The sequence below is a fragment of the Mastigoproctus giganteus genome, chromosome 1 (assembly GCF_048544385.1).
Source record: "Mastigoproctus giganteus isolate SK-2022 chromosome 1, ASM4854438v1, whole genome shotgun sequence".
NCBI classification, from domain to species: domain Eukaryota; kingdom Metazoa; phylum Arthropoda; class Arachnida; order Uropygi; family Thelyphonidae; genus Mastigoproctus; species Mastigoproctus giganteus.
Window position 1 is genome coordinate 22,046,957 of NC_143575.1, and position 144,179 is coordinate 22,191,135.

Sequence of the window (144,179 nt, forward strand, 5' to 3'; positions counted from 1 at the left end):
ATCCGTCAAAAAAAAAAAAAAAAAAATTAGTGCGGGTGGACAAACCGTATCAGTGCTGCCAGTGCATTTTCGCACTGGAGAGTGAAAGATGGATCCGTGCGTGATCTATTTTGCGTATCGGCTCATTGCAGTGAAAAGACGGAAAAGAAGATGGGCTGTTCATCCCCATCAACAGAGCTACATTTGTAGATGGGGAATTTCGTAACCTGTATAGAAAATTAAGGGACGACAGGGACAAGTTTTTTAATTATTTTAGAATGTCTGTAGCATTATTTGATGAGCTGGTGGGCCAAGGAACGATTCAAGCTAGGCAAGATTTCGTACAAGGCTTCTCATTTTCTCCACAGGAAATGTTGGCAATAACTCTCAGGTAAGTCTATAAATTAGTTTAAATCTGACAGAGCGGTTGGCAGCACTGATGTCTAGATAGCGCACTACAGACAAGTGGCGCGTTTGCATAAAACGACCAATTAGACACCATGTACTTAGAAAATTTGTGCGACTTTTTGCCGCTTGTGTTCTGTAGGACACGACGGCATATCTTTCAGAACGCGACGGCAACGTAAACGGACGACAGAGCATAAAATGATCCATTTGTTCCCGGCGATTTATAGAACGGATGACATTTTGCCGTCGCCTGTTGCGCGACACAAAACGCATGCATAAGAGCGGGCTAAAAACCTAGGAAACGCGTGGCAATCTGCCGGCGACTATTGCGCGACACAAAACGCATGCATAAAATCCGTGATAAAACAATTCTTTGAAGTGGTTTTCTGCTGGTTGTTGGTCCTGTACTTATTCCAGCAATGGGAGACAGAAGGTATTGGTTTCTGTCTCCCACTGCTGCTGCTATCTGACGAATGATCATGCTCGCTAGGTATCAACCTACCATCCCAACTCTTGTGAAAGGATCTCGTTTTTCTGCTTACGTCCCATTCTCTTTCATCTGTCACTGAGTGTTCATGCCTTTTACATCCATTTAAGTGGTACTGCCAACTCTCGCATGACCTCTGGAATTTAGCATTTATTTCAAGCATCGTTGCGGTTGGGTTTTAGTCGCATTGGCCGCTTACACCATATAGCACCATCGTGTGTTATTTCTGTACAAGTGTACGTCCAAGGACTGATTTTCATGATGTAAAGGATGAGAAACACTGAATAACTCAGTGGGAGATGTTCTACTCCCTCCGCCTCAGGTCGGCTAACTACAGACCCGATTGAAGATGACTTTAGAAATTCCTCCAGTCTACGACCTGACTTGAATCCAGAGCCTTGCAGCCAAGTAACAAGTGACGAAACCACTGTACCGTTATCAACTGTGCTACCCACGAGGGCTAATGAAGGATAGCACATTTCATGATTTTTCTATTATGGGACATTTTTCCTAAAATATTAAATGCGACCGTTATTACACAATTGTGTGGTTCACAACCAGGGCTGGACCCAAACTGTTTTCATAAGCGGGGGATGATATTACGATTTCCAATTTAGCTTGAATTTATCTTAAATATTTAGCGGCGATTATACCATAACAACTTAACATCAGAAGAAGAAGACAGTATTTATTCCAATTTACTCAGGCTCTGAGTGAGAGAGAATTACCCCTTTCCTGAATCCGTTAATATCCACTATGAACTAATTTCTTGGAAGGTGTTGTTTCGTGATTCTTATACATGTATTTATAACATAAGTACTCTGTTTAACAAGGTTGAGCCCTCGTGGGTAGAACATTTGGTAAAATCGCCATCCTCTGCACACTGGGTGGGAAAACACCCAAGTTTGAATCCTGTCAATGATGCGATGAATTTTTATGGGTGTTTTTCACAACGTGACTGAGTTAGTCGGTCTCTGGCGAGAGTAATTTTTCTCCCGGAACTCGGGGTTTTCGTCCAGCAAACAGGAAACTGATAACAGATCACACGCAATTTACAGACATTATTTACGCAATATGGCCTAAGTGCTGATGTGCCTAAAACTCTACAACAACAATATACCACGCATGGAGTTCGTTGATAGTTTTTTGAAGGAACCGTCTTTATAAGGCTTGAATATTTTGCAGATTTCATTATTCAAGGTGTAGATACTAAATAACGAGACAGTGTGCACAGCCACTACACATCAACCACCACCTGTGAAACAGACACAGCAGTTGACCGTGAACCTTTCTCTAGTTGTCTGCCAAGTCACGTTCCAACACGCTCATTCGTTCTGCAGCGAGACAGGTTTTTATTACCTGTGTTCTTGTAGTTCTCCGGGAAAATGACAGACAAAAGAATCGAACAACGAATCAACCTCAAATATTTTAATAAAACTAAAGAAAACACCAACTGAAAGTTATGAGTTGTTAACGTACAGTTTATGGGGAAGTTACTATGTGAAGAGCTCGCGTGTTTGAATGGCAGAAAAGCTTTTTAGGAGGAAGAGAGAGATTGTGGAAGGTGAACGACCAGGCCATCTGGTATCCATGAAAATGTGAACTGCGTAAGGACATTGATTACAAGTGACTGTCCTTTAAGCATTGGAATAGTTGCATCACAACTCAATATGGACAAAGAACAAGTTAGACAAATTTCAACTGGATATTTAGGCAAGAGAAAAGTGTCTGCCAAGGCGGTGCCAAAATTTTTGAATGAAGATCGAAGAATAAGAATATTCCACGTTTGTGAAGATGTTTTGAAAAAAAAAAATAATAATAATAAAACTGAAGATACAGACTTCTGAGTACTGTAATTACTTGCGAAGAAAGTTGGCTGTTCCAGTATGACCCAGAAACTAAGACAATCAATTCAGTGGAAGACAAAATAATCCCCTAGACCAAAAAAGCAAGAGCGTCAAAATCAAAAATGAAAACTCATGCTTCTTGTTTTCTTCGATATTAAAAGAATTATTATGGCTGAATATGTCCCACCAAATCAGACTGCCAATCAAACATATTGTACTACATCGAAGTTTTGATAAGTTTGCGCGAAAAAATTCGAAGGAAGAGACCTGAATTGTGGAAGGATGGTTGGATGTTCCATCAAGACAATACTCCAGCTCAAAACTCGTATGCAGAACAATTAGACTGAAAATTCTGAACTTATATGTAGCCCTAAAAGTAAGTACAATAATGTATTTTACAGTTTACTCACAATTTACAGCTATAAATAAAATACTGATTAAAAACGATGTTAACATAATTTTGTCCGCTAGTGTACTTAAGGCATTTTAGGGTATTGTTGTAAAGCATTTATATATGATAATTTTGTTCAATACGCCTGAAAAATAAGTGATTTGAAACAGAGGGGACCGAAAATATGCAAAACATATAGTGTGAAACAGTTTTTCAGAAATTTCGCCACAGCCTATCTTCTGCTTATTCAATGATGAATTTTAATTTCGCACTGGAAGTGATGAAACATTTTAAAGCACTTTAAAGGAAGATACATATACGGAAAGGTAATCTCTATATATTTCCATTGAAATCCAGGAATCCGTATATTTGTCCATTAAAAGGAGAGTAGCTTTTAAATTTACAGCTGTATACTATGGCTTAGTGCCAAGAACGTGCAGAAACAATCAACACCCAGCTTATCATTTATTATTCTGATCCTAACGAAATATCAATTTCTCATGAAGTCAGAAAGGAAGACTTGCATTTCTCTGAAAGGAAAATTAAAAAAAAAAGTACATAAAGTGAGGGTCATTCAGAAAAATTTATGATAATATTTTTAGTGTCTGAAATGATAGGTGAAAATTGCTGATACAGTACTTGCCCTTTTATATTCCTGCACCTACCCCCCAAAAGAAGTAGTTTCATTTTTACTATCAAAAACTTTTCTTATTCCGACAATCTGTCAAGGAAAAGACGTTATCAGTGATATAGATGGCTAATATTGAGCACCAAGGCCATAGGGACAGGATGCAATGGATGAGCTGTCGTATGCATTTAAAATTAAACGAATGGCCTTGTCCTACTACTCAACAATACCAAAGTCGAATTATGTACTTTCAGATCACAATGATTTCACCTGACTAACTTCAATGCGTAAAATAAACAAAAGAAAGGTCGAACATGTTTTCATAATTAAGAAGCTTTTAGGAGTAAATGAAGCTACCACTGATACTACGCTGCTCAACAAAATTAACAGAAAATGTTTTTCATTAATATTGTATAGTGAACGGTGTCGCAGGACGAATATTTGATATAACAGACATCCTAGCATGCAAATTCCGAGTACCCAACAGAAATTGATCTACCACCTTACAGAGCCGCACATTATGCAAATTATTCATGCCTATAAAAATACAGGTACGAAAATTTTTATTTTGTTTCTCAGAGCAAACTAAACTAGAATTACAATTAATAAGCTTTCGGCTGGGAGGCAGCCTTCTTCAGATTGAATACATGAATGGCAGTTGGAATAGAGATGTGCACTGCCAGGATGGTGCGTGAGGCGCGTGGTTAATTGTTTGTTGATGTTTGTGGCTGTGACATATGGTGGTGACGTGGCCAGCGTTTGTCTATGGATAGAATTACTGCCTCTGTGATGGGTTAACTTGGCAACCACTGTTCCTGTTCAAAGAGGCATCCGAGCATTTTATATTTAACGATTCCAACCAGGTGCGCTTTAGGTAATGGTGGGACCTGTCCACAACCACGACATCGCGGTGTGGGTCGATGTCGTGGCGGGTTGTCCAGACAGGCTCGGCGATAGCTGAGTGTTCTACATCTGCCAAACGGATCGCCCTTTTATGTTCTGAGAGACGTTTCTCGAGTCGACGTCCAGTCTCTCGAAAGTAGCAGCTGGTGCAGTCACGGCAAGAGATGCGATAGACCAAACCGCTTTGTAGAAGAGTGGGGACGGGTGTTTTTACGTTGGAGATAAGAGAACGCAGCTTCTTGCCTGGGAGTTGGATGCATTTTATCCCATATGATTTTAGGATTCTACCGATCTGTTGTGACAGGTTAGGGTAGTATGGGATAAATGCCCTCGTGGATGACTCGTCACTGTTGGCGTTGCTGTTGGTCGTCACGTTGTCGCGTGCCTGTAGATCACACCTGTCAAGGACGTCGATGGGATAGCCACACTTCGTAAGGTCTACTTTGACTCTGGTGATCTCTTTGCGTCTCTCATCTGCGGAGCTGGAGTGTGTCCAGGCGCGAGTTAGCAAGGTTCGGGCAGTGAAGAGGAGGTAGCCCCGCGTGTGTGCTGACCGGAAGTTGGTAAATTGGCCAGCACACATAGGCTTGCGATAAACTGTCGTCTTCAAGCATGTGTCTTCGCGCCGGACAAGTGTATCTAGGTATGGTATAGAGTTGTTCGACTCCAGCTCAATCGTAAACTTTATGAAGGGCGATAGTGAGTTGAGGTGGGTTAGGAGTCGTTGACCTGAGTCTCTAGGGATGACAACGAACACATCGTCTACATAGCGACACCAAAAGGCGATGTGATCTGGCGCGTGTGTAAACACACGTCCCTCTAACTCCTCCATCACGATGTTTGCTGTGACAGAGCTGACAGGGGAACCCATGGCTGTGCCATGTATCTGCTAGTAGATTGAGTCGTTGAACATGATTGCACCCCCTGTTAAGCACAGTCTGAGAGCGGCGGAAATGTCATCAGGCGTCAGCCTAGTTCTGTCGCTAAGGGTTTCATCGTTGTCCAAGAGTTGTTTTGCACAAGAGATGGCAAGTTCCACTGGAATGGAGGTAAATAGTGATATTACATCGAACGAAGCCATGACTTGATCCTGTGAGATGGATATAGAGTGGATCCTTTCTATGAACTCAACACCGTCTCCAACAGTGTTGAGTTCATAGAAAGGATCTTATTGAGTCGTTCATAGAAACGACTCAATCTACCAGCAGATACATGGCACAGCCATGGGTTCCCCTGTCAGCTCTGTCACAGCAAACATCGTGATGGAGGAGTTAGAGGGACGTGTGTTTACACACGCGCCAGATCACATCGCCTTTTGGTGTCGCTATGTAGACGATGTGTTCGTTGTCATCCCTAGAGACTCAGGTCAACGACTCCTAACCCACCTCAACTCACTATCACCCTTCATAAAGTTTACGATTGAGCTGGAGTCGAACAACTCTATACCATACCTAGATACACTTGTCCGGCGCGAAGACACATGCTTGAAGACGACAGTTTATCGCAAACCTATGTGTGCTGGCCAATTTACCAACTTCCGGTCAGCACACACGCGGGGCCACCTCCTCTCCACTGCCCGAACCTTGCTAACTCGCGCCTGGACACACTCCAGCTCCGCAGATGAGAGACGCAAAGAGATCACCAGAGTCAAAGTAGACCTTACGAAGTGTGGCTATCCCATCGACGTCCTTGACAGGTGTGATCTACAGGCACGCGACAACGTGACGACCAACAGCAACGTCAATAGTGACGAGTCATTCACGAGGGCATTTATCCCATACTACCCCAACCTGTCACAACAGATCGATAGAATCCTAAAATCATATGGGATAAAATGCATCCAACTCCCAGGCAAGAAGCTGCGGTCTCTTATCTCCAAAGTAAAAACACCCATCCCCACTCTTCTACAGAGCGGTTTGGTCTATCGCATCTCTTGCCGTGACTGCACCAGCTGCTACTTTGGAGAGACTGGACGTCGACTCGAGAAACGTCTCTCAGAACATAAAAGGGCGATCCGTTTGGCAGATGTAGAACACTCAGCTATCGCCGAGCATGTCTGGACAACCCGCCACGACATCGACCTACACCGCGATGTCGTGGTTGTGGACAGATCCCACCATTACCTAAAGCGCACCTGGTTGGAATCGTTAAATATAAAATGCTCGGATGCCTCTTTGAACAGGAACAGTGGTTGCCAAGTTAACCCCATCACAGAGGCAGTAATTCTATCCATAGACAAACGCTGGCCACGTCACCACCATATGTCACAGCCACAAACATCAACAAACAATTAACCACGCGCCTCACGCACCATCCTGGCAGTGCACATCTCTATTCCAACTGCCATTCATGTATTCAATCTGAAGAAGGCTGCCTCCCAGCCGAAAGCTTATTAATTGTAATTCTAGTTTAGTTTGCTCTGAGAAACAAAATAAAAATTTTCGTAATGAATCCAGAACACGTAGGCCTTTTTTACTAAAAATACAGGTAGGGACCACATCACTTCATTCCCGTTTTTGGGCTTGCTCAGTGGGACAGCTACATCTCCCAGGACGGCAAGACATCGTCGTTTAGATGATTCTTTGAGATGGCTGGCGGTTGGAGAACTTGAAGCCCGGCAGTGCAGGCGGAGGTGGTACGTTAGCTTAATGTGTCCCGCAGTCTTGGCAATATGGAAGGAGTTTCAGGAGACAGGTACCACTACCAGAAGAGCTGGCCAAGGTCGCCCGAGAGCTATGTCAACCAGAACAGACCGCTATCTGGCTCTAAAAGCAAGACGGAACCCTACGATGTCCTGTCATAAACTTTCTCTTGAGGTTACTGCGGCCACAATTTCAAATTCAAATTTTTTTATTATAGTTGGGCCCTTTTCATGTTTTTGATAGGGGTAAAGTCACCCAAAAGGTTTTTCCATATACTCATATATGTATTGTGCCTGTAAATTGCGTGTTCTCTGGTCGATTTGCCTGTTTTGCTGGACGAAAAAAAACCCAATTCAGGAGGGGCGGTAAACCTTGCTATCTACGCCTGAGACCGACTAACTCAGGCACGAAGTGAAAAAATGCCCATTAAAGTTCCTGGCGTCATCGACGGGATTCGAACCCGGGCCTTTTCCATCCCGCCTGGGGAGGACGGTGACAATACCACTGTGCTACCGCGCAGACTTATTGCTGCAAAAGGTGAAAACATTTCCAACCGGACTGTGTCAAGTGGACCCTAAGCAAGGAAGACAGTGGTTTGTATCTCATTAATACCAAGCCACCGCAAAGCTCGTAGAAACTGGTGCTATGAACATGTATGTGACTAGAAGTTTGGATAAATGGGTACAGTTCTGTTCTCTGATGAGTCCCATTTTAGCACACAAACAGATTCTAGAAGTTATTTCATCGAAACAACGAAGAATGCAGTACCATTCCTCCAACAATCAGAGAAAGGGACACCTACGGTGGACGCAGTGGTCTCGTGTGGGGCGGAATAATGATCAACGGCCGCATCCCTTTTTATGTTTTTGATAGGGGTAAAGTAACCGCGCAGAGGTAACGAGAGAAAATTCTCGAACCTTATGTGCAACTTTTTAGGGTTTCAATCGGCCCAGAGTTTCTTTTCATTCATGACAACGCCACTGCACATTGAGTTCAAGTGGTGGAGGAATACCTCGAAACTGAACATATCCAAAGGCTGCCGTGGCCAGCACTGTCATCAGACTTAAATCCGACTGACATGTGTGGAGCACTCTTGGGCGTCGCACTGCACTGCACGCTGGCAGCCAACTCCTCGGTCACTTGGTGAGCTAAGGTCTGCGCTGGTGAAAGGATGAAATTTGTTGTCACAGAATCTTATAGACACACTTATATCTAGCATGGTTCACCGCTGTCAGTCCTGTTTGGCCATTGGAGGGGATCATACAGGAGGGAAGCAAATCAGCAAATGACAGTATGCCTACTCTCGTGAACTACAAAGTGACTAGCTCTCATTTATTTATGTAGTTTATTACTTTTAAAAAAAATATTCTTTAATTAATTTATTTAATATTTGTTTTACCGTTAATTTAATGCATACTTCTTTTGTACATATTATTTTAATGTTTGAATCTATATCAATGGTTTATCTTACTGTTGGAGTTATTATTGTTATCAACTCTGTTCACTGTTCTACTCTCAGATACACAGTTATTGGTTACCTGTTGTGTATTTTGTTATTAAAAAAATAAAATAAAATATGCCGTACTGATGTCATGTGACCATATTTTCAAGCATCTTGTTATCGACTCATGTAATATGACCTTTTTTGGTAATTCTTATACAACCCCTATAAATATCCCTTATACCTATTCGAAGTTCCTCACTGCCTCTTCATTCACTGTTATTCTACAGTGGCGGACAAAAAAACTGCATAACTTGTGAATTTTGCAAATGTGTTTTGCGCTGCATTGTGGGTTGCAGAAATGTTCGAAATGCATTTGTTAGATGGGATATATATCTCTGTTAATGAAATCCAATAAAAAGACTCCACCTGATATACCTAATTGCCATAAATAGTCTCCCAAAGGATAAAATGCGTAATTAATGGAAATATGAGAAATCATGCAAATAGCAACCATGACAACCAAACATACATTTTATTGCATTTACGTGTACAAACTGAAATGACAAGTTACAGTCAGTACGTGACACTCGAGGTTTGCTGCGGTTCGCGCTCAGTTGTGGCCCGCCTCCTCTCGGCGTAAACGGGTATCAGGACGCACCACCCTGGTGCTTGTTGCTTCCTGATAGCAAAGCGGCCAGAAATAACTAAACAACGTAACAAACACACACGGCACAAACATAGCATTACACACATTTCTGGCCTTTCTGCAGAGTTTTTGTAACATCACAGTGTACCACGGCGGAGTTGAAGTAGCGTTTGGGAGCCACCTTACATAAGACACAGTACATGTCTACATGTCAAATGACAAGTTACTGTAATAGTATTATGTACTGTAAATCAGCAAAATAAGTCCTCAATATTTTGTTGTTCCTCCTCGAGCTGCAATTACAGCCTTGCAAGGATCTGGCATAGAGTTAATCAACTTCTGAATATACGGTTGCCCAATTTCTTGATACCACACCCTTACAATGCTCTCCTGCAGCTGAATCTTACTTGTTGGCTTCTTCTGAGCAATTTTAGATGACATTATGTACCAGCAATTTTCAATAGGGTTCAAATATTAACTGTTGCCGGGCCAGTCCAACACTGTAAATGCCAGCATTTCAGAGGTATGACTGCACCTTGAGGGAGAAAAATGAGGGAAAACATTGGTGTAAGTATGTTTTAGGCCTTGTGAGACAAGAAGACAAATTCATCATTAAATCTAAATAGCATAAAACTTGCCAATTCTGCTATGTGGCAAGGTGCTGAATCCTGTTGAAAAATGCAGTTTTTGGACGTCTGTGGTGATCCCTAATAACGGGTTTCAGGTACTCTTCCAAGATAGCAGTGTAGGTTTCTGCATTCACAGTTCCATTAATAAACTTAATTTGCCCCACCCCTTTGCTTGTTATGCATCCCCAGACCATCTGACTGGCGGGGAACTTTATAGTCGGTGTTATGGAGTCAGGATGGTATGCCTCCGATTTTCGTCTTCTGACATATCGCTTCCCATCGGAGCCATGCAAGTTGAATTCTGCCAGGAATCCCAACCCTACTGATGGGCGGGATTCCTGGACCGTCTGTCAAGTGCTCTACTCTATCACTTTAACTACCAACTCCTCCTTACTACTTCTATGGGGATGCCTCTAACTATCATCTCCATCTTTCTATCACTGTATTCCCCCAAGTCCCTCTTTCCCCATCTTCTCCCTGCTGTACATCCACTCTCCTTTCCTATATTTCCACGGGCTTCCCTCAGACCATCAGTTCTGGGGTTGCCCAGCAGGAGCTAAAAGATGAATCTGCCTGCCTCTGTGCAGCTAGAGGTGTGAGACAGGGGGCAATCAAACTCGTGTTTGTCGCCCCCTGTTTGCTAAATCGCCTGACGCTGGCCACTCAACGCAACAAAAAAACCATTACCCCTTCACAAATTCCAACTACATACAAACGGCTGGCGATGGCGCTTACCTCACCACAAGATGACAAAGCGGTGAATGGGGGGAATCCGCAAGAATCCGCAAAAAAAACCCCACTAATAATAATAATAATAATAGTAATAATGCAGGTTGAATTTCGATTCGTCAGAAACGATGACTGTATACATTAGCGGATTCAGGGTAGGGGCACCGGGGGAACGTGCCCCCCCTGCATTTTTTCGGAAAATATACACCAATCGTTTAAATTCCCTTTAGGTACAAAAAAGTTGCTTTTTTTTTTCATTGTTAACATAGGATTTTATTTATTTTCGCATTGAGGCTCAACTCTTTTCAACTGACTACAATTGGCAACACTGATGCTAATGTGATCGCCATCCTAGTGAACAAAATGGTAACCCCCATGTCACAAATGGTGTCCCTCCTGTCATTTTTTTTCTGGATCCGCCACTGGCTGTACCATTGCTCTTTTGTCCATGAAACATGCGTTTTAGCCCAAGTAAAGTCGCTTCTTTCTCATTTGTTGGGTCAACAAAGGCTTCTTCTTGAGCCAATAAGCATGCCGACCACATTCCGAAAGCCGCCTTTGGATAGGTTGTGCACTTGTTTCAACACCAGAAGCTATCTCAAAGTCCAGTTTTAGATCAGGAGCACTAGCATGGCGATTACGAAAGCATAGCCGTTTCAAATATCGATCTTGGGAGGGCGTAGTCACTCTCTTACAGCTTGATCCAGGTCTTCTCTTCACATCACCGGTTTCACGCTTTAATTTCATCACCCGGAATACTGTTGACTGGTAGCAGCCTGTTTTATCAGCGATAGCACGCATAGAAAGCCCTTCCTGGGACAGAGCAACAGCTATACTTTTTTCCTTGGTGTCAGCGTAACATATGGAACCATGCTTACACCTCTGCAAAACAGGATACTGTACTAATGAGCGTATATACCCTTCCATTCCAACGCCGTATTTATAGAAGCGACTGAGGTAAAACCTTGCAATTACTGTGTGATGCAACAGAAGCGTTATCTGACCCAATACCTTTGCTTTGCGACAAACAAAATGACTGTAATCAAACAATATCTTATATGCTTCACTACAAATGTTACTTTTTTTTAAGGTGATGCAGTTTTCTTGTCCGCCACTGTGTGGTACACCACCACCACACCAAATTTTGTGCTGCTTCATCGCAAGCTACACGAGTTACACCACGTTTTCTACGTACAGTATTCTCTTAATTTTGTCGAGCAGTGTATCTGTGCACTGCTTAAGTAGGCAAGGACTTTGTGGACCCGGGCGTTCTAAGCTTAATGATCTCCCACCCCCCACATCCTCTAGAGGATAATTCCTAAAAAAAAAAAAAAAAAAAAAAAAAACCCACAAAATTAATAATACATAAACCAGGAGAATGCGGTTTTTACTAAAATACTGTAATATGAGTCATATATAATATTATGTAACTAATATAGCTCTGAAAAATAGTCACGATAAGTGATACTAATCATGTTACTTTGCAGTCCGGAATATTTTACGTTTCAACCTGTGGGATGGGAATGCGCTTTTATTTATTTTACAGCCATTTTTTTTTTTTTTTCTGCATCCTGTACATCGTAAAAGTTCCTGCATCCTGTACATCGTAAAATTCCTATAACTACTTCATTCTTTTGAGTAGGTCTGGGTTCAAGTCTCGTCGACTAAACAAGATTAGTGAATGGAACAAAGGGTTGCTCTTACGAAGAAAAGTTTTGCAAATTACAGTGTCTGGAGCTTAGGCTTAGATTGAGGTGTATAAGACTTTGAATGGTTTGAGCAAGCTCAATGCTGATGAGATTCTTCCTCTTGCCCAGATTAATCGCCTTAGGGGACATAAATTCAAATTGAAGAAAGACAGTTGTAGAATAGACGTGCAGAAATTTTTCTTTAGCCAGCAGGTGGTTGATTGCTGGAACAAACTTCCATCTGTCGTAGAAGTTGACAGCTTAAATAAATTCAAGGCAAAACTGGACAAATATTTGGAGCGAATGGATGAGTGAAATGGGAAGGTTTTTTTTTTTTTTTTTTGGCTGATGCTGTATAAGCTTGCTTTCTTGAATCATATGGCTCTACTAATGCTAATGCTAAAGGTATTTTCAATTGAGGATTCAGTTAGCTGATCTCAAGAGGGTAAGAGGGGGAGTACAGATACTCACCGCCTGTATCAAAATAAAAAATGTGCTATAAATTCCTAAATAATATTATTCTTATAATAAACGATATACAGCCAAAAAAATGAATGACAATATAGGCAAATGCCTATCGTGCCAGATTGGTAAATCTGTCTCTTGCTATTATGGTAGTAGGGTTTTAGGAGCATCAGCGACTCAGGCCATATTGCTCCGTGTATGCTCTCTGCAAATTGTGTTCTGAGGTCGATTTTCTATTTGCTGGACGAAAAACCTGAGCTTCCTCGAGAAAAAACCATGCTACCCTCGTCTGAGACCGACTAACTCAGCCACGTTGTGAAAAAGGCCCATAAAAACACCAGGACGTATCGAAGGGACTCGAACTCAGATTTTTTCCCACCCGGTGTGGGGAGGACGGCGATTCTACCAACTGTGCTACTCATGAGGGCAACTCTTGCTTTATAGGCACTACTTACTAAACTTTAATAAAATATTAAAATTACTTATTAAAAATTGTCTTAATTTTATTATTTATGAATTATCTTATTTTAGTCGACATACCCAGTATTTCCCGTGAGATTCAGTTCAATTAATGGTGGGGAAAAGGACAGCAAAAGGGAGTTCTTGCCTGGATTGAGATCCCCCCCCCCACACACACACTCACACATCGGGAGCACCGATGCGCTCGGGCCCCTTTCTCATTAATTTTTTTTTTTGTCTTGTAGAATTTTTCATTTGCCGATTTCCACAATTTATTATGGATTTCCATAATCTACTGAAGTGATACAATGGAATTTGCAAGTCAATTAAAAATACCTAGGTGACCATTAGGCAAATCACTTTGTAAAATTACTGTAATAAATAGCGGTGATCGTGGTAAAATGTTTTTATTTGCTAAAACAGTGTAATCTGCTGCCTTACAACCAGTTTCCAGTTGCCCAATCGATACTGAGTGAATTGTGTTTTCGATCATTCTAGGTGGCTTTAATGATAGTTGCAAGCTGTTGTGCAAGTTCTTACCGGACCACACATGTGAATGCTATTTCCTTACGCTTTGAGATGGATAAAGCTATGCTAGCAGCTGTTTAGCAGCTTTGATATTTATATTTGAATATCCTGAACTGGCCAAAAGGTTGGTTGTTGTTGTTGTTGTAGGGATTTAAGTGCATCAGCGACTTAGGCTATAATGCACCGTATATATTATGTCTGTAAATTGCGTGCGTTCTGTGGTCGATTTGTTATTTACTGGACGAAAAACCGGAGTTTCCAGGAGAAAAAATCATGCTTCTCTCGCCTGAGACCGACTAACTCAGCCACGTCGTGAAAAAAAGCCCATAAAAATTCCTCACGCCATCAATGGAATTCGAACTTAGCTCTTTCCATTCGGTGAGGGGAGGACGGCTTTACCAACTGCTACCGCAAGGGCCCCAAAAGATGGCTTTAAATAATCAATTTACCATCCGCTTTGCCTGCACCTAATTCGGCTACATACCCGACTAAATAATCTCGAACTCCAACTGGTCCGCGCATGTTTCATGTTACAATTGACGAGCTTAACCTTTGGCAACATTCAGAATCAAGTTACGTATAACTCTTGAAACATGCACCTACAAAATCCCTTTAATAAACTGTCTTACTCTGTCTGACTAGGTGTTAATTTTCTTCCCACAGCACCAGGATTACCGTAATTTCAGTCAGACTATAAAAAGTATTTAATAAAGTAAAGTTAAAAGGTAAATGGGCAAACGCAACTCCTGTGCTATATACATTATATATAATAAGATAAACTACTTCTTGCAATGCATAATGTAATTCAATAAATACAATGATTAAAACAAGAATTATACAGGGTGTTTCAGTTAAACGTTTCAGAACTTCTAAGAGGGGTAGGGTACATCCTGACAACTCGAAATCATATAGCAATGTGGGGTCGGAAATGCTTTCCTGAAGCGGTGTTGTACACAGAAGCACCATAAAGAAAAGAGACCGTAAGTGAGAAATCTTTTAATAATACATGAAAAGAAGCAAAAGGTACATGGATTAAAGTAAGTGTTCGAAGTTTCTTCCACGGGCTACAATGCACGCCTCACATCTCCGACGCATGGACATCCGAACATTCTGGAATACTCCAGGCGAATTTCGAATTTCTTGAACAAGAACGCCAAGTTAGTAGGATGGATGATTACACGAACGCAGAGTTAGCCGATATACATTTGGCGTACGGGGCTGCAAATTGTAGTGGGCCAGCCGCACAGCGTTTGTACGCGGAACGATATCCGACGAGGCGTATTCCCAGTCATAATTTCTTTGCAAGACTGCACCAGAGGTTAGCTGAGAGAGGTTCATTTGAAAGAGCTGACAGGGACAGGGTAAGAACAGCACGGACTCCAGCCGTCGAACAGAATGTGCTGCAGCATGTACAGGGGAATCCAAGAACGAGTACACGAGGTCTAGCAAACGCAGTCGGGGTTTCCCATTGCAGCGTCTGGAGGATTCTCCGAGAACAAGACGTGCATCCGTTTCACGTGCAGCGTGTCCAGACACAGCAACCGGAGGATTATGCACCTCGTATTGCTTTCGCACAGTGGTACCTTGGAAAATGTGCTACAAATCCCCTTTTTCCTGCTGAAGTGTTGTTTTCCGATGAGGCATCCTTCACAAGGGAAGGAATTTTCAACACGCATAACGACCATATCTGGGCGGTCGAGAACCCGCATGCAATACGACGTCGTGCAGCACAGATTCGATTTTCGGTCAATGTATGGGCCGGTATTATGGGAGATCACCTCATCGGACCTTACCTGTTACCGTGTCGTCTAACCGGACCAATCTACTTGATCTTTCTGCAGCAAGTATTGCCACAACTTTTGAGAGATGAACAGATTTCTGCATCGACGCAACAGACAATGTGGTTCCAACACGATGGAGCCCCTGCCCATTATAGCGGAGATGTTCGTAACTACCTGGATGTCACATTTGGTCAACAGTGGATCGGACGTGGTGGTCCCGTGCGTTGGCCTGCTCGGTCACCCGACCTATCATGTCTTGATTTTTATTTCTGGGGTCATATGAAATCGCTAGTTTATGACACCCTGTTGACAATGCTGAGGAGCTGGTTGCAAGAATCGCAGTAGCTGCCGAAGAAATTCGAAATTCGCCTGGAGTATTCCAGAATGTTCGGATGTCCATGCGTCGGAGATGTGAGGCGTGCATTGTAGCCCGTGGAAGAAACTTCGAACACTTACTTTAATCCATGTACCTTTTGCTTTTTTTCATGTATTATTAAAACGATTTCTCACTTACGGTCTCTTTTCTTTATGGTGCTTCTGTGTACAACACCGCTTCAGGAAAGCATTTCCGACCCCACATTGCTATATGATTTCGAGTTGTCAGGATGTACCCTACCCCTCTTAGAAGTTCTGAAACGTTTAACTGAAACACCCTGTATATATATACCCCACAGGTCTAAATCTGAATACATCAAAATTATTGCCCGACCTATTTGGCCCTAGAACGAGTTATCAGCGAACAACCCTACGCTCTGTTAAAATTACAACCGTTGCTCAAGAAAGGGCGATCATCTCATTCCCAAATCTGGTCCTAGCCACTGAAATCCCAGGAAAGTTGGTGGCAGGACCCGCCAGAGTACTTTAACATCAGTGGTACACCCAGTCAGTCTCCCCGTGGCACGGTGTGGTAATGTCGGGTCCCACTAGAGATTTGGCGGCTAATAGACCGGAGGAACAAGGGCACAACACAATATACAACACATGACCCCCACACACCTTCAAATTTCTGGCCCGATACAATGTACACCCGCGGAGATGGGAGAAATGCCAGTAGCCGTTAGACACTAACATAACTTACACCTTACACCTTATATACCTACGTATCCTTACGTCTTCCAACAGGACAACTCTCCATGTCACAAAACAAGAACTGTGAAGGCGTGATTTAAAGAGAATAATAAAGGAACACTACAGTGGCCGGTACAAACCACAGACCTCAACCCAATTAAATATCTTTGAGATTAACTGGAACGAAAAATAAGAGTAAGGTCAAGACTGCCTTTTTCGTTAATGGAGGGGACGAATGCTTTAAAGGAGTGCACACTTTCTACCAGAAATTGGCAGAAAGTCTTCTGCGACGCACCGAAGCAATCAAGGCAAATTTCTAGAGTTCGGAGGGGGAAAAACAGGTGTGTGAATTAATGTTAAGGATATCTAGTTTTCCTTGCTGTACTACTAGGAGGCCTCTATCTGGATTTGGGCTCCGAGTGAATCGACCCATTTAACCCCTCTTCGGTAACACAGCCCTGGAAGCAGTCATTGCGGCCAAATGTGAACTAACACACTATTAATTTCCTGAAATAAATATGAATATATGTTTTGTTCATAATTACAAATGTCCCATGATACTTTTTGTAGAAAAGTGTATTCTGAAAAGGAAAGTTTTTGGTTGCTTAATGAAATTAAACCCAAAGGTTAGAAGTTCCCGTGAAATCTCTTTCAATTTTCCCTGATCACTTCTAAGAGATTAGTTTCCTACTGGTTGTGCCTTTTATTTTTCATTGCCTTTTATTTTTCATGGGTCGGACTTGGGACATTTAACATGTATTACAAGTTGTTTACAAACGAATAACATCTGTCTAGTTCTTATTAATTATGACTTATTTATGTTAGTTGCATTCGAGGCCAAATCTTGTTTTCTTAATAATTCTGAGAACCGTTGCAACATGCCCGTAACAACTAACAGATACTAGAAGTTTACAAAAATTGTGATAATAAATAAATAAAATTAACAATAATTTATGTAGCTCCATTACAATAGATAAAATTAACAATAATTTATATAGGTCCATTACGCTAAAAGTTTGAAAGTTTAGGATAATAATTGACAGAAACGGGCCAGCAGAAACACTGATCATATAAGTGAAATAGAAACGTTTTTTTTTTTTTTTTTTTGAAGTGGTTATCAAATAAAATGTTTGCTTACAATTTTCCAGCATATACTTCAATCGACACAATGCAAAAAAACAAACTGCATTGATTATATCCATCAAGAATTTTTTAAATAATACAAAATGTAGATATTCATTTAGTGTTACTTCCCTGTGGTATTTAGGACTGATAAAATTAATATCCGGAAATTAATTAATGTTATTATAAATAATTGCCACCTTTCATTCCAATGCGAAGTTTGGATTCGACTTCAACTGGAGGTATTCTTAAACGAGTTTCTACTATATAGACTAGCTGAGACAGAGGAAAATAGACAATGCACAATTTCGCCCTTGCGGTAGCACGGGCGAAAGTGTTTGCCACTCCCACCTCTCGTATATATTCACCGATGAGCCAAAACATTATGACCACCTACCTAATATGATGTGTAACCTCCACATGCAGCCAAAACAGCTCGTACCCTACCCGGCGAGGCATGGACACTGCAAGATTTCTAAATGTGTCTTGTGGTATCTGGTACCAACACGTAACTAGCAGATCCTTTAACTCCTGTAAGGTCCGTGGTTGAGACGCCGCAGATCGGAGTTGCTATTCCAACACAAACCACAGATGCTCTATGGGATTGATGTCTGTGGAATTTGGAGGCCAGGGCAATACCTTGAAGTCTTCCTCATGTTCCGCGAATCAGTCTCGAACAATTCAGGCGGTGTGGCAAAGCGCATTATCTTGCTGAAAGACGGCACCGCCAGAGGGGAAGACCGTTGTCATGAAAATTGTACCTGGTCAGCAATGATGTTAAGTAAGGTGTAAAGTGTTTTCAGTGTCTAACGGCACCAGGGGTTTCGCCCATCTCCGCGTTGCTTTCATTGTGGGTGTGCCAGTTCACTGGAAAGGCCAGAAAGTTAAAAGTGTATGGATCTTGAAATGTGTAGTGTCGTGTACCGTTGTTCTTCTGGCCATTTAGCCGTTTAAGTTTACTCTGGCAGGTCCTGCCACCTAATTTCCTGAGATTTCAGTAGCTAGGACCTAAAAAAAAAAAAAAATTGTTTTAACATCGATTGCGTAGGGTGATGTCGCTTAAATAGGAAATGCCAAGATTGTGGGCGAAATTTAATTTGGAAATATTTAAATTTAGGTGTGTAGGGCATACGCTTGCTTTAAGATAGAAGGGGGGAGGAGACCGGGGGATGAAAGGCAGAAGAATGAGGTCGATAGGGAAGAAGACCTCAAGTGAATGTCAACGGGGCATGCCCATGCCTCGCCAGAAGGAAGGAAAGGGGGTGGCAAGGAGAGGAGGAGATGGCAGAGTCGTCTCCCCCCCGCCAGGGTGGGAGTAGAAAGGGCCGGATTAGGGAGCCGGCACAGATGCCAATATGGCGTGTGTGCAGCGAGTCTGCAAGCTCATCAGGACAACATTCGGTGTCAAGTGGCCTTCTCTAAGAGGTCCGTCCAGGAACAAGGTGACCACCGGCTGTTACAGTTCAGTTCACTAGTAATATTCTCCAGTCCAGTTGAGTCCTAGTCATGATTTGTCCGTTTCCATCGTTGGGCCATTCTTGGAGAGAGGCTAGGTCACTTCACGGTTAGTTCCGTTGTCTGGAAGCCGGTGTTGAGTGGTGTTGCTCCTGGGATCAGAACCTGTGCGGTTGTTTTGTCATCGCGAGTCTCCGTTTTGAATGTCACGTTCAAGGATAGTTCATGGGGTGAGTCCTTTTTACTCGGTCCAGTTGGCAAGGTGTCAATATTTGATAGTGGCATTCGTGGGAGGAGTCCCATCCAATGAGATGTCTGGGCTTCCTGTTCTTTCTGGACCAGTTGACAAGGTGCAAAGTTTGGTTGTGTCATTCGTGGGAGAGGAGTTCCGTCCGGTGAGTTGTGGTCGTGGTTTTCCTTTCTTGCTGGTTGCTTGTCCAGCTGTTAAGTCCTGCATCAGGCCTGGGGAGGTTGCGGCACTGCTCGCAGCCGGGTGAACAACTCACGTGCAAAGCACGAGAGAGCCTTGTAGTGTTCCTCTTCGTGTAATATGAGGTTCTCCCTGTCCTTCGGGTTGAAGTGTATTTAGGTGATGAAGCAGCATCTTATGTCATCAAAGAAGGGACACTCGTGCGTTAGGTGAGACCACGTTTGGTTTTCTCCGCAGTGGCATAGTGGAGATTCCCTAATGCCAAACGCTGACAACTTGGCATTAAAGGAGCCATGCTCCGTTAAAAGAAAGGTGGTGTAGAGCCCTGGTGAGAACCAGATTGGCTGCTGGGAGTACACTTGAGTAATGTCCGGAATGAATTTCAGAGTTATGTGTCCCTTAGGAGAGTCGGCCCATCGGGACTGCCAAGTCTACTGAAAGTGTGTGATTAGGTGTTCTTTTCTCCGCGTTGCTATTATTGGTAGGGTCTGTGGTGAATCCAATGAATGTCACGCTTTTGACGTCAGAGTGCCTGGCACATGGATGACTGGGCCCAGGGTATCCCAGCAGAACATCGCCCAAAGCATGGCACCACCGCCACCGGCTTGTTTTCGTCCCACGGTACATTCAGGCGCCATCACTTCCCCAGGTAAACGACGCACACATAACCGGCCGTCCACATGGTGCAACAAGAAACGTGATTCATCAGATCAGACGACCTTCTTCCAATCACTCAAGGTCCAGTTTCGATGCTCGCGTGCTCATTGTAGGCGCTGTTGCGGGTGAACCGTGGTTAGCATGGGTACTCGGAGAAGCCTGCGGCAACGCAGCCCCATTTTCAGCAGGGTTCGATATACTGTGTGTTATGACACATTACTCCCGTCACCAGCATTCCAATTACCGGCGACTTGCGCCACAGTTGCCCTTCTGTTGCCACGTACTATCCGGGAGAGCCTTCGCTCACCTCGAGCATCGATGAGTCGTGGTCGTCCAACACCTTGCCGGCGGTTAGTGGGTTTTCCCTCCTCGCACCACTTTAGGTAGGTACTAACCACGGCTGACCGTGAGAAACCCACCAGCCGTGCCGTTTCGGATATGCTCTGACCCAGTCGTCTGGCCATTACAATTTGGTTTTTGTCAAACTCGCTTAAGTCCGCTGCCTTTCCCATCTGAAGAACAAAAGTAACACTGATTAACGGAGCTCAGTATCAGGTGTTTTTTATACCGTGTCCCAACCCGAGAACGCGCAGTAATTCACCTACAGTTGCTCGATTTGCATAACGACTCGCTGGTCATAATGTTTTGGCTCGTCGGTGTGTATATATATATATATATATATATGAGAGGTGAGTCAAGTAAGTTGCAAATAACAACTAGTTTTGTTAACTGCGTTAACGTTCCGTGTTACGATTTTTGAGTAACGAACGAATATCAAATTTTGCTTCAAACTGAGGAAATCTGCAACAGAAACGTATGAAATGTTAAAACTGTTTATGGTGATGAAATGTTAAGTTAGCAGTGGGACAGTTGTAAGACGAGAGTTGTAAAAGTTTGGGAAATTGTGGCAAGAGATCGTTGTTGTTTTTATCCTCAGAACGATGGCTGATGAGTTGAATACGAAAAAGGAGACGATTCGTCAAATTCTGCATGAAATTTAGGGAAAAGGAAGGTGCGTGCAAAATTTGTGCCGCACAGCTTCACGGGTGAGCAGAAACAACGAAGACTGTCATTATATCCAGGCTTGTCAAGACAGTTCTAACCTTCTCGACTGTATTGTCACTGGAGTGTTGGGTGTTTAAGTATGACCCAAAGACGAAGCGTCAGTGCATGCAGTGAACTTCAAAATCATCACCATGGCCCAAAAAGTTTCGTTTACAGAAGTCCAGGATTAAGACGATGCTGATCATGGTTTTCGACAAACAGGGTGTGATTCACAAGGAATTTGTACCTGAAGGGGAGCGAGTCAATGTTGTTTTATGTACAGGGCTTGAAAGATTATTGAAGCACATTTCCCGGGTGAGCCGTAAGTTCGGGAGAAAGGCAGCTGGTTCTTGCTGTATGACAATGCCCTCGCCCATTTCGCACATATCAACCATCCACTCTATTCTCCAGATCAGGCTTTGTTGAGCGGACTTCTTCCTCTTTGTCTGCCAAGATGAACACTACCCTCAAAGGAAAGAGATTTCACGATGTTGAGATCATAAAGAAAACAGTAACCGCCAAACTGAACATAATCTCTGTGGTCTTCGCTGATTCTTTTCAAACACTTTTTGAACGGTAATAAGCTCATTTAATCATCTGATGATCACTTTGAATAAAAATAAAACCATTTTTGAGCTCCTTCACTTTTTTTTTTTTTTTATTGCACCAGTCCGGAAACTTTATTGACACACCTCGTAGGTATCTCTTCACAATCAACACCACCTTCATGAATCTTACATCATGCACGCCAAGCGTGCACGGACTGTCTAAAGCTAACCATACTGCATCAAGACTACATTTAATCTATGAATTTCTTTTTTCCGTAAAAATTGTACAGAAAACAGAAATAATAATTGTCGAATTTCTATTTGTCCAATTTTGATGAATTTGTGATGGCTTGACAAATCTTTCTGTATGAACCAAATGCAAAATTTCATGACAATCCGTCCACTGGGAGTCGAGTTGTTAAATGCGGACGGACGGGCATACAGACAGATAGACAGATGAATGAATGGACGAACGGACATAGTGAATCGAACAGGAGCTTATGCATATATGCTAACGTGCCAAAAAAAAAAATCTGAAACGCCCATTACAGAGAACTAACAATAAATTAAATAATTCGAAAACAATTGTTGTCGAATGTGTGCCGTGTCACACATCCGGCAATGATCTGAAATCTTGAAATGATCCCAAAAGAAATACAGGGATCACTAAGCATAAGCTACTTTCAGTTGCTAATTTTAAAACCCTTTATTGCTTGTAGGAGTGACAGCAGAGTTGGATAACTTCCCACATTTTTAGTAAGACGCACCCTGTTCTAAATTTGGAAACTGGCCAAGACCACTTGGACTTTGTGTTTTTAAGTCCTCGGTTTCTTTTTGTTTATCATCACAACTAAGAAAATGTCACGTTTTCCTATGAAAATATATTGCATAAATCATTTTTGAAGATTGTTTAAGCATTTTACTTTCTGTAATCTTGCATATAATTTCTTAATGCGTTTTAAAACAGTTGTTCGATTAAGTAAAATTATACTAACTGCACATCACCGATTGATGCGCACCATTTTCACAGAACAAAAACGCGAATGTAGTTCATCTGTGAAAACACCCACATCAGGACTTTTCTTATATTCCCTGTTCTATTTCTACATTCACGCAACTTTTCTAAATGCGGGAGTAGTTTTTTTTTTTTTTTTTTTTTTTTTTTTGGTAGTTGTTGGCGCATAGCCTTCTGTGGCCATAATGCACCTCCCAAGGTTTTTGCAGTACTTTGATCCAAGCCCAAGGCGTGAATCGAACACGCGACCTTTGGGTTACTAGGCAGGGGAACTACCCACCCGGATAGCCCGGTCGGCTGTGGGAGTACTGAACGACACTGTATTTATTAGTCACGTAGGCTTGCACCACGGTCACTCAAACGCACGTAATTCTGTACCCTCGCGCTTGAGCACTCGGCTACCGCTGTCATGTCGATAAATTAAGTTCAGGAGCGTTTTTTTTTCAAATGGTGGCAAAGTTAGTCAGACTTGGGCGAGGATTACACGTTCTTCTCCTTTCAAAAACTTGGCTTTTCATCCAGCACAACAGACAAACCGATCATAGAAAATACTCAAAATTTACAGACACAATATCCTGACACCTCAAAAGCCTTAGATGCTTTGGCGCAAAAACAAAACAAAACAAGCTTTACTGTATCGAACAAAACAGGCTGTACAGATAGCTACATACCTAAACTAGTCTTGCACATAAACACCCAATTTATCTACGCACTTATCATAGCGTAAACGGCGCCTCCGTAGCCAGGTGGGAAGGAGCAGCAGTGCGTAGCACACGCTTCTTGATTAGACCGCGGTTCGAGCCCGTCACCACCAAATACGGTGGATGCGGAAAGGTCAGGGAATGACCACCGCATATCCCGGAGCAATATGGCCTTAGTTGCTAATGCTCCTAAAAAGCAACAAACAAACATCATAGCGTAAAATAATTTTTTTTCCATATCAGTGCGACAGAAAGTTGCTTCCTGCTGCTTAAGTCATGTTTTCATTACTATTGTTGCAAATTCGATTACTATTGTTGCAAAAAAAAAAAAAAAAAAAAAGACATTATCGAAGCGTCCGATACTCAACCGGAAATTTATTTTTGAAAAATTTTCCCGGATAGTTTCTTAAATCCTCGTATTTATTTATTTATTATTTTTTCTAAGTTATTTCATATAAAACAGGGTAGAAACAGGCTATTTTAAATAATTAATGCGCTATTTTAAATAATTAAATACATTATCCAAAACTACATTAGACAGTGACTTCACTGATTTAAGAAATTTCAGTAGTATAAAAATGTATCCATATTATTAGTATCCGATAAATTTAAATATCTGCAGATATGAGTATCACGTCCGTAGTCATCATGTGAAATAATTTGTGTTCTCTTAAAATTCTGATACTTGACACTACATTTCTTAAAAACTTTTTGTAAGAAATGCAATTTTATTTTCTGAAATATTTCTGAATTTTAGCTTTCTGAATGTAATTTTCTTTTCAGAAAATTAACATTGAAAAGAACAAAATCATGAAATAATTCAAAATGATTTTCTAAAAAAAAATCAATTTGAATTATTCTGTATATAAAATATCTTCAAGACAATGCATTAAATCGATATAAAATTTTACTCTAAATCTACCAGTTATCTAATTATGCTTTGTGGCCGCCTTCAAAATAACCTCTTTATGACAGGCGAACGTCCCTGTCATGTTACAAAGTATCCTTGACAAAGGAGAAATATATGGCTCTTTGGATTGCTGTTATTTGTGCAATATGTGTTCCTTTCTTGGGAGTTTTTAGTCTTGTCTTGGACGCAATACTTGAAGAACAAACAGTGCTGTCTGATAAAAGCTGAAGAATCCTTTTTTTTTTTTTTTTTTTTTGTTCATCGCCCAAGTTCTTCAGGACTGTCTTAGCGCATGTCTCTTTCTCGTGTTTACATTTTAGATTACATTCAACCAGAGTATCTCTGTTCAAGTTCATCTCAGTCGCTTTCATTTTGACTATCAAACGTTGGTTGGAGCAAACTAAATTACGTTTTACACGTGTTTTGTTCGTTTTGAAGGTTAATGGCCAACCAAACGACGTCATCTGACATACATTTTCCTTTCTGCAAATCTCTTGGCCTATCCAAAAACAGGTGTCCTCGACATTGACTTATACACGTATACGTCTATTCTAACTTGTCAGAAATGCTCGTGGCATATTCTTTGGTTAATTCTCCAAAAAGACAGAGAATATTGTCTCTTCTATAAATTATTTCGTTCATTTTTAAAGCGCTACTTTTTCAATATTCCTCGTTATGACTACTAAAGTGACCAATGAACACTGCGCTTTTACAAAACGCTGACATAAAGGCGTGTTGTTGTTACTGCAGGTTTTTAGGCGCATTACCAACTTAGGCCATATTGTGCTTTATATGATATACCTGTATATACGTCTTCTGTGGTCAATCTGCTGTTTGCTGGAGGAAAATCCTAGTTTCCGGGATTAAAGACCATGCTACCCTCGCCTGAGACTGACTAACTCAGCCACGTAGTGAAAATGACCCATAAAAATCCCTCACATCATTGCCGGGATTAGAACTCAGCTCTTTTCCACCTGGTGTGGGGAGGACGATGATTATACCAACCACAAGGGCAGAAATATGAGTGTAATTAGTGTTATGTCGCTTTTAGATTTAATGATTTCTGTAGAAATACTCGACAAACATTTATTTATTAAAAAAATTTAAAACAAAATAATCTCGTGAATTTAAAATACAATTTAAATTGTAATTTTTATTAATTTAAATTAGACTGCATATTCATTATTATATTCATTATAAGAAAAAAAAAATCAAATAATCAACACCTTGTTAAAAGATAAACAAATATATTCACTCTGGACGAAAGCCAGACGTTTTTGGCCTTAAACCATGATGCTACGGATTGGCAAGGAGTACAATGCATGGTGTAGTGATGATAGTCGTATTACGAACAAATGCACAATCATTTTTCAGTTGCTTTATTTTGTATCACTTGTCCATGTTTTTTTTCTGTTTTCATCTGGTCACTGGGCATTATCATAAATTCTCGGAATATCAAAGGAGAAACCCTAATATAAATATAAACTGCATCAAACATTTCTTTACCCGCTATATACTGATCGTCTGTAAACATACAGTTCTAAAAAGTTTCGTTTCAACAAGTATCGCTTAAGAAATTCCATGCGTTCTTGAAAAGCCAATTTAAATATAAAATATTTAATAAATTTGTACCGTATGAACGCAGAAATCATACTTTAGTATGATTTCTGCGTTCATACGGTACAAATTTAAGGATTGTTTAAAATTTCTTTTTTATGCGCAAGGGGTAAAAAATTCTACAGAAATAAAAATTGCGAATAATTAAACTGAGCAGGCACTATTTCTAATGCAAAGCTAAAACAAGTATTTCGCATTGCTTTCTAAATCTAAATATTATGAGCTAAATAATTTCTTATGTACTTAAAACAAATATATGTAAAACTTAATTATTATATGTTTCAGTAAATATTATAAAATAAATAAATGTATTTAAACCTGATAATTGAGTAATTTATATTTTAAATGACAAAAATTTCTTCTGTATAAACTGACGCACAAAATTAATTAAATGATTACATTGGTAAAAACTGATTACATAAGTTACATATTATAAGGTAAGAAAATATTTCTTAAACTATATTTCTTTAATACCAAAAATCGTAGGTTGTCAAAAGATTTTAAATATTTTTCTAGTTTAGTTACATATCTATAAAGTTTTTATTTCCATTAAATTATTGTTGGTACACAATCGGTACTGTAGATGCACTCTAAATGCACTAACTGCTCCACAAAAATCGTTATTGAAATACATCGATTTCATGGAAAAACATAGTCTCAGCCGAAACTGTTTTTCCATGTGAAACTACCATTAGGCCAATAACCCAAGAAACTGCATTTATATTTAGCACAGCAATTCTGACAATGTCCTCTTGCCTACCGATACCTTTAGACTCCTTTGCTATTTATTTATAAAAGAACTCCATTTACATATCTTAATTAATTTTTTAAGGTAAATGCTGTAATCAACATCTATTAACGTGAAAAACATGATCTTAATGCGTACTAAATATTTCTAATAAAGTTTTTTCATTTTTAATTTTACTGATTCCAGTAACAAAGAAAAATATTACGCAACTTCAATCAGTTGCCAAAAGGATAAGACTATATATAAACTGCTCCTTAAGTGCAGTTAGTAAACATAACCTTAAATTACAGCCTTGTTGACCTACCATTGAAAATAGACGAATTTATGCTGAAAATTATTTTGCTAAAGTTGAGAAAGACTACTATGTCTGTAATATGGAACAATAACAAAATTATCAGGCTTTTAACTAATATTATAGCAACAGAAATATAGTTACCAAGTACATATTTTGTAATGCAACAGCAGATAAATTTTCATGTATGAAACTTTATCTCTCTCATTATGTATTTCTTAAATTATTACATTACAAATTTATATTAAACTGAATTATAATTGATCACTATATTTAAACACTTTATCTATAAAACACTGTCATCACGATTTACTTACCAATATATTAAACAGAGGACAGTACCGTTAATTATGAACATTTCCTTTGAACAACTATGGACAACCTGCAGGTGGCGTGCGACTCGCAAAAACTCTGAAGACAGTAGCTGAATATTTATAATAAATATGCAATAATTAAAAATTTAATCATTTAATCAATAATACCTTCAAAATTATATTTTGGATTTTTTGCGTAATTTCGTATAAGGTATCACAAGTGGATGCTAAGCTAAAAGTAAATGGAAAATAGTAATTAAATGTTATAAGTATTTATAATAAGAAAATACCTAAACATTATAAGTCAATCGTTAAATATTATAATAAAGATATATAGAAATGTTTGCTTTTTTAGTTCGCATATTTACTAATTAAAAATCTTAAAAATTATGCCAAGTTTGATTAGGCAAAATTGTGGTTGTTAATCTGAGAAAGAAATGAGGATGATATTTCTGAGTAGTATCGTTCAGATGCGGTGTAGGTCTGCAGCTGATCTGCTAAGTGGTCTGAAAAGTTAGGTGGTTTGGAACTGCAGAGTTAAAGCTATTGATATTCACTCGTTGTTGTCACACCATGCAGAACGCATTGCAAATCCAGCTGCATTTTCCGAGTAGCAAACTTCACTGGAAAAAGAGTTTTGACATTTGTAGATGGAAGACGTGACCTTCATTGTCTAACGACCTACTAAAGTTCATATATTAGTCGGCCACTGGGCGTTGACACTAGCCTTACTGTCAATGATAATATTTCTTTCCTTCATTATTTTACATTTCTAACAGACACAGAAAAGTTTAGAATTCACACATAGCTTAATCCAGATATGAATGATACTGAAATTATTCTGCATCCAAATATTTTTTTTTGTTCTAAAATGGCGTTCTTCGTCTGGGTGATTAATTTAAATCAACAGCTCTTAAATATTTTACTAATATTTAATTTGAATTTGTAAAATAAAATTATTTTATTGTATTTTATTTATACAATATATCATAATTTGTCTAATGCGACCACAATACGCACGAGAATATAGAAACAATGTTTCATTCGATTTGATCCATCAAGAAGTTAAAGATAAAGTGATAAAAAACTGAGGTCCAATCGCAATTCAGCACAGAAATTTCTTGATGCACATGGGCAAGGAGGGTTTATAAGGCTACTAGACAGCGTTCCATTAAAAAAGAAACAAAAACATAACCAAAAGCCTTTTGACTATTGTTTATAAGAGGGGAAAGGGAAGTACCCCATCTTGGCTGCAGTCCGATTAATTACTATTAAATTATTAATGAGAATATATGACACCACCATGTCAGATCCGTTTCGTGCGTTGTTTTCGACAGACCTATCTCCAATACGGTGAAAAATAAAATATAATTCTCCAGACCAGCACACCTTTTTCCTGTCGTCAATTATCCAATCACGACGTAGCACCACCTAAATTGAAGAAGTTGATATAAGGTTAGCCTTGGTGTTGACTTGGGTCACTGCTGTTTTTATTTCAACCGGTGCAGCGTACGACGTATTATCCTAAAGGGAATGAGTTTAGCCTGTCTGGTGTTGATTTCGAGGTGAGTTCCATTCTACCGTCACTATCATACTGGCACATAATGAGGGTCCCATTCTTCTATTTCCTCGTACATTTCCTGTCCGCTTTCCACCATGTTACTTTCGATGGCTGCTTGTCTTTATTTCAGTTTGATAGTCAATGTTTACCTTCACAACATCAGTTCGGGAACAGCCTACCAGTTCATAAATGTGCACACGTAACATACAGTAGATACTGACAGCGGTTGCTGAGCTTGTCTTTTTTTACGCTGGATCAGTTCACCTCTAGTAGTTTTAATACAATCTTTATGTGCAGAGAAATCAAACTAAAAAGAAAATCTAGTATTCCACCCCGTGGTACAAGCAAACGACAAAATGAATGGATTTATTTTACAGTATTATGTGCATCAGAATATTTTGATAAAAGCATAAAACTAAAATGAAATTATTATTATTATTATAGAAATATTAAGATAATCCTGATAGGTGATTAATAATCTGTTAATAATACAGGGTGATTCTAAATTATTGTCGGGGTTTCCGTGGCGTATAATTTTCAAACCAGAAACAACAAAATAAAACTGCTTACGAAATATGAAAGTGTAACTCAAAAAGTTTTATTACTACAGATTCAATACTGCAGAATGCTAAACAACTTCAACATGCGCGCCTTTCGTGGCACGTAAGATGTCCAAGCGATATTCAATTTCTCGCCATTTGTGGGGTAACTGTTTCGATCGCAGCAACAATTCTGAGCTTCAGTTCATCGAGGGAGGCCACAGGGGTCTTGTACACAATGTCCTTCACGTATCCTCACAGGAAGAAATCAAGCAGCGAAAGATCGTGTGAGCGCGGAGGCCACGGAATCGGTCCATCACGCCCAACCTAGCGCCCAGGAAAATGCATGTCAAGAAATTCTCGGACAATAAGAGCCCAATGTGGTGGTGCACCACCTTGCTGGAACACCACATTTAGCTGATGATTTTCCAACTGGGGTAACAGATACAGCTATAGAATGTCCAGATAGGTCACCGCTATTACTGTTTTTCCGCAAAGAAAAAGGGCCCCAAAACTTCCGAACATGACAAAGCACACCAGACATTGACCTTTGGACTACCTCTTTCGAATTCTCGAATGGCGTGCGTGAGGGTTTTCTGATCCCCATATTCTGCAGTTATGACGATTTACCCTCCCTGATACGTAAAACGTTGCTTCATCACTAAATCTCCATCAATATCTCCCAGACACCAATGCGGCGAGTACAGCGTTGCCAAATAAAACGTTTTGAGTTACGCTTTCATATTCTGTAAGCAGTTTTATTTTGCTGTTTCCGGTTTGAAAATTATAGGCCACGGAAACCCCGACAATAATTTAGAATCGACCTGTACATTACAATACAGAAAAACTTTTGCGATATATTATGCCAAAGTATCCAGAAAGGGAGATGCATGACCTTTAAGCAAATGATAACCCCTGTAAAAGTGTTTTTATGGCCTACCTCGGTTGCATTCAGTGGGGGTTAATTTCTATGCTGGTGGGTGGCATAGAAAACATACCGGTGGACAGTGACACATCGTGTAAAAGTAAACGACGTAAAAAGTATTTATATATTACTTTTTGACACGTTTATATTTCATTTGAATTTTGTTATCGCATCAAATTTTAATTAAATAACAATTAAGAGTCATATTTGACTTTCTCAGACGGCTAGCCGCACTTTTGACCAAGGATTTCATTAATAAATAATATTTATTGATTATTAGAACCTAATGGAATTTAACAGTAAACAGAAAACCCTCTGTATTTTTGTACTGGTATTTGGCATTTGCTTGAGGACATTTCTGCCTCTCTAGGGAGAAGCATCCTGGACTCCTCCTCACTGGGCACAGTGCCTGTATAACATTCGTCACGTGTATGTTAAAGCTGTCTTTGACCCAAAAAATTAATTTATTAGACTGACTTGCTTCAGGGGAGAGAATAACATCAGTTGGCAGACTCTATGGCGTGAATGAGTCAACCGTACGATACATGCAAAAAGTGAAGAAAGCATGTCGTCTAGCGTATCAACTAGTGTTCCTGAAGTGTGATTTGGTGACTCCAGTTCCAAAATTAGAGAACATGGAAAACGGTCGAGTTAGTGGATAGATCTCACACACATACACACACAATATTTTCCTCCGAATAGTTCCATAATATGTAGAGGAAGACTTCGTAAAAGAACATTTACTGCAATCCTTAAATTAAAGTAACGGCACCATCAGTACTATTTCCTTTCTTACGAAGCATAGTTTTCATAACTGTATACCATTCTAGTCGATTTATGTATATCGGAAACCTTTCTTAGGCAGTTAGGATTCGGATATGGTACGGGCAAATACATTATATTGCCAAAAGTTTCGATACATCTTCATCAGCACAGTGAAAAGGAACACTTCTTCTGAACAGGACACCAGTAGGATTCAGAAAATAAACCATACCCACCACCCACCTGTCAGGAAAAGGCATAAAAGTGGCTGTGTAGATGTAAGCAGATCAACGAAATATAGATGTTTCGAGTTTGCTGACGTAATCACCAAATGGAAATGTAATGGTGTTATCACATCCTGGAAAAGTTCGGGTTGACCGCAGAAATTGACAGAAAGATACCCAAGAATGCTCAAAAGAGTGGTACTTAAATCCCATTAGTTATGGAGGCCATAGGAACTGATATTAGTATGATAAGGCGATACGTTGAGAAATGCATCACATTTTAACGAGGGGCTACAGCACTCAAATTAAACATCACGGTAAGCAATGCATATCGACTTTCGTAGTGCACATTGGTTTAAAAGGAGACACAAACTGAGAAAACATAGGAAATCATTGGTATTTCGAATGCAACCATCTTAAATGGTTGCATTCGAAATACCAGTGGAAGATTAAAGATGAATACAGCTCTAAAAGAAAGAAATTCCAGCAGAAAGTCGATACTCCAAGAACGAGACCGTAGGAATTTAAAGCAAATTGTGCGACAGAAGGTCCAGTGTGCAGCAAAATGCCTGAAAAGTTTAATTTTGGCGAAGACAGACGTATTTCCATCCGAACTATGAGGCAGGAGTTGAAGGATCTGGGATGTAGTAGTTGTGTGTCTATACGAAAGCCATTTCTTTCTCTAAAAATTAGACTGGAGTGGTGCTGCCAACGCCAAGACAGAAATGTGGAACAGCGACAAAAATCATGTTGTCTGACGGGTTTCGATTTACACTTGTTTTGCACCCATGATACGAGGGATGAAAGTGTGGCGTGAACCTCATGAATCCATGCACCCAGCCGGAGGTGGTATCATGGCATGGAATACACTAATTCTCCAGATCTAAATGGGAACATATTGGATTCGTCGAGAAGTGCAGTTTGGCTTCACAGTTCTCTAGCGAACGCAACACAGCAGCTGACAAATATCCTGATGGACAAACGGTCAAATCTGGCGCTTCACTCCCTCAGACACCCAGTGGAATCCATGAAATGGCGTGTACGGGCTGTAATTCGAAAAAAAAAAAAAAAAAAAGGTACTAGATATAGATTTGTAATTTTTTGTCAGGTGAGTGTATGAATAGAAGAAAATATTTCAAAAGTAAAAAAAAAATTCTGCCATTCAATCTAGTTTATAATTTTTGGAAACTCTAAACTCGCAAAAAACACTGGTTTTTGGCGTTTTCCCCGTTTTCTGTTATTATTATTATTTTATTACTTTAAACTGTACAAAGTGAAGAAATTCCAAATTAACGCAGAACCAAAAACAAACAAAATAATAATAATAATAATAATAATAATAAAAACTGCTAGAAGCGGCCAATTTCATAAGCAGATGTTGCTTTCTAAATTTTTTACAAGTTCCGCTTCTAGCCAAGGACAGCCGAAGGTCCTTTCATTTCCTGTCTTATGAGCATCGCATTTCATATTAAAAGCAAGGCCATCAACCATTTTTTAATAGTGCTCTTTAACTCAGCACGTCCACCATAATGATCGGAATAATTTTCTATATCAATATTTCACAAACAATTTTTTCCCGAACATTTTCTTTTAACTGTGATTACTGGACTATTACAGCTGTGAGAAAAACTAGAGTCAACGCAAACCAATCTTTTGACGAAAAAAACATAAAAAAGAAAATAGCTAATTATCTGTATTATTATATTATATTTTTATTTATATCATTACAATCTTACAATAATAAAGTATATAAACCATCGATGAATCCTAAATAAATATACATATATTCATAAAACAGATTTTACTGTTTACGTTTTGTGCAAATTTCTTAAAAAATTACATAACAGGAAAATTCGTTGATTTATAAATTATAACCTACATCATATTACTCAAATGAATTGCAATTGAGAAAAAAGTAAACTGAAAGGCGTAAATTGAAATTAAATAAAGCATAAAGCGAAAATAATAAAACAATACCGAAATATTAAATAATTTTAAGTTTAAAATATAATAGAAAACAGAAAGTAAGAGGCACATACTGGTTTGAAATTTCAACAGTACAAAAATGTAACGTAATAGACAATGTCAAAAAATATGAGTGGACTTATTTTTAATTGCGTAAAATTGAAGCTACATAAAGTGTCTAAAATAACATACAATGAATATCAACTATTATTCTTCTTAAAGAAACGAAAACATGCGCAAAATTTAAGAGATAACTGTCAGCGCTATGGAACAAAGAATCAAGGTAAATATTATTCTTTTGTTGTTCTGAAAAACGATCTTAATTTTGTGACATTCTAATGACGATTGTAATACTCGTCATCAGAATTTATGGGCATCTACTTTTCCAAATTTTAACGGAAGTCTCAAGAAATCTCACCCCATATTTTATTAATGAATACAAAATTATTTTAATTAACCTTCATAGGGTATTTGTTGTAGTAGGGTTTTTAGGAGCATCTGCGACTCAGGCCATATTGCTCGGTATAGAGTATCTGTAATTTGCGTGTGTTCTGTGGTCGATTTTCTGTTTGCTGGAAGAAAACCCGAGTTTCCCGGAAGAAAAAACACGCTACATCAACTGCAACCGACTAGCTCAGCCACGTTGTGAAAAAGGCCCATAAAAATTCGAATGGACTGGAACTCAGGTCTTTTCACCCGGCTTGGTGAGGACAGCGATTCTACCAACTGTGCTACCCACAAAGGCACTTCACAGCATATGAGGTGTCCCAGTACATGTTGGTTAGTGTATGTCTGTAAGACACTGACAGTATTTTATTTTATTTATTCAGTCTTAACCATTCCATAGTAGCTGAAAATAGAAACATGGAACTTAGGAGGGGTAAGAATAGTAAATATAACTTCGGTATTATTTTGTCTGTTGATGATTATCACAAAAACTTCAAGCTCTGAACAGGATGGAGGAAGCAATACGGGATCTTTCTATTTGATCAAATAAAATACTATTTATTCTAAAATTAGTATCAAAATTAAATGCAGCGTCAAATACGTTAACTACCACATCGCGACTACCACAATTGAAAAAGTCTGAGGGTTCGATTCCCGTGGAGATAGTGAGAATTTTATCAGTCTCATACAGGCATGACAGAGGATTGCATGGCTTCCTTCCCGGAAACTTCGTTTTTAATCTCAGAAACTTTCATCCAGAAAACTAGGTATTTTCATCCCGAAAGGTTGGGGATTTCCTCCCGCAAAATGATTATTGCTGGAAATCGTAAATGATTCCCAGCAATAATAACGCGTGTATGAGGTGAAAACGGAAGTAGTTTAACAGTGACCACGCCCACTAAAGGTTAATTATAAAATACATATATATTTTTACTGAATTAGTTTATTTTAATACGTTATACATGGAAGCACGCAAAAAATAAAATATCGTTCTGAGTCGACTTACTGCTCGACTAGTAAGAAACTACTAATTCCAGTACAGGTGAAGTTGGAAGAGGCTAATAAAAAAAAAAAGTTCAAGACTCACTAGGGCTGTTTCTGTGTCAGGGTGACCGTGTTGTGCTGGGAAAAAAAAAGAAAACGAAGAAATAATTGATAATTAAGGTACGATGGAAATTAAACAGAAATGTTTATGCAGAGATAACAGTTCGTTACTACCTATAAGAATTTGAATAGAAGCATTTGTGACTGAGTTAAGTATATCAAATATGATGTTAATGGTATATCAATATATACATATAATATGGCAAAAAAGTTCCGATTTCCGGAAATTTACTTTTTTTGCCTTCCAAAATATTAATACACGAGTATACCAGCATCGAAAAGTTAAGTTACAACCATGAACTCTGGAACAATCGGTGAAATATCGACTTGCCAAAATTCTATCAGATCTTTTTGGGAAACGTATTATCATACTCTAAATTATAAGCCAATTTTAAGTTGAGTTTGTCCTAAAAAATGAGAGGCATAATCAGGAAGTGTGATAGAAAATACAGTATGATCACCCCAATAGTAGCTCTCATGCTATTTAAAGACCGATGAAAAGTACTTACAGAAAGAAATCGCACTCTTCAACAAGAGTTTAACGCGTGGAGAATTCAGGAATGAGTCCCAATTCATCTCAGATATGATAAATAGTATTCAGAGCCTCAGATATGCTAAATAAAATTCAGACGATATTTGAATGGAGTGGCTGACCTCTCCATTTCAAAGAAGGAATTCGTTGACCTTTGAGAAGTCTCATATAAGGCTCAAGAATCTCAGTCCCAAGACCTCGGAAAAAGTCAACATACTTTCCTCAAAGAAATGGTGAGAAGTGCGGAAATTTATCATGATACCTGGTCCCAGACCATCCGCCCACCTATACGAGTGTAGAACCTTCTCACAGCGGTATCGGAGATTGTTCATGTTCTCCACAGATACGTGTAGTATCGGTTTCAACACTGAACCCGGACTTATCTTCAAATCGAATATTGGCCCATTGGTGTTAACTTTAGAGAAGGGTATTGTCTGCACCAAGTCAGATGGTTGTTGTTGTAGTAGGGTTTAGCAGCATCAGAAACTCAGGCCATATTGCTCCGTATATACTGCCTGTAAATTTCGTGTATTCTGTGGTCGATTTTCTGGACGAAAAAAACAGTTTCTTGAATTAAGACCATGCTGTCCTCGCCAGAGACCGACTAACACTGCCACGTTGTGAAAAAGGCCTATAAAAATTCCTCATGTCATCGACGGGACTCGAACTCAGGTCTATTTCACCCGGTGTAGAGAGGACAGCGATTCTACCAACTGTGCTACCCACAAGGGCAAGTCAGATGGACCAGTTTTGTTCCTCCTGTAGAAAGCAGTGAGGCAAGCACAAACCATTTCTCATACTTGTTTTGCACAGTCCCCATCTTGCGAATCAACACTCATCATCCTATACAGAGCGGTGGATGTCCAATGGACATCCACCACTCAATGCATTTAACAGAAAAAAAATGAGATGTACATATTTTGTATCTTGTCAGATTATAAAGGATTGCTGCAGCAGCTGTGCTGACCACTTCTATAGCCAGCGGATTTCAGACTGCATTGCATTTGCACCACAGCTTAAACTAACTCGTATTCGGGCGTCATATGGTCTCCGCGGTGAGCACAGCGGAGACCATATGACGCCCGAATATGGTCTCCGCGGTGAGCACAGTAATTATAATCACCGTGCCACACTGAGCGGAAAAAGGTCTGGGTTCGAATCCCGTCAATGACGCGAGATAAATTGTTCCACCTTTTGCAAAAGGTACTGAGTTAACCAGATGGATAGTTTTATTTCCTGACAATTCGGGTTTTGTCAAGCAAACAGACAAACCGACTACAGAATACATTGCTGATGCAATTTACAGCAGTGTTTCTTAACCTGTGGTCCGGGACATGACAAGAAAAGTCTTTTTGCAATAGGCAACAATATCATTATACAGGTATGGATATAACAACATATACTACATACACTGCCCTACCATTAATATCCGAGCACTACTCAGTTGATAGTTGGTCGCATCCTACCCAAACGCCCTCGTGGGTGGCACCAGGAGCGTATTCAGGGGTGGGCAGAGAGGGCACATGCCCCCTTAACCAAAAAATTGAAATAAAAAAAAGGCAGGAGGCTTTCTAAAAAAAACTCAGCCTGGTCGCCATGCCACCCCCCTTCCCTTGCGACGTTACGTGGACCTGGATGTCATGCCCCTCCTTACGATGATACCTGGATACGCCACTGGGTAGCACAGTTGGTATAATCGCCGTATTCCCCACACCAGATGGAAAAGACCTGAGTTCGAATCCCGTCAATAATGAAAGGCACGTCTATGAGTCTTCAGCATTAGCATTAGCATTAGCAAAGGCACATGATGCAAGAAAGCAAGCTTATACAGCATCAGCCAAAAAAAAAAAAAAAAAAAACCCTTATTTCAGCCATCCACTCGCTTCAAATGCTTGTCAAGTTCTGCCTTGATCTATTTAAGCTATCAACTTCTACAACGACAGATGGAAGTTTGTTCCATCAATCAACCACACGCTGGCTAAAGGCAAACTTCCGCACATCTATCCTACAACCGTCTTTCCTCAATTTGAATTTATGCCCTCTCAGGCGATTATTCTGAGCAAGAGGAAGAACCCATCCGCATTGAGCATGCTCAAACCATTCAAGGCTTTATACACCTCTATCAGATCATTTCGCAGGTGCCTAGTCTCCAGACACAGTAATTTGCAAAACTTAAGCCTTTCTTCGTAAGAGCAACCCTTTTGTTCCATTCACTATTGTTGCCCTTCCCTGTACTCGTGCCAGAGCTCTACATTCTTCTTAAAATGAGGCCTCCAGACCTGTATACCATACTGAAGGTGTGGCCCAACCATTACTTTATACAAAGGGATAATCACCTCCTTATCCCTGCTAGAAAAATTCCTGTATATCATTGACAAGACACCATGAGCCACTCTTGCAGACCGTCTGCACTGCTCAGAAAACTTCATATCTGCCTGCACAATTAGCCCCAGGTCCTTTTCATTCTGTACCACTGTCAGTGTAGTCCCACACAGTCGATACATTACTCTGGGGTTACTGCTTCCCATATGCAGTACTTTAAATTTGTCAATGTTAAACTTCAGTTGCCACGTCTCAGCCCATCTACTCAACTTTTCTAGATCCTGTTGCAGCAGTGTACTGTCATTAGTGTCATTAACAACCCTGCCAACCTTCGTATCGTCTGAAAACTAGGATATTAAGCTTGATATACCATCATCAATATCATTTATAAATACAGAAAACAACAATGGACCCAACACTGAACCCTGAGGAACTCCACTAATAACATTAGTCCACGAAGAGCAGTGTCCATTGATTACCACTCTCTGTCTTCTCCCACTCAACCATCCCTTTATCCATAGCAGCAATTTGCCTCCAATGCCACACTGCTACAAAATGTGCAGCAGTCTTCCATGTGCAAGAGTATCAAAGGCTTTTCAAAGATCCAAATATATGATATCAAAGTTATTCTTTGCATCCAGTTCCTTTGTGACTACATCATAGTATACAATCGAATTAGTCAGACAAGACTTCCCCTTAACAAACCCATGCTGTTTCCGAGCTATAACTGCAGTCATGTCTAGATGATGCAGCAATGCTTCTTTAACCAGTGCCTCCGTTAATTTCACTGGAACAACTAACAGGTCTGTAATTACCTGTGTCTCCCTTTGATCCTCCTTTATGGATTGGGGTCACATTTGCACATTTCCTGTCCATGGGTACCTCCTCTGAGTCCAGGGAATCTCTCGTAATTATGGCTAAGGGTTTACTTACTTACTTTGCCGCCTCTTTTAATATAACTGGGTAGATTCCATCCACCCCAGGTGCTTTTTTTATGTTTATCTTCAACAATTTCTCCACTTTCTTCTCAGTTATTACAAAACCATCTAGCTCACTGCCAGGTTTAATTCACCTCTGGTATTCTCCTCCCAGAATGACTCCTGTGTGAATGTAGTTGCAAAATACTCATTTAATTTGTTAGCTGGCTGAGCAGGATCATCAACAGTTTAACCATCGATATCCAGTGGATCAATCTGATTCATCCCCTTCCTTCTAGAATTTACATAAGTAAAGAACTCTTTGCTGTTTTTCTTTGCATCCTTTGCCAAAGATTTCTCGTAATCTACCTTTACCTGCCTAATCTCCTTTGTGACTTAGTTACAAACCAGCTTATATCTATCATAGGCCTCGGTGTCACCCATTAATTTATATGTATCCCATGCATTTTTCTTCTGTGCCACATGTCTCATTAGTACATCTGACATCCATGTAGGCCTAAACTTTGAACAATATTTCTTAGTTGGTATAGTGTATAGTGTGTTTAGGTCTAACGGCACCAGGGGTTTCCCCCATCTCCGCGTAATATACATTGTGGTGTGATACAGAACACTGTAGAGGCCAGAGGTTTAAAAGTGTATGGATATTGTGGTGTGTAATGTTTTGTACCGTTGTTCACCTGGTCTTTTAGCCGTTGGGTCTCAAATGAGACCCACCGTTGCCCACACTATACCTCATGGAGGCAGACCAGGTACACCCGTATTTTAGAAATTTACTATTTACTCTAGCAGGTCCTGCCACCTAATTTCCTGAGATTTCAGTGGCTAGGACCTAAAAAAAAAAAAAATTAGGTCAGGCCGAAAGAGATATAAGTTATACGGGTTATAGTTCATTTTTTTTTTTTTTTTTTTTTTAATTTTTGTGTGGGGCTTGTGTAGTTTTGGCAAGGGTCAAACACTAGTCGCAAGATAGCTAGAGAGGGAAGGGAGACTGAAGACTGGGGGATGAAAGGCAGAAATATGGAGTCAATAGTGAAGATAACCCCAAAAGTCGGCGGGGCAGGTTCATGCCTCACCAGGTGAAGATAGGGGATGGCAGGGGGGAGGAGGGTCTAGAGTAACCATCTCCTGCCAAGGGAAGGGAAAGAAAGTGAACCGAGTGAGGGTACCCGGTTCAGATCGCCTAATGATGTTTCGGCAGCAAACTGCATAATGTCTTTGTCAGGTCTTCGTATGCTATTCCTGGGACATGTTGTCCCGTCCGTGTGAGTGGTCAAGTCCAGATAATGACTCCAGTTTAAGCCAGTGGTCAGATCCAGGTTAAGTTAATGATTAGTTTTTCAGATTGTAGGATCTAAGGATCTTTATTATGGATGACGAGTGGTTAGTTTGTGGGAAAATTCCTGCTAAGGTTGTGGGTATGTTCTTCTTCTAGTAAAAAGATCCTGCGCAAACTGCGTTAAGGCTTTATAGTTGTCCTGGCTCTCCAGGAGATATTGTTCTTGGTTTATTGGCGAGAAACGTATTCTAGTTATTAAGAGGCAGCGGAGGTCTTCCTATAGTTGGCAGTGGTGCATGAGGTGCTCCCACGTCTCTAGCTGTCCACAGTGGCAGAGAGGGGTGTCACTCAATCCGAAACTGGAGAGTTTTGCTCTTATTGCGCCATGTCCCGTGAGCAGGTAAGATGTCAGCAGTCCCGGTGAAAACCAGTTTGGGCTTTTGGGAAACACTAGTTGATTATCCGGCATGAATCTTCGAGTGACTTCCCCTTTTGTCGAAGTCGTCCAGCGGGTTTGCAGGCCTGCTATAGATGGGTGAGAAGGCGTTTTTTCTCGAGTTTACGATCGTTCGCCGGATCAGTTGTGTAGTCTAGGCAGGTGATTGATTTGCCTTTGGATAGTTGATAAAGCAACCCACAGTGGACGATCTCCAGGTCCAGGGGGAAGCACCCAAGAGGACCTGGAGGGCGTGGGTGCTTACAGTACAGCAGGCTCTCGAGATTGTCAGTAGGACTGAACGTTGAATGGTCTCTAGCTTCCTTTTGTTTACTGCTGTTACCGCCTTGTGGAACCAGACTCCTGATGCTTAGTTGGTATGAAAAGCTTAGTAGCTTCCAAGATTAATTCTTTGAATGCTTCCCATTTTGAATTTGCTGTTGGTAACATCATCAGTTGGTCCTGCCGTATAGAATTTAAATACTGTCTCATATCTCCATAGTCGCCTTTACGAAATCAGAAGCTCTTCCCTTTAGCCCTGATGGTAGTTACCTCTTTGAGTAAATACCACTTGAGCACAACATGGTTGAGTTAGTCTTTTTCACAACATGGTTGAGTTAGTCTTTTTCACAACATGGTTGAGTTAGTCGATCTCAGCGAGGGCAGTATGCTTTTTTCTCCCGGAAACTCGGGTTTTTCGTCTAGCAAACAGCAAATCGACAACAGAACACGCGCAATTTACAGATGTATTATATACGGTGCAATATGGCCTAAGTTGTTGATGAGCCTAAAGCCCTGCAGCAACCACAACCTACCTACCCAAGCACCGCGTGTCAGACACAACTATAAGCAATCTCTCTATACGTGACAGACCCGAACACAATCCTATAGAGAAGTTCTGGGATGAATTAGATCTTCGGATGCGCGTAAGGAGAGATTGCCCAAAACACAGAGCTGAACTGGTCTTCTCTTTGAAGGTCGAATACCGGAGGAACTTTATAAAAAACCAGAGAGGATTCCGTGGAGACTATAGGCTGTCATAAAAGCTAAAGGTTTCAGCACACCTTATTAGTTTTCGTATTAATTAGGTTACTTGTAGACATGCAGGTGTCCAGATATTAATGTTAGGGCAGTGTATGCTAAATATGGGTAATGCAGTGTATGGTAAAACATATCACTACTTTAAAAAAATAGTTACTAATATATTTTCATGCATAGTTAAATATTTTTGTGGTCACTATCAGAAAAAAAGGTTGGAAACATTAATTTACAGAACACACTTGATCCTCATATACCTAGTTGCTTTGGCGCGCGCAAACGTAAACGCACACACGCACGCACGCACACTTAAAAAAAGTTTCAACTTGACTTTTGGACACTAGTGCACTTCCAGATAACAATATTAAGAGCAATAAAAATATACTTTTAGCCAACGCACTGCTCACGTGCTAAGATAATTCCGAACTTGAAAATATAATTAAATTATACTTAAATGATGTAAGTGTCCCATATCGTTACTGACGTCATTAGATTTGGGACACTTACCTCATTTAGGTCAAAAGTTCTTTACATTATTTCTGTGAATGGTTCGAGGTGTGTTCGTGTCTTTTATTTTCTGCTTCGTTTCCTTCTGTGACCTAGTTTGGAGTTGCTTTCTTCGATTATTCTAGAGAAAAGTTCTTTCACTATCAGCACAGATGCCGCTTTCTTCCTTTTTTATGCATTTAGTTTTGTTTGTTTTTTTCTATGTGTGTGTGAAATCTTCCTCCCTTTCATATCCTCTTTTCTTGTTAAGAGCTTACAATGCTCTGCTAGGGCCTCACAGGTAGCACAGTGGTTAGCGTCACTGGTCTCTCATACCGTTTGGGTTTAAAAAAAATGTCATAGATTCGACTCTAATCGCCAGCTAGAGTTGAGAAATAATTCCAGTTGGGATAGGTGGAGCTTTTTTTGGCTTTCTTCTTGTGATAATCCGACGCCTCATGGCCTTAGTTGCCTCTAGAAAAACTCTAACAACTCAATTGCACAGATTGTGGACAGACATTATTTGTCTATAACATAGTTAAACTTACATAAGAAAATGAATAACTGGCGTTCAACGAATTACTCGATGCTTAGTGGACTTTGCCTTGTGATTCTGTTTCTTTCAATAGTTTTCTGGATTCAGTGAGCGTCCAGCTTGGAAAGACGAAGGATTCATATTAAGGAAGGAAATTTAAATAGACGCTTTGGTTCTAACACGACAAACAACTGCCCACTTGACCATGAAACAATAAGATTTTTTTCAATGAGTTGCTTCAGATCATTCTGGATCTCACCCAGGCTGTATCAAGATTTTAAGCGCCCGAATGCAAGCAAAAAATATCACCCCTCCCCACTATATGTTTTGACTTTGAGACCTTGTCGATAATATATAACAGAAGTACAAGTAACAGACTGTTTTTGAACATTAATAACAGCATGGATTAAAGTAAAATACAGTATTTTGCTTTAACTTTTTCTCACTTTGAAATTTATTAATCTCTTTTACTTCGGCGTTTCAGACTGTTTTGTTATTACCACAATAATTTCTTCTCTTGCATTAAACGAGTTGGCAGCCTTTTCCTGTTGTCCTTGACTGCAGATAACTTTTGTCTTAATGGGAAATGCCACCTGCTTCCTAGATTACATTAAAGTGAGAAACACGAAGACAGCAGTCCTTATATGACTGAAAGTAATATGATCCATACGGAATCAGTATTCGTACGAAATACCTTCTGGACATAAAAGGCGATGAGTTGTTTTCTAAAGTCACGTCAGTTGAGTACCGATAACACAGATCTACGAATTTAAACTTTTTAAGAGTTGTTTTGGGTCTAATAAATCACATTCAGCTGTGCTTATTTCGAAAATAATTTTCATTTCTATTACATAAGAAATTTATACAAATTGGGAAAAAAAATATATACATGTATATGTTATATAGAATTTATTTTTTCTATTTTTCTTTATTTAAAATAATCTTTTTTTTATGGTACCATAAGAATTTCAAATTTCTTAGCAACAAAATTGCTAACTATAGACACAAATAATAATATAATTTTTATCGAATTTAAAATTGCAGAATACGATCAAATTTAATAATCTCTTCGCGTGTTTTTTTTTCTTTTATGAGAGGCTAATACGCGTGTGATATTACCCCATTGATTAAATATGTATAGCGAGATAGCGACATGGGGTATCTATTCAGGATGTGGTATTTTTCTAATAATAATAACTAGGGGGTTTTGCCCCCTGCTCGCTTTGCTCGCCAACCCCCGCGCATGCTTTTCTATGTAAAATTTAGAGGTATGACGGAGTAAGTCAAATCTTTTATACATAAAGGACACACCTGTCGAAACGCACTGATCGATATCTAATCAGGAAATGGCCTATGTAATTATTTACCTGTGCATTTGTAGTGGTGTTAAATTCCCCGCCCACGTGTACCACGTGACCCGCATCCCTTTTCTCCCATTGGCTACTCCACCTCCCACCACGCGGAATTCTCAAGGTGGAATATGTATCGCTATGTGATTATTTACCTGCGTTTACACAGGTCACTTAGGAAAAGGCCTTTTAGGCCTTTTGCTTCGGGTTCCATAATGCATGAGGAATATTGTTGCCAAAAGAGAGGGAACTGAAATATTTAACCAAAATATTTACAAACTATACAAATAATTAAAATATTTACAAAATACCAACCTATTTACAAATATACAAACTATAACGGGTTCCTTCATCAGCTGACATAACAATGGAACATCAAATGATGCCGGGCTTAGTCATGTATTACAGAGTGAAGCACGTGCTCGAGGATTGGTGAACGTTATGGAGGCAGCTGTCTTTCAATGGAAGGCAGCAATGTAATTATTTACCTGCGCATTTTCAGTGGCGTAATTTCCTCGCCCTCTTATCCCATTGGCTCGAATAAATATCACTAGGAGGAAAACTTTTTTAATGTATAGAGAGATAATAATTAAAAATGGTGATCGTCTTTCCGATCATCTGTTTATGGTGATCATCTTTCCGAACCACCAAGGCATTTTTAAAAGATAACGCTTCGTTTTACAGGCCTGAAACAGTATTGAACTGGTTTGACCAGTTCGTTCGGCACCTGGATCGAGCACCATCCAATTCAGCAACTGTGGAAGGCAGTGTGGTTAGCATGGGCTGCCTGTAGACACTTTCCAGCACCTATTGGAGCGCATGTCACGAAGTACCCAGGCCGTGCCGTGGGTACAGTTGGTATAATCACAGTCCTCCCCACACGGGGACAGTGATTATACCAATGGGAAAAGCCCAGTTCGAATCCCGTCAATGACCCAAGGAATTTTTATGGGTCTTTACACAACGTCGCTGAGTTATTCGATAGCAGGCGATGGTAGCATGTTTTTTTTTTTTCCTCCCGAAAACTCGGTTTTTATGTCCAGCAAGCAGCAAATCGACCACAGAACACAAGCAATGTACAGAGATACTATATACGGCGCAAATGGCAAAAGTTGCTGATGCGCCTAAAACGCTACAGCAAGAACAGGGGCCGTGCGCTAAAAGGTGGCACAACCAGATACTACGTAGGTGTTACAAATGTAAAGTTATCCCAGTGCATTAAGTATTATTATTATTATTACGATACAAAGTGATTGTATTGCAGTATACTGAGTGATCACTGAATTATGACCACCTACCTAATACTTCGTAGGTTCTCCTTTTGCCCTCAGTACAGCAGCTTTCCGATGTGGTATTGATTCAACAAGATGTCGGACGCGTTTGGGAGGTATGGGCAACCAAGCTGTGTGTAATGCGGCTAGCAATGCAGGTATAGAGGTGATTGATTTCCCACAAGTGCTCTATTGGATTGATATCGGGGGAGTTCGGAGGCCAATCGATATGCTGGAAGTCAGAACTGTGTTCCTCAAAGCATTCCTGCACAACAAGTGCCCGATGGCTCGGCGCATTGTCATCTTGGAAGACACTATCGCCATTCGGAAAAAAGTGTAACATAGGGGAGCGTACACAGTCAGCAAGCAGTTGACGATAGCGGAGACCAGTGATACGTTGTTCCACATGCACCAGGGGCCCAAGTTGCTGCCAGTGAAACATGCCCACACCATACAACTGCCTCCACCGGCCTGCACTTTTGACACCATGCATAATGGATCAAGAGCCTCATGTTGTTGATGCCAAATCCCTACACGGTGTGGAGTAAATAATGTGACTCATCCGACCAGCACACTTTCTTCCAGTCTTCTAACGTCCAACTTGCATGCTCTTTGCACCAGGCGAGTCTTTTACGCCGATGAACCTTGATTATTAGAGGATGCTGTAGGGGTCGCCTGCTGGCATAGCCTATACGTGCGAGCGTGCGACGCATGCTCATGCCAGATATTGTTCCGGTTTGCCCGTGTTGTATCGGGTAGTCAATTCTTCAACAGTGCTGCGCCTGTACGAATCGTCGGACCCGGCGCTCACCTCTAACATCAACCTTTCGCTGACCTTTGCAGTTTTGCCGTTGGGTCGTTGTCTGACCATTTTGACGTCAGTCCTGGTGCACTTTAACAACGGCGGCTCTCGAACACCCCACCAGTTCAGCCATTTGGGAAATCGAGGCACCAGCTCGTCGAGCACCCACACTCTGTCCTTTATCAAAGTTCAATGAATTCTTCCTTTTACCCATTACGCTCGGAATTTTACTACCTACTGAACCACTGACACCTTATCTATGCTACGTAGGTTGCTTAACTGCGCACTCTTGTAACGCACGTGGTCAACGGGTCACATTCAGTTTTCATAGGGGTAGTCATAATTCGGTGTATATAATAATTATTTCTATATAATATCAGTCAGTGTATATAATGATCACTCAGTGTATATAATAATTATTTCTATATAACATATATATATATATATTTTTTTTTTTCCTAATTTTTAACTGAAATGTATCAAAACATGATAATGTATCATGTTATGGATACATGATAATGTTTGATACATAAAACATGATAATGTATCATGTTATTGATACATGATAATGTATCAAAACATGATACATTATCATGTTTTGGGGACATATCGTTAGGTCTTGACGCGCTAATCTCAATGGATTAATTGTAAGAAACTATCTGAATGATAGAGACACTTTGGAGTTCACTACATCTCTTAGGAGCAGGACACTGTCTAAAACATGGAATTAGTGTCGTATAAAGTTAGGTTGCTCCAATGTAGCGTGCTTTCAGTTCTATTCTGTTCTTTTCTCTATTCTTGTTTCTTTATTAAACAGTACAGAAATAAATTAAGTTACAGAGGATACAGAGAATTGCGATAAGACATCTAGGTTTGAATTCCGTCGGAGACCGGAAGGATTTTTAAAGGCCTCTTCACTTTAAGCTAGTTAATCAATTGCACGCCGATAGAGTGCAGAATTTCACCAGTGAATTATTTCATAGTTTTTAGCGCCCTTCTCCCCGCACAACATGCAAATCTACCCGTGAACATACACTTGTTCAGATATAATTAAAGTTACCATCAGTTCGTAGCTAGAATTTTGAGCTCATATTCAAAAACTATTCACGATCCCCTTCTCTCTATTTTTATTAACATGAAACGCCTATGGCTTGCTCGTAAAATATTGTTTATTCATGTGCATTTTAACTATATATATTTTTATAATATCTATAAAACATTTATCGGGACATACCCGTAAACCCCTGCCTTCTTTATTGGCCTTATGCTTAGCTAATTCTTGCAAAGTGGTAGTCTGTTGACCTTACGTAATGTTGACTTGGATGGTACCGATTTCGGTATCTTGAAAGGCATTCTTTTTACTGGTTTGTCGTATGACAATGCAAATTAATGATCAAAGAACTGCTTAACCTGATATACAATGTTGGGTTTTTTTAACTATTCTTTGCTTACCAATTTTTTAAATTTTAAATTGGGATATCTCATTAAAATGCTGCAGCGTTATAACCAACAGCAGCAAAGCAATTACCATTTAAGAAATTACCAAGAGCAGCAATTACAAAGAGCAGCAATTACCATTTAAGCAATGACCAAGAGCAGCTTACCATTTAAAAATTCCTGCCTATTCGACCTCATGCTACTTTCAGTTGAAAATTGTCTCTAATTGTATGGGTGCTAACAGAATGCTTTTTGTACTACTCGAATAAAAAAAAAAAAATAATAGTAGTGTTAATATAAAATTAATGAATTTTCTTTAAGAATGTGTATATGTAGTGTTTTATTATATTTCACGATAGCAATATTCTTAGATTATGGTCTTCAGAATCTATGCCAAGTAAATAGTGATTTGTAAAAAAGTAATTACATTCTGTTTGGTGAAATGCCCTGCGTCATATTATGCTGTTGAAGCATAATATGACGCAGTTAAATCTTGTAACTGATTAATGGCAGATAAACTTATATTAATTTAAATTAATTTAATTTTAATTTCATTAATTTAATTTAACTGAAATTTAATTTAAATTTCTTCAACATATCATATTACTCTTAAATTTGTCATACCTGGTAGATATGACCTCGTTTTACTCCATAAAGTAATTTAATAATTTAAATCACTATGTTTACAATTTTTTACGCTAATATATAATACGATAAACATGTGACATTCTTTATATTCTGTGAAGAATAGGCATTTATACTACGTGTGTGTGACGAGAGAGAGATAGAGAGTAAAAAAAAAACGGTAAATCACGATTTTAGCTATTTCACAACTGGTAATTGGCAGGTGGCAACGTGACGAAACAGATGTAACACGCCGTAATAACGTTCAGCATGAAAGGTTTCGAAATACGTACCGTTTATTTTTAGTGAATATTGATTGCAACACTAGGTAGCACATCTCTTCTTGAAAAATAACTTCGAGTGTCCATCAGTTGTTTACAAAGCATTTACAAAGTTATTGTCAATGTGTACAGATTTTGATTTGACGGAAAGCAGCAATTTTTGATTAAAAATATTCCTCTCTTTACACTTGCTGAGTTTTAAATAATAAGTCGTAGAAATATATTAGCATCTTAAATATTAGGTAACTTATGCAAATTTGTTCCAGAATTTCTTATATCACTTTTAATAGCACTTAATAAAATTACGTGAAAGTGTAAAACATGAAACTTACCTATAAATTTAAATTCTACTGTTAAAGCATTGAAAATCTCTGCCATTTTAATGTAATGAATTATGAATGAATTATAGATTTGAAGACGTAAAAATAACATAATAAACATAATTTCAATGACAGAAAGGAAACTATATTACAAACACCTGACGATAAAGCCATCAAATAATTACGTAAGGCGAACACTTTTACTGCAATTCAATGACTGCTTGAACTTTCGCCACCTATGAAATCTTTTCTCTTCTGGATTTGACTTTAATAAATCTTTATAATAAAAAAAACATTTATAATATTATAATAAATCTTTATAATAAAATAATATATAAAACTTTTTTATTAGATTATACAAAACTATATTAAATTTTTCAATAGTTTATTATTGCTTAATATTTCATAAGAACATGCATACTTGTCGAAAGTAAGAATACTATAGTGGTATATGAGTGTTAAAAGAAATAAAAAAATAATAATTGCTTTATATGGTAAAGTGAAGAACAGTAATTGTCATTATATTATAACCCAGTAAAGTCTATGCTCAAACATTATTTACAACTTGCGCCCGGTGACACCAACAAAACAGGAAAATTTAATAACAAATACTAACAGAGACATTGCTTATACAAAGATATAATTCTCTTACCTATTGGCCATTCATAGTTTCTAACTTGGATGAATAAGATCCACTTGCATATTATTCTATTTTTAAAAATTAATTGTAATCTTTATATTCTGAACATTCCTTTGTTTACTGAAAAGGAAAAAGTTATTTTCTTGTTTTGGTTATGATATGGCATTACTTAGAGCCATTTACAAATTACATAACACAAGGAGACGAGAGAATTAGATAAAATGTTAAGTTGCATTACGGATGGGAGAGGGTATGTGGTTGCACGACTGTTACTTAACCGTTTTTTTTCATACATATGGATTGGAATATTTTGTTACGTAATAATATGGAAGAGGTCAGAACTGTTTTATGAAACGTTACAATGGGAGGAAATGTTTGAACAGTTCAAAAATCAGGGTACATAATTTGAAAATGGCTTCTAGTTTTATTATAGGGTAAACTGAATTCAATATCAATCCACTGCAGGATGGAAGCCTCTTCGATGTTTCATGAAATGACCATAATCTGCCACGCTGGTCCAGCGCGGATTGGCAAATCGACCGTATTTAGCAGTCAGGGGCTTGAACCCCAGTCTACTCAAAGAGCGTGTGCTACTGCACTCCTGTTCCTAACCACTCGGATACGGAAGCCTAATTATAGGGATATGAACATTACATTTTTTCACTTTTGTAGATTGATATCGTCAAAATAAATAGTTGTTAAATGTTCACAAATGTTGAATTTTTATGCGCTGGTACTTCATACTGAGAAAAAAGAAAAGAAAAGAAAAGAAAAAAAAGTGGCTCTTGCCTGAACGTACATGAATTGGCCATTATGACCCTACGTGGTAGTGTACGATGTTTGCATACATTGGTGGCGCGATGTCACAATCATGTAATGATTTAGTCATACATTATATGTATCCATAATAAGTTTTTGCTACACGAGTGAAGAATATATTCATTTAAAATGCCGACTAAAGATATAAGCAATAAAATGCATAATTTACAATGAGTAGCAAAAAACTCTCCCCTATCATACAAGACTATTCAATTATTAGTATTATTGAAATATAAATGTAAGTCCAATGATTAGTGGAAAGATTTGGAGCACATGCCATGATATCTGCCACATATAAAAATAAAATAAAATATAACATACATAATTTAAGTAAAATTGAAAATGATGTTGATATTTCGGTTCCACTTGGCGATTTTATTCTCGAGGCATGTATATACCATGTATATACCATGTTTGTATACAATAAAGATTATATACATATATATATAGCTGTACTATAGAGGCAACTATACTCTTTCGAAACAGGAGCCTCGCTTTACAACCTGTCTCAGGAGTCCAGTCGCCTCCTCATTAACCCATTTGGCCTCCTCATTAACCCTGCCAAATCAGCACAAATTGTCTTTTCTCTGAAGCGCCAACCCGCTGAAATCCAAGCCTCTCTAGACGGCATTCCCTTCCCAGTGGTCAAGATGCATACAGACTTGGGAGTTGTCTTCGACTATAAACTGAGCTTCAACCCCCACATTGACAAGCTTACAGCAAAATTCTGTCAAATGCGCTGGACCACAAAACAACAACTGCTCCACGTTAGGGATCTGGATGTGACTCGTCGGTACGTATACACCTCAGTATACTCCGTCGTACTGTATGCCTCGGAAATTTGGGGGTTCGCGGCCCCTACCAACATCAAGCGCGTGTACTCCGCCGAATACTGGCTCCTTCATTGGATCACGCAAAAACATCGTCGTCCATCCCAGCAAAGAACAACTGCGATGGCGATGTCACTTCATTTTGCCCGACTTCCAGATCTTGTATTTGAAAAACGCCTCGTTCTCACTGTCAAGATGACAACCGGAATGGTCTCGGAGCGAAGCATCTGGGAACTGTGTGGCTGGAGGATCCCTCTACCCGCACTGAGGCCAGCTCCCACGCTCACAGCTCACTATAACAGAATATCGCTCAGTGACCGCTTTCTCCTCAGGGAGATGCTCCCCACAATCGTTTCAATTGACGGCGACCTCTGTAGGTTTGTGAAGGATCGGAGGTACCGAAGACAGATCCTTAAGAGCCTGACCTTGGCCAGGCAAAGTGCACATTGATAAGGGCAGCATAATAATGCCCAATATATTGTAAATAATGTTGAAAGCACGATGTCTTTATGAATGTGTTGTAAATAAAGTCAACAATATCTATATGAATATAAATAACATAATTTAAATATGAATATCTTTATTATTTCATTGTAAATACTGTCAAAAGTATATATCCTGTAAATAATCTGACACTGATTCCATTTTATTGTTGGCTCTGGGGGATGAGCCCGAACTTCGATGTGGGCCCCGTTCCCCCAAGGCTATTGTCCACCAACCAATGTAAAACCCCTGGCATTGCTGCTGTGAAGGGTCTATTGTATATACCATGTTTGTATACAATAAAGATTATATATATATATATATATATAATCTTTAAGCTGTACTATAGAGGCAACTATACTCTTTCGAAACAGGAGCCTCGGTTTACAACCTGTCTCAGGAGTCCAGTCGCCTCTACAGTATAGCATCGTGTCACCCCAACGGACTTCAAGCAGTAGTAATAATTTAATAATAAGCATCAGTAGTAATTTTATTTAGTTAATTGAAAGTGCTTTTGTGTAGGAAATCCTCTTTTAACCTCTGTGTAACAATGAGTTAACCATTTAATTCGCAAATAAACGCGGTGTTATTGTTTTTTACCTTTTGAAATTTAAAGTGAATTCTAGCTTCCTAATTTGGTAGCCAGATATGTTTAGAAGAATTGCATTTCTCCTAACATCGAATTAATTACTCCCACATCATCGCAATTTGAGAAAAATATAAATTAAGATAAACACTGGTAATTTCGTGATATTTTTTTAGATTTGAGCTGTTGGTTAAATAGAACAGTACTTGTCTGTTCCATGTAAACAACGGTTCGTAGCAATTCGAACAGTGGCTATTTCATCACAGGACTCTACAAAATTACCAATGTTTACCTTCTTCTTTCCCCTCTCCAATCAAAATTTTGCTCCTTACCCCTATTTATAATATAGAACGTAACGAATATCTTAAATTAGTTTACAAAATTGAGGTTCAAAAATCATTGGCTGCATCAGAGAAGGTTACAAATAATCTATGTCTTCTGAACCCACGATTTAGTAACAATGGGGGTCTGTGTCCACCAAACCAATGGACTGCAACTTTGGGTGGGATAGGTGAAATCCCTTGGGAGCTGTAGAAATCTTGTTGGCTGTCATGAGTGAAATATAATAAAAAGAATTAAAGAAAGAAAAAAATCTACACAGAATACTCAATTTTTATATCAAATTCTAAATATCATTTAGAATTTGATATAAAACGGAGAAGGAAATCGTAGCGCCTTCCTTGTTCATTTTCCTGTTCATAGTGAAAAAAACAATAAAGCCATAGTATTAAAAGTTAGCTTTATAAAAGGAGATACGAGAGGAATGGATAAACTGAATTCTTTGAGCTGTATCTTATTATATATTATTTTTAATATCTCTTTGTAACATTGCTTTATCTCAAGGTGTTTATGTACCAGTCGTACATATCAGACTTGAAGCACAGAAGTTAATTTTCTTATCGTTTATGGTCGTGCGGAAATAAAACATTATCACGAGCTGAATTTCTCAAATATTCTGTTTGGAAAGAAAGCACAACTACTTCAAGGTTATACTGTTCTACTGACCTAATTTTCCTCTTTATTAACTTAAGTTAATAACGACTAGGGTAATATTAACGTGAAAAGAGCTCAATTTACAATAAAAGTATCTTAGAAATGCTGAAGTATACGGAAAATAAAAATAAAATGCACCAGGCTACTTACGTATCGTAGTACACATAATATCCTTAGTCCTGATTTAAATAACCTTGTTATATTCCGGGCAATATTCCCCTTACTATGGACATCGCCTTTTTTTTTGCAGGGAAGATGAACTCGGTTGCCAACAGCTTTGAAATCACTGAAACTTCAGTTGTTGTACGCTGCCATTCCGTGAATTAAATGATCATCTTATGTAAATACTACTGTTACGAATTTAATTTTGTTTTGATAAGAGTCAAACTATAACAGTATTCAACAGCGAATAACAAATCACACGCACACCGATTTCTTATGTGTGCAGATATAGATGGTCCGATAACCAGACAGCGCCAAATTGCCCTACTAAATTATACAGTCGAGCATCCCTGTATGCCTTCTGTCGAACATAAATGAAATAGCCAAGGTAATAGCCAAGGCAATGTAATCATGCCTTTCTTAAACTAGCTGCATAAATGCAGCTAGTTTAAGAAAGGCATGATTATATAAGTATTTTATATATAATACACCCCAGGGGCTTACATCTAGTGAGAACGGGCTTAGCACACTCAGGTTCCTGAGCTAGATATCACAATTCTTCTCTTTGTGATTCCCTTCTACTTCTCTCTCTCTCTCTCTCTCTCTCTCTCTCTCTCTCTCTCTCTCTCTCTCTCTCTCAGGGTAACTTAGAAAATTTTTTTGGCTGGTGCAGCATAAGCCTCAGGCTTCCTTGCACCATATGGCTAATAATAATAAAATAATAATATATAAATTTCATTATATATTTTTTCACCGGATGCCAATCTCATTTAAAGATATAATTAAGTAAGACCCCCCGTATCCGCCGGGGATGTCCCAAAAACTTAACTTAACATCCATTTAGGCCTAAATGGATGTCAGATGAACTAATGAGACATATGGCAGAGAAGAAAAATGCATGGGATACATACAAATTAACACGTGACACAGAAAACCTACCGTGGATGGCTGAAATCGCGGATATAAGCGAACACCTGTTGACCCCATATATAACGTGATTCTCTTGTACATACAAACAAAGTTTAATTGATAAATTAAACACACAGTAAGACATTACCAACATTAAATATGGTAATAATAAAGTACAACAGACTCTCGATTTACCGGGAAGCGGATTAACCGGGACACTTCAAGACTCCACATTAAAAAAAAAAAAATCAGCCAGAAATCATAAAATTCAAGAAATAACTAGAATAGGTATAAACAGATATTTTGCAAGTCGCAAATAAGCGACAAGAACCGGCGTTATAAGTCGTCATAGGCGCCTCCGTAGCCAGGTGGACAGAAGTAGCAGTGCGTAGTCACACGCTTCTTGATTAGACCGGGGTTCGAGCCGGTGACCACCAAATACGGAGGATGCGGAAAGGTCAGGGAATGACCATCGCATATCCCCGGAGCAATATGGCCTTAGATGCTAATGCTCCTAAATAACAAACAAACATAAGTCGTCATTGGGAGATTAGTGTACCTATTATCTTGCAACCCCCGCTGTCTTCACACCTACCGCTCAAAACAAAAAAAAAAAAAAAAAAGACCAAATGTTTTGTTTGATTTAGTGCATCGCGTCGATTGTACTGTTTCCGTCGCACCAGAAAAGGACAAATTTTGTTTCGTTATTTATTATTATTGTTGTTGTTGCTCTTATATTATTTCTCCCTGATTGGGGTTCCACCTCGTGACGGGTATTGCTACTAAGTACACAGAGTGGTTGTTGTTATGTGTGGTGTTACTGTTGGTCGAGGAACTCTCTGACTATCATACAGGTGTTCAGGATTGCGACTTTCTGGAGTTCCTTGTAGGTGTTCGCTGGGCGACCTATTGGTGCCAGGCTGTTATGTAGGGTCTTTGGCATCATACCTGTGGTTGACAAGATGATCGGGATGGTCGTTACTTGTTGCATATTATTATTATTATTATTATTATTATTATTATTAGCTATATAGTGTAAGAGGCTTATACTGCACCAGCCAAAAAAAAAAAAAAAAAATTCTCAGTTACCCCGAGAGAGAGAGAGAGAGAGAGAGAGAGAGAGAGAGAGAGAGAGAGAGAGAGAGAGAGAGAGAGAGAGAGAGAGAGAGAGAGATACATAAGTAGAAGGGAATCACAAAGAAAGAGAAGAATGATGATATCCAGCTCAGGACCCTGGGTGTGCCAAGCCCATACTCACCTGGGGTTATGTCAGGGATGCCGAATTTTTTTTTTTATAGTAACCATTTTTTATTTATTTATTTATTTTATTATTTTTGTTGTTGTTGTTGTTTAGAAATCGCCAAAATGATGGGCAAACGCAAGAGTTGTGCTTTCAAATTAAACAAAAACTTGAAATTATTCAAAAGTTTGAAAACGGTGCATCCGTTAAGTCTCTAAAAGAACCATTGTAATGTTGGTGACGAAACCATACGCGACATTGTAAAAAATAAAGGGAAGCTATTCGATTTAAAATCGACATCGTAAAAAATAAAGGGAAGACTGAAATATGTTAAGGGCTTTAGCCTCAGGCTGCGAGAGATTTAGTACGTTGTCTAAAATAAAGGGAAGCATCGTATTGGACATGCGAGTAGTACGTCTTAAGTTTTTTTTTTTTTTTCCGTGGTTAACCGCGGGTAACTGAATCAACAGATACCGAATCAGCGGATACGGGGGGGGGGCACAACTGTATATGGATAACACGTGACGTAGCACATGCTACTTAAGATTAACTGTTGGTCAATGCATAGTTGCTAAAACGTCAGTTTTTAATCTGGTCATGAGGTTATCAAAACACTCAAAATGTCAAATATGATCGAAAGCCAAATAAATGTAGATGCCAACTGCTCGATTTTTTCCGATCCCTTCTATGGAATTTATCCAAAGATGATTTATTACTCATCTTTGGATAAAGCTAAGAATTCACCAGTGGATTGATAGTGACAGAATTCATACCAGAGATCGTTAATCAGATCTAAACTTTCAAGATAGTGTAAGAGTTCTTGGTTGATGAATTTCTCCATTATTTTGGAAAGAATTGAGTTAAGTGTAGGACTAGAAAAAAAAGTTATTTTTATATACACTCTAGTGTTCCTTTACGAATTTGAATTTTCGTACAATGTCAATGTTTTTGCACAGAAATATGAAAGAAAAATAAATGTGCAGTACTCTATGTCAATTTTTTATTAACAATGCTATTATTAATAAATCTGGCATAGCTTCAGAATAGTGTATTGATCTTTGCTACAAATAAACAACAAATCAAAAATTCGCAAATTACTCCTCCACTGGGATTAATCAAAAACAATCCTTAAAAATCACATTTGAATGTCATTTGTGGTTTCTGGTTCGGGATGACCTGACATCAGTGAGATCATTCTGAACCAAGAACCAAATATAATCGCTTATCATAGCTTCATCGCACCATCCTTGTACCTCTTCACCATTGACTATATGTCCTGATTTCTCCATTCCAGTTATATATATATATATATATAAAACCTTTATTGTGTACAAAAGGATGCAGACAATATACCCTTCACAGCAGTAATGCCAGGGGCTTTGCATTAGCTGGTGGACAAAGGCCTTGAGGACTGGGCCCACATCGAGATTCGGGTTCATCCCCCCCCAGGCCAACAATATAATAAGTTTCAGTTAAATTATTTACAATATATTCATAAAGATATTATAGAGTACTTTTGACTTTATATTTAACCCCGGGGGCTCACATCTGGTGAGTATGGGCTTGGCAAACCCAGGGTCCTGAGCTGGATATCATAATTCTTCTCTTTCTTGGTGATTCCTTTATACCTCTCTCTCTCTCTCTCTCTCTCTCTTTCTCTCTCTCAGGGGGTAACTCGGGGAATTTTTTTTTTTTTTTGGCTGGTGCAGCATAAGCCTCAGGCTTCCTTGTACCATATGGCTAATAATAATAATAATAATAATAATAATAATAATATACAATACTGTAAAGTACTTTTGACTTTATATACAATATTATACGGTACTTTGACTTTATATACAATATTATATAGACATACTTTTTGACTTTATTATACTGCCCACATTACTGTGCAGTTTGCCTGGTTGAGTTTAGGCGATCAAGGATCTGTCTCCGGTATTTCCGATCCTTGGCAAATTTGTAGAGGTCGCCGTCGATTGCTTGGACTGCAATCTGCCTGGGGAGAAAACGGTCGCTAAGGGCTAGTCTATTAGGGTTGGCTATAAGTGTGGGAGTTGACCTCAGTCTGGGTTGATGGATTCTACAGCTGCACAGTTCCCAGACGTTTGACTCCGAAATTATTCGGGTAGTCATTTTGGCAGTTAGGACGAGGCGTCTTTCCATTATAAGATTTGTCAGTCGGGCAAAGTTTAGTGCGGTTGCCATCGCAGTTGTTCTTTGTTGGGGTGGACGATGATGTTTGTGTGTAATCCAACGAAGGAGCCAGTATTCGGAAGAGTACACGCGCTTAATGTTCGCGAGGGCTGCAGATGCCCATATTTCTGAAGCATATAGCACGACGGAGTATATGGAGATGTATACGTGCCGCCGAGTCACATCCAGATTCTTAACGTGGAGTAGTTGTTTTTGGCAGTCCAGCGCATTTTGCAGAATTTTGTTTTGAGCTTATCAATGTGAGGGTTGAAGGTCAGTTTGCAATCGAAGACGACTCCCAAGTCCGTATGTACATTTACCACTGGAAGGAGAATACCATCTAGAGAAGCTTGGACTTCAGTGGATTCAAAGAAAAGTGCTTCAAAGAAAAGAGGGCTGATTTTTCAGGGATAATAAATAGTCCAAATTGATGGAGATAGGATCCTAAGTCGTGTAACTTTCGATTGATCTTTCATTGATGCTTGAGATATGTTCGCCGGGGTTAATCTGGGTATGTAGCTTAATATCGTCAGCATTGTAGATTATGTCTTCTCTTTGTTGCACAAACGGAATAATGACTGCATTAAATAATTTTCCGGAGAAGACTCCGCCTTGAAGAACTCCCGTAGTGATTTTTCTTGAGATTATATCTTGATCCAATGTAAGAAGAATGATTCTGTCAGAAATCAGGGTTGTGATAAACCACAACATGTCACCTTTTATATGGAAGTAATTTTCTAGGAGGTGAACGAGAGAGGGAATGCTGATTGAGTTGAAGGCAGCTTCCAGGTCGACATACGTGACGGCAAGTTCTGCTTTAGCTTTTAGTGCTCTGAGAATGGTTCTGGTTATGGATGTTAAATTGGTGACTGTGGATCTTCCAGGAATGGCATAGTGAATTTGTGGGGGTTTGCGAGGCATGATATGATTGGTAATGGTTGAAAGTAATATCTAAGTAATGTCTTCTTCATGAATTTCAAGAGGCTTGAAGAACGAGAGATTGTCCTGAACTGTTTAATGAGGGATGCAGATTGCATTTAGGATGCTGCTTCACAGCATATGTGTTCCAAAGAGGGGGAAAGTATTGCTGCGTAAAGACACGGTTAAAAATTGAGAGTAGTGGATCGATGATAAACGTGCTGAGACACTTGATCATGAATTGTGGCACAAGGTCGGGGCCGGCGGTTGCGGTGGGCGGCAATCCTTTTATAGCAGTTACAAGCTGCTTCCTAGTGATGCGAACGGTGGCGAGCATATCAGTTGGGACGTTGTTGACGGGTAAGTTGCCTGGATACATCGAGGCCACGGTGTTCGAGAACCGTGCAATGTGATCGATCCACAGTTCAAGGTCCAGTGTTTTAGGAATTCCCGTGTGCTTAGAGTCATAAAATGGTTTGCCTTTTCGTATAGCAAAAGATATACACTTATGACCACTGCGAAATTATCCCTCTCATATTGAAGTGCACTAACACTATAGAAATGAGATGCCCACAACTGAGCAGGATATCATAATTCTTCTCTTTCTTGGTGATTTCCTTCTACTTCTGACTCTCTCTCTCTCTCTCTCTTCATAAGCATTCCACAATAGGCTTCATATGCACTGCAAAACTTGGTGCCGCCAACGATGTTTCAACATGGTCGGACCTGTATAATATCCACAAACATAGCAGAACGAGTCTGGAAATACACCTTCGTTTGACAGTCATAACAAACTGGCAAAAAAAAAAAAAAAGAAAGAAAGAAAGGGAAAAAAAAATCATTATACGAATACTACAGGCTGTTATAGAATCTTCGAATACTACTAAAATACTTGGGCTACAAACAAACAAACCAATTGCACCGTTAGATTCAGCGAACAAAATACATATAGGAAACAATTAAATACAAACCTAACCTTTTTGTTTTTGTTGTTACATGGTGTAATTAGAATAGGAGAGTTTATCATCCTATTTTAATCGGCTCGAATAAAATATGCAGTAAATTATATATAATACTATTAGCTAGATCATTAGTTCTTGGACTTCATTGCAATGGATGTCATTCCATCAGGAAAACTGTCTCGGTGTGTGAGGCTTACACATTCCCTGCTGAGTACGTTTGGCTAGTTTCGTAGTTGTTTTCCGAAATTGCATCCCATTTTATAATCTTTTTCGCATTTGTTGACAGCGTTGCCTACCTCAATAATTTTGACTCCCCAGGCAATTAGGCACTATAGCAACCCTCCCCACTTTAATAATATATGTGCAGATTGGATATTCTCTGGAAGGCATAGTCAGCTTGGACTGAGTATCTCAAGTCTACTCCAGTTTATATGTGCTTGCCGATTTTTCACCAATTAAATCTCTTATTATTTCGATTTTTACGTTTGTTGCTTAAATTTTGAACACGTAATTGTTATTATGATTTATACCAGGGGTTCTCAAACCACGGGTTACCACAACTCCAGAGGGAATACGAATAACTTAGAGGAGAGGTGCCAAAATTTAAAAAAAATTTCCCCGAGGTTTTAAATGTGAACGCTTTTTGTTCAATCAATAAACAGAAAAACAGCAAAATAAATAAAACAAAAAACAACAGACTAAAAATTTATTTTATTTTATAAAAAATATATGTTTATTTCGTTGAACAAGAAATATATATTTATTTAGTTGGGCAAGAAATATATATTTATTTCTTGCTCAACTCTGACTGAAATGTAGTCATTGCTTTTATTCATGACTCTCCCTCAGGGTAACTCAATTTTTTTTTTTTTTTTTTTGGCTGGTGCAGCATAAGCCTTAGACTTTCTTGCACCATATGGCTAATAATGATAATAATAATAATTAGACCCTACATAACAGCCTAGTAGCAATAGGTCTTCCAGCGAACACCTACAAGGAACTCCAGAAAGTCGCAATCCTGAACACCTGTAGAGTCAGAGAGTTCCTGACCAACAGTAACACCAGACATAACAATAACCACCCTGTGTACTTGGTAGCAATACCTGTCACGAGGTGGAACCCCCAATCAGGGAGAAATAATATAAGAGCAATAATAATAATAATAATAATAATAATATTTTAGTAATTATACTTTTCAAGAAACTTAGCACAGAAACTTAGTAGCAATAGGTCTTCCAGCGAACATACAAAGAACTCCAGAAAGTCGCAATCCTGAACACCTGTAGAGTCAGAGAGTTTCTGACCAACAGTAACACCAGACATAACAACAACCACCCTGTGTACTTGGTAGCAATACCCGTCACGAGGTGGAACCCCCAATCAGGGAGAAATAATATAAGAGCAATAATAATAATAATAATAATAATAATATTTTAGTAATTATACATTTCAAGAAACTTAGCACAAAAATCTTTCACGCGCTGGTAGTCGCTTGTTAATTGTTGCAACATCTGGATTTTGCACATGGAAAGCTTTCAGTTCATACCTCAAAATTCCTGGACGCACACGTTTCACATGAAGCAAGACACTGATTTCTCTGGACTGCGCATGATTGACTTATAACTGATGTTAACATTTTCTGGTGTTCAAGCATCCTTGGATATTCCTAATTGTTTTCTGGACCCTTTCCTTCTATTTCTTCAGATTTCGCCCTATTGTCTTTCTGAATACACGCTGTGTCACAATAACTTAGTTTGTATGCTTTTCAACAACACGGAGATTCTCAGTTTTAAGCTTTTGACATTAAGGCATTTTGAATCTACAATAAAAAAATAACAAAAAAAAAAAAAAAAACACTTTTCCTGCTTATTATTTAATCCCACCTTGTATGGTTATTCGGAATTTTCCTTCTGAAATAGCGTAAATATTTTACTGTACAAAGTATACTCGAAAAAGTTTCCGCAAGTATAATAGTAAAAAATTCTGTTTCAAATGGACATTAAACTTTTAGGATGAACGGTTAAGATACAAATGGGGACATATTTTAACACCAGCTGAGCCTTGTTGTCAAGGGTTGTATGAGATTTGGCATTGTTGTAAAGCAACATTGTGCCACGCGCTATCCACCCAACCACTTTGCATTTATGGTCAATCATATCAGTGGAGAACCTGAAAGGCGGACTGGATCAATTACTTTTATCGCCCTTCTAAAGCTCCAGTTGAGCCTAAAAAAATTGCATATAGACTCTGCATTGCCATGTTATTATACCTTTAGTGTTAATAGAAAAATGATAAGATGAAACAGCATTATTTTTTAACTGCGTAGCATTTTAAATGTCTTATGCTTTTGTTTGTATTTTATTTTCTTTAATTGTATATATATATATTTCAAAATTTAACATGGTTTTTGTGTAGGCAATTTTTTTTAATGTCATCATATACCGTATGTTTGATCCGAACATGTCATGCCATCCCTGCATGCATTTCTTATTCTACTGAAAGACCATCACATGTTTCAAGCAGTCCCTTCTTTATCTACAGATTCCTGTACAAGACTACAAAACCATTATACGAAAAGCCTACTATTCCCAATGGAAAAATATATAGCAAAACCATAGCAACAATAAACTTATGGAAATTAAGACCCAGCCATCCTTCTGGACGTCCAGCACCAAGAAAATAAGAAAAGAAGAAGTGGTTCGTGCAATAGCACTCATTACATACTCTCTTATAACTCATCTTTACCTTCTCAGAAGCGATGGCCCTCCACGGTGTACTTACTACCATAATGTTCTCATAGTGAAATATGTTTTACTTGACTCCTCCTTTATCAGCAGGAAACGATAGAAACGAAACATTCCTATCTCACGCAAATTTACAGGAGCCTATAACAATGAAGCACATCTTGGGAAATGAAGCAAACCTAAATGAATTTTTCTCCTTTCTGAAGATAAGGATGTTCTCTCACCTCTAAAAACTTACGAACTTGAAACTATTATATTAATAATTTGAAAGGCAAAATATCGCCTCTCTAACCCTTGTGTCAAAAATTTCAACAACAAAAACAACAACAAGAAGAACCTTCTTTGCTGGCTGTATGATCGTTGGTTATTCATCCTGTCCACTCAAAAAATTACATCACCACACACTGGACACATTTGGACGAATTTACTTTGATAACAGGTGTGCAGACATAACTGTTACGACTGTTATAAAGAGTTTCAAAATGAACTTCAGCAGCTAGAGGCATTCTGCTGTTTCTACAACTCACTAAAACTTACGTCATCAGAGGTCTAAGATCAATGGAGACTGGTTTTAGTTCACATAGGTAGAAGCATGTAATCTGAGGCATTGAGTAAACCAGAAATACTCATGCACTAAACTTGGATACGCATCAATGAAAGCTGCGGGTCGATGGTTATTGTAATGCAGTGTACAGGAAGTAAAGGCTATACAGTGAGAGAAGTGGGGTAAAGGATTAATAATGTCACCCGGAAGGCGATTCCTTTGGATATTATGATGACATAGATTGATTTACTTTTGTTTCAGATCACAAGCTCAGTTCAATTAAAAATGGATACTTATTAAATGATATTTGCTATGGTCTTCACAGAAAATATAGGTGACGTATGCCATACTAGAATTAATAAGACAGTGGTTACTTCACAGTAGAGCGATCTGCGTCTTAAAGATTCATTAAGGATTTAAAAATATTTTTAAAGTATTTTACGTCACATTTAACATTTTAAAATTTAATATTAAATGTGATTTTAATAATAAAATACTCGATATTAAAAACGCCCGTGTATTACTCAAACTGAAGTTATTGGTGGAGGCACAGTGATATCCAAATTCGTTAATTTAATTTAGTACTAATGAAGCTGTCCATAATATGTCGAACTTTTAAGCTGTCATATGGTCGCGTACGTTACCTTACCATGACGGAAGTGAAGCTACTACTGAACTGTAGGGTCAGATAAGCCGTAGGATAATGGAGTTTTATTTTTAGGCAGTGTTGTTATGACCGACATGAAGTCTGAAAAAGGATGGTTGCAGGACAGATATGTGAAAAATGAGAGAAATCAAGGTATGCCACTGTAACAAAACTAAAAAAAAAAATTAGACACATGGATTGCGAAGTGGCAACTGCGGTTTAGCATTGATAAAAGCAAGAAACTTCCATCTGGTATTGCGGTTTTGAGTAAATTTAAGGAAGGATTAGGCAATTTTTTAGAGGGGATATACAGATGAGGCCGGGATTTTTTTTTTTTTTTTTCTACTATTGTATAAGCTTGCATCATTGCCACTGCTAATACCAATACTGCATATGGGTAGCAGTAATCACAGAATAACATAACCCATTGGGTGCGACAACACTGGAGCTAGTGAAGAACGGAAAAAACATAGAGGTAATTGTATAGTCCGACATTAAGCTCTCTGTGCAGACAGGCTGCTCATGCAATTCTTTCAGTGATATACAGGAATTTTGATAGCAGAAAACAAAGCGGTGATCCAGTTATTACACAATAATCCTTATTTAAAATAGTTTCTCAAAAGTAAATGATGATGGCATTTAGTTTACTCTTTCTTGACAACACGTAAGAGGGGACATACATTTAAAAAGGATGGTTGCAGGACAGATACGTGAAAATTTGATTTCAATCAGGGTAATAAACTATTGTAACAAACTTCTCGAACTGAACCAAATACAGTTTCAGATGATGAGTTTACTTTTTAAAATTAACTGAAAGCGATCTGGTTATTAAAATTGTAAAATAAATAAATTACAAAATAGTATTACAAAATTATAAAAAAGTTACAAACACTAAACTAAAATAAATAAAGTTATTTGAAATGTTGTTAGCAGAGACATATGATGCAAGAAAGCAAGCTTATACAGCATCAGCCAAAAAAAAAAAAAAAAAACTTCCCATTTTACCAATCCATTCAATCCAAACGTTTGTTCACTTCAATTTATTTAAGCTATCAATTTAAGCTTCCTTGAATTTATTTAAGCTATCAAGTTCCACAAAGGAAGTTGGAAGTTTGTTCCTGCAATCAACTACTCCTTGGCTAAAGGCAAATTTCCGAAAAGCTATTCTGCAGTTGTCTTTCCTAAAATTGATATTATGCCCCCTCAGGTTTGTATTCTGAGCAAGAGAAAAAATCCCATCAGCATTCAGCCTGCTCAAATCATTCAAGAGCTTATACACCTCAGTCAAATCACCTCGCAGGTGCCTAGTCTCCAGACGCTGCAATTTGCAGACCTTAAGCCTTTCTTCGTAAGAGGACTCATTTGTTTCCCTCACCAGTCTTCTTGTGTTCTCTGTACTCGTTTTAGCAACTCTAAATCCTCTCTAAAATTAGGCTTCTAGACTCGTAATCACCTCCTTATCAATGCTAGCAAAATTCCTGTATATCATTGACAATACCCCATGACCTGCCCTGGCAGTCTGTCTGCACTGCTCAGAAAACTTCATTTTGACTGCACAATTATCCCCCGGTCTTTTTCATTCTCCACTACCTTGAGTACCATACAGTTGCTATATTTCTCTTGGGTTACTGCTACCCATATGCAGTACTTTGCATTTGCCAATGTTAAACTTCAGTTTCCACTCCTCAGCCCATCTGCCTAACTTTTCTAGATCCTGTTGCAGTAGCATACTGTCTTTAGTGTCATTAACAACTCTGCCATCCTTTGTATCATCTGCAAACTTGGACATTAAGCTTGACATACCTTCATCGATATCATTGATAAATGCACAAAACAACAATGGGCCCAGCACCGAACCCTTGGAGACTCCGCTAATAATATTAGTCCACGTAGAGCAGTGTCCATTTATTACCACTCTCTGCCGTCTTCCATTCAACCATCCCAGTAACTTGCCTTTATTGCCATACCGCTCCAATATGTACAGTACTCTTCTATCTGCAACAGTATCAAAAGCTTTCCTGAAATCCAAGTACTGTATATGATATCAAAATTATTTTTTTTGCATCCAGTTCTTTTGTGACCACATCATAGTATCCTATCAAATTAGTCAAAAAAGGCTTCCCCTTAACAAACCCATGCTTGTCTGAATTATTAGTGCAGTCTTGTCTAAATGATCCTGCAATGCTTCCTACCAGTAACTCCATTATTTTCCCCAGAATAGAAGTTAAACTAACAGGTATGTAATTAATCGAGTCAGTGTTTGGTCACCCTTTGTGAATTGGAGATACATTTGCGCATCTCCAGTCCGTTGGGACCTCCATTGAGTCCAACGATGCTCTCATAATTATGGCTAAGGGTTTGCTTAGAAGCCTCCTTTAATATAACTGGACAGATCCCATCCACCCCAGGTGCCTTGCTTGTGTTTAACTTCAATAATTTCTTCTCCACTTTGCTCTCAGTTTTTACAAAATTATTACGTTCACTGTTAGAGTTTAATAAGCTTCTGTTCTCCACTTCCCTACCGAATTCCTCATGTGTGAAGGTAGATGCAAACTACTCATTTAGTTTGTCAGCTATCTGAGCAGGATAATCAACAGGCAAAACATCAATATCAAGTGGACCAATCTGATTCATTTCTCTTCCTTCTAGAATTTACATACGTAAAAAAGGTCTTTACTGTTTTTCTTTGCATCCTTTGCCAAAGATTTCTCGTAATCTGCCTTCGCTTGCCTTACCTGCTTTGTGACATCATTACAGATTAGCTTATAGCTATGATAGGCTTCTGTGTAGCTTGATCATTTTTTTGTATCCCATGCATTTTTTTTATCTGCCACGAGTCTCATTAGTTCATCTGACATCCGCTTGGGCCTAAACCTTGAACAATATTTCTTAGTTAGCGTGAAAAGCCTAATATCTTCCAAATTAATTCTTTGAATGCTTCCCATTTAGAATTTGCTGTTGGTAACATCATCAGTTGATCCTACTGTATAGAATTTAAAAACTGTCTCAGACCACCGCAGCCACCTTTACGAAAGGAAAAACCCTTCCTTTTACCCCCGATGGTAGTTACATTTTTGAGTAAATCTCACATCAGCACACTGTGTTCACTGCCACTTAGTGGTTCCTTTATCTGCAGATCCCTAATGCATGAAGAATCACTGCTGATAATCAGATGAAGTATTGCTCCCTCCGGTTGCCTCTCGAACGTGCTGCTGTAGAAAACAATTATCCAATAAATCCGCAAAAGTCTTGCTAGTGTGCGAGTGACCACTCCACAAGTTCCAGTAGACGGTTCTGCGGTGCTGTAGAAAACAATTATCCAATAAATCCGCAAAAGTCTTGCTAGTGTGCGAGTGACCACTCCACAAGTTCCAGTAAATATCTGAGAAATTAAAATCCCCCATTGTAAGACATTCTAATCTACTGGTCCACTTTATTTCTCTGTAGAGTTGTTCATTATATTCATCAGAGTCATTAGGCCTATAACACAGTCCTACTCTCAATTTTGCTTTCCCAGTGCTTATGTTACACTAAAATGACTCAACACTGCACTGTCCATCCATGTCAACTGGCTGCACTTCCTTAGATTTTATGTGTTTCTGAACCAATAAGCATAATCCCTCCTCCCTTTCTATCCTGTCTATCCTTTTTGTACACATTGTACTCCCCAAATTCCGATTCTGCATCACTTACATCTGTGTGACACCACGTCTCTGATGTCCCAACAATATCTGCCTTTGATGTTTCGATCAGCACCTCAAATTTATTTACTACACTTATAGCATTGGTGTACACGCAAATATACATGCACTTGTTCTTATTCTTAGTTACCCTAACACAGCCCATGTACAAATTTATTTGTTTCATGGTGACTCCCAGAAGTCTCTGAAATCCCCAGCAACTTGCTTTCCAGGCTGCTGCCCATTGGAATAGAAGCAGTGCAAGAATCACTTCCACCTCTGCCTGTTGCCACTGTTAATCTATTGTGAATCCCCATAAGCTAGCCGCTTTCCGATCCACCTAACATTGCCTCGATAGCATCAGGAAATATTCTTGTACCCTTTCTATTTAAGTGTATCCCATTCCTGTGGAAGCAATCTCTCCTGTTAACAAGCACAAACTACGCTGAGAAAAATTCTTCCCCATGATGGTCGTTTCCCATTATAAGTTCTAGCAAATTCGTAATTAATCGTGGAAATACACTATTAAAACGGAATGAATTACAAGAGAAGGGGAATAGAGGGCTATCGTCCCGAGACCCGTTCTTCAAAGGGATCCAGCCAAATTCTTAATATTATATTTTTAATAATAGGAGAAAAGAACTACAAATTTAAAATAATGAAAATGTTTTTATTTTATTGTTTAATTATATGTTAGAATTGAATTGTTGTTTTTAAGTCTCGATTTCCTGCGTGTATGTATGTGTTACTCTAAGTATATAAAATTGCTAATTTTTTTTTTTTTTTTTTTCTAAACTGTTAGTGCTTTTGATTCTGTATGCAAGTTTGTGTTGATGTTAATTTAATTAGTTAGTATCTTATAATAATAAAAAAAAAATTGCATAACTTTTGAGGGAACCAAGAAAAAAAAAATTACTTGTAGATTAAAAAAAAAAAATCTATTTAATTTGGTATGTCATATTTCTTCATACGCTCAACCTAACTCGACACATTTCACCCAGTGCTTAACAAGTTTTTTTTTATCCCGTTCAAGAAAAATTGTTTTGGCTGAGAAGTCAACCATTTCTTCATGGCTACTTTAACTTCTTCATCGTATGTCATATCAATTGTCTCAGCGACGTTCTAGAAGACACATTGGGAACAGAAAAAAAAAAAAAAAAAAAAAGTCGCTTGGGGCTGCTAAATCTGAACTAAAGGAACATCTTGAAATTCCAGCGACGAAGTAAGTTCTTGTCACTATGCCCGGTTGTAGTGAGGTCACTATGCAATATTGCTCTATGTCATCTATGGTTTGATTCCTTTTGAGCCTCTCCAATGTGTTAATGTATAAGGTATGTTCGTGTCAGACGGCACCTGGGATTTCTCCCATTTCCGCAATGTGTATTGAAACTGAATTGATTGTGGTCGATTTAAAAAAAAAAAAAAAAAAAGAGTCAATATTAGTTTGTCGGCTGTCTTCAAAGTTAATAGACGACAAACTGAATTTGAAGTAATTTGAATTTTTTTGGACATAAGGTTTTCATGGTGATAGTCTTGTTTTTGATTTCATAATTATGAATAGGATTTATCTCTAGTTACAATAACGTTTAAAAATGAATCTTTTTCGCGTTCGAAATGAGACAAAAGTTGTCAAAATTTCCTTATTGTCTTCTTTTCAACCATTTTTTCAAAGATGCTTCATACACCCCAGGGACTCACATCTGATGAGTATGGGCTTGGCACACCCAGGGTCCTGAGTTGGATATCATCATTATTCTCTTTCTTGATGATTCCTTTCTACTTCTCTCTCAGGGTATCTCTGGAATTTTCTTTTTTTTTGGCTGGTGCAGCATAAGCCTCAGGCTTCATTGCATCATATGGCTAATATTAATAATAATATTAAAACAACGAAACTTGCTAACGAACAACCACACAGAAATGTGACTACTAATTAGCAACAATTAGCTAAATGGAAAACTTAGTTGTTGCGTCACCTAGCGTTGTGGTTGTGAACGAAAAATTATTACTTTTTAGATCACCCTCGTATTACAAAAAAAAAAAAAAAAAAAATCACTTTTCTGATGTATTCGCACATCAAGTGATTTTTTGTTAATTCCCTAATGCATACCTTTCACTCCAAACATTTTAAATATTGTTGTATTGTAGACATTTTAATTCATATTATACATTTGGTATTTTTAGTGATTTTTCCGTTTATCCATATAATGGTTGGCTGCTGTAGGGTTTTAGGCGGATCAGCAACTTAGGCCGTTTTGCACCGCATATAAAATGTCTGCAAATTGAATGTGTTCTATGGTTAATCTGTTGTTTGTTTGACGAAAAACTCGAGTTTACGGGAGAAAAACGTATTACAGTCGTCTGAGAGCGACTAACTCAGCTATGTTGTGAAAAATACCCATAAAATTTATATATATAAAGTAACAACATAAAATGCATAAAGCATTCTTTATTCCTAAATAACTGCGTTCTCGTTTTGAAATAGATAAGGATGTAAATAAAATAAAATACAAAAAACTAACTAGAAACTCGGACACCATGCAGAGAATCCAGGATATATATTGATATGTTTTATCCAAAAAGTTTTTTTGAGAGCTCAGATCCAAACTCCTTTTTCCACAGTCCCTTAACCTTGCCATTCGCAGATATGCAATTCGTGAACATCTTTGGGAAAGCAACCCCGCTAGGGGAGAGGTTATAATATAAATACAGTACATGTATACAATTATATAAGTGGTACATATTTTTCAAATTTTATCCTCTCTCTTTCAGGAGATATTAATATAGTAGTAAAGTATGGACTCCCTTTTTATCGGGTGACAGAATGTATGGGCCTTAGCCTTAATCTTAACTCAATACAACATGAAAAAAATCCTTGTATCGCATTCACTTATATCTTGAGAATGAACGTTTATTGAAAGAACTTCACCAAAATAATGTGATGCCCAAGATGAATATATTTTTTTGAATTTTTTCTTATTAAATATGATTGAAAATATCATTTAATGTAAAAGCACGTTATCGAAGTAAACTTTGTATGGTTTTCCCAGTACCGAACAAGGATATCGTAGGATACCGTTGCTTAGTCCTGGGACAATGGTTGATTTTTGGGGAATTCCTGTCTTTTTTTATAACCAGACGTTTTGGGGATACCTTCTGTGTTGGAGCTCGGGTGCTGCGTATCCAGTGCATCCCTCTTTTAAGTATGGCAAGGACACTAGGACGAAGGCGGGGTCAGCGGACTAAGACTCGGACACCATGCAGGGAATCCAGACTACTGTAAGTTACAGAGTAGAGGAACGGGAGAGGAACAGGAAATGCTGTTTCAGTGCCATATTTTCGCGCCTGGACGTTTGTATTATTTATAAGCCTAAATAAAGACCATGACCATTTGTAAACTGTAAAATTTCTATCGATCTTTATTATGTGTTTACGTGTATAATATATCACTTTTTCTAGAAAAGCAAAAAACATTGTTATAAATAATTTTTTTTACTTTTGTTCGAAATTGCTGTTAAGCAGCGTAAATTTAAAAAAAAAAAATTGTGTTGTGTATAATTCAGTGTAATAATTTGTGTAGATTAATTTTGTGACGTTGAATATTATACTTTATAAATTCTGAAAATGAAAAGTTGAATTTTGATTGCTGATCAGTACGAACACCGTATTTTATATGCGGTGTTTGTACTGAAACCTCCCCCACGAAAGTGGTAGCGACTAATTTGACGTAATAAAAACTTTTCTAAAAACGAATATACATGAAGTGCGAGTTTTTATTAGTGATTAAATATGAAAATGAAAAATAAATATGAAAAACTAAAGATAAAAAAATATATTGTTATTATTATTAACCATGCAGTGCAAGGAAGTGTGAGGCTTATGCTGCACCAGCCAAAAAAAAAAAAAAAAATTCCCGAGTTAACCTGAGAGAGAGAGAGAGAGAGAGAGAGAGAGAGAGAGAGATAGAGAGAGAGAGAGAGAGAGAGAGAGAGGAATCACCAAGAAAGAGAAAAGAGAAGAATGATGATATACAGCTCAGGACCCTGGGTTTGCCAAGCCCATACTCACCAGTGTGAGCCTTGGTAGTGGAGGCCATGCCTTTTTGTAGTGCAGGTTAGTATTTATAAAGGGTAAAAGGGAGCAAGGCTCAAAAAAAAAAAAAAAAAAGAAAAGAAAAGAGGTTCTGTTATATACTCCAGGAAGTCAGGGGGGCTTAAAACTAATAATTTTCACAAGTATATAACCATTACCGTATTATCAGTCACGTGAGATCGAGCGTGACTACGCAAACTCAACCACTCGGCTATGTCAAGAAAACTTATCTGGACTTCGAGATTCTTAGTTTTCAAGCTCTGTAATTCTCTTTTTCGTCATTTGGACATCGCTTTATCACAAACAAGTGATAAAGCGATGGTAGCGGCATATCGGTTGGGAGCGATTGCTTCTCCCTAGCGCCTGAGTTTTTATATTACATGTATTGTCAATTACATAAATCATCATCGTTATATCGCCTTCCCCAGAAAAACAGTCTGAATCCGACCTTGACCAGTGGCGTATCTTCATATGGTGTGGTGGTGCAGCTGCACCACTGCTCTGAGCTCATAGACTAGGCGGGGCAATATGGCCTTAGTTGCTAATGCGCCTAAAAACCAAACAAACAACAATCATAGACTAGGGACCAAAAGGGGAAAAAAGAAGAAATACCTCGAGGATTAATAAAGACATATTACACTAGGCCCAAGCTTGCGATGATATACTGTACATCTGGGTTTAACACGTAGTAGCAGTAAAGGCATGTGATGCAAGAAAGCAAGCGTATGAGTATATGTAGCATCATCATATGAAGCTTATGTAGCATCATCATATGGAGCTTATGTAGCATCATCATATGGAGCTTATGTAGCATCAGCCAAAAAAAAAAAAAACAATTCCACACATCCATTCTCTCTAAAAGTTTGTCCAGTTTCTGCTTTAATTTATTTAAGCTATCAACTTCCACAATGACAGAGAGAAGTTTGTTCCAGCAATCAACTACCCGCTGACTAAAGCCAAATTTCCGCACATCTATTCTACAGTTGTCTTTCCTGAATTTGAATTTACGCCCCCTCATATTCGCAATCTGAGCAAGAGGAAGAATCCCATCAGAATTGAGCCTGCTCAACCCATTCAAGGTCTTATACACCTCAATCAAATCACCGCGCAGGTGCCTAGTCTCCAGACACTGCAATTTGCAGAACTTAAGCCTTTCTTGGTAAGAGCACCCCTTCGTCCCCCTCACCAACCTTGTTGCCCTTCTCTGTAACTGTTCTAGCAACTCTACATCTTTCCTAAAATGAGTCCTCCATGAGTTCTCCAAAATGAGCCCTGTACGCAGTACTCAAGATGTGGCCTGACCATTGCCTTATACAAGGGGATAATCACTTCCTTATCCTTGCTAGAAAAATTCCTGTATATCATTGACAAGACACCATGAGCTACTCTTTTAGCCTGTCTGCACTGCCCAGAAAACTTCATATCTGACTGCACAATTACTCAGGTCTTTTTCAGTCTACACTATCCTGAGTGTAGTACCGCACAGTTGGTAGGTTACTGCTACCCATATGCGGTATTTTGCATTTATCAACTTCAGTTGCCACTTCTCAGCCCATCTGCCCAACTTTTCTAGATCGAGTTGCAGTAGCACACTGCCATTAACAACCCTGCCAACCTTTGTATCATCTGCATACTTGGACGTTTCTCTAGTTTCTTTATTTCTTTTAAAGTTGCCACAAATCAAATAAATGCTTGCTATTTAATTAACAAAATAACACTTGACCTCCCTTACATCAACGTATGCACCCTATGGTTAAAATATTTCTAAATCAAGATTTAGATTAAGTTAAAACCATTACATGGGATGTTTTAATTTAAAATCATGATGAGTTAAAACCATTACATGGGATGTTTTAATTCTCTAAAACCCCCAAAATTGCATTTTTATCTTAACTTTACACACTGACAGAATATCAACAAAGTTTAAATGATCACAGAGGAAAAGAAGTGTATCTTTTAAACACAATACGTCTTTCATTATCTGTCTTCTATCTTAACGTAAGCGGTTGGAACTGGTTAAGCTAAAAACGATTGGTTACACCGTTATCAGCTGTCGAGAAACGTAAGAGTATCACGTGTCACTTCAGAAGAGTTAAATGCTATTGCGCAGGTGTCATCGCTTGAGTTGCCGAAGGCCAAGGGAAAGTTTACTGGTTGTTGGGGGGGAGAGTTTCAGTTAGTTGGAGGTTGCCTTACTCATCCATCGATAGGTGTAACAGTGTTTAATATCCGTTGTATGGGTAAGCATGTATATAATCTATAAATAAATAATTACGTTCAGTTGAAAGTACTCAAATAACAAACAGGAAAAAAGACGTTTACACTTCTTTCAAAAATTTTTTTAAACATCTCTTTAGAATTCGAATTATGAAACGGGATAATTCTGAATCGTGCATGTCATTTTACACTATTCTTCATCAGCTGTTTTGATTTTCGCTTTGCATGTATGATTTTAGACTAGTTTGGCATACTAGGTCTAGACAGTTGCCATTCGCATTAAATACAAATTGCTCGTTTCTCTGGCTTCGCTTGTTGACATATGATGCAGACGCTGTAAATTTTATTGTAACTTCGTATCTGTGGCCGTTTATTTTATCCGCACCGTATATTTATAACTTATTGAAATGCGGCGCAGTTTATCAAATAATTTTTAAACGAAGTTTTGTTTTTCTTAACCTTAAAACATTTTATCGTTGCACTTACTTCATAATAAATATGTTATGATACCTTGGCTGACCTTTAGCAGTACTGTATATCCAGTTGTAAACATCTCGTGACAGTAGTTTTAGAAGATACGAATACAGATCTTTACAAAGATTGATTCTTTTCAAATAAAATAAAAGCCACGCAAATTGATTTGCTATAGTTGAATATTGTACCCAATACATAGTGTAATCAAGCCTGGACCTTAAATTTTTAATAATAACTGTAATACCTCTCTCTCCATTAGATAATGTTTACTATACAATAACACGAAAAAGAAGGAAAATTCTGTTAATTTTTACATCTTATTTAGGGTAGTGGGAAGGTAATGGTACTGTTGTTGTAGTAGTATCAGCAGTAGTGACGTATGGTTTTTTCCTGGGGCGTTTCCATGAAAATTGCGAATGCTGTTACGTGCCTTCCTGGTACTAATTCTATTGCAACAAAGTACTGCCAGTTGCATTTCTTAACAAAAATACCAAAAGAAAATAATAATATATTCTCTATTGCAAAAACGAATTTTCCCATTGGAAAGATCCACAACGTTGCTACTTCACGGTATACGTTATTTCTTATTCTGACCACCAAGAAAGTTTTACATGAAAGAATAATAAAATGTATCGCTTGTATGGTAGTGCTTGTTAATTTATGATTCACCTTGCCTGTATGAGCATTGCAGCAACCACTTGCTTCATTATTATTTCGCGATTTTTTTTTTTTTTTTTTTTCCTATAAAGATATTGATAGAGGTGTATAAAGCCTTGAATGGTTTAAGCATGCTCAATGCTGATGGGATTCTTCCTCTAGCTCAGAAAAATCACCTGAGAGGGCATAAATTCAAATTGAGGAAAGACAGATGTAGGATAGATGTGCGGAAATTTGCCTTTAGCCAGCGGGTGGTTGGTTGGTGGAACAGACTTCCATCCCTTGTGGTGGAGGTTGATAGCCTAAATAAGTTTAAGGCTCAGCTGGACAGGTATTTTGAACGAACAGAGGGGTGAAGTGGAAGTGGGTTTTTTTTTTTTTTTTTTTTTGGCTGATGCTGCATAGCTTGCTTTCTTGCATCAAATGCCTCTACTAATGCTAATGCTAATATTGTATTGTGGATTGGAGTGAGGAGAAAGATGTAATTTTTATAGTCATGATACTTAATGTTGCCTTATATATGCAGAATTCTGTTGTCAGCTTAACTTATTAGCATTAGTAAAGGCACGTGATGCAAGTTATATAGCATCAGCCAAAAAAAAAAAAAAAACCAACCAAATCTAATTTCACCCATCCACTCACTCCAAGTGTGTGCCTAGTTCTGCCTTGAATCTATTTAAGCTATCAACTTCTACAACAACAGATAGAAGTTTGTTCCAGCAATCAACCCCATGATGTCTAAAGGAAAACTTCTGCGCATCTATCCTACAACTGTCTTTCCCTAATTTGAATTTATGCCCTCTCAGGTGATTATTCTGAGCAAGAAGATCCCATCAGCATTGGGCATGTTCAAACCATTCAAGGCTTGAGCATGCCCAATGCTGATGGGATTTACATCCTTCCTAAAATGAGGCATCCAGACCTGTATACCATACTGAAGGTGTGGCCCAACCATTACTTTATACAAAGGGATAATCACCTCCTTATCCCTGCTAGAAAAATTCCTGTATATCATTGACAAGACACCATGAGCTACATTTGCACACTATCTGCACTGCTCAGAAAACTTCATATTTGCCTGCACAATTACCCCCAGGTCCTTTTCATTCTCTACCACTGTCAGCGTAGTACCACACAGTTCATACGTTACTCTGGAGTTACTGCTTCCCATATGCAGTACTTTAAATTTGTCAATGTTAAACTTCATTTGCCACCTCTCAGCCCATCCGCTCAACTTTTCTAGATCATGTGGCAGCAGTGTACTGTTATTAGTGTCATTAACAACCCTGCCAACCTTCGTATAATCTCCAAACTTGAACATTAAGCCTGATATACCATCATCAATATCATTAATGAATACAGAAAACAATAGGCCCAACACTGAACCCTTGGGGGAATCCACTAATGACATCAGTCCACGAAGAGCAGTGTTCATTGATTACCACTCTGTCTTCTCCCACTCAACCATCCCTTTATCCATAGCAGCAATTTGCCTCCAATGCCACACTGCTCCAATTTATGCAGCAGTCTTCCATGTGCAAACAGTATCAAAAGCCTTTCTAAGATCCAAATATATGATATCAGAGTTATTCCCTGCATCCAGTTCCTTTGTGACCACATCATAGTATCCAATCAAATTGGTCAGACAAGACTTCCCCTTAACAAAACAATGCTGTGTCCAAGCTATAACTGAAGTCTTGTCTAGATGATACTGCAGTGTTTCTTTAACCAGTGCCTCCCGTAATTTCCCTGGAACAGAAGTTAAACTACCAGGTCTGTAATTACTTGTTGCCCTTTGATCCTCCTTTGGGGATTGGGGTCACATTTGCATATCTCCAGTTCATGTGTACCTCCCCTGAGTCCAAGGAAGCTCTCATAATTATGGCTAAGGGATTCTTAGCCATAATTGCCATATTAAAGGAAGTTTGCTTACTTCCTTTAATATAACTGGATAGATCCCATCCACCCCGGGTGCTTTTTTTAATGTTTATCTTCAACAGTTTCTCTTCCACTTTCCTCTCAGTTATTATAAAATCATCTAGCTCACTGCCAGAGTTTAATTCACCTCTGGTATTCTCTTCCCAGAATAACTCCTGTGTGAATGTAGATGCAAAATGCTCATTTAATTTGTTAGCTGCCTGAGCAGGATCATCAACAGTTTAGCCATCGATATCCAGTGGACTAGTCTAAATCATCCCCTTCCTTCTAGAATTTACATAAGTAAAGAACTCTTTGCCGTTTTTCTTTGCATCCTTTGCCAAAGATTTCTTGTAATCTGCCTTTGCCTGCCTAACCTCTTTTGTGACTTGGTTACAAACCAGCTTATATCTATCATAGGCCTCGGTGTCACCCATTAATTTATGTATCCCATGCATTTTTCTTCTCTGCCACACGTCTCATTAGTTCATCTGACATCCATTTAGGCCTAAACTTTGAACAATATTTCTTCATTGGTATGAAAAGATTAGTAGCTTCCAAGATTAATTTTTTGAATGCTTCCCATTTTGAATTTGCTGTTGGTAACATCATCAGTTGGTTCCGCCGTATAGAATTTAAATACTGTCTCAGATCTCCATAGTTGCCTTTATGAAAGCAGAAGCTCTTCCCTTTAGCCCTGATGGTAGTTATCTCTTTGAGTAAATCCCACTTCAGCATACTGTGATCACTGTCACCTAGTGGTTCCTTTATCTGCAGATTCTTAATGCACGAAGAATCACTACTGATAATCAGATCAAGAGTACTACTGATAATCAGATCAAGAGTATTCACTCTAGTTGCCTCTCGAACGTGCTGCTGTAGAAAACAATCATCCAGTAAATCCACAAAAGCATTGCTAATGTGTAAAGTGACCAACCCACAAATTCCAGTCAATATCTGGGAAATTAAAATCCCTCATTGTAAGACTCTGATTTACTGGCTTACTCTATTTTCCTGTACAGTTGTTTATTATACTCATCAGAGTCATTAGGCCTATAACACACTCCTACTCTCAATTTTGATTTTCCAGTGCTTATGTCACACCAAACTGACTCAACACTGCACTGACTGTACTTAGATTTTTTTTTTTTTGTTTCTTAAATAATAGCATAACCCCTCCTCCCTTCCTGTACACATTGTACTCCCCAAATTCCATTTCTGCATCCCTTATATCTGTGTGACATCATGTCTCTGATATCACAACAATATCTGCCTTTGATGTTTTGACCAACACCTCAAATTCATCAAATTTATTTACCAAACTCCTAGTATTGGTATACATGGAAGTATACATGCATGTGTTCCTATTCTTAGCTACCCTAACACAGCCCATGTGTTTACTTGTACCACAATGACTCCCAGCAGTCTCTGAAATCCCCTGCATCTTGTTTTCCAGGCTGCTGCTTATTCCGATAGCAGCAGTGCAAGAATCACTTTCACTGATTAGCAGTAGATTAACAGTAGCCGCTGGCACCTCTGCCAGCGGCTACTGTTAATCTATTAGTCAGTGTCCCCAAGGTAACAGTTTTCCGACCCACCTAATACTGCCTTGATAGCATCAGCAAATATTCTTAGGTGCCTCCGTAGCCAGGTGGGCAGGAGCAGCAGTGTGTAGCACACTCTTCTTGATTAGACCAGGGTTTGAGCCTGTGACCAGTGAATACGGAGGATGCGGAAAGGTCAGAGAATGACCACCGCATATCCCCGGAGCAATATGGCCTTAGTTGCTAATGCTCCTTAAAACCAAATAACAAACAAGCAAATATTCTTGCACCCTTTCTATTTAAATGTATCCCATCCCTGTAGATGCAGTCTCTCCTGTTAACAAGCACAGACCAGGCTGAGAAAAATATTCTTGGAGTTGATAGTTGATGCCAGTGTGGTTCTTATTGTTCAGGGAACCTCACAAAATGTATATCAATTTTATTGCACAAATGGAATAGATTTTAGAGTACATTTTCTACATAATTTCTATCCTCCATTCATTTACTACATTTTTCTATAGAGGCAATATGGGAAGAAATGAGGAAAAAAATTGCTATTCTTTTTTAAACATTTTTTAATACTGCAGTCATTAACATTCACTGACTGCTAGGTGATTTAAAAGTTTCAACATGAATCAATGCTAAGCCACACGACTATAATTTGTTTCTTGCTATTATTTGTTTCTTGGTGAGTTCAAAATAATTGCATTATGGAATCTCAGAAAGGTAATGTAGCCTTGAGGCACATTTAGATCGACTCTGTTTTGCAGTTGATCATGTACTGTACTTGTTAACAGGAGAGATTGCTTCTACAGGGATGGGATACACTTAAATAGAAAGGGTGCAAGAATATTTGCTGATGCTATCGAGGCAGTGTTAGGTGGGTCGGAAAACTGCTAGCTTGGGGGGAGACAAAGACCAATAGATTGACAGTAGCCACTGGCAGAGGTGAAAGAGATTCTTGCACTGCTTCTATTAGAATGAGCAGAAGCCTGAAAAACAAGATGCCAGAGCAACGCCAGAGCAACGCCAGAGCAACGTATCAACTCTGTGGTACAACACTGACAGTGGTACAGAATGAAAGGGACTTGGGAGTGGTTGTGCAGGCAGATATGAAGTTCTCTGAGCAGTGCAGACGGGCTGCAAGAGTAGCTCAAGGAGTATTGTCAATGATATACAGGAATTTTTCCAGCAGGGATAAGGAGGTGATTATTCCATTGTATAAGGCGAAAGTCAGGCCACACCTAGAGTACTGTATACAGGTCTGGAGGCCTCATTTCAAGAAGGATGTAGAGCTGCTGGAACGAGTACAGAGAAGGGCAACAAGATTAGTGAATGGAACAAAGGGGTGCTCTTATGAAGAAAGGCCTAAGTTTTGCAAATTAGTGTCTGGAGACTAGGCACCAGCGAGGTGATCTGATAGAGGTGTATAAAGCCTTGAATGGTTTAAGCATGCTCAATGCTGATGGGATTCTTCCTCTAGCTCAGAATAATCACCTGAGAGGGCATAAATTCAAATTGAGGAAAGACAGATGTAGGATAGATGTGCGGAAATTTGTCTTTAGCCAGCGGGTGGTTGGTTGGTGGAACAGACTTCCATCCCTTGTGGTGGAGGTTGATAGCCTAAATAAGTTTAAGGCTCAGCTGGACAGGTATTTTGAACGAACAGAGGGGTGAAGTGGAAGTGTTTTTTTTTTTTTGGCTGATGCTGCATAAGCTTGCTTTCTTGCATCAAATGCCTCTGCTAATGCTAATGTGCAATTAGAGTTATCAAACGGGATAATTCTTAATCTTGCATGTTATATTTGCCCTGAGAGGGGGAATTTTTATTTCTTTTTATTCCAGCATTGCTGAGTTAGTTGGACTAGGGCAAAAGGATGCATAATTTTATTTTGTGAGAACTTCAGTTTTTTTGCCTTGACAACAAAGCAAAAAATACATGCATACTAGATAAAATATGCTGCCTCATAGTGCTTTGCCACTTTAACAGACACTATTATGTTTGTTTGTATTGATATAGTATACAATCCATTATTGTCTTGTATTATTGTAAGTAGCACATGGTGGAGGCAAGACAGACAACTGGCACTAAGTTTGCTATTAATATGGCTTACATCCATAAACAATAAAACATGCAATTTCTCTGTTGCAAATAATTAAATTTTGGTTAAATTTAATTTAACCAAAATTACTTGTACCACAAGTGGCATTAGAGAAAACAGGCAGGAAAGAAAATGTTTGGCCCCTACTATGAAAGCATCCTTTAGATTCAGGGGAAGTCCTTACATGTTGGAAATGTGCAAAGGTCTCTCCTATTCACAAAGGGTGAAAAGAGTAATTACAGACCTCTGAGATTGACTTTGTTCCAGGAAAAATAAGTCACTGGTTAAAGACGTACTGCAGGATCATCTTGACAGGAATGGAGTTATATAGCAATCACATCATGGATTTCTTAAGGGGGGGGATATTGTCTGACAGTTGATGAGTTACTATGATGCAGTAATAAAGGGAATGGATGCACAAAAAAAAGTAATTTTGACATCATATTCTTAGATTTCATTAAAGCTTTTGATTTTCTTTTACATAAGACTGCCTTTGAATTGCAGCATTAGAGGCAAGTTACCACTGTGGATAAAAGAATGATTGAGTAGCAGAAGATGTGGTTTTAATGGGCACTGTTGTTCTTGAAGTAATGGTATAATTGAGTTATGTGGGTTCAGTGCTAGGTTGTTTATTGTTTTGAATATTGATTAACAATGATGACAAAGGAACAAGAAGCTTAATGTTTAATTTACAGATGATACAAAGATTGGTAGGATGGTCTTGTTGCAGTAGTATACTTTGATTCCTGTCATTAATGACAGGAATCAAAGTATACTACTGCAACAAGACCTAGAAAAATTAGGCATTTTGGCCTGTGAGTGGCCATTGGAGGTTTACCATTGATAAATGCAAGGTACTGCATATGAATAGCAGTAATCCAGCATAACACATCACTTTGGTTGTGTTACCACCAAACTGACATGAGCTGCTAGGACAGCTCATGGGGGTTCTGTCAATTACATAGGGCAACAATTGAAAAACTAATGTTATGAGATGAGTGCTAGTGCTACCATCTACTAAAAGTAAACATGAAATGAAAGCATTAGTAGAGGCACATGATTCAAGAAGGAACAATTGTTCCTTGAGCACTGTAGTCAAGACCAGGAAATTGCTGTCATTTTGGAATGTAGTGAGAGTTGAACTGAACTGAAAGTCTCTCCTGTGTCTGTGTTGTGGAGGGACAGTGGAACAAATAGCAAACAAAAGTTTTGTGTTCGACTGGGCAAATGTGCCACAGAAATGTTTGGAATGATGAAGCAAGTGTATGGAGAGAATTGTCTTTTCTTGTGTATCTGTGTTCAAGTGGCATAAATGTTTCTTTCATGGAAGAGAATCCCTGGAAGACAGCGAACATTTGGGCCGAGCAGAAACAGTTCAAACTCCAGAGTTGATTGAAAAGGTGTGGGAATCATTACAAAGGTCAAAAAAAATCAAAACCATGCTCATCACTTTCTATGATAACAAGGGAATTGTGCACAAAGAGTTTGTGTCCAATGGCCAAAGTGTTACTGTTGCCTACTATCTGTATGTTTTGAAATGTTTGTTGCAGTGAGACTATCGTATGCAGCCTCAGTATGGGGGAAGATAAGATGGCAGCTGGTTGCATGACAGTGCACCAACCCACAAGACTCTTTTTTTTGGCTAGCAAAAAAGTCTGTGTACTGTTCCACCCATGTATTCATCAGACTTAGCCCTGTGTGACTTCTTGTTCCCGAAGCTGGAGGTATCACTGAAAGGCTATTATTTTCATGGTGTGGACACCATTCAAAGAGCTTTGACAAGAACATTTGAACAGTATCCAGTCAAAGCCTTCCACCAGTCATTAGTCACTACATGACCATTGCGTGTGGATTCAGGAGGAAGGTACTTTGAATAAACCAAGGTTAGTTTACTCATATATGGGATCATTACTAGCATCAGTTTAGTTTTCCATTTGCCATAATGTGTGTGTGTGTGTGTATGTATGTGTGTGTGTGTATATATATATATATATATATATATATATATATATATATATAGGAGCTTGTCCAGCAGGGACAAGGAGCTGATATCTCCTTGTATAAGGCAATGGTTAGGGCACATCTTGAGTACTGCATACAGGTTTAGAATCCTCATACATATAGGAATATGTATGCAGAGAAGAGGAACAAGATTAGTGAAGGAAACAAAAGAGTGTCCTTATCAAGAAAGACCAATTTACAATTTGCAGTACTTGGAAACCAGGCACCTGTGAGAAGTGATTATTGGCCTATTTAAGGTTTTAAATGGATTGAGTAAAGAAAATTCTGATGGCATTTTATATACTCTTTCTTTGAAAATAAACATAAGAGGATGTAAATTTAAAGAAAAAGGATGGTTGCAGGATTGATGTTTGAAAGCTTGCATGTTATTGTTTGTTGGAATAGACTCCCATCTGGTGCTGTGGAAGTGGAATGGATGGCTTGAATGAATTTGAGGAAGGCTTCTAAAAATTGTTAGAGGGCTGTACAGAAAAGGCGGGTAGTTTTTTGTTTTTGCTGATACTGTATAAGCCTGTTTCTTTGCATCATTTACCACTACTAATACTCTATACAGGATGTATTAGTAGTAGCAAATGATGCAAGCTTATAAAGCATCAGCCAAGAAAAAAAAAACCTACGCAAGAATTTTTCTGCTTTTCTTGAATTTATTCAAACCACCTTCTTCCTCAATAACAGATGGAAGTTTTGTGCCAGCAATAAACCTACTGGCTGAAGGCAAACTTCCACTCATCTAACTTGCAACCATTCTTCCTTAACTTGAATTTATGTCCCCTCATGTGTGTAGTCTCAGCAAGAGGATGAATACCATCAACATTTAGCTTACTCAATCCATTCAAGGACTTAAACACCTTTATCAGTATCATTGATAAATATAGAAAACAACAATGGGGCCAACTTAACCCTGGAGAAGTTCACTAATAATATTGGGCCTCAATGACTTTGATAACCACCCTCTGTTTTCTCCACTCAACCATTCCTTTATCTATAGTAGTAACTTGCTCTCAATGCCACATTGCTGCAGTTTGCACAGCAATCAAGCTTTTGTATGCAACAGTATCAAAAGTCTTCTAAGTTAACAGTGACAAAATTATAGGGGTAGTTTTATGTACCAAATTAAGTAGTAGAAAAAAGTACAGTTATCTTATTCTGAATGGTTACAAATTTATGGCTATTAAAAAAAAATAGCTAAGGAGCTTTGAATGGAAAAAAAAAATAAGAATAAGCAATTTGGTAAAATGTTTATTCTTATTGGATATGTGTCTATTTATTATTTTTTACCATTAAAAACAATGTAGGCATTTTTCAAAATTCAAACAGCCATTGTTCTGTAATCATTTTGAACTGGACAGATTTTTTTACTTGTTTTTGTAACTACAATTCCCCATATAATTTTGTTGTTGTAATTTAGAAACATCCTCTCAATAGATGACATCTTTCAGTTTTGATGAAAGTGAAACACCATTTTCACTGCTTTATCTCTTACTGTGTTAAAAAGGATTAAGTATAGAAATTATGTTTATGTTCTGTACAATTCTGTGTGCTCTAAGTCATTTTATGGACATGGCCTTTGCACTACAATACAAAAAACAATTTCCATTGCATTGTCTCAGTGTAAAGATTGTGATCATGTGGTTTGAAGACAATAACATTGCAGAGACCACAGTTCCAACCTCAACCCAATTTAACATCTTTTGGATGAATTGGCACCTCATGTTAGTACCTCCCTTTAGCTCTTGGAATAGCCTTTAGTTATCAGGGCATGGACTCCATAAGGTACAAAAAAGCACTCCACGGGATGCTGATCCATGCAGACTTGATTTCACCTTGCAGTTGCCCCAGAGTGGATAGTGGCAGATCTGTCAAAACATCCTGTCCCTCTTCATTCTACAGATTTTCAGATGGATTTAGATCTAATGACTGAGTAAGTCATCGAAGTGTGGTAAACTTAGCTTCATGATTGTGGCGCCATTCCCGAATGATCTATTCCTTGTTTTGTAGTGAATTATCCTGCTGGAAGTAAGCTACCATTTGGATTAACTGTGTGTGCACGAAGAAATGCATCTGATTATGATGTGTAAGTAGGCTGTGGCATTTTGAGTTGAATCCACCAGTACCAGGGAACCTAAGTTGTTCCATGAAAGCACACTTCCACTACTAGTCTTTAGTGTTGCTGCTTGATGATAGGTCCATTGATTTCTGTTGCAGTTACCATATTATGCCTGCCGTCAGCATGGAACAACTGGAAGTGATATTTGTAAGATTAGACAATCTTTTTCTGCTCCTCAGCTCTCCATTATCTGTTACTGTGTTCACTGCTTCTTTTTAGTTGACAAGAGTAACCTAGTGAGGTAGTCTGCTGATATATCCTTCACATTGTTGTACTGGCCTTTCATTTGACAATTGTGACTTCTCTGTTAGACTGCAGTTCTTTTCACCACTGTCAGCTTCTCATCAACAAGATGTTTCCATCCCAGGAATATTATTGGCTAAATGTTTTCTGGTTGTTGGGCCATTTGCAGTACACTCTAGAAGCTATTGTATGTGGACACCCCTAAGCAGGGTGACAGTGTCTGTGCTACTTCCACTGACACATCTGTCATGGGCCATGATGTGTCCAAAGTCATTCAGGTCACACTGTTGACCCATTTTCTTCCTGAATGTTTTATATAGCCTGATATTGATATGTGATACTTACTGTCTGTGATGGAGCAGTTTAAGCCATAGAACTGAGTGATACCATGCAATCACAGGCAACTAGATTGTTAAGGAGGTCAGCTAGATTAGCTTGGAGAATCCAAGAAACTGGCATGGCTTTTTTTGTAACCATTTAAGGGAGTGGGCTGCCAACTAAGTCTTTTGGATGTCTAGGAGAGCATTTTTGAAACATTTTTGATCTTAGATGTACATTATTACCATAATTTGTATGTTTTAAAGTTATTTTAATATTTAAGTGGAGTGAGCTGGATTGTTATTGATTTACCTCTGTGTGTAAACATTTCCTGCATGATGAATTCATACTTGTATTACAAGGACAGTTTGAACTAATTCTGAAAAGGTATTAAAAAAAAATTTAAGAATTGAATATAAATTACTATATAAGTGATTATCAACCTTTTTTTGTGATAATAAATTTGCATACTATTAACAAGTAAAAGCTAAACAAACACTATATATCCTGCATCTCCCCAGCCATTCTTCATATGCTAATGAATTAAGCAAAAAAGGTTGATTTTCTTACAGGAGTTAAGTATTGGAGTCCATAGTTAAAGAAGTAATGCACTATCATCTGGATAGGAATAGAGTTCTTGGGAAATTGCAGTATGGATTGGTTAATTCAGTAGGGGGATTGATTGGCCAATCTTAGCTAGTTATGGAATTGTCACAAAGGAACTGTATGTAAAGAATAATTTTGACAAAAGTTAGATTTTAGCAAAGCTTTTGACATGTCTGCATCAGCAACTTCTGCATAAATTTAAACAGTGTGGCATTAGTGGATAAATATTTAAGTGATAATAGGCAGAGAATGGTTTTGTAATTGGCATTTAACTTCATAGATCAATGTCATAAGTGGGATTCTTACTCTTCCTGATTTATTAATGAGATTTAATTTAGATATTTCAACCTTTTAATGTTTGCATTTGTTGATGGTACAAAGGTAGGCAGGGTAGTTAATGACATTAATCAGGAAAGTCTTAAGACCTGGATAAATTATGTGGATGGGTGAAGAAATGCTAGTTGAGATTTAAATACTAGAAAACGAAGACTGGCCATCTGAATAGCAGTTGATCTCAGAGTAGGGTGACAAGATGTTCAGTTTGAGTAAGGTGTCCCGAAAAAATTGAAAATAGTTTTTTTTTTTCTTTTCTTTTTTTTTTTTTTTTCCATCACTGCCATTTTTAATATTTAGGAGTTATATGAAAATTGTTGTGTATGCACCTTGTAAGTATTACTTACAAGATGTGTGCACAACATAATTTTCATAACTTTTTTTTTTTTTTTTTTTTTGTTTATTAAATATTGGTCAAGTTTGACTCGCAACAGAAAATAAGTCATTGACACTGTTAGGACTAAAATACTTTTCTTCTCTGTAATGTTTGGTTTTATAAGTAAGGTGTGGGTACCTCCGTAGCCTGGTGGGCAGGAGCAGCAGTGCATAGCACACGCTTCTTGATTAGACTGGGGTTCGAGCCCATGACCACCAAATACGGAGGATGCGGAAAGGTCAGGGAATGGCCACCGCATATCCCCGGAGCAATATGGCCTTAGTTGCTAATGCTCCTAAAAACCAAATAACAAACAACAACATAAGTAAGGTGTATTATATGGATAATATTTTAGGTTAAAAGTACTTAAAAGAGTACAATTGAAATAAAACAATGTTTGCTAATTCAACATATGTTTCCAAAATACAAGTTTGTTTAATGCATAACAGCAATACAAGTCAAAGCATTAATTTGTGATACACAATTTCTAAAATAAGCTATGTAGTGGCAACCAGTGTTTGCAATTTGTATGCATATAATGCAGCCTTATGTGTGCATCCATTCCATTTTTTATATTTTAAAATCTGAACATCCTCTCCTAGAGTAACTTGCTACTTGAGTAGCCCAAACACAAGATGGTTGATAACGAAAAGGACTGGGAACTGTACAGGTTTATAATGAAAAAGACTTGTGTGTAGTTATACAATCTGATATGAAGTTCTCTGACTGGTATAGACTATCTTCTAGGATATCTCATGAGATTTTTTCAGTGTAAAAAGCCTGCCATATACAGGAACTTTGCCAATAGAGACAGAAGTGATTTATTCTATTATATAAAGCAGTAGTTAGGCCACATCTTGAATACTGCATTCAAATTTCCTGAAACTCATTTTAGGAAGGGTATAGATCAGTTGTAAAGGGTGCAGAGAAGAGTGACAAGATTACTTGGGGCACAGATGGATTTTCTTACAGAGAAAGACTTGTCCTGTAAATTCCAACATCTGAAGATGGCATGGAGACAAGTCTCTGTAATGTGCTTTAAATGGGTCATTAAGCTAAATACTGACAGTATTTTTGCTTTCTCAGGCCACAGAGGGTCCTACTCATAGGATCCTAAATTTAAATTAAGAAGAATGGTTGCAGAATAATTTACACTACTTTGCCTTCAGAAAGTAGTTGATTGTTAGTATAAACTTCCAATTACTGTTGTGGAGTTAAAGTCTGAATAAATTTGAAGAAGGATTGGAAAAATCATCAGAGGATGGACAGATAAAGTGGGTAATTTTTTTTTTTTTTTTTTTTTTTTCCTGCTTCTGATGCTGTATAAGCTTGCTTCTTTGCATTTTGTGATTATTGAATGGTATGGTACAGATTGTTTATCTTACTTCGGAGTCATAACAATGCCACATGGTGGAAACCCTCAGAGAAATAAAATGGTTTTTTGTATACTCTTCAAAAAAAAAAAGTCCATTTTTGTGCATATATCATCAATTAAGTGATAACACTTATTCACCATAATATGTATTGCATACAGTTCTAATGGCACAGGATATATTAGAATTAAGTAACAAATGATACAAGGAAGTAAACTTATATAGCATCAGCAAAAAAAAAAGTGCTACTTATCTGTACATCTCTAATGTTTCCTTAATCTTATTTGAACTATCCACTTTTGTAACACCAGATGGAAGTTTATTCCAACAATCAATTACTATGGCTGAAAATAATTTTTTTACAAATCTGTCCTTGCAACCATCCTTCATTTTTAAAATTTCTGTTACAATTTTCAGTTTTCGTGTCGATATAGCGGATACTGGAAGTTTCTACGTAACTTGTAGCAGTGTAATCAGTATCGGCAGAGGATTATAAATTGTAGAACTGCTTACATGTTTAAATAATTTAACTTATGTAGTCTGTAATGTATGACAGTAACATTTGTAGAGCTTTTAGAATCAATGATTTGGTGTAGATATAATAGCTCGTGCGAGAGTTTGAATCATGTAGGTGGCAATAGATAGTTAAATTTATTATCTATTATAACTACATTAGATTTTAAAATGTAACATTATAACTTAAACTTGATAGGAGATGTGGAATTCATATAACATTTTAACTCGATAGGAGATAAAACTCTATACTAAAATTTTATATATATCATCATCAGCCATTTTTAATCCACTGCAGGATGAAGGCCTCTCCAGGAACTTTCCAGTTCCTTCTGTTTTGAGCACTGGTCATCCATTTACTATCCACAAACTCATGAATTTCATCTATCCATCTCCGCCTTTGTCTTTCAGGTTTTCTTCTAGCTCCTCTTGGGTACCATCTGTCATGTCTTTGAACTATGTGTCCTGCCCAAGACCATTTTAGTTCTTTAGTTTTGATAAGAATGTCCTTTACTTGAGTTTGCTGCCTAATCCATGTGTTTCTCTTCTTATCTAACAGTCTGATTCCCAATATAATTCGTTCCATTCTTCGTTGTGTAGTTCTCAGCTTCTCTTCCATTCTTTTGGTGAGTGCCCAAGTTTCACTTCCATAAGTCATGGTGGGGAGTATACATTGGTTCATTATTTTACGTTTCAGACAAACTGGAATATTGCTCTTCAGTATGTCACTATATTTCCTGAATGCTATCCAGCCAAAATTTATTCTTCTCTCGACTTCCAGCCATTTATCATTATTACAGTTAATAACTTGTCCCAGATAAGTATATGACTCCACCTTTTCAATTACTGCTCCTTCAATCATTATTTCCCTTTCTGTGGCATACTTGTTCATCGTTACTTTTGTTTTAGCCATATTCATCTTTAGTCCAAAATCCTTACTAACTGTGCATAACTGATTAAGATTTTCCTCTAGTTCTTTGGGATCGTGGCTTATGACCACAATGTCATCTGCAAATTGTAAATGGTTTAGGTATTCTCCGTTCACATTGACTCCTTTCTGCGACCGGTCTAATCTTCCGAAAGCTTCAAGGGCAGCAGTAAACAGCTTTGGAGATATTGTGTCTCCTTGTCAAACTCCTTTCTCAATTTCAAATTTCCTACTGTCTTTGTCTAGTCTAATAAAGGAGGTAGCAGGTAGCATTCTCATATATTTTCTTTAAAATCATAATATGTGGGGTATCTATGCCTTGTCTTTCCAGTGCCCGAAATATTGCCTCATGCTGTATGGAGTCAAATGCTTTTTCATAATCCACAAATGCCAGGCATAATGGTGTTTTATATTCATTTACTTTCTCCATTAGCTGTGATATTACGTGAAGGTGATCCATAGTTCGGCATCTCCGTAGCCAGGTGGGAAGGAGCAGCAGTTCGTAGCACACGCTTCTTGATTAGACCAGGGTTTGAGCCAGTCACCACCAAATACGGAGGATCCACCAAATACGGATAGAAAGGTCAGGGAATAACCACCGCATATCCCGGAGCAATATGGCCTTAGTTGCTAATGCTCCTAAAAACCAAATAACAAACAAACATAACAAACAACAGATCCATAGTTCACGTAATATCACAGCTAATGGAGAAAGCAAATGAAAGTAAATATATATTATATATGGGAAAAAAAAAATATATATATATATATATATATATATATATATATATTGTTATTACTACATTGGGATAAAAGTTTAATGTAATATTTTTAATTGTATTGAAATTGAATCAAAATCATGCCTCAGAGCAGCAAAGCAAATGGCTCAACCTAGTGGGAGTGCTGTGACTTGGGGGAGAACTGAGGGGAGTGGTTCTCTGAATCACTGCCTTTTAAAATGTACTGCTTATTTGTTTCTGGAGGTATCAGGAATGGGATATGATATTGCCATGGGGATATCTTTTGTGTGTGCTCTATGTAAGTAGTGTGAGGAAGTTGGGCGCCACTCAGCATTGTTATAGGCCTTTATGTGAGAGCTTGAAGAACAGGGTAGTTGCCTTCGAAGGATTTAAACTGGGGCTCATCAAACTCTTAGTTGCCTACATCAGTGCCTGCTAGAGCTTGCACTTGATTATCAGGCAACAGCAGCAATCCCAAGGCAGAATACACTATTGTTGCCAGTGACTTTATTGTCGGGGAAGTTGTGAATATATTGTGCAAAAAGGACAGGTGGAACAGGACCAGGGTATGTCTGCCAGGTGAAAACGTTGATGTAGAGCAGATATCATCTATTAAGGGCACAAAAGGTGATATTGTTGTACACGTTGGCACTAATGACATTAAGAGTAGAACTGTGGAATTACTTAACATGTACAGGTCAATATTGAAAAAAAAGTCTTGAGTTAGGGTTGAATTTGAAAGTATCTGCAATTCTGCCCAGACATGATAGAAGAGAGTATATGATGGAGCCTTATCAATCAATTTGGCCCTGGAGAGATTGTGCAAGGTTCATGGGATAGAATTTTTCTGTTTGAAAGTATATAGAAGCCAGGTTAAAGGTAGTGGTAGAAAGGGTGCAAGAATATTTGCTGATGCTATTGAGGCAGTGTTAGGTGGGTTGAAAAACTAGCTTGGAGAGATACACAGATTAACAGTAGCCACTGGCAGAGGTGAAAGTGATCCTTGCACTGCTTCTATTGGAATGAATAGCAGCCTGGAAAATAAGGTGCTGGGAATTTCAAGGACTGCTGGGAGTCATCACGGAACAAGTAAATACATGGACTGTGTTAAGGTAACTAAGAACAGGTGCATCTTTACTTGCATGTACACCAATGCTAGGAGTGCAGTAAATGAATTTGAGTGCTGGTCAAAACATCAAAGGCAGATATTGTTCGGATATCAGACATGGTGTCACACAGATATAAGGAAGCGGAATTGGAATTTGGGGAGTAAAATGTTTACAGAAAGGATAGTAAAGCAGGAGGGGGTTATGTTGTTAGTTAAGAAACACAAAATCAAAGGAAGTGCATCCAGTTGACATGGGTGGACAGTGCAATATTGAGTCAGTTTGGTGTCACAAAAGCACTGGGAAAGAAAAATTGAGAGGAGCGTGTTATAGGCCTAATGACTGATCAGTACAACGAACAACTTTACAGAGAAATAGTGGACCAATAGATCAGAATGTCTTATAATGGGGATTTTAATTTCTCAGATATTGACTGGAACTTGTGGGGTGGTCACTTGCACACTAGCAACACTTTTGTGGATTTATTGGATAATTGTTTTCTACAGCAGCACATTTGAGAGGCAACCAGAGGGAGTAATACTCTTGATCTGATTATCAGCAGTGATTCTTCATGCATTAAGGATCTACAGATAAAGGAATCACTAGGTTGCAGTGAACATAGTGTGCTGATGTGGAATTTACTCAAAGATGTAACTACCATCAGGGGTAAAGAGAAGAGTTTTTTGCTTTTGTAAAGTTGACTATGGTGGTCTGAGACAGTTTTAAATTCTATACAGCGGCACCAACTGATGACGTTTCAAACAAAAAAATTCTAAATGCGAAGCATTCAAAGAATTAACCTTGGAAGTTACCATTCTTTTCATACCAACTAAGAAATATTGTTCAAGGTTTTGGTCAAAATGGATGTCAGATGAACTAATGCGATATGTTGCAAAGTGCATGGGATGCATATAAATTATCATGTGACACAGAAGCCTATGGTAGATATAACTTGATCTAATCAAGTCACAAAGGAGGTTAGGCAGGTGAAGGCAGATTACAAAAAATCTTTGGCAAAAGATGCAAAGTAAAAAAAAAAAAAAAAACTTTATTTATATAAAAACTAGAAGGAAGGGGATGAATCAGATTGGTCCACTTGATATCAGTGGTTCAACTGTTGATGATTCTGCTCAGGTAGCTGTCAAACTGAATGAGTATTTTTCATCTACATTCACACATAAGGAGTTGTTCAGGGAGGGGAATGCCAGAAGTTTATCAAACTCTGGCGGGAGCTAAACTATTTTGTAATAATTGAGAGCAAAGTGTTGGAGAAATTGTTGAAGTTAAACATAAGGAAGGCACTTTAGGTGAATGGGATCTGTCCAGTTATGTTACAGGAGGCACAAAGGAAGTAAGCAAACACTTGAGCAATACTTTTTAGAGCATTATTGGAGTCATTGGAGATCCCTATGGACTGGAGATGCACAAATGCATTTCCAATTCACAAAGGGTGATATGATTAATTACAGACCTGTTAGTTTAACTTCTGTCCTGGGTAAAATAATGGATTTGCTGGTTAAAGAAGTACTGCAGGATCATCTAGACAAGACTGCAGTTATAGTTCAGGCATAACATGGATTTGTTAAGGGGAAGTCTTGTCTGACCAATTTCATTGTATATTATGATGTGGTCACAAAGGAACTTTGATGCAAAAAAATAATTTTGATATCATGCACTTGGATTTTAGCAAAGCTTCTGATACTGTTGCACATGGGAAAACTACTATACAAATTGTAGCAGTATGGCATTAAAGGCAAATTGCTGTTTTAATAAAGGGATGGTTGAGTGGGAGAAGACAGTGGTAATCAATGGAAACTATTTTGTGGACTAATGTTATTAGTAGTCTCCCAGGGTTCAGTGTTGGGCCCATTGTTGTTTTCTATATTATGAATGATATCAATGAAGGTATGACAGGTTTAATATCCAAGTTTGCAGATGCTATGAAAGTTGGCAGGGTTGTTAATGACAGTATGCTACTACAACAGGATCTAGAAAAGTTGAGTAGATGGGCTGAGAAGTGGTAACTGAAGTTTAACATTGAAAAATGTGAAGTACTGCATATGGGTAACTGTGTGGTACTACACCTAGGGTAGTGGAGAATGAAAATGACCTGGAGGTAATTGTGCAGTCAGATATGAAGTTTTCTGAGCAGTGCAGACATTCTGCAAGTGAGCTCATGATGTCTTGTCAATGATATACAGGAATTTTTCTGGCAGGGATAAGGAGGTGATTATTGCCTTGTATAAGGCCACAACTTGAGTACTGTATACAGGTCTGGAGGCCTCATTTTAAGAAGGATGTAGAGCTGCTGGAATGAGTACAGAGAAGGGCCCAAGATTAGTGAATGGAACAAAGTGTTGCTCTTATGAAGAAAAAATTTTGCAAATTGCAGTGTCCGGAGACTAGGCACCTGTGAGGTGATCTGATTGAGGTGTATAAGGCCTTGAATGATTTGAGCAAGTTGAATGCTGATGGGATTCTTCCTCTTGCCCAGATTAATTGCCTGAGGGGACATACATTCAAATTGAGGAAAGACAGTTGTAGAGTAGATGTGTGGAAATTTGCCTTTAGCCAGCTGGTGGTTGATTGCAAACAAACTTCCATCTGTTGTGGAAGTTGACAGCTTAAATAAATTCAAAGCTGAACTAGACAAACATTTGGAGCGAATGGATTGGTGAAATGGGGTTTCTTTTTTTTTATGTTGCTGTGTATGCTTGCTTTCTTGCATCATATGCTTAATGCTAACTCAGTATGGACAAAAAAGGTAGAAAATTTTTTTAACTGAAAGTTTAGGCATGAGAAAAGTGTCAAGGTAGTGCCAAAAGTTTTGAATGGATAAAATAATGAGGAGTCTCTCAATGTGTTTTTTTTTTTTTTTTTATAATTAAAGATCTAGAATGTGAGTATTGTAACTGTTTGTGACGAAAGTTGGCTGTCCAGTAGGGTCCAGAAACTAAAAGACTGTCAATGCAGTGAAGACAAAACAATCCCCCACCCCAGACCAAAAAAAAAAAAAAGCAAGATTGTCAATCACAAATGAAACTATCCTTGTTTTCTTCAATATTAAGGGAATTATTATGGCAGAATACATACTACCAGATCATACTGTCAATCAAATGTACTACATTGAAGTTTTGACATGGGTGCATGAAAAAATTCAAAGGAAAGAGATCTGAATTGTGGAAGGATGGTCGGATACTCCAGCAAACAATGTGCTATCTGTTTGTCGGTTTCTAGCTAAAAGAGCAAATCCTTGTGTGTGAACGTGCACCCTACTCACCAGATGTTAGCCCCTTGTGACTTTTTTTTTCTCTCCTTAAAACTAAACTGAAAGTATATTTAAGGAAACTCGTTTTAAGTCCATTGAAGACATTCAGAAAAAAAAAAAAAAAATTGTTCGAAGGGATTACAGGAGATGACTTTCAGAGATCTTCCTGTGCTTGGAAGAAATGTATGAATAATGTGTGAAAGCCCAAATCAATTATTTTGAAGGGGATAACTTGCAAGGTATGAAATCATTATATTTATTTTATTGCAAGAGTCTTGTTATTTAATAGCCACACGTTATATCACCATTACTAGTATTCCATTGCTGGCATAGATATTAATTCCACAATAATTTGTACAAAGTCAGGTGATGGTTAGAAAAAAAAGCTTACAGACAGACAGATTTTTGATATAGAGGAAAGTATTTGTAATATGCTTATGCTAAGATAGATTAGAAGTCAGAATAATCACTAAGTATATATGATCTTGTCTAGAAATCTGAATATTGTAGAATTTTGGGAATAGTGTTTTTTTTTTTTTTTTTTTTTCAAGAAATAAGACAGGGCTGTGTTTTATTACTAAGGTTACATAAAATGTCTTGCCATTGAGAAATTACATGGAGACTATTTAAGGAACTGGTGAGCAAGTAGCTGGCTTACTGATATGATGGATGTAGTGTACTTTTTCATTTGTTATGTATAGGCTGTGATACATTCTAAAAAAAAAATTATTTCATTTAGCTGTTTGTGTAGAGGAGGGTTAGTCAGAGTAGAATGTCACCAGTAAAGCTGTTTAGGATTTTCAGTCAGTGGAAGAAAATAACCTTGGGGAAGACTTAATTATTAGTTGGGAGGTGAAGTTAAAAGCCCAGGGAGCTATCTAATGCATTAATGGTGGCAAATTATGCAAGAAAGCAAGTTTAATGACCATCAGCAAAAAAAAAAAACTTCCCATTTCATCTATCTGTTCTCTCCAATAATTTATCTAGTTTCTCCTTGAAGTTATTTAAGCTATCAACTTTCACAACAACATATGGAAGTTTGTTCCATCAATCAACCACCTGCTATCTGAAGGCAAACTTCTGCACATTTGTTCTGCAACCATCCTTTCTCAGTTTCAATTGGTGCTCCCCATGTGTATATTGTGATCAAGAGGAAGAATCCCATCTGCATTTGAGCTTGCTCAATCCATTCAGTGCTTTGTCAGATTTTAAGTTTCTCACACTCAGCCATCACTTTATCCATAGCAGCAACTTGCCCTTAATGCCACACTGTTACAATTTGTATAGCAGTCTTTTATGTGCAACAGTATCAAAAACTTTCCTGAAATTCAAGTATAGATATCAAAATTATTTTTTGCTTACCATTCCTTTGTGACCACATCTTAGTATCCAATCAAATTGGTCAGACAAGATTTCCCCCTCCCCAACCCGTGCAGTCTCTTAAGTATAATTGCAGCCTTGTCTAGATAATCCTGCATTACTTCTTTAACCAGTGACACCATTATTTTCAGCGAACAGAAGTTAAGCTAACAGGTATCTAATTACTCATGCCACCCTTTGTGAATAGGGGATACATTTGGACTTCTCCGCTCCGCATGGACCTCCAATGAATTCAAGGGTGCTCATAATTATGGCTAAGTGTTTGCTTACTTTATTTGCTGGCGCCTCCGTAGCCAGGTGGGAAGGAGCAGCAGTGCGTAGCACACGCTTCTTGATTAGACCGGGGTTCGAGCCCGTCACCACCAAATACGGAGGATGCGGAAAGGTCAGGGAATGACCACCGCATATCCCAAAGCAGTATGGCCTTAGTTGCTAATGCTCCTAAAAACCAAAAATAACAATAACTTTATTTGCTGCCTTCCCTAATATAATTGGATAGATTCCATCCACCCCATGTTCTTATGTTTAATTTCCATTTCTCTTCCACTTTCCTCTCAGTTATTACTAAATGATTTAGCTCCCTGTTAGTGTTTGATAAACTTTTGGTATCCAATTCCCTAAAGAATTTCTCATGTGTAAATGTAGATGAAAAATACTCATTCAGTTTGCTCAGCAACCTGACTGAGCAGGATTATCAACAATTGAACCATAAATATCAAGTAGAGCAATTTATTCCATTCCTTCTAATCTTTACATAAGCAAAGAAGCCTCTGCTGTTTTCTTTGCATCCTTTGTGAAAGATTTCTTGTAATCTGCCTTTGCTTGCCTAACCTTCTTTGTGACTTTATTACAGACTAGTTTATATCTACCATTGGCTTCTGTCTCATCTGATAATTTTATGCATACCATGCATTTTTGTTCCCTTCTGCAGATCTCATTAATTCATCTGACATCCATTTATGGGCCTATACTGTGAAGAGTATGTAGGTATGAAAAGCCTAGTAGTTTCTGATTAATTCCTTGAATGCTTTCCTTTTAGAATTTGCAGTTGGTAACATCATCAGTTGGTCCCACTGTATAGAATTTAAGAACTGTCTGAGCCTATTGTAGTCACCTTTTTATGAAAACAAAAACTCTTTCCTTTACCTTTGTTAGTTATCTTTAAGTAAATCCCACATCAATATACTGTGATCATTGCCACCTAGTGGTTCTTTTATCTGCAGGTTCTTAATGCATGAATAATCACTGCTGATAATCAAGAGTATTACTCCCTCTTGCATAAATGGTTAGAGAGAACTATCCAATGGCATAAATCAGAAGGAAAACTGTAAGATGGAAACTTACTTAAAAGATGTTTAACTTTGACATGATCAGAAGCTTTAGAAATGTTGAATGCAACTGCTTGAATTTCAATTGGATCACCACATACTGAATCTGTGTTGGTGATTGTTAATCAGATTGAAGATTCCAAAATGGTGTTATAGTTAAGATTATTCCATTACTATGGAAAGAGTTGAGGCAATTTCATTAGGATGATAGATGCAGTTTATCTTCCTCTTTAGAAATTGACAGATATGAACAAATTTTTGCACAGAGGGATGTATTAAAATCTTAATACGAATTAAGAAATATTCAGAACCGTTTAATATCTTTTAGAAACATTCTGCAGAAATTTTTCATGAATTAATTATTTTTTAATTTTTACACATGTATTACTATTGAGTTTTTTTTTTTTTTATTATTTTTTTTTATTATTACTATTTTTAGGTTCTAGGGTTCTGTGGAATATTTAATTTGCAGCCAAAAAAAAGTTTGAAAGCTGATAGTTTAGATAAATGATGAGAGTTTTAGGTGGAATGAGGAATAAAGGATTTCATACTTACAAGGATAATTTCAGTGATGCAGTCTAAAGCAAACATTGGGTTGAATCTGTTTAAAAGAGTAGCCCATGTAAAAGAGGAATAGAACTTGGGTGGATAATCCCATTTTGGCATTTGTGTGTGGCCAAGAGACAGGCCTTCTATTGGAGAAGCAACCAAGTTGCAAATTGAGGTACTTAGAAGTAAATTAACTGTGTACTTTGAAGGGTTGTTTGTGAATAAAATGTTAAATAGTTAGGTATATAGATAAGATTCTCTCAGTGATTCTAGTAGGTAAATGAAGTTGTTCAAGCTAACTAATAATAGCAAAATCCCCAATATCTCTAAAAGCTAGCTCAGTTGGTACAACTATAAAATTAAAGCCTGCTGGGGTTCTGAACATTAAAATCAGAAAAATTACTTCACTGTTAGGAATGTTAGATTGATCGGAATTAGACTTGGGAACCACTAGGTGGCAGTGATTACAGTGTGCCAAAGTAGGATTTGCTCAGAGAGGTAACTACCATCAGGGGTAAAGAGAAGGGTTTTTGCTTTCGTAAAGGTGACTACGATGGTCTGAGACCGTATTTAAATTCTATATGATTCCAATTGATGATATAACCAACAGCAAATTCAAAATGGGAAGCATTCCAAGAAATAATCTTGGAAGCTACTAGGCTTTTCATACCAACTAAGAAATATTGTTATAGATTTAGGCCTAAATGGATGTTAGATGAACTAATTAGACATGTGGCAGAGAAGAAAAATGTATGGAATAAATATAAATTAACAGGTGACACTGAAGCCTATGATAGATATAAGCTGGTCTGTAACCAAGTCACAAAGGAGGTTAGGCAGGCAAATGCAGGTTACAAGAAATATTTGGCAAAGGATGCAAAGAAAAACAGGAAAGAGTTCTTTACTTATGTAAACTCTAGAAGGAAAGGGATGAATCAGATTGGACCACTTAACATAGATGGGTTGACTATTGATGATCATGCTCAGGTAGCTGATAAACTGAATGAGTATTTTGCATCTACATTCACACATGAGGAGTTATTCGGGGAGGGGAATGCCAGAGGTGTATTAAACTCTGGCTGTAAGCTAGATAATCTTGTAATAACTGAAAGTAAAGTGCAGGAGAAATTGTTGAAGATAAACATAAGGAAGCACCTGGGGTGGATGGGACCTATCCAGTTATATTAAAGGATGGAATAATGGAATTAAGCAAACCCTTAGCCATAATTATGAGAGCTTCCTTGGACTCAAGGGAGTTTCCCATGGACTGGAGATGTGCAAATGTGACCCCAATCCACAAATGGGGATCAAGGGGTGACACTAGTAATTACAGACCTGTTAATTTAACTTCTCTTCTGGGGAAATTAATGGAGGCACTGGTTAAAGAAGCACTGCAGGATCATCTAGATAAGACTGCATTTATAGTTCAGACACATCATGGGTTTGTTAAGGGGAAGTCTTGTCTGATCAATTTGACTGGAAACTACTATGAGGTCACAAAGGAATTGGATGTAAAAAATGATTTTGATATCATATACTTGAATTTCAGGAAAGCTTTTGATACTGCTGCACATGGAAGACTGCTGCACAAATTGGAGCAGTGTTGGAATTGGAGGCAAATTGCTGCTATGGATAAAGGAATGGTTGAGTGGGAAAAGACAGTGGTTGTTTGTTTGTTATTTGGTTTTTTAGGAGCATTAGCAACTAAGGCCATATTGCTCTGGGAATATGCGGTGGTCATTCCCTGACCTTTCCGCATCCTCTGTATTTGGTGGTAATGGTCTCGAACCCTGGTCTAATCAAGAAGCGTGTGCTATGCACTGCTGCTCCTTCCCACCTGGCTATGGAGGCGCCCTACAGAGTGGTAATCAATGGACACTGCTCTTCGTAGACTAATGTTATTAGTGGAGTCCCCCAGGGATCAGTGTTGGGTCTATTGTTGTTTTCTGTATTTGTTAATAATATTGATGATGGTATGTCAGACTTAATGTCCAAGTTTGCAGACTATACAAAGGTTGGCAGGGTTGTTAATGACAGTACGCTGCTGCAACAGGATCTAGAAAAGTTGAACAGATGGGCTGAGAGATGGCAACTGAAGTTTAACATTGACAAATGTAAAGTACTGCATATGGAAAGCAGTAACCCCAGAGTAATGTATCAACTGTGTGGTACCACACTGACAGTGGTAGAGTGAAAAGGACCTGGGGGTAATTGTATAGGCAAATATGACGTTTTCTGAGCAGTGCAGACTGTCTGCAAATGTAGCTCATGGTGTCTTGTCAATGATATACACCTAATTCTGTTTTTGCACGAACTTTTTTTACACGCATTTGGTTTAACACGAATTGAAAATAAATATTTCATTCTCTTTTTACGCGAGTCATTTTGATTTAACACGATTTCTATGAATTTTTTTTTGCCTAAATTCTAAGAAATTTTTTTTTTATTTGTGGCATATTAGTATCATTTCTATATTACACGCATCAATAGATTGGATAACAGCTAGTGTTTGCGTTTTGAAACGCGTGCTTTTGCTTACCAATGTTTACGTCTAGGTATCTATGAATCATCAACGTTTTTATTAATTTTGTGCACATCTACGGTATTCGTGCATTGTATCTTCAGCAGACATGTAGTAGTAAGCTCTATTTCAAAGTGAAAGAATCTTTAGTGAAATTTGTGCACATATAAATTTATTAATTTTGCCGATAGTCAATAAATTGTAAGTTTACAAAATTTTCATACCTTTTTTTATTAATTATAACTGAGATATTTTTCGGTAGCCCTTATATAATGTCGAATAATTCGCCTATTACCAAAATGAAAAGGAAAGCGATTTCTTTGGAACTTAAAATTCAAATTTTAGATCGTCTTGCAACTGGACAAGGGGCTACGTCTGTAGGAAGGCATTTTGGTGTACATGAAGCTACCGTAAGAACTATTAAGAAAAATGAAGCTGCAATTAGGAAGTCGGTATGTTCTGGAACAAAAGTAAGTGTTAATTCATCATCATATACAAGAGATATTGTCAAGGAAAAAATGGAAAAGGCCCTGGTAATGTGGATAGAAGATCAGTCACAAAAAAGAGTACCAGTAGATGGAAATGCCATCAAGCAAACAGCACTAAGAATTTACAGACAGATTAAAGAAAAGGAGCCAAGCACTTCATCTCAGTTAAACAGAAAGTATGAATTTTCTGCGAGTACAGGTTGGATGACAGGGTTTCTTAAAAGGAATGCTCTTCATAATATAAAAATTAAAGGTGAAACTGCATCTGCAGATGAATCGGCTGCTAAAGTATTCCCGCAGGAACTTGCAAAAATTATTGAAGATGGAGGATACACTCCTGATCAAGTGTGGAATGCAGATGAAACTGGTTTCTTCTGGAAACAAATGCCGAACAGAACGTATGTAGCCAAATCGCAGAAAACTGCTGGTGGTTTTAAGGTAGCTAAGGATCGTGTGACCTTATTATTTTCCTCCAACGCTTCAGGAGATCGTATGTTGAAACCACTGCTGGTAAATCGAGCCCTAAACCCACGTTCAATGAAAGGTGTAGATATCAATAAATTGCCTGTTCACTGGATGGCAAACAAGAAGGCCTGGGTGACCACTACTATTTTTACAGAATGGTTCAACAAATGTTTCGTCCCAGAAGTCAGACGTTATTTGAATTTGAAAGGTCTCGAATTTAAAGTTCTTCTGATTCTTGACAATGCACCCGGCCATCCTGTCTTGGAACACCCAAATGTACAAATTTTATTTCTGCCACCTAATACTACATCTTTGATACAACCGCTAGACCAAGGTATAATTGCGACAATTAAAACATACTACGTAAAACGAACATTCCAACACGTTTTGGACAAACTGAATGATGAAACACTAACAGTCATTGATGTGTGGAAGAAATTCTCAATTATGGATTGTATCAATCAAGTTGGATTAGCGTTAACTGAATTAAAACCAGCAACTTTAAATGCGTGTTGGAAAGCGGTTTGGCCACAATGTGTAAAAAGCAAAGATCCCATCATCCCTAATACGACCGAATTTCCCAACATCATTACAATGGCACACAAAATTGGTGGAGAAGGATTCGATGATCTATCGTTTGAAGATATTGATGAATTGTTAACCGACAAAGCCCTAAGCGAAGATGAAATATTAGAGGTTGTCCTTGGGACTCCTTATCCCACAGAACGTAGTGATAATGAAGAAAATGATCCTGTTCTAAATGCAGATTTAATAAAAGAAGGTCTGGAACTGGCTAGAAAATTAGGTAATCATTTTGTCAAACATGACCCTAATGAGGAACGCGCTGGGAAGTTTCAACGCGAACTGAAGTTGTTGACAGCCTCTTACAGAGAATTATATAACGGACTAACCAAAACACGAACACAACGATTAATAACTGAATTCGTTCGTAAAACCGGTGAAACATCAGCACCAGAGGAGATTCGTGCTGATTTTGCTGAAGAGATCACAGAAAGAATTTCATTAATAGAGGAAGAAGACGATGTCCACAACATTTCTAGTGATGGCAGTGATACAGTCGTACGCAAACGTATGCGCCGTTTATTATCAGAAAGTGGAAAATGAATAAAATCTTGTTATATGTAAAACAGATTTTTTTTGTTCATGAAGAATTTTTTTTCATTTCATATGCATACCAATTTATTTTCGTACATTTTAATTACATATTATTACATGTGTATTTTGTTGAAATAAAATAATAAGCTTAAAATGAATATTTTATGTGTTTTTTTTTTAATTATTTTTACTGATTTTTTTAGATCCGGAACCAATCTTCTTTTCTTCCATAAATACAATGTCTTTTTTTACACGAATTTTTTTTACACGTATTTTTCAGGAACGTATCTATCGTGTAAAAACAGAATTAGGTGTACAGGAATTTTTCTAGCAGGGATAAGGAGGTGATATCCCCTTGTATAAGGCGATGGTACTCTATACAGGTCTGGAGGCCTCATTTTAAGAAGGATGTAGAGCTGTTGGAATGAGTACAGAGAAGGGCATCAAGGTTAGTGAATGGAACAAAGGGTTGGTCTTACGAAGAAAGGCTTAAGTTTTGCAAATTACAGTGTCTAGGCACCTGCGAGGTGATCTGATTGAGGTGTATAAGGCCTTGAATGGTTTGAGCATGCTCAGTGCTGATGGGATTCTTCCTCTTGCTCAGAATAATCACCTGAGAGGGCATAAATTCAAATTAAGGAAAGACATTTGTAGGATAGATGTTTGCCTTTAGCCAGCATGTGGTTGATTGCTGGAACAAACTTCCATCTGTTGTTGTAGAAGTTGGTAGCTTAAACAGACTCAAGGCAAAACTAGACCAACATTTGGAGCGAGTGGATGGGTGAAATGAGAAGTGTGTGTGTTTTTTTTTTTTTTGCTGATGCTATATAAGCTTGCTTTCTTGCATCATGTGCCCATGCTAATGGTAAATTTAGTGATTTACCAAGTTGGGATAGAGACAACAAATGAGTTTGAATGGGATGAAGATTTTGATCTTGAGGAAATTGAAAGCTGCTGAAAAAGAATGAGTAGGCATGCATAAGTACCACATTTTTGAAATGTAAGGAATTGTAGAGTTAATAATTGGGATGAGTCAATTGATTGGTTTTTTTCAGCAAAAATTAGGCTTAGCGGTTTATTAGTTGAAATTGGACATCATTGAGATTAGAACTAAGACTACATATTTCTGAAATGAATGAGGAAATTTTTGGGGGGGGGGGTTCAATTCTTTTTGCAGATAACTCTGTTTCATTTGTTTGGCTGTTCATAATGTCTTGATAAAGATGAGATGAAAGTTGATTGGAACAGAACGTATCTATGGAATAATGAACTTAAGTGTTTTTTCTTTTTTTTCTTTTTTTGTACACATAGCAAGCTGTACTTGGCTCCAATTATAGCTAGCAGACCAGATGCCTACTCCTCCTAAATTTATCAGTAGGTCCAGTCTGGTGGATTTTCTAGTAGCCACCCTATAAAAATATTTTATTTTAAAGCTTTGTACATGCCAGTCCTAATCTGAGAAGACTAGGCTCATGCCACCTGTTTAGAGAAATGCTGGAGTCGTAATCAAGAGACCAGACTTAGTTTATGCCACAGACGCTATTAAGTGTTGTACCTGGAGAATGAGTACACTTATATGATTGAATTATATGAACTTGAATTAGTTTGTATATGGGTGGTCACTTCCAGTATGCCAGGCATCTTAGATCTTCTATCCAGGCTTACCAACAGTTCCCTGCAAGTTATTTTTGACTTTTTGGCCCACACAATATGCAAATTCAGCCTGTGAAAGTTTTACACTGGCTTGGCCTTAGCTTACAGGCTTAAGGCAGCATGCAGATTGTACTATATTATAGTTTGTCAAACCTAAGTACTGTAATTTATTCTGCCCCTTGGGCCATCAACTGCAATGGTTGTTTGGTCATTTTTTTTTTTTTTTTATTTGGTTAAAAATTATTTTTGGAATTACTAATTCCAAAAAATTACTTGACAGTAAATTCTTAAACTGAAAATGATAAAAGCTGCATAGCTTACATTCTAACTTAATTTAAAAACAATATATTGGTTTATAATTTGTAATGAAATCTTGCAAGCTTTACTTAATTGCAAAATCTGCTATAATTTCACTTAGTGAAGTTTGCTGGTAATGCCATTTTCAGATGACAAATGGTTAATCCATTCGTGAAGCAATGTTGATTGCACATGAATTTTGTAAGTTTTGGTTCAGAAACTATTCCAGAATTAGAGAGAAAAGTCGGAAGAATTCAGAGAGCAATGCAAGTGATTTATGGAATGTAAACAGTTTTTGGAACATATTAATGTATTTCTTTTGTGAAACTGATTGTTGCTGAATGTGCTGTTAAACTTGGCTCAGTAAGGAAATGTAGCTCTCCCTTTTTCTCCTCAACTTTTTCTTATTTTGTGTACATGCAGAGCATTTGGTTTTCATGGAATGACCAGATGTAGTCAGATTTCAATGCGCTTTACTTCCAAATGGGGCTCCTCCGTAGCCAGGTGGGCAGAGCAGCAGTGTGTAGCACACGCTTCTTGATTAGACCGGGGTTCGATCCAGTGACCACCAAATAGGGAGGATGCGGAAAGGTCAGAGAATGACCATCACATATCCCCGGAGCAATATGGCCTTAGTTGCCAATGTTCCTAAAAACCAAATAACTTCCAAATGGGATTTCTATCAGCATCTTATGTTTTTAATTGGCATCACTGTAAGAATGTCCATGACAAACCTTGGCCCAGACATTAAACCTGGTGTTTGAGTGTCTTGATATTCCTACATATTTTGATGCTACCTTATTTGCTGTGAGATATAACTTATTGCTGAATTGCTGTAACTTTGACTCCATCGTAAAAGTGGGTTATCCCAGTTAAAGGTGGGTACAAGGTGATGGGATCCAGGTATGGATTTTCAAGAATGCACTGCATAGGCTGACTTTGTGAAAGACTTGTGGCCTGGTCTTGGAAGATTTCTCCTCGTCAACAATTTTTATTTATTTTTATTATTATTCCTCTGTGTCTACTATTCTTTTTTTTTTTTTTTAAATTTAATTCTTCTTGGTAGTAGGCTTGTCTTTTTGTTTTAATAGTGTTGACTTGTTCTTTCTTGTAAATTAGATCTTCTGATAATTTGTTCTGCCATATTTTTCTGTATCTTATTTTTTTATTTTTTTTTTTGTTTCAGAAAAGTTTTGTCTGCAGATTAAGTCAGGTATTTGAAATATTTTAATATTCTTTTGCTGTTCCTTCATTTGCTACTACAGCATTAACAGGAATACCCCAATTAGTGGTGGGTTAATGTGTCATTATGATCTCTGGTTTCATAAAGGTTGCAGAAAATTCTTTTTGCATTATCTCATTGTTGATATTGGTTGTTGTCAAGGGAGGCTTATATAATTGTCGTGGTCACAAAGGAACTTATGAAAAGCCATTTAGTTTCATTCAGGTAGGTTATATCAAACCTTAGGGGACCCTTGGTCAGTGGAGCTCTGCTCTGTGCATTATGAAGAAATTTTAATAAAAAAATTACTTGTAGGAAGCATGTGTACAAAAAGCAGTTCTTAAATTTGGCACCATTAAGAGGAGTTTCTCAGTATTAAGTAACTTTAGAAAACTTCATGATTATATGAATTAAACTTGGAGAATTAAGATTAGCAGCTTATTACAGCATATATGGTTTTAACAGTTAAATTTCTCATTTAAAACTGATTCCCTTTTACAGTAAAAATGAATGCGAGATACTTTTTGAGAAAACATGTAATTTTTGTTTACAGAGACATCAGACGAGGATTCTAAGGGTTCCTTTATACAGCATCCCAAAGCTGATCGGTTTGGTGTCGTAGAGAGATTTGCCTCAGAATGGCCATCTTGACTCGAGGAACAGCCTCACTGTACTTCCCTCTTCAGGTATGTCATATTTATGATAGGGACTACTTTTAATTTCTTTGATAAATTAGCAAAGCCCAAACTTTCATAGTAAGGCTCAACATATAGCCACTTACGTTTTCCTTGCAATAATATAGTAGTAGTATTCAATACCTTTTGCTTCAGTCTGCTGACAGTGCATAGGATCATTTTGACTCTTAAGTTTCTAAAATGTTTAATAAAATACACCAAAGAAAGGAAAATATAATGTGTCAAGTTATTGCTAGGTGAACAGTGGTTTTAGATTGCAAAAGACCTGAGAGGCGGACAGAATAACTTCCCCACCACTCACATGCCTGCCAACAGACTAAAGCTAACACCTAACCTAATTAACTAAATCATGATGTGAAATTTTAAATAATTTCATGTAAAACTTGTGCTAGCCCAATTTTGAAGGTTATTGGTACCAATAAATTAAGCTGCCATACATCCAAACTTCATTTAAAATTTTTTTTTTTTTTTTTTTTAACGATATATATTTCCAGTCTTAATTGCATGCTCACTTTAAAAAATTGTCAATAAACACTTCATTATCTGATTTATCAGTTCCTAAATTCTACTAGTTTTATTTTAAATATATATTTTTCTACTCCTTAAAATTATGTAACAGAAGGATTGTGCCATTGAGCAACTATTACTTAATGAGGAGTGCACAAAGTAATTCAAAGTAATATAATTATTTTAGGCAAATATATTGAGAAATATAAGCTTGAATGATATAATGCAGGACATTATATTCAATCAGTATTCTTGGAGACCATGTATAAACAATTTTGTAACATGACCACGTGAGTTAGAGTGATTTAATAAGAATATTTTCATTAACCATACTTGGCTATCACGTGGGACTGAACCACAGTCAACCGAAATGTGTTTATTGCTGAACTTTCATGTTGATGATTTGGCTATATCCAGCTGGTCGGGTGCACAGTCTGAGTAATTGTTTGGTCTAATGCCTTAAAGGTCATCAGTAATCAAAGAGCGTACTAGCATGTACTAGTTACCTGAGAATTTGATGTATCTAAAAAGGGTAAGGGCTCTTTCAAGATTTGCAATGTGGTTAGCCCTCAAGGGATATTTGAGGAATTATTTTGTATCAGTATATCTCATATTTAAAGGCTCAGGCTACAAAAGTTTTGGACTAACGTGCAAGTTACCGCTTTGCATCAAGTTAGTAGATAGTTAATATTTGAAGCAAACACTTTTTTTAGGTAAGTATCATTAGATAATAAAAATTATATCACATTATGAATGGCCTCATTGGGTAATAGTTTCCTGGTGATGCAATCCTTCTGTTACATAAGGTGTGCATATTCAGACACCCTTAATATGATGCATGTGGTAATAAAGTTTCTGGGCTGGTGTAATAAAAAGAGCACAAAGTGAAGGAGCTGAAATAAGTTTTTTTTTTATTTTTCTTTAAAAATAATTGCCACCTTATTGAATGCACTTATTACACCATTCTAAAAGTTTCTGAAAAGTAGTCGTTCAAGGCATCCAAAGAGATGTTCAATTCAGCAGTTACATTTTATAAAAAATTTTTTTATGTCTTCAACATTCTGAAATTGCTTTCTTTTGGCGGCAGCTTTCACCTTAGGAAAGAGGAAGAAGTCTGCTGGTGCTAGATTGAGAGAATAGGGTGGTTGGTTGATCTGTAAAATACCATGTTTTGTTAGAAATATCTTCAAATGTGGCAGGGGCATTGTCTTTCGATAAGAACTAAGCTGCCTTTCTCTGAAAATTGTTGCCTCACCAGGGAAATGTGCTTCAAAAGTATTTGAAGCATCTGTATGTAGAACACAGCACTGACTCTCTCCCCTTCAGATACAAATTCCTTGTGAATTGTACCCTGTTTGTTGAAAAACATGATCAGCATGGTCTTGATCCTGGACCTCCTGTAAACAAAACTTTTTGGTTTGTGATTATTTTGAAGTCCACTGTATACTCTGATGCTTCATCTCTGGTTCATACTTAAATACCTAACATTCATCTCCAGTGATAATACAATCAAAGAAATTATTATTGTCTTTAAAGTCTGGATGAAGTCTCTGCATATTGACACTCTTCATTGCTTCTGCTCATCCATGCTTCTGCACATGAAGCTGTGCAGCACAAATTTTGCATAGATCTTCCTTTTCTCTAAATTTTCTTGTAGAATCTGACAAATCATCTCATATCCAACTCGTCAACCATCATTCTGCTGGTCAAACAATAATTGCTTGCCACAATTACTTGAACTTTTGCAACTCAACCTCATTTCAAGAGATTGAAGAGTGCTCACTTCTTGGGTCTTTGCAAACATCCTCTCATCCATTTTTGAACTGTTTATATCATTAAAACTCACTGGTCTGACTTAATGTTTCATCACCATAAACAGTTTTTAACATTTTGTACCCTTCTGTTACAGACTTTACCAGTTTAAAGCAAAATTGATGCTCCATTGCAAACCGTGATGTGGAATGTTAATGCTATTAACGAAACAGGTTGTTTCTTGCAACCTGTCAGGGGTGCCTACGTAGCCAGGTGCGCAGGAGCGGCAGTGCGTAGCACATGCTTCTTGATCAGACCGGGGTTAGAGCCAGTGACCACCAAATAAGGAGGATGTGGAAAGGTCAGGGAATGACCACCGCATATCTCTGGAGCAATATGGCCTTAGTTGCTAATGCTCCTAAAAACCAAATAACAAACAAACAAGCAACCTGTCAGCCTACTGGACAATCTCTATACCAGCATCTGGTATAGAGATTGTCCAGTTGGAGGACGTTTAAACTACAATGTGCCACTTCAGTTTATTTTTGAACTCATTGAACATGGCCACACCAGTCCAGGAACTTTGCCACACCTCATATGTTGGGATCGCTTGGGGAACTCCATTATTTGTATGGAGATGTACTGTTAGTGTGAATAGGCATTTAATTGAAACTGTAAGAAGCTAACTCTTCATTTCAGCATTAGATGAAGTGTGTAGTTCCCTGGATATAATGCCACAAGAGTTTTTTTTAACCCATGAAACTAGCCACTCTTCTGAATTCTGCATGAAATTGAAGTTTCTCTTTCTATCCAAGTAGAAATTAGTGCTTGACTGTTTTATCACTGTGCACAGTGACTGTACTTTGAATAGTTTGAAAGTATGCCATAGTGAACAAAAGATGCAGACTTTTGCTTTTCTGCACGTCAGATGCCATCTTTTTCTGAACAATTTAATGCTTATTTAATTGAAAGCAGGCAGGAGCAGCAGTGCGTAGCACACGCTTCTTGATCAGACCGGGGTTCGAGCCCGTGACCACCAAATACGAAGGATGTGGAAAGGTCAGGGAATGACTACTGCATATCCCCGGAGCAATATGGCCTTAGTTGCTAATGCTCCTAAAAACCAAACAACAAACAAACTTAAAGCAGGCATATGAAGTGTCATAAAATATTTTTGATACTGTACCTGTTATTCAAAATTGGAACTGTCAAGAGCATTATGAATGGTATTTCCCCCCCCCCCCCCCCAATAGCAATCTTGGCATGTAATTCATATATTGAAATGTTCTTTCCACTTGCAACAGACTTTTTTTTTTTTTTTTTTTTTTTTTTTTTTTATAACATGGTTTTCATTGTAGCAGCTGTAGCTTTTTTGCTTGTATGTTTCTACCAAAATGCCTTCCCCTGCCAAATACCAATGCCCTACTTAATCTGTTTGGTCTGAGCTTATTGAATAAGCTCCAGCATCTCTTAGCCACACTTTCTTAGCAAAATACAGCCAATTTCATACCATTACTTTAAAACATAGAGAATACTGTTTGCCTCCATTATGCTGAAATGTACTTCACTTTAAGTGATTAACACTACGTTAGGTTTAATGATAATCTGTGCTACTAATTCATTATATCCCTACCATTGCCACATGACATAGCGGCCACCCACTTTAGCCTTTTGCAGTGTGATCACTGATTTAAATACTCCGTATACTTTTTTTTCCTTTTTTTTTTTTTTAGATGCTTTGTAAATCTTTTGACATTTTCATAACTAAAATTATGAAAGGGTTAAACCATGCTTTATTTTCCTTCAAACAGTTTTTGTTATTTTTTCTCCAATAATTAAGCCACAACTCTATCTAATAAATAATGAAAAATATTAGCTGAAAATATATTCCAATATCCTCCCAAAAATTGTGGAACTTTCAGAAGGGATTTAGGTAGTTCATTTACACTAATGTAAAAGTTAAAACACATTCTTCATTCAGGAAGAGCTCTTTCAAACTAAAATTATAGATTGAGAGTGTGTTTAAAGAATATAAGATTTCTCAAGTTCTAGCTTATTTTCTTGAAGAGAAGGTTGCAGGCACTGGCACCAGAACCCTTCATGCATGACAACATAGCTTCTATTAGGATGAAGCTCTACAGAGCTAGTAACAAAATTGTGTTTTGTAAACCATGTATATTATTAAGGTTATTATTGTGGTGATGGTTTTACATCAACTAACTACTGTTAGCTTCAATCTAGACCACCTCATAAATACCTCTTTAGCTCTTTATTTAAAAAAAGAAAAAAAAAAGAAAGCCCAATTTAAAATTAAACTTGAATACTTCAATATTCAAAAACTAAATCCATATTTCTATTTTAAATCTCAATATTTGGAGAAGAAAAGTATTAAGACCATTTACTGAAGATATACTTTTATGTTATTATAAATAGAGGGAATGATATTATTCTAGTCTTGCGATTCAGAAATTTTCAGAAAGTTTTTCACTTGAATTGAAAAACAACTTTGAATTTAACTTGATTCTTGTTATTAAATGACTATTTAATTTACTTGTTATCAGTTTTGAAAACTGAAGTGCAATTATCATTGAATAACTAACATTACTGCAAGCCTTATCTTGTAAATATTGCTTGTTTTTCCAAGTGGCATTACAAATACATTGGCAAATCAAGTTGAGTCAATCAATAGCTTGGAAACTGACCTAAGTGTTAAAAGTGGATAGGTCAGAAAACAAAAAAAAAAAAAAAAAAAAAATAATAAATAAATAAGCTATCTAATTTATTAGATAGCTTATTTATTTATTTATTTATTTTTTTTTTGTTTTCTGACCTATCCACTTTTAACACTTAGGTCAGTTTCCAAGCTGTTGATTGACTCAACCTGATTTGCCAATGTATTTGTAATGCCACTTGGAAAAACAAGCAATATTTACAAGATAAGGCTTGCAGTAATATTAGTTATTCAATGATAATTGCACTTCAGTTTTCAAAACTGATAACAAGTAAATTAAATAGTCTAATAACAAGAATTAAGTTAAATTCAAAGTTGTTTTTCAATTCAAGTGAAAAACAATTTCTGAATCGCAAGACTTATTCTAGAATAATATCATTCCCTCTATTTATAATAACATAAAAGTATTCATCTTCAGTAAATGGTCTTAATACTTTTCTTCTCCAAATATTGAGATTTAAAATAGAAATATGGATTTAGTTTTTGAATATTGAAGTATACAAGTTTAATTTTAAATTGGGCTTTCTTTTTTTTTATTTTTTTTAAATAAAGAGCTGAAGAGGTATTTATGAGGTGGTCTAGATTGAAGCTAACAGTAGTTAGTTGATGTAAAACCATCACCACAATAATAACCTTAATAATATACATGGTTTACAAAACACAATTTTGTTACTAGCTCTGTAGAGCTTCATCCTAATAGAAGCTATATTGTCATGCATGAAGGGTTCTGGTGCCAGTGCCTGCAACCTTCTCTTCAAGAAAATAAGCTAGAACTTGAGAAATCTTATATTCTTTAAATACCCTCTCAAACTATAATTTTAGTTTGAAAGAGCTCTTCCTGAATGAAGAATGTGTTTTAACTTTTACATTAGTGTAAATGAACTACCTAAATCCCTTCTGAAAGTTCCACAATTTTTGGAAGGATATTGGAATATATTTTCAGCTAATATTTTTCATTATTTATTTTTTTTTTTTTTCCTGCAGTAAACTACATTGTATTTCACTTTAGTTTCTTACTCAGTTTAGTTAAATATGAATTTTAACTAATTAAAACTGTTTTTAAAGTACCTAATGTCAAATTTACAATAATACTTCTATTTTAATTTTGTAATCTTGATGATGAAATTAAAATTAGGATAATTTAATGTTGACCTCATGTTGAGATTTCCTTATATATATACTGCAGTTATAAACATAGTAAAATAAACTAATGTATGCTTTAATAAATTCTATATGAAACATTAAACTGCAGTAACTTATGTCTTAGTTAATTTTCCGATTGTTAATAGGAGCACCATTTTTAATCCCAGGAACAAAAAAACAAATGTTGTTAATTATGATATAAAGTACTTTATCTTTAAACTATCAAACCAGCTATAATGTAATGGCACTACACTATCACTGATAACTTTTTTTTTTTCTACTTAATTACATAAATTGTGTTATTAGTTTACAGAAAACTAGTTTCATTTGTTAACCAGTTTTTTTATTTTTCATTAGTCCATGGAGTCGGTCAAGTGCACCAGGTGTGATCCTCCCTGACACTACTTGGAACCATGAAAAAGAGGATGAAAAGGTAATAGTCATTTAATTCATGTTTTAAGGCATTTAAAATAGTCATTTAAATTCTAAAAATAACAGATATTGGAGATTGTCCAGTGTATTGTTGCTTCTGTACTTAAAGTACTATAGATAATAGTGATATGCTTTAATTTGTCTCAGGATATCTGCCACTATTATATAAGAATTTTGAAATAAGTTGCAAAAAAAGTAAATTTGTGTGCTACTTTTTCTTTCTGTTTCTCCAGTGGTCATTTTAATGATTGCCAATGTTTTCATTGTATTTTTTTTTTTTTTTCCAGACTGTTTGCTTCTGTGTCCTGACATATTTAGCATGAGATGCTGAAATGTTTCTTATTTTGTCTTGCATTCTGAGACTTGAGTTTTTTTTTTTTTTGTTTTTTTTTATAAATTCTATTTATAAGCATTGTTATATCCAAAATGCTTTCAAGCATTTCTTGTCATGGCAAACTATTTTTAACAATAGTTTATTTGTTACCATGTGATATGACAAATTCTTAAACCTTGTTAAGGTCAGTTAATTTTTAGCTTACCCATGTAAGATAGGCCCTTAGATCCCTCTGGATCTAAGGGCCTATAACTGAAATAGGGAATTTAGTTCACCACACAAGGGTTCAACTATGTAATGCAAAGACTGCAAGTGTTAACTAACACACTAAAATGGGGTTCCTACTGTAAATGGATGTTCCTGGAACACTGCCAGCAAGGGAACTGATTGACTGTCTTATGTAGACTGTCTTCTTCGATATATCATACTTGCATAGAACCTTCCTACTATTTGGAACTACTGTAGTCAGTTTGGTTGTTGTGATAACACTAAAGTTTTGCCTGCCTCAAAAAATTAGGACTGCTAATCTTTCAGCAATGGTTCCTTGAACTTTATGATACATTCAATATCATATTTTTTACTGATCTCTTTAGCAATAGATACAGAAACTTGTGAAATTCTTCACTTGTGTTGTGTTATTATTAGATCTGATTTATGCAGTGGTTTTTGTATTTTCCATTTTCAATATTTCGAAGCTTCTTTAGTTGTGCAAAATGTTCAAAATATTAAATGCTTTGAAATTGGCATAATAGGAAATTGTTTTTAGCAAACTCTCCTTTATGAAAATTTAGCAGAAAATTGCCTTCTCTATTAGGCATTAGCATTAGGAGGTATATGATGCAAGAAAGCAAGTTTATATATAGCATCAGCCTTATTGCATCATATGCCTCTACTATGCATGCATTGAGGCAAAGAACTGCACTATGTGATTTAACTATTTTAATGTAATTTGTGTGCAAGTATTATTCTTTTTATCCTCTTATCTGAATATCCTACAGTAAATTCTTAGATCTCTGTAATTAAAGACTTAATCCTAACTTCTGTGAATCTAGAAGTTTTTTAAACTTAGAATTTTAATAGGATATGTGGATACATTTTCTTTATTCATATATTTTATAAGACTCATTTGTTTCTTCTCTGTAATATGATTTAGTATTTATTTGGAGTTGTCTACATTATGAATTACATTCTTCTAAAATGTAAATAAAGTATAGCAGAACCCGGATAATAAGGTTTTTTTTTTTTTTTTTTTTTTTTTCCCCAAGGGACTGGACTTATTATGTGGGAAAACTTCTTAGAAGGGAAAATGACCTAAGGGTATGAAATATTAACTAAAGAAAGAAAAATGAAAAGATGCACATAACATAACTTAAAGATGACTTAAGTACTATTTCAGAATTTATAAATATTTTATTCTGTCTATGGGAAACATTTTTAAACTGAGGATTTCTAATTGCTTAACATTCTGTTCATTAAACTAATTACCAAGTTAGAAGAATGAGCTCCCTTAGAGTTTCAACATGCCTTAAAAGGTCACAATTATAATAAGACAGTGCAACAATCCACTAAGTAATTCAGAACTGTTCACAACCATCAGAACTTAATGCAGTCTACATATCCAATTATGGATATCGATGAAAACAATTGCAATATATCACTTCCATTATATCAAAATGTTTATACTAAAAAGATATTAGCACTGAAAGTCTGACTATGGAAAATTCACTAATCGAACCAGTTAGTGCCAAACATCATTTTAGTTTGTAGTAAACCACCGAAGTAGGTGAAATAGCATTGTTTCTGTTATATTTCACATTTTGAATGCCTTCACAACGAGGCAACTGTTTTCTGTTACTCATCTCTGTTATATCTCATATTGTGAATGCCTTCATGAGTTGCCTTGATATTGAACTACCTCGAATAAGCAATGCTTCGACAACGGATTCTCGTTGCGGATGCCACCACCACCCAGGGGTGATGGTATCCCCCGAGAATAAGTAACATTAGTCTTCTCCATTGGTGTAGTGTTGCTTATTGGAGGTATTGTAATGTCAGGGAAACTCATTGTGAAGGCATTCACAATATGAGATAAATGTATATCAAAAACTATGCCATTTCACCTACTTCGGTGGCTTACTGTGAACTAAAATGATGCTTGGCACTAACTTGTTAGATTACCAAATGTTTATATTGTTTAATATTAAAAATAATTTCTATAGTTAAAAAACATTTAAGTGGGGAAAAAAATATCATTATAATAATACACTGTGTATTCTTTATCACTAACTTTTTATGCGGGAAAAATTATACATTTCAACATATAAGAGTTGAAATTGGGACTTAAGAAACCAAACCTAGTACAGGGGAAAACTTACGTGGGAATTTCTTGTCTGGGTTCTACTGTATGTAGTAAATGAATTAAGTAAAGCATGTATGCACATGAATTTGATGTAAAATATTTTGACTTCTTGGGAATTTAAAGTAATAACTGCATTATTGAAAACAAAGCTAATTATTATCATTACCAAAAAGCTTAAATAGAAAATAATATAAAGTCATTACTTTACTTTTATTATTAATAGGTAACCAAATCATTGGTGTGCAGTGATGATGAAGACAGTTGTCCTCTACCTGATCCTTGTTGGGGAGATGTGCCGGAGACCCTTCAGTTTCCATCTCTGGAAGCCTTGGAAAGCTTCTTGAAGGAGTTGCACATCATTGTAGGAGATGAGTTGCAGAGTCGCAACTACAACACGGTTGGCAACTTCTTAAACTTCTATGATGAGTTTAAGAGCAGAGGAAGTCCCCCTTTGTGGGAATTTTTTGAGCAATATAATGCCAAAATTGTTCCTGAAAGTTTATCCTGTGTTGGGCTTAGCTGTTGTTTATATGAGCGCATTATAAATTCACCTCTTAGCCTTGATTTTCCAGAATTGAAAAGTGCACTGTATTTAGCATCCTGTGAAGAAATGATAGATGATATTGAATCCTACTGCAGTTCCTTGCCACCAAAAGCTTCTTTAGTTGTTAAAGAACATGTAGTGGTAGTTTTAAAAATCTCAGTTAATAATCGAGAAGGAGTAATTGTTTCAGATCCAGGTTATCATGTTGGTATTCCTGTAATTGTTATGAATGATTATTTATATCCGCATACTGGATGGTTCCTCTTAAGTGAAACAGAAAAATCCAAGAAAGAATATTGCTATTCTCTGAAAAGAGATTGTATTGTGTGGACCATAAAGGAAACCAAAGGTGGTAAAGTTAAAATCTGGGATAACCTGATCTATTTTAAAGAAAGATTTTTGAGTTATATTAATGTAACTGAAAAAAGAAACCTTGTTTTCAATTTCAAAGCCTTAGTTGCACGAGACAGGATGCTGCCAATTGCCGGATTTTATTGCAATCTTGAGAGTGATGAGCGATTTACTCTGTTTTACAGAGATTCAAGTGGAAAGCGTGCTGAGGTCAAAATTTCTTTTGAATATTTTCAAGGAAGTAGATCAAATAACATCTATGAATTGGCAATTGAAAGTTGTGCAGCTCAAACAGGATATAATGCTACATTCCTTGCACAGATGCTTTTAAAAGTTATAGAAGCTTATAATGATAACCAGTTCATGCCCTATGTATTAGAGTTAAATCGCATGATTGATGAAGATTAAAATTTTGTTGAGCTACAGAGTAACCTTGTTGTTTTCTTGTAGAGAAGTTTGAAGTATGGTAGGGCATGCAATCTGAAATTAGAGCATGTTTTATTTACAAATGTAATGCTATATAAGTTTGCATTTCAATAAAAAAAAATGAAATGTGTAAATTTTATACAGACTTCAGTTTCTTCACTAATATTGTGGTCATCTGTGGAAAATACATTAACTTGTATCTTTAACAACAATTTCAGATACAGAAAGATACTACAGTAGAGTCTTGTTAATACAAAGCTCCACGGTCTTAAATTTTTAGATTTGTATAATAAGGTCTGCTAAAAAAAAAAATGTCAGAACTTGTGACAGTATCAATGGTACATGTCTATTTAATATTAATTTAAGCTTTGTCTAATAAGAATATTTTATTTAGATTTTCTTTCTTTATAAGAGAAGCCACAAGAAAAAAAAAGTATAATTGAAATGAAAATATATAATTAGTTATCACATACACTAGTAAAATCAAAATCACAGTAAATACTAAGGGAAGCATGAAAATCAATCTAACTCTTGAATAAATTGATCTACTTTAAAGGCGCCTCTGTAGCCAGGTGGGAAGGAGCAGCAGTGCGCAGCACACGCTTCTTGATTAGCCCGGGGTTCGAGCCCGTCACCACCAAATACGGAGGATGCGGAAAGGTCAGGGACTGACCACCGCATATCCCGGAGCAATATGGCCTTAGTTGCTAATGCTCCTAAAAACCAAACAACAACAACTCTACTTTAAAGAAAGAATCAAATTTTGCTTGATCAGTTTGTCTTGCATGCATTCTTCAGCACAGCACAGATGTTACTTTAACTTTCACTCTCATAATTGGTAATAAATACTTTTTGTTTGGTGGTCAGCAGCCCTTTTGGTATTAGCATTATCATCTACCTAAAATTCTCCAACAAAATCCATATGCTCTTTCAAAATTACATTCCTTTCACATTCATTTGCTGGATCATGTTCTTAAATAATATTTTTACCAAAGCCACTCTTTGCAAAGCTGTTGATTATTATACTCTATGCAGTGTACCATCCCCAGAAATAACATCCTGCATCCAAGATGTTCCACTTTGGCTGCAAATTGTTCCCTCGTGTATTGTGGATCAAGTACCTTATCAGGCAGGCTTCTTGTGCCCTTTTGAGGTTATAATTTCTTGATCCAGTTCCTGCATAGAACTGGTGGTATCAGAAGATGTGTTCTTCAGCTGAAGAGGCTTAGCAGAATGTGTGCTGTACAGTGACTTACAATTGCTCTACAAATTATAATTGCAAGTAATAATAAAAACTACAATGATCTACAAATAATAAAAGAATATTTTGATGATCTGCAATTATCAATTTTCTTGGGTGTTTTTTTTTTTTTTTTACTGAAGCCATTCTGATTGCTCTCAACAATAAAGACTGAAACCTCTTGACTGCAAGCCAAGTAACTTCTGTTGGCTTCATAATCACATGGAAGTTGAACTGCTTTAAAATATCTTGGCTTTAAGTTTTCAAATTGCAAGTGGGTGCACTTTTGTAATGTTTTGTAGTATGAAAGAGCACCCATTTGTCATCTGCTTTGTATCATAACAAATATAGTAAGATGTCGCTTTGTAGTATAACTACTTTAAAATATCTTTGCTTGGAAACGTTTCAAATAGCAGCAAGTAGATGCACTTGTACTTCCATCAGCTTTGTAGTATAACAGAATGTAAAACTTTCTTCATGTAATTTTCCACCACTTCAAGACACTTTCAGAGTTTTTTTTTTTTTTTTTGTTTGTTTCTTTTTATTCACAAAAAAATTAAACATAAATTTGGATTGTACCAGGCTTTGTTATTAGGCATACAGAATAATTTATTTCTTGTGGGATAAAAATGGACTTGGTGAAAAAAAAAAATGCACACATTTTATGCAGAAAAACTTACTTTACAAGAGGAATGTTATGTACTTTGTATAAAAAAATTTAAAAAACCATATGATACATAAGTGTCAAATAATGCAAGAAAGCAAGCTTATACAGCATCAACCAAAAAAAAAAAAACTCCACCTCCCATTTTGCCTATTCATTCCCTCCAACAGTTTGTCTAGTTCTTCCTTGAATTTATTTAAGCCATCAACTTAAACAACAGATGGAAGTTTGTTCTGGCAATCAGTCACCTGCTGGCTGAAGGCAAACCACACATCTGTTCTGTAACTGTCCTTCCTCAATTTGCATTTGTACCCCCCCCCCCAAACTGTGTAGGTAGGCTGAGCAAGAGGAAGAATCCCATCGGCATATTGAGCTTGCTCAATCTATTCAAAGTCTTGGTAAGGGTACTTGTTGTTCCCACCCCACTATTAGCCATTATGGAGACGTAAAGTTAACACTCCCATAATGGCTGATAATGGCATCTTACTTTTGGCAGCTTCAACATGTGATCTAATAGATTTGGAGGTAGAAAAACTAGAGATGATTTGTATAAAATTATTTTAGCATTATCAGAGCCATATGATGTAAGGAAGCAAGATTATATAGCACCAGCCAAAAAAAAAAAAAAACCTTCCCATTTCACCCATCCATTAACTCAATGTTTGTCTACTTCTGCCTTTAATTCATTTAAGCTGTCAACTTCTACAGTGACAGATGGAAGTTTGCTCTAGTAATCAACCACCCACTGGCTAAATGAAAATTTCCACACATATCTGTTCTGCAACTGTCTTTCCTCAATTTGAATTTATGTCCCCTCAGGTGACTAATCTGGGTAAGAGGAAGAATCCCATCAGCATTGAGCTTGCTGAAACCATTCAAGGACTTATACACCTCAGTCGGATCACCTTGCAGGTGCCCAGTCTCCAGACACTGTATTTTGCAAAACTTACAATCTTTTCTTTGTAAGAGCAACCCTTTGTTCCATTCACTAATCTTATTGCCCTTCTCTCTACTTGTTCCAGCAGCTCTGCATCCTTCTTAAAATGAGGCCTCCAGACCTGTATACAGTACTCAAAGTGTGGCCTGACCAAGGTCACACTTTAAGTACTTTATACAAGGGGATAATCACCTCCTTATCCCTGCTAGAAAAATTCCTGTATATCATTGACAAGACACCATGAGCTACTCTTGCAGACTGTCTGCACTGCTCAGAAAACTTCATATCTGACTGTACAATTACCCCCTGTCTTTTTCATTCTCTTCTATCCTGAGTGTAGTACCACACAGTTATGTTACTCTGGGGTTACTGCTACCCATAGGCAGTACTTAACATTTGTCAATGTTAAACTTCAGTTGCCACTTCTCAGCCCATCTCCTAAAATTTTCTAGATCCTGTTGCAGTAGCATACTGTTATTAATGTCATTAACAACCCTGCCAGCCTTCATTTCATCTGAAAACTTGGACATTAAGCCTGATATGCCTTCATCAATATCATTGATAAATACAGAAAACATTGGGCCCAACGCTGACCCCTAGGGGACACCACTAATAACATTAGTCTACAGAGAACAGTGTCCATTGATTACTACTCTGTCTTCTCCCACTCAACCATCCCTTTATCCATAGCAACAACTTGCCCTTAATGTCATACTGCTCCAACTTGTTCAGTAGTTTTCCATGTGCAACAGTATCAAAAGTTTTTCTGAAATTCAAGTACATGATGTCAAAATCATTTTTTACATCCAATTCCTTTGTGACCTCGTGGTAGTATCCAGTCAAATTGGTCAGACAAGACTTCCCCTTAGCAAACCCATATTGTGTCTGAAATATAACTGCAGTCTTACTAGATGATCCTGCAGTGCTTCTTTAACCAGAGTGCCTCTGTGGGCAGGAGCAGCAGTGCGTAGCACATGCTTTTTGATTAGACCGGGGTTTGAGCCTGTGCACACCAAATACGGAAAGGTCAGGGAATGACCACCGCTTATCCCCGGAGCAATATGGCCTTAGTTGCTAATGCTCCTAAAAACCAAATAACAAACAATCTTTAACCAGTGCCTCCATTAATTTCCCCAGAACAGAAGTCAAATTAACAGGTCTGTAATTACTAGTGTCACATTTGCACATTTCTAGTCCAAGGAAGCTCTCATAATTATGGCTAAGGGTTTGCTTACTTCTATTATTCCATCCTTTAATGACTGGTTAGATCCCATCCAGCCCAGGTGCCTTCCTTATGTTTAACTTCAATAATTTCTCCTCCGCTTTCCTCTAATTTATTACAAAATCATCTAGCTCACTGCCAGCGTTTAATTCACCTCTGTCATTCCTCTCCCAGAATAACTCCTCATGTATGAATGTAGATGCAAGGTACTCATTCAGTTTGATAGCTATCTGAGCAGCATCCTCAACGGTCAAACCATTGATATAAAGTGGACCAATCTGATTCATCCCCTTCTAGAATTTACATAAGTAAAGAAGTCTTTGCATCCTTTGCCAAAGATTTCTTGTAATCTGCCTTTCAGGAGGAAAAGAAGTTATAGCTTTTAAACTTGGTCTATAACTGCGATTAGGGTTTGGATGTTGATTACGTAAAATTTTCAAAATAGTGCCTTTTAAAATTATCTAAAAGTAGAAAAATAAAAAAGAATGATGTTCCATTGCTTGTTTTTTTATTTCACTTCATTATCTGACAAAACCAGTGTATTACATAAATTTCATTTACTACAAGAATAAGATGCTTGTAGAGTTAGTGAAACAAATAAGACTGATGTCTGAACTGAACATGCCTTAGTCTGAGTTGCAGCTGGCAACAAACTGTATTCTTAAGTTATGGATAAAGGAGTGATCGTCAGCCATCAGTAGATCTTTATACTTAGTAAAGTTCCTTTCAGCATCAACAGATGTTATTGGAAACTTATTTGAAGTAAACTGCACTACTTGCTGTTAGTTCTTACTCAGTGTCAACCAAGCAAATTCCAAATAAAATACTGAAATTTTACACAGTTGGAAATCCTGTGTTCTTATTCAGCACATTACCTTAACAGATATAGATTGTCCAACTGTCTTCAGTGTCACTGGGCGCCTCCATAGCCAGGTGGGCAGGAGCAGCAGTGCGTAGCACACACCTCTTGATTAGACCGAGGTTTGAGCCCGTAACCACCAAATACGGAGGATGTGGAAAGGTCAGGAAATGACCACCACATATCATGTGAGCAATATGGCCTTAGTTGCTAATGCTCCTAAAAACCAACTAACAACAGTGTCACTGAGATTGACTTGTTCATTTTAAATTAGGTCAGCTTTTGATTTAAAAGTTTAAATCAAAAGCTGACCTCTTCACACTCTTAGGCATTTAACCAAGAAATATCTTTTAGATTAAATCAAAAGCTATTATGCAGAAAGGGCAGGGGTATTCTAAATAGGTAACATGTTTTAATTAAATGTTTTTCTACCCTCTATAGCTAGCTAGTAACAGAGCTGTCAAATCTTTCCTGATTAGGCCTGATGACAATATTCGATGTTAAATCAAGAAAAATTACTAATTATCTCAACTTTCTTAATGCAATGAAGTTTGCTTGATAACAGTTCATGTGGTTAAATCAGTGTTATTCATACTTTCTTTATGAACAGTATTTTTAATTAAAAACAAATGTTTTTAATTAAAACATTTGTTTATAAATGTATTTTTAATTAAAAATACATTTATGAACAAATGTATTTTTAATTAAAAACACTAAATTTAATCAGTTATACTTTTACAGAAACCAATACCATTAGAAGTTCTAACTTCCTGTGTCATGCTCTAGTATATTGTATAACTTGTCTTTTTTAATCTCTTCATGTTAGTTCTTCAAAAATAATATGCCCATCCTATTTAAGCAACGCTAAAAATTTGGGAACAACAATGCACACTGGATGCAACTATGTTAACTGGATTAACATTGCATCAAGATTACAGATCATAACCATAATGCAAGATTATAGATTGTAGAAAATGCACAAAAGGCATTGTAACAGTCATATTTGCATGTTGCTGGAGACCTTAGTTGCAAAGTTTATAAAGGGGACATTAAACCCCCTTAAGGGAATGAATGCAGGTAGGCAGCAGTGTGGATTTTCTGTACATTAACAATTACAGGTATTGGCTTTTCTACCCAAATAGAAGCAGATACTTGCTAAAATAAAACATATGCAAATTCCAAGCATTTTTCTGTAATTATAAGTGTACCAATACAATGTTCAATTGTCCTGTCTTTTGCAGTCAGCAGTATTTAGGATTTCAGGAAAGATTTTAACACTGCACATGGAAGATTACTGTATAAATTGTGATAGTAAAGTATGGTATTAAGGGTAAGTTGCTACAATGGATAGGATTGAGTGGGAGAAGATAGTGGTAATCAATGGATGCTGCTCTTTGTGGTAGACTAATGTTATTAGTGGAGTTCCACAGGGTTCAATGTTGGGCCCACTGTTGTTTTGTATATTTATCAATGATATTGATGAGATCACGCTTAGTGCCAAAGTTTGCAGATGATACAAAGGTTGTCAGTGTGCTACTGCAACAGAATGCGGAAAGGTCAGGGAATAACCACTGCATATCCTCGGAGCAATATGGCCTTAATTGCTAATGCTCCTATAAACAAACAAACAAACAGCAACAGGATCTAGAAAATTTGGGCAGATGGGCTGAGTAGTGGCAACTGAAGTTTAACATTGATAAATGCAAAGTACTGCATATGGGTGGAAGTAACTCCAGTGGAATGTACCAACTGAGTGGTACTACACTTAGGTAGGGTGGCAGAAAATGAAAAAGACCTGGGGATAATTGTGCAGTCAGATATGCAATTTTCTGAGCAATGCAGACATCCTACTAGCAGGGAAAAGGAGATGATTATCTCTTTGTATAAAGCAATGGTCAGGCCACACCTTGAGTACTGCATACAGGTCTGGAGGCCTCATTTTAGGGAGGATGTAGAGTTGCTTGAGCGTGTACAGAGAAGGGCAACAAGATTGGTGAGGGGAATGAAGGGGTCTTCTTACCAACAAAGGCTTAAGTTCTGCAGATTGCAGTGGCTGGAGACTAGGCATCTGTGAGGTGAATAAGGCCTTGATGGGTTGAGCACGCTGAATTGTGATGGGATTCTTCTGCTTGCACAGATTATGAACCTGAGGGGGCATAAATTCAAATTGAGGAAAGACAGCATTAGTAGAGGCATACGATGCAAGAAAGCAAGCTCATGTAGCATCAGCCAAAAAAAAAAAAAAAACCCATTTGTTCCAAATGCCTGTCCAGCTCAGCCTTAGATTTATTTACATTATCACCTTCCACAACAAAAGATGGAAGTCTGTTCCACCAATCAACAACCCACTGGCTAAAGGCAAATTTCCACATCTGTTCTACAACAGTCTTTCCTCAATTTGAATCTGATCTCTCAGGGTCTTAATCTGAGGAAGAATCCGAACAGCATTCAGCTTGCTCAACCCATTCAAGGCCATATACACCTGAATCAGATCACCTTCCAAGTGCATACTCTCCAGGTGCTGCAATTTGCAGATTTTAAGCTCTTTCTTGGTAAGAGCACCCCTTTGTTCCCCCCATCAAACTTGTTGCCCTTCTTCATACTCATTCTAGCAATTCTACATCCTTCCTAAAATGAGGCCTCCAGGCCTGTACAATGGGATAATTGCCTCCCTGTTCTTACTAGCAAAATTCATATATATCAACAAGACTCCATGACCTTCACTGGCAGCCCATCTGCACTGCTCAGCAAACTTCATTATTTGACTACACAATTGCCCTCAGGTCTTCCACTTCCTTGAGAGTAGTACCACACAGTTGGTATATTTCTCTTGGGTTACTGCTACCCATATGCAGTACTTTGCTTTGTCAATGTTAAACTTCAGTTGCCACTTCTCAGTCCATTTTCCCAACTTGTCTAGGTCCAGTTGGAGTAGCGTACTCTTGTTAATAACCCTGCCAACCTTTGTTTCATCTGCATACTTAAACATTAATCCTGATATACTTTCATCAATATCATTGATGAAACACAAAACAACAATGAGCCCAGCACTGAATCCTGAGGAATTCCACTAACATTTGTTCATGAAGAGCAGTGTCTGTTGATTACCACTCTCTGTCTCCCACTCTACCATCCCTTTATCCATTGTAGCAACTTACCCTCAATGCCATACCTCCAATATGTACAGCAGTCTTCCATGTGCAACAGTATCAAATGCTTTCCTGAAATTCAAGTATATGATATCAAAACTATTTTTGGCATTCAGTTCCTTTGTGACAACATCATATTATCCAATCAAATTGGTCAGAAAAGACCTTCCTTTAACAAACCCATGCTGTCTTAACTATTACTGCATTCTTGTTCAAATGATCCTGCAATGCTTCTTGAACTAGTGACTCCAAATTATTATTTTCCCTGGAACACAAGTTAAACTAACAGGTCTATAGTTACTTATGTCACCTTTTGAACCCCCCCCCCTTGTGAATTGGTGATATATTTGCACACCTCCAGTCTCTGGGGACCTCCTGAGTCCAAGGAAGCTCATAATTATGGCTAAGGGTTTGCTTACTTCTTTTGAGCGCCTCCGTAGCCAGGTGGGAAGGAGCAGCAGTGCATAGCACACGCTTCTTGATTAGACCGGGGTTCGAGCCCGTCACCACCAAATACGGAGGATGCGGAAAGGTCAGGGAATGACCACCGCATATCTCGGAGCAATATGGCCTTAGTTGCTAATGCTCCTAAAAACTAAAATAACAACAACTTCCTTTGCTACCTCCTTTAATAGAACTGGATAGATCCCATACAGCCCAGGTGCCTTCCTTATGTTTAACTTCAACAATTTCTTCTCCACTTTGCTCTGTGTTTACAAAATCACTTGGCTCCCTGTTAAGAGTTTCATAAACTTCTGGAATTCCCCTCATTGAATAACTGCTCATGTGTGAATGTAGGTGCAAACTACTCATTCAGTTTATCAGCTACATGAGGATGATCATCAATAGTCAATCTGATTCATCCCTTTCCTTCTAGATTTTACATAAGTAAAGAACTCTGCTGTTTTTCTTTGCATCCTTTGCCAAAGATTTCTCTTAATCTGCCTTTGCCTGCCAAACCTCTTTTGTGACTTGATTACAAGCAAGCTTATATCTGCCTTAGGCTTCTGTGTCACCTGATAATTTACATGCATCCCATACATTTTTCTTCTGTCATGAGCCTCATTAATTCATCTGGCATCCATTATGCTTGAACAGTATTTCTTAGTTGGAATGAAAAGCCTAGTAGCCTCCAAGATTAAGTCCCCAAAGGCTTCCCATTTAGAATTCAACATTGGTAACATCATCAGTTGATCTCACTGTACAGAATTTAAAAACTGTCTGAGACAGCTTTAGTCACCTTTATGAAAGTAAAAGCCCTTCCCTTTAGCCTTGATGGTAGTTACATCTTTTAAGTAATTCCCATATCAGTACATTGTGATCACTGTCACCCAGTGGTTCCTTTACCTGCAAATTCTTAATGCATGAATAATCAGATCAAGAGTATTACTCCCGCTGGTTGCCTCTCGGACATGCTGCTATAGAAAACAGTCACCCAATAAACCAATAAATCCAAAAAAGTCTTGCTAGTGACCAACCCACAAGTTCCAGTCGATATCTGGAAAGTTAAAATACTCCATTATAAGACATTCTGATTTACTGGCCCACTCTATTTCTCTGCACAATTGCTCATCAGTTGTATGATAGATGTGCAGAAATTTGCCTTTGGCCAGTGGGTGGTTAATTTCTGGAAAAAACTTTCATCTATTGTTGTGGAAGTTGATAGCTTAAATAAATTCAAGGAGAAACTGGACACTTTTAGAGAGAATAGTTGTGCGAATTTTTTTTTTTTGGCTGATGCTATATAAGCTCATACACTTGCTTTCTTTCTTGCATCACATGCCTCTAATACTACTATTTGGTGAGAGAGTTTGCTGAACAATGTCTTGACTGTGAATTTCCAATAGCAAATGAACTCTGGAGCAAGTTTTTTTTTTTTTTCTTGAAATTTTGCAAAAAAAAAAAAAAAAATTTAATAGGTAAATGTAAAATTAAAATAATTTGTTCTTATTTTAATTTTATTGCAGTAATTTTATCTACCATAAAATTGTCAAAAAGAAAAAATAAATAAATAAAAATAATTCATAAATAAAACCAGTAGTTCTTTGCTCTCCACTACACTTGTTTGTATTGATTGATTTGATTTTATCAACTTCTGGATATAAATTTAAGGAAAGTTTAATTTCAGCTCTGATTTTCATAGCTATTTTTGTGTTGCTAACTGTTATCAAACATTTTACAATCTCAGGCATCTTTGGCTTGTACTGGGTGTAACTGGATTAACATTGCATTTCTTCTGATTCAAGTGCTGTAGTGCATTCTACATACTGGACTTGGCTCTTATAGTATATAATTCCCTATTGTAATCATTATGCAAATTAAGCTATCATATACTAGATGAACTAAAATTATCTTATTGTAAAAATCTTGTTGGTTTGTATATACCTCCCCAAAGCCTTCCTGCCAACTGGTTTACAATTTTTATTTATTTTGCAAATGAAACTTAAAACCCGATGGCACTAGCAGTAATGGAAATCGTAACTGGATTATTAAATTGAATGGTGAAACTATCTTTTGATGTGAGAAAGTGCAAATGTTTTCATATATTTACTAATACTTTTGAATAGTGAAAATACTTTCTACACTGTTCAAGTGTTGACAATGTTAACCTGTATGCAGAGCAGATGATTCTTTGCAGGGCTTACCTGTCACGTTCTGGCAGAATTAGAGATTTTCTGGGTTATTTTGATTGTTTCACACTATCGGCTTCCATTTTTAACAGTCATTGACCGAGGGCCTTCAGTGCTGCTGAAATGTCACCTACAAACACATTGCACCCTACCCTCATTCTAAACTGAAAGTGTTAATTTTTTTTTATTGTGGCATCCTGCATTCACAATCTTACTGTCTCCTACCAGCATAATTATAATTGTCTGACACATAGATCTTAACTTGGGTGGTATGTAATCAACTGTTAATGGAAGGATATCTGGATAGTAATGATAGGGCAGTATGTTTCACTTCTGAGAATCTGAACATGAGTTGTAAAAAATCTTAAGTAATGCAATTGATGGTACTATGCATATTTTGATAGATTCATATTTACCTTCCAGTGGGGGGGGGAACCAATGGCAAACTTTGTGTGGGATGCTACACTCCTGAACTTTTTTTTAATGAAGGAGGGGAAGGTGTTACAACCTTAGTATTATATTTTTACACTGATTTGATACTTGAATGTATTGCTATAAAATACTAGCTAAAATTTTTGCCATGTCTGTTGATTCTAATAAATACTTATTAGCTAATTCAGAATACTTTTTGCCATTTAGTCAAGAGTTAAATCATCAGAATTAACAAAATGGATCACATTTTCTGCAGTACTGTAGTGCTTTGAAGTAGCTTTAAGAATTTCATTTCCATTCATGTTAAATTAACAAAAATTAAATGGTGATTGTTTTAATGAGTTCACTAACCTAATATTCAAACTGAATCTGTGTGTCAGAGTTGTTAATGTCTGTAAAAATTAAGTAACCATAGTATTTAATCTATAGTCAAGCTTACGGGATTATTTTCGTCCCTGCTTTTTTTTTTTTTAATATAAAATTCTTGTTTATTCTCCAACCTCTGACTAGGTGAAATTTTCCTTTCAGAAAGTTTTCTCTACTAAAAAATTTTAAATCTCCATTAATTTTCACAAATACAGCAGCAGTTTACAACTCAAAACACCAGTACAATAAAAACTTTGTTACTTGATGACTATACACTTTCCTCCAAAAAAAGCAAGTGGACACCTCAATTTCATAGTGAATTGGGCTTTCCTAGATCACCTGACTCAAAAGGTGAAAATCACTTTCACCCTGCAAGAAATTCTTCCATTTTATGTGGAGAAAGTGTTGATCTTTCATTCAGAGAATTTTTTGCTATGAAATTCCCTACAAATAGTTGATTAAATTATCAGTAATTAGTTTTTTGAAGTTGTGAAAAAGTGAGATGAAAACTTGAATTACTTCAAATATAATCAACAGTGTAGCAAGGTGACAAAAACAATAACTACCATCCACCCCACCTTTGATGAAGTGGATTGGAGTTGATAAGAAGCAATGCCCAGACAATGATGCTACTCAATGTGAGCCATCCAAACTGGTCCTTTGTTCCTTTTACCCCTCAGGTGGCATGGCACAGAGTTGACTATGTAAAAATCTGAAAGTGCAGATATCTTGAGGGATTAAAAAAAAGCAACGGCTACTTTGTCCACATGAGGCCAGCAAGTAAAACACACACATCTTGTTATAGGTTTATGTGACCATTTTGGCCCAGCTGTTTCTGGGCCAAAATGGTCACATAAGCTGTTTCAGAATACGCTTGTTTCAAATTGTGGAACAATTTGAAACAAGTGTATTCTGATTTTGTCATTTCCTATTCTTTTGACCAACTTTCATGGTATAGCTATCTTCTTAAGATATCAATTATTTTTTTTTTAATCTTTACCTTTTCAATCAGATTCATTTATCATAATCTAGACTAACTCTCCTTTCAGTCCACTCTAAGGAAGCAGTCTAGAAAACTAGAAATACCCCCACAAAACTTTTTTTTTTTTTTTTTTTCAGGAGAGAATACTCATTTCATTAGAATTGTTTGACATATACAGTTCATGTTTATGCTAAATAGCACTAATTAATAGACCTTTAATTTTATCCATGTATAATTTTTAATCATTACATATATATTTTATTTTTTGAGATCGAAACACTTCTGCAACACACGCCATACGTTTATCATTTCGGTATTTGGGAATTTTGAATATTATCTCCCTTATATCTTTGACTGACTGCAAGCAAAATGCCATTTGAAAACCCTACATGTTTCAACAATTTAATGTCAGCCAGGCACTCTTCCATGACATGAAGCCAGAGTGTGTAATAAGTGGATGTGCTGCCATACCGTGCAAAGAGGGCATACTTCAATAATTGTACATGACATTCCACTAAGTTTAAATCCATGTTTTTCAGCACATGAATATAATTATCAAGAATAGGCCGCATTTTTTTCGGTTTTCACAACAGGAAAAATGCAGGATCCCTAATGTTTTTATAATAAAATTTTAGCATTAGCCATATAGTACAAGGAAGCTGCTGCTGCACTGGCCAAAAAAAAGTGTAAAAAGTAGATAAGGAAATAGACAAATTATGCATTCTCTCCTGATATAGGTAACTATCCAATTAAGCTTTTGAATTTTTTTTCAAATTATCAGCCTCAACTATCCATGGAAGCAATTTCTTCCAGTAATCAATAACTCACTGAAAATTTCTACAATCTAGTCTAAACCTCTTCCCCTGTAATTTGAATTTGACCTCTAGTTCTGGAATTGTTTACAATAGTAAAAAATTTTGCCTTCTTTTTACTAACCCCCTCTTACAGCCCATAAACCCCAATTAGGTTCCTAACATGCCTAGCTCTGTAGCTCATTTTACTGAAGTCTCCTTGTAGGTTGCCAATCTCACCATGTGAGCTGCCCATCTTTGAACACAATATTCTAAATGCAACCTTATACAGTGGGATTAGAATCTTCCTATCTTTACAGGCTATACTGTTCAATAAATAATTGACAGGTTGTCCTGGCTGCTCGTTTACAGTACTCTGAAAACTTCATATCCACTCATATCACAATTCCCAGATCCCTTTCATCCTCCACTGTTTTTAATTCAACCCCACCAAGTGTATAAGTTATTTTGGGATTGTTATTCCCCAAGTCCATATGGAGCAAAATACAAGGTATTTTGCTCCATTAAAACATGGCAGCCACTTTTCTGACCATTCTCAAAGCCTGAAGGAGTGTGGCTTGGTACTGATTATTAATGAATCCCCAAATCTTTACATCATATGCAAATTTTGACATTACACCCTCTCTCCCTTTGTTGATGTTTATGAAAATCAGTGTGTTCCAAAAACTAATCCTTGTGGTCTCCATTTCTCGCATTACACCAATCTGAAGAATATCCATTAATTACAACTCTCTGCCCTGCAATCCATCTTAGAATTTTGCCAATAATTCCAATATGCTCCAGCTTTATACAGTAATCCCTCGAGAGGGGCTGAGTAAAATGGCTTGATAAAACTATGTAAAAATATCCTACAAGGATAGTTAAACAATGTTCCTCATAACAAAACCATGTTGCATATTCTTCAGAATGCCATTTCTATTTAAGTATCCTGGATTTCCCCTACCACTGAAGTCAGGCTAAACCAGTCTGTAGTTACTGGCTTTGCCCTTAGAACCTCTTTTATGTATTAGCAATATGTTGGAATTTCTCCAACCAAAGGGAACTAAGTTATATATTAAGTGGTACTCAATGAGAAAATTACAGCGACAGTGTAAAAGCTGTGTTATTAAAAAAATGAAGCTATTTGACAGTTGATTTACAAAGATTCTTTTTTTTTTAATAAACCCCCCCACCAACACAAAAGGTATTAGAACCTATAGAACTTAGTACTGTGTGTGAATTGAAGGTTAAGAAGATGTAGCAGAATGGTCAGGAGTGCAAATGCAGTAGCACATGCTCTTTGGGTGGACGGGCACCTCCGTAGCCAGGTGGGCAGAAGCAGCAGCACACGCTTCTTGATTAGACCAGAGTAGAGCCCTGCCCACCAAATACGGAGGATGCAGAAAGGTCAGAAAATGATCACTGCATATCCCCAGAGCAATATGGCCTTAGTTGCTAATGCTCCTAAAAAACCAAATAATAATAACAATAATTGGGTGGACTGGGGTTCAAGCCATGACTATTAAATACAATTAACATTTGTATTGATTGATTTATTGTAAACCCACTGACCTGGTGGTTGTGCCGGAGTATAAACATGAACATTTTACTTAACATTAGACTTGAATTTCTGTATATTGTAATTTTCAGGAAATACATATAAGTGGTTCCAGAAAGCAGGAATAAATGAGGATGAAGAAAATTTGGTTCTGTGAGTTTGAAGTTGTACAGTAAAAGGGTGATGTTGACTAGTTGTGGCATATACTCGGACTGGTTTGAAAGAGGGAGAATTATTGAACCCAATTCAAAAGAACAGTGCCTGTGGAAGCATCTATAGAAACTGGACTGCAGAATTACCATATCAAATAAAAATAACAGAATGGAAAGTCTTTGTAACAGATGGGTAATTAACCTAACTGCCCTCTTTTGTAGAAGCCTGAGAGAGGTTATGAGGACACTGCCCCAGATGTGGAAACAATATTCCATGGTATGGCAGATTTTACATTTGTAAGAGTGAGCAACTCTAAGAAAAGTAATGCCAAGGCCAAAAGAAAAAAAAAAAAAAAAAACAGTTTTTCATATGCAGAGGAAGAAATATTTGTGAAAAATATGCCAAGAAAGAGATTAGAAGACAGAATAATCCCTAATAGAGATAGGAGATCTTGTCTAGAAATCTGAGTGTTGCCAAAAAAATAATAGGAGCAGATGAATCCTTTTTATGAGATATAAAACAGGACTGAGTTTTTGATGGAATGAAATTAACTAAGTTGCCTTTTTCCCACTGTAGAATTACCTGAAGATCAGCATTTAAGGAATTGGTAGTGAATATTCGAGAAGTTGAGGCTGTTTATGCAGGACAAGGTTTCTCAAACTGGAAGGTGGAATGCAATGCTCTATCATCAGCAAAACTATGCATAGGATTTCTCATCAATGGAAGAAGATCATTATTTTAAAGAGGAAAAAGAACTGAACCCTGGGGACACACACCAGCATTAGTGAAGATGTTGGAATATAGAGAGCAATCTACCATTCCCTGTAGTGAGTGATCAGAGAGAATACTGGATATCCAATTAGAAAAAAATTGTTGTCAAATATAAGATGGAAGCTTATTTAGAAGACCTTTATGCTAAACATGATTAAAAGCCTTTGAAATGTAAAGAAAACGGCTTGAGTGTCACTAAACTTGTCCCCAGAATTTGTCCATAGATGGGTAACATAAGCCAGTATATCGGCAATGGACTGACACTGATGGAATCCATACTGGAGAATTTTGATCAAATTGAAAGTTTCTAAATAGTTTACGAGTTGGCAGTTGGATTTCTCCATTACGTTAGAAAGAGTGGAAGCGAGTGCAAGGAGATGGTAAATGAGGAAATTTCTAAACAGAAGGAAGCACAAAAAGGTGACACGGAAATGGAGCAAGCTCAGGTTTTGAGAACAAGTGGAGAAATACTTAGAATTTTCTTAGTATCAAGACTTCAAAATTCTTCTGACATCCTTTTGATGGAAGACCACAGGAGACACTGAGTGGAGTGTACTGGGAATGACAGGAGGAGGCTTACCAAGGTTGTCAATACAAGAGTTAGAAGAAAAGTAGGATGCAAGCAGGTTAGCTTTATTGCAAGCTGTGGCTATAGAACCATCAGGTTTTAAGAGATGGGGGGGGGATTACAGATGGACAAAATTTGTGGCCAATAGTTTTGGCAAGGGCACAGAAAGCTTGACTACCAATTGGACAAGAATCAAATTTTCTACTCTTAGCCTGTTCAAAACCTAGTTTGGACTGATTAATAACTGTTTTACAATCATAAATTATGAGCTCTGGTGTAGGCAGAAAATAAACATGGATGCACCAGTTGTGATATGGCAGCATTCTTATCTGAAACAGCCTTAGCACATTTATTGGAAAACCAAGGTTCAGATAAAGGATGATAATTTCCCTACAAGAATAATTTCCCTGGCTTGATCTGCACAAATGTGGCCATCAGAAGATCAAAAACAGTAATCTGATTAATCCCATTTCACAACCTTGTAATGCCAAACAACAAGAGGCTGAGAACTGCCACAAGAGAAAGGCTCCATTGAAGAAGAGACCACATTGTGCAGGGCCATGCACAGGTACTCAGGGGCCCGGATGCAAAAGGGGTTAAGGGGGACTCGTTTATGTTGAGACTGATAGCTCCCTTGATTGGGACCCACTAGATCAGGGGGCCCTGGTACAGCACATTCACTGCAACCCCATTTGCACAGCCCTGAAGTTGTGATCTGAGGAGCATAGAGGACTACTCACCTCAACTGTTTACTTGGAAGGGTTGTTTGTGAGTAAAAGATCAAGTAGTGGCTGTGTGGTTAGGAGTCAGGTATTCTGGTAATAAGTGAACAATCTGCAAGGTTATTAGTAATTACAACAGATTCAGCATCTCAACCAGCTAGGTCCATGTGACTGGAAAATGGAAGCCAGCTGGAGTTGTGAACATCAAAATAACTAAGGAAAATTACCTCGCTGTTAAGAAAGTTGGACAGGAGAAAGTCAAGTTTCAAAGAAAGGAAGTCAGAGTTCAAAGAGATCAGTGTAGTTGGGAGAACAACAGAGGCAACAAATGAATCTGACAGGATGGCATAGAGACATTAAGCCAGAGAAGATTTAAAGGAGATTCCAAATTAAAGTTTCTGACAAGGAATATCAGAGTGGACATATGTAGTACCACATTTGAACTGAAAGGAATTCTACAGTGAATAATTAAGACAACTGAGATGAGCAGTGGCTGAATCAACCAATAATTGGGATTCTGTCAGAAAAAGTAAGTGGCACTTTGCAGACTGTAAATGGAAATCATTGTGATTGGAACCTAGACCACATATATTTGTGAAATGAATGTGGAAATTTAGATCTACCTGCAGATGAGTTTGTTCTATTAGCATGGCTATTCATGATGCATTCAGTAGAAAAAAAGGTGGGGAGAACATGCTATAAGAAGTAGTGAAATTTGTAGATATAGTGTATATTACAGCATCATGAGTTGTCAAATAGCAAGAATATACCCAGCTCCTTGACATAACATGCCCTTGAAATCCCCCCCCATACGCACTACTCAGGCTCCCTCCAGTTGCTATTTGGCAGAGTAGAGGCAAAGAGATTATACACTAGTTGTAGCTGATTCAGAAGCCTCCTAGAGAATTAAAGTTCAGTTCAGTGGACTATAGTAGCTGGCCTGTTTAGAGCTGTACCTTCGAAATACAAGGATCAATCATATTGCATGATGGAAGATATGGAGGCGCCAGAACTTTGTAATTTAGTCTAGTTTGGTAGTTTTTTTTCCTGTAGGTTAGTGGAGTCTCCAGAGCAGTTATGCCCTGACACAACTGCTCTGAAAATTAAACATGGATTCCACCACTTCAAGCCTCCAATAAGGAAAGTGGTGGTATTACACTGGTTGATGAGTTATCTATCACCTAGTATTGTCTGGCAACACAGAAGGGTGGCATTCTGTGATGTGGATGTCACACCTCAACCACCTGGATGGTTGAGGTGTGACACCAAGCTGAACATAGCGACCTGCACAGCAATACATACAAGTTTACGAAGCTTAAAAAAAATTTCAAATGTGTGAGAGCTATATTTCCCATTTACTTTAGTTGTATTGGTCGGAGACACACTTGTCATTTGCTGTATTCACAAGATAACACGTGATGTAGACTGACTCATGTTTTCAGGAGCTCACATTTTTCTGTTTGAACAAAAATTCCATGAGGTGCAAGTAGAGGAGCACATTTCTGGAGGTCACTACCATAAAACAAAAACAATTTGCAATTCCCAGTTTATTGGGCTTTTCAATTAGTGCAATCTAATTATAAATGGGTAATAAACTATTACTGTATTTGCGATAATCCCGGTAGCTGGATTTTCTGTGGGTTTTTACATTATGGTGAAATGTGTTTCCCTTCCATGAAGTCTTCAATCACATAAAAAACAACTAAATTTTCAGAATCTTCTTTTCATTCCTATTTTTTAAGCTTCGTAAACTTGTCTCACTTGTGTGTCCCGTGTTTGTCATTATCGATTGCTTATCTTTTTACTGTTTTAAATTTTACAATAAAAAAAAAAAGTCAGTGAACAGGAATATTAACGAAGCAAATTTCATATCGTGTCAAGGTAAAGTGCTATATTTACTGTAATATTTATTTATTAGAAATTTAAGATTAAACCTGTGTTAGCAATTTTATTGGATTTCTAACTTTTTTTTTTTTTTTTTTTTTAAGTACTCTGCCCCATCCCTATTTTTCCCATAAGCTGTTATTTTTAATGTGCGAAATACCATAATGCAGAGAGATTTTTAGGAACACATGTACTGCATTATAGCAGAACTGACTGTACTATGTGTTCTATTTCAGGACTTGCACATGGAGGTTATACCCAGAGTTACTCAGTCTCATTATTGTGAAGATGCAAGCAGAAGATTTGGTTGTTATAGACTTTGCTGAAATTTGGTGTCCACTGTGACAGCCTTGAGGACAAGAAATAATTGCATTAAATTAACAGATAAGATGTTCCGTAAACTTCTGAACAATATTGGTTTACTTTTTCAGTGACAAAAATGATCTTAAAACATTAAAATTTCAATAAAAACACTTACACACTGAAAAAAAAAAAAAAAAAAAAATTAACAACATAATGAAAGAAGGCATTAAGGTGACCATGTCTGGCTGGGTTCCACATGAAGCTTACAAGCATTACAAGTAACCACGATTTCAAAGGAAATGAGAGCCAGTGGGAACTGACTGCTATCCTGGCAGAACCAAAATGGAAGTCAAGTGACATGATAACCACTAGAGGGAGGATGCTGGCGAGTGTATGCTAAAACTCTGCCTTTATACATGGTTTCTGCTGAATTTAAGCTCAATTCAATTTCCCTTTGATGAAATATGGATTTCATTAGAGGGAAAGATTTCCAGAAGTTTTTTTGTCTCTAGGTTAGCATGTATGCTGTACATCCCATAGTTATTTTCAAAGTTGGAATTATTTTTTTATGTTCAGTGCTTAAAACTTTATACATAATTTGAACATGGTATGTGTACTGGCGTTTTTCTGAAAATCACACTGGAAATATACTTGAATTTTTAGTTTCATCCAGCACCCCCCCCCCCCCCCCGATGTATGCATATAGAAACTTCATAAGCTACTATTTGCTAAACAAATATAAATTACTAGAATTGTAACACAATAAAACCTGAAAATATATATATCTAAAGTTTTTTGCAATTTTAGGTTTTATATTTTTAAATTTTATCGTGGAATCCTTTTAATAACAAACAAACAGAACAATTCAATTTTTATTAAAAAAAATCCAAATTAAAGCATGAACCTATTTCAGAAGTCTTCAATGAACAGTTCTGTTTCATATTTATATACATGACATTTTTATACAAAAGGGCACTTCAATTAACAAATCAATTAAGTAATTGATTCTTAAACTCCAGAAGAGCAAAAAATTTATACAAGGTTTGTGTAATGTTCATGGTGGTTGCACACACTCCATAAGTGTATATGATTTAGCATCCTCCATATCACAAAGGTTTGATTATTATTCAAATATCCTTATTAAAAATTCAGACATACTGTCTAATATGATACACCATCATAGAAATTTATAAACAATTAAAATTTAAATTGTTTATATTTTAGAGAGCAAGTCTACAAAGTTGCTTACATATAAAAAATATAAACATATAATCAAGTAAAAAGAAAGCAATAAAAAAAGAATGTTGCAGTATATAAAATACTTTTTATTTAAATAAATTACTATTATTTCATCCCAGTACTTTTCTGACCAAGTCGAGCAATTACTCTCAACAATTAACAAGTTATGATTCCAGCCTCTTGCAACAGTGTACTGTTAACTTAAAAAACACACTTCATGTTCCTTGCAAATAAAGCTATAATAATGAAAAACATCATGTTTAAGAACTTAAAATAAGATTTAAAGCAATTTATTTCTCATATCCATGCTCAACTCCAATTTTACTTTTCTTCAACAAAGTTTAGTACATCCTACTACATCAGAAATCCTAATATCGACAGCTCAACGCTTACCTTAAATTTTTTCCCTTTAAATATAAGAAAATAAATTGTAGGTTTATACAGAAGAAAGAGAGTCACAGTGTTTTAGTTTCTATTACAAACACTTATTCCTGAAATCCACAGAATTCTAGTTATCAAATATTCCATCCAGAGAAGAAAACTGTTCAAGCTATATACAGCTTTAGTAACTATGGCAAGATTAACATTTATACATGAACACAGCTAGCATAAATTTTAAATTTGCTGTATAAGTCACATCCTCTGGAACCCATACCTTTAATTATGAAGTATTTAGAATTAAATCACTAACTCACAGTAATAGTTGAAAAGAAATAAAAACAGATATGATAATGAATAATTATTGTATAAGTTTGTTTGTTATTGGGCTTTTAGGAGCATTAGCAACTAAGGCCATATTGCTCCAGGGATATGCGGTGGTCATTTCCTGACCTTTCCGCATCCTCTGTATTTGGTGGTCACGGGCTCGAACCCTGGTCAAATCAAGAAGCGTGTGCTACGCACTGCCACTCCTGCCTACAGAGGCTATTGTATAAGTAAGATATCAAAAACTAACTGTTAAAAATATTTTCTCAATTCATATGAAAATTAGAAAATTTCAAAGAGAATTCAATGTAAATTTAGTAAACATTACAATGCTAGTATAGAAAATTAACATGGAGGGAAAGAAATTCCAGAATGCTTACATTGAGTTGATAAATCAACACTGAACAGAAAAGTAACACAATAATAAAAATATCAGCATTTACAAAAATCATAACCAAATGACTTCACAATATTCCACTATTCAGAGCAGTGTTGCTGCTCAACTTGTGGTACATTTACCCCTGGGGGTAAAAGAAAAAAGCATGGGGTACTCTAGTAAACTTTTTATTTTTATTTTTTAAATGAGAAATGTGTATTGTATACTGAAATTTCAAAGTTAGAATACACAGTATAGTATAGTTTAAATACTATGCTACGTGTAGGTGGTATATATATATATTTTTTGTTTTTTAGTTGTTGGCGCATCGGCTTCTGTGGCCATAATGCACCTCCCAAAGTTTTTGCATTTTATTCTGATCCAAGCCCAAGGTGGGATTCAAACCCGCAACGTTTGGGTTGCCAGGCAGACACTTTACCCACATCTGGCTAGCCCGGTCGGCAGGTGGTATATTCAACCAATATATTTTTATAGCTTCATCCTTATATAAGGATGTACCTATATAAATATATTTGTTGCTGAATAGAAATCCTTATGGAAAAAATAAAATTTTAAAATCTGAAAGAATACTTCCAAAATCAGTATTTCAATATATATTTTGTACAATATCTTGGCAAAATTACATTGTTGTTCATACCAACTGCAGTAAATGCATTCAGCCACAGAGCCTTTACCACAGTTATTCTATTGTATTTCCAGTTTTATTTAAGAGTAAAATTCTAGGGACATATATTATTACTTTACCTTCAATGTGAAACCTTTGGAGGGGGGGGGGGATGGTTTATTATATAAAGCATTTTTATTTCCAATTGAGAAAAATTCTTACTCAGGACAACTCATGAGATAAAAAAAAAAAAAAAAAGTATGCAGATTCTTTCAAGTTTCTGCAGTAAATACTTGTTAAGGGTTGGTCATATATAATTTATGACTTTAATTGTGTCATGCAAAGTGGTCAAGCTGCTGGATGACAACTTATCACATCTGTGAACAAAGACTGTAGAATCGAGAGAGAGAGAGAGAGAGAGAGCCAGCTTGCTGAGCGAGTTGTAGATACTGATTATACATAAATGTGCATGGCAAAAGCAGAATATTCAGGGCATCAAACACCGAGTCTAGAAGTAAATTCGTATTTCGGTTTTTTGGTAAATTATACGACTTTATTCACATTCCAATATTTTAATTTAATGCCCAAAATATGAAATATGTTGAAAGTGAAGACAAATACATATTCCTGAAATTTATATTAACTCGATTTCTTTGGTCAAATGAAAAGCATTACAACACCTGCTCAAAACAGAACTTTACTTTATACCCTTGTAACATCCTAACAAGGATTTTATCAAATTAATAAGAAATTCCCTTTTCTGTCAAAATGGTTACTAATTATTTTCAAATACAGAATCAAACATAGAAGATACACATCAAATTTGGAATAACAATTATCACACAAATAAAGCTATATCTTGCTTAAAATTAACAAAATAAAATAAACATTAGCAGAGAGAAAGCACCACATAAAAGTGCAAATAACTTTATTTTCTGTCTGAAAATTGTGTAAGGCAAAATGCTGTCCAAATTATTCAATGTCCATTCAAAGTAATTTTAAAAAAACAATGGTATTAGAAAAAAGAATTCCTTTTATTATAATAATGCATTAAACGTGATACCCATCACAAATGATATTAAAGTTCAATGTTTTTCTCTACATCAGGAATACTATTAGTGTATTCTTTGAGTTGAGAATACAATTTCATGAAGTATGGAGCTTTGCTTCCCTACTTAACACAAAATAGCACTTTTAAAAGTGCTATTTTGTGTTATAGTAAAACACACATTGGCATGATAAGGACGGTTCACACCTCTTAAAATGTTTATAGCATAGGCAGTTATGGGTACTGCTCACTGAAACAAAAGAAAAAAAAATCTGTAACTGTAAAGTCTACCTTATATTACATACATATTCACATATGTGAAAAAAAATATATATATATAAATTACATATTCAGTTATGATAATTAATTTTTTATTTTTTTATATCATAAGTATTTTTGCCATTTTTCTCACTTTCTTAGAACAGAGATGTTCACATAAAATGTTTCCCAAACAAAAGTGAAAGGAATTAATAATAAGAAATTTGTCATCACTCACAGGTTAAATTATAATGCTCCATATCTCTCAAAAACAAATTCTCTCTCTCTTCTCCCCACCCCCACATGTAAGCAGTAGAGGCAAGTTGGCTGACATTAAATTATTATTATGCATGATATTAATCTACAAATATTTAAAAAATGGAGGAGGTTAAAATGCCTTTCGTTAACAGTTTTCATGCTCTTTATAATCAGTTACTACTATTAATCTGAGACTGAAAGATTATAAAAAAAAAAAAAAAAAGAAAAAAAAAAAAACTAACATAAAAAGTCTCAACACATTTATATGGTTAAGAAAGAACAACTTAAAAAATCTATACAGAGTGCTATCAGAAGGTAATATTTCACTACTAATTAACCTTAGAGATGACTAAATTTCATCCAAACATCTAATCAGTTATTTGCAAACCCAAAGTACAGCAGAAGTCAACAGTATTGAAAGTATCTTTAAGCATCACTTCTATAGAAGAAACACCACTGAAAATGCTTTTCCCCCCCCCTCTTTTTGCTTCTGTTAGTATAGCAACAGATTAGTATATGTTGCTTGGTTTATATATATTTTTTTCAATTATGCCATTTGTCAATTACTTAATACCATTCATCAGAATATGTTGGATACAACCCATATACATTGTAAAAATATAGAATTCTATTTCAATGGGTTAAAGGTTGATGAGGTTATACGTGGAAGTATATAGAATCATGGATAATAACTTATAAGCCTCAATGTATTTTTATATTCTTGAAGTGTAAATATTTTTCCTAATTATGATACACTATAATGCTAAAGCAATGTTGAATTTCAAGCATTTTTTTCATTGTTATGATATAATATAGAGTACCTGCTGCATCACTCTGAACATCTCTATGGTTTGTGAATTGTAATTGTGAAATATTTGCATGTAATGTCATAATTTGTAATGTTTCAAATTGCAGGGAGTATTACACTGAAAACAAAATTGCATGCAGACTGAAAGACTATCTGGAAGAATATTACATTATGAGAGCTATTAAAAAATTTCTCACACATATGTAACTAGTATAACAGCAAACCATTCTCCACAAAACTTTAGGATAATGTAGCAGCAAATCCTCTCACATAATGAAAGTGACATTAGTGACAACAGGATCTGATTCCATTTTTAAATGTTATATTCAAGGCAAATGGCATAAAACTTTTTTTTTTTATGTGAACCCCAAGCACGAGAGGTATTAGAACCTATAGTACTTAGTACTGTGCTTGGGTTGGAGGTTGAGAAGACAAAAGAAGATATTTGTTGATTGGACTTGAACTTCTGTAGATTTGTAATTTTCAGGAAATACGTATGAAAGAAGGTTATTTTGTTATTTGGTTTTTAGGAGCATTAGCAACTAAGGCCATATTACTCCGGGATATACGGTGGTCATTCCCTGACCTTTCCGCATCCTCCGTATTTGGTGGTGATGGGCTCGAACCCCGGTCTAATCAAGAAGCGTGTGCTACACACTGTTACTCCTTCCCACCTGGCTACGGAGGCGCCTTATGAAAGAAGGTTGTTCCAGAAAACGGCAGTTGAATGAATAAATGAGGAAGATGAAGTTGGTTCTGTGGGTTTGAAGTTGGACAGTAAATGGATGTTGGCTGGTGGCGGCACGTGTTCGGACTGTTTTGAAAGAGAGAGCGGGAATTATAGAAGCCAATTCAGAAGAACAGTGCCCATGGAGGTATCTGTAGAAGAGGCATGCAGCAGAAACAGTACGTCTATGAGAAAGCGAGTGGAGAGACTCTGTTAGAGATGAATCATTAATTAACCTAACTGCCCTCTTCTGAATAGAATCAAGAAGCCTGAGAGAGAGGTTTTGGGGGCACCACCCCAGATGTGGGAACAATATTCCATGGTAGGGCGGATTTGCGATTTATACAGAGTGAGCAGCTGTTTGGAAGAAAAGTAATGCCGAGAGCGAAAGAGAAAACCAAGTTTTTTAGATGCAGAGGAAGCAATATTTGTAATGTGCTTGTGCCAAGAGAGATTAGAAGTCAGGGTATTCCCCAAAAGAGATATCATTTTGCCTAGAAATCGGAGTGTCACTAAAGATAAGCATAGGAGTAGAAGAATCCTTTTTGCAAGATATAAGACAAGACTAAGTTTTAGAAGGGTTGAAATCAACTAAGTTGTCTTTGTCCCACTGGAGAATTACCTGAAGATCGGCATTTAAGGAATTGGTAGCAGATTTTCGAGATGTTGAAGCTGATTCAGCAGGACGAGGTTTCTCAAAATGGAAAGTGGAATGCAATGTGCTATCATCGGCAAAACTATGGATAGGATTTCCAGTCAATGGAAGAAGGTCATTAATATACAAGAGGAAAAGAATGGGGAAAAGAACTGAACCTTGGGGGACACCGGCATTAGTGGAGAAGTTAGAAGACAGAGAGCCATCTACCATCGCCCTCAGTGAGCGATCAGAGAGAAAACTGGATAACCAATTACTAAAAACAGTTGGCAAACCATAAGATGGAAGCTTGTTTAGAAGACCTTTATGGCAAACACGATCAAAAGCCTTTGAGATGTCAAGAGCAACTACTTGTATTTCACCGAACCTTTCCACTGAATTAGTCCATAAATGGGTAACAAGCCAGAATATCACCAGTGGATCGACACTGACGGAATCCATACTGGCGATCGTTGATCAGACGGAAGGTTTCTAGGTAGTTTAAGAGTTGGTGGTTAATTGATTTCTCCATTACTTTAGAAAGAGTAGAAGTAATTGCAATGGGACGATAATTGGATGGGAGGGATTTGTCACCCTTTTTATGAACTGGCTGGATATGAGCAAATTTCCAAGCAGAAGGAAAAACACCTTTGGAATAAGAAAGTGAAAAAAGGCGGCAAAGAATAGGAGTAAGTTCAGGAGTACAGGTTTTGAGAACAAGTGGAGAAATACCATCAGGACCTGGAGCTTTCTTAGCTTCAAGATTCATCAAAATCCTTCTGATATCCTTTTGACGGAAGACCACAGGAGGCATTGAATGGAGCATGTTGGGAATGGTGGGAGGTGTTTTACCAAGATCATTAATACATGAGCTGGAAGAAAAATGGGATGATAGTAGGTCAGCTTTATCCTTGGCCGAAGTGACAACAGAACCATCTGGTTTGGACAGAGGTGGGAGCAGAGATGGGCAAAAGTTGCAGCCATTAGCTTTGGCAAGAGACCAGAATGCTCGGCTACCACTAGGGCAAGAAGTAAGTTTTCTACTCTTAGCCTGTTCAAACTCTAGTTTACTAGAGATGTTTATTCAGATATGGACATCCAGTTGGGTAGTTTGGAATTAGCACTAAGGCAACTCCTGCTGCAAGGAATCAGTATGTCATATATATATATAAATAGAATAGTTCAATTTGTTTGTTTATGGATTGAAAAACCGAAGGAAACCATATACCTTTACTGAACAACAGTTTATTGGGTGTTTAAGAGATTCCTCAGTGCATCAAAAAAGAAACAAGAAATAAAATCAACTTGCACCTTCTTGAGCAGACACTGTATACTGATACTATAGAAGTAAAAATATCAGTTTGAAGTTGAATTTTAAAATCTAAATGTTACAATAATACGTCTGAAACAAAAAGGTTCATACTTGCACATTTCAAAGTTTAAAAATAGTCAACGATAAAAATATGAAAATGAATTATAAGAACATTTTTGTACAGCTGAGTAGGTCCACATAAGTAACCAAAATTTGCTAAGAACAAGTTTTAATGACCTGATTTAGAACAAGAGAAACAGGTTTTAAAATCAGCTCACACGGAATTGCTTTTCCCACTAAAATGACTACATGCTGCCTTTAAAGTAAAAGTATTCACTATAGTATTTTACATAATTATCCAAGGAAATAAATCATAAAATTGGGGGAAAAAAGTGTAAATATAAACAAAGTTCCTTCTGAATTTTATATTCTATCAAGCAAAAGACTGATGATTCTTAAGGGAAGAAAAAAGAAAATAAACTATCACAGTTAAAACTGACAGTCCTTCATGCAAAGACCACTAGATTGTTACACTGGTGTTGGAAACCATTATTTATTTATTTTTGTGTTTTTTTTAACACTGCATTGAATTTCTCAATTTAGTAAGGAATTTGGGAACATGCCAACAAAGTCA

At 37.2% G+C, this 144,179-nt stretch overlaps 1 protein-coding gene across 1 annotated transcript; it reads left to right on the forward strand.

The window, feature by feature from the left end:
* The first annotated feature begins 257 nt into the window (after positions 1 to 257).
* LOC150090629 (uncharacterized) lies at positions 258 to 116,325 on the forward strand. The gene is made up of 3 exons (XM_090386852.1): positions 258 to 370; positions 112,236 to 112,311; positions 115,227 to 116,325. Exons 1-3 carry the CDS (start codon positions 258 to 260, stop codon positions 116,304 to 116,306), a joined length of 1,269 nt encoding a protein of 422 aa, XP_090242978.1. The 3' UTR covers positions 116,307 to 116,325.
* Positions 116,326 to 144,179: the final 27,854 nt, after the last annotated feature.

What these genes read in the sequence shown, in the direction of transcription:
- LOC150090629 (XM_090386852.1), top strand. Translation starts at nt 258, where the DNA reads ATGTCTGTAGCATTATTTGATGAGCTGGTGGGCCAAGGAACGATTCAA. An exon ending in ATGTTGGCAATAACTCTCAG is followed by an intron (nt 371 to 112,235) that starts GTAAGTCTATAA and finishes ATTTTTCATTAG; the next exon opens with TCCATGGAGTCGGTCAAGTG. An exon ending in ATGAAAAAGAGGATGAAAAG is followed by an intron (nt 112,312 to 115,226) that starts GTAATAGTCATT and finishes TATTATTAATAG; the next exon opens with GTAACCAAATCATTGGTGTG.